Source organism: Paramormyrops kingsleyae, chromosome 1 (assembly GCF_048594095.1).
Source record: "Paramormyrops kingsleyae isolate MSU_618 chromosome 1, PKINGS_0.4, whole genome shotgun sequence".
In the NCBI taxonomy this organism is placed as follows: domain Eukaryota; kingdom Metazoa; phylum Chordata; class Actinopteri; order Osteoglossiformes; family Mormyridae; genus Paramormyrops; species Paramormyrops kingsleyae.
Genome location: NC_132797.1, coordinates 17198306 through 17342484, shown reverse-complemented (window position 1 = coordinate 17342484; position 144179 = coordinate 17198306). Strand labels below are relative to the sequence as shown.

The window sequence follows — 144179 nt, the reverse complement described above, 5'->3', positions numbered from 1 at the left end:
TTCATAACACCATTAATTTTGTCCGGAAAGGGGGAGAAAATTGAATCTGGCCTGTGAATCACATGGGGAAGATAAATCCCGCAAAGACAGAGATGGTGCACGTATCTGGGACACACTGGCCTCGCCACTGTCGAGTTACCAGCACATCCCGCGGGCCTGGGGGGCGTGGAGCTTCATTACAGCACATCATCTCCATCCCGACGAGCAAGCAAGTTCACTCTCGCCCAAAAGCGGAAATTAAAGGCTCCTTTCGTCAGCTGGAGGAGGGGGCACTGCGATTATTGAATTATGGCCATATACCCATGACAGTTGCAGGGCCCGTGTGGGAAGCGAGGGGGCCAAAGAGGACATCCTACTGAAGGTGATGAGGTCCATGGTGGTACTCTGGAATGACCTGCACCGCATGCAGATATTAAAATAAATGTAAATGAGAACATTCACTCACCTAGGGTTTCTGGGAAAAAGCAAGAAAACATAAAGACGCACATTTTGGGTGCACACATTATCTGTATTACGCCAAAACCAAAACTCCAGGTAGACATAGCTAAGCAAGATGGAACCCATAGTGGTAAATGGGGCATCATGGGAAATGAAGTTCTTTATACTGTTAATGGAACAGGAATCTATCTATTGTCCAACTCCTTATCTAGAACATTTCCATGAGGACAACAGGACTGCGCCATGTTAATGAAGTGACGTGGGCTCCATAATGATCCTAATATGCTATTGTTCAATTCTGAATTTCAGTCAGTTCACCGTGCATCTCGCTGATCTGGGAGCAATGTTTCAGCTTGGTTTAATTCTGCTGATTTGAGTGTTTCCAAGGTGATTTCTGGAGACTTTGGTTTGTCTTTTTTATCATCAGAGGGGCTCTGTTCCCCCCACCCCTCCCCTTTGTTTCCCTTGTGCTAGTTTCACTGCTGCACAAAACACCATACAGCTGCCTCTCATCTGCGGAACTGTTTTCTGTAAACACTGTCATAAAGGTACGCAGGTCACGTCCCTGTTCCCACTTGCTCAGTCCCCTCACAGGCAGGCAGACAGGCTTCTCCTGCCTCTTACTTGCTTACAGGCTGTTTAACAGATGTAGTGAGGCCATCCATCCATCCATCCCAGACTGGGTGACAGTAGCCTATCCCAGGCAGCACTGGGCACAGATCCAGGATGAGATGCCAGTCTACTGCAGAGCACACAGTCACACAAATAACCATTTAGAGATGCCGCTTCACTATATGTCTTTGGCCTGCACAACAGAGGGAGCACTGAGGCACCCTGCTGCTCCAAGGCCTCCACATGTAGTGAAAGTCAAAGTCCAGGAGGATATTAATCATCATTACTTCATTCTGTATGCAAACCTTGAAATATATACAGTCGTCCATCGTTTATCGCGGTTAATCCGTTCCAGACTTTACCGCGTTAAATGAATTTCCGCGAAGTAGGATTCTTTATTTCTTTATTATTCGGCTGCACCTGGCGTTGAAGGATTTGCGGGGGTGATCGAACACATAGGCCTACAGTCCAAACATACAGTAATTTTAATTTTAATTGTAATACAGAGGTGTATAATTGACTCAGACAACCGAGCGCGTGCTGTATCATTTTCACTGTCTATCAACTTTTTAATGAATAAATGTATTTGAAAAAACCCCGATAGAGTGAAGCCGCGAAATAGCGACGGACGACTGTACAGTACTGTGCAAAAGTCTTAGGCAGTCAAAGAAAATGATGTTTGAATGATCTTCATGTTGGTCTAAATCCATGACATTATGTCTGTCAAAGTGTGTCAGCTTAGCCATTTCAAAACCTCCCCTAAAGTCACCCCAGTATCTGAAGCAACCATCCAATATACCCGTGTATTTTTTGACCCGACCATTAACACGCCTTGTATAACTAATCAATATCTCATTGACTTTTTAAAACTAATTTAGATAATTAAGTGAGCTGCTAGTAAAATTTAATAAATACATAGAATAGGTGCCCCTGAGGAGAGGTTTGGGGAATGAAGTGGTGTTCTAGCCATCCAGGAAGATGATATTAACTTTTTGGAGAATGGTACATATTTTTACTAGTTCTTGTGTTACACCTAATTTGTATATGTTCTTATATTATATTATATAGTTAATGTGCACTTACTACCTAGAAAAATAGCTTTAAACATTTCTTTTGACTGCACTTTTGTACAAGTACTGTATCAACATAGACTTAAAGTTCTGCTGCAGAACGATAAATATAGAAATATGATTATCATGACAAACTGCTAATTCAGCACCTGATGGTTTTCATGGGCTGTTGGTTATATTATCCGTCTCCTATAGGACAATATAACCAAACAATAACTATACCAGGACAGCAATTGGATGGACGTCAATTGCGGTATCGATTGGGACATCTTTTTAGAGGGCATCCTTAAATCACAACAGAAATGTATATGCAAACACCTTACAGTCCATTACCTTTATTTATATTTGTCCTTTTTAATACACTGACACTCACTGGCATACAGTGACACCCACTGACACTTACTGTCACACACTTATACATATTGAGACACACTGACACTCAATGGCACTCAGTGACACGCAATGACAGCTACTGACACACAGTGAAACACACTGACACCCACTGACACACAATGACACACATTGAGACACACTGATGCACAGCGACACACTCACACAAGGCGCATACAATCCATTACCTTCATTTATTATTGTCTTTTTTAACACACTGACACTCACTGACATAAGTGACACTCTCTGACAAACACACTTACTGCCGCACAATGATATACATTGAGACACAATGATACTCAATGACACTCAATGACACCTACTAACACGGTGACACAAATCAACACTCACTGACACTCCGTGACAGTGACACACATTGGCACACATTGAAACACACTCTCTGACACTCACACAAGGTGCGTATGGGTTGAGGCATTAGGTGATGTTACATGCGATGCACCCATACGTCCTTGTGTGCTAAAGAATGGCTCATCACTGACTGTCACTCGAATCATTCTAAATAAACCTCTGTGTTCAGAAACCAGACAATAAGTCATATTAATCCCCGAATCTACTAAACTAAGCAAATTCAGGAGAAATATAGAATTTACCTCAGATTTATGTGTTTATGACACTTGGCCCTCTCATGTTAGTGACAGAAGTGCCTTTAATTTAAGGCAAGCTATGTCACTATTTGTTACATGATTTCAAGATATTAGTGATTTAACGTATGTAGGTTTCACATATGTCACCTGATCTGTAGTATCTGTTAGTTTTAACTCCCTGTCCTTTTGTATTCTGTTGCAGAGCCCGGCCACCTGCACACTTGGCATTATTAAATCCATCAAACCCAGCCCCCCCCCCCCCATTTCTCTTATGGGAATTACACATCTGCTCCCTTTTCTACACAGGCAGTGTTCTCACAGCACTCACACACACGCTACTGTCAGTTTAAAGAGACACGTGTCTATTTCCATTAAGAAGAACCTTCCTGTGTTTATTTGGGTTCCTTCAGTGTGTACTAATCTCGCCACACAGGAACACCAGCATACTCTGTGTTTATCGGCAGTCTCTGAGGTTCCGAACGTATGGGATTCTTTCCGCTGCGTACGGCTCGGTCTGGGCAGGGACAGCCTTCACAGAGGGTGATGGGCTGTGATGCGCCCACCCCCTCCCCCCCCCCCCCCTTGCACGTGTCAGCACCGATTTCCCTCTGGCTCTCTGCGGTCACACTCACGCATTCTGGAGGCAGGCGATGACAAGCTGGGCTGCACTGTAATTAAAGCGTTCGGGTGACATTAAACGCCGTATAAAACTTTGAAACTTGAAATGCAGGACCCTTTGCGGGTGGCCAGTGTCACTGCTATAAGGCCACAAGTATGTGTCATTCATATTTTACATTTTTATTTGTAGTCTTAGGGTCAGATGGTAAGGTTACCTATGGCCAGGGATGGACATAACTGGTACGAAAGTACACATTCACATTTAAAAGCGATACGTGCGACAGCTGATTGTGGTAACGGTGTAAATGCGTATTTATTTTATGTGCATTTGCGCTGATATGAAAACAAAATATAATACATTTTAATCTTTATATGCTAACCCGACTTCATTTGCAGTGTACAGGTTAAAATCTTTTTAAAAACACTTTTTGACCAGTGTGTGTCGATTCTGGAATTCTTGCCTTTGAGGGACCATAAGATGCCTTTATTCCCCGGCCAGCCCAAGAGGATCGCTGGCTGTGTCATTTGCTAAGGAGGTGTGGGCTGAAGGGTCCACTCCCCAGTAGCCGCTGTCCAATCCGCTCGGTCTGCCGCAGCCCTCAGCCACTTGATCCAATTGATCGCAGCCCTGACGAAGCCAATTAAATTGCACTTTTCCAGCTCTCTGGAGCTTAATGAGAGATGAAACGGAGTGGCGGCCTGAGTCTTACCCGCTAAGGTGCTGCCTGGTCAGTCGCCTTAATGGCCTGGAGGGATCCGTTTCACACCGTAGGCTCCCGACCCGTAGTGCCGGCGTTGGTGCTGTACAACCACGCAGGAGTTCTGACAGCATGTTTGAAAGGTAGGTATCTGTTTGTCTGGTTTACTTTTGTGGGCAGGGCCGGGTTTTTTGTTTTTGGGCAGACACTCGCAAAGTTACCTTGACTGTGTTTGTGAAGATTGCTGCATCCTCATCAAGTGTTTTATTTTTCACATTTATGAGCTTAGGCAAAATTTTCTGTTGCAGTCCCTGTGTTTGATTTCCTTTCTTTTCATGGCGCCACTGGGATACAATTGCTTCAGGTTGCATATAATGTTAACAGTAACTAGCAAGTAGTAAGAAGACCGTAGCTAGCTCGCTGGTAAACAAAAGCTAAAAACGGAATATGTTTATTTAATATTTAATGTAATGACTGTTTATGGCCAACAGGGGGCCCCATGTAATTACACGGCTGGACTGTTGGTAAATATGGCCGCAACTTGCGAGGATTAGGATGTAGGGCAGTTAGCCCGCCCTGAGGAAAGCACAGCTATTCTTCCTTTCCACCTGGTAAACATTTAGCTGTGAAAAGGCTGGTTTCACACCTGCTCCCACTGTTTCCTTTGGAAAGTGAAGGTCCACTGCCCCCCCCCACCCCCGCCCCCCGCCACCCCATTAACTCGGCACGGGCTCCGTGTGTGGGCCCCGCCTCAGTGCCAATGTGTTCAACGTGACTTTTAATGTGGAAAAACCAGCACGCCATTCTGTCGGTCCCCCCCCCCCCCCCCAGCACCACCATTCACACTCGAGGCCCCAGCACCGGCAGAGCACGCCTGTCTGGGTGGGAGCGACAGCCTCCCATTCTGTGCAGAGCGTGAATTCATTTAGCGCGAATTAAAAATATCCATATTGCAGTATAATGCGCACTGTTCTTCCGTGATGAGAGAGCATTAAATTACTCCCCGTCGAAAATTTCAAAACCATCTGCCATTTTCATTTTCATGTTTAACTGTCAATGGCCAGAGGCCCAAAATGTATCCATTTGGCAGCTTTTAAAATTACTTCCTGCTCGATTTTTTTAGGACGAGATGAAGGTGGGGGGCGGGATGGTGAGGGTTAGGCTGCGGCCGGCGAGTCCATTCTGACAGCATCTGCCCCCACCCCAGCGGGGTGAACACTCCTGATTTAAACCGTAAGCTGTGTATCCTGCTACCTCCTTCAAGTACTAATTTGTGTCAGGAGGATAGAAAATGCAAATAACCCGAATGCGGGCTCGTTAAGGAGTCCGCGGTGAGTCACTTATAATTAGACTGGTCTTGAGGATAGGCACTGCGGGGTTGGAACAAGAGGCAAGTCATGAAGGTTTTACTGTCTTGCTACAGTATGTTAAGGCCAGAATTATTTGTTATATTGTTTGAAAAGGTGTTTCTGATTTGCCTTGAATGGTTTGACTGTTCCATCTATCCTTCGATCCACCAACCTTCTAACCAGTTATGGGGTGTAGGTCCTGGCGTGGTTTGGATGTTTGGATATCCAAAAATGAATTTGGTTTTGCCATTAAATAATATACACTCACCTAAAGGATTATTAGGAACACCATACTAATACGGTGTTTGACCCCCTTTCGCCTTCAGAACTGCCTTAATTCTACGTGGCATTGATTCAACAAGGTGCTGAAAGCATTCTTTAGAAATGTTGGCCCATATTGATAGGATAGCATCTTGCAGTTGATGGAGATTTGTGGGATGCTCATCCAGGGCATGAAGCTCCCGTTCCACCACATCCCAAAGATGCTCTATTGGGTTGAGATTTGGTGACTGTGGGGGCCATTTTAGTACAGTGTCATTGTCATGTTCAAGAAACCAATTTGAAATGATTTGAGCTTTATGACATGGTGCATTATCCTGCTGGAAGTAGCCATCAGAGGATGGGTACATGGTGGTCATAAAGGGATGGACATGGTCAGAAACAATGCTCAGGTAGGCCGTGGCATTTAAACGATGCCCAATTGGCACTAAGGGGCCTAAAGTGTGCCAAGAAAACATCCCCCACACCATTACACCACCACCACCAGCCTGCACAGTGGTAACAAGGCATGATGGATCCATGTCCTCATTCTGTTTACGCCAAATTCTGACTCTACCATTTGAATATCTCAACGGAAATCGAGACTCATCAGACCAGGCAACATTTTTCCAGTCTTCAACTGTCCAATGTTGGTGAGCTCGTGCAAATTGTAGTCTCTTTTTCCTATTTGTAGTGGAGATGAGTGGTACCCGGTGGGGTCTTCTGCTGTTGTAGCCCATCCGCCTCAAGGTTGTGCGTGTTGTGGCTTCACAAATGCTTTGCTGCATACCTCGGTTGTAACGAGTGGTTATTTCAGTCAAAGTTGCTCTTCTATCAGCTTGAATCAGACAGCCCATTCTCCTCTGACCTCTAGCATCAACAAGGCATTTTCGCCCACAGGACTGCCGCATACTGGATGTTTTTCCCTTTGCACACCATTCTTTGAAAACCCTAGAAATGGTTGTGCATGAAAATCCCAGTAACTGAGCAGATTGTGAAATACTCAGACCAGCCCGTCTGGCACCAACAATCATGCCACGCTCAAAATTGCTTAAATCACCTTTCTTTCCCATTCTGACATTCAGTTTGGAGTTCAGGAGATTGTCTTGACCAGGACCACACCCCTAAATGCATTGAAGCAACTGCCATGTGATTGGTTGATTAGATAATTGCATTAATGAGAAATTGAACAGGTGTTCCTAATAATCCTTTAGGTGAGTGTATGTTGATATTTATTTACTTATCTGTTTGTTCTTTTGTTTGTTTATTGCAGGTTTATACATTGTACAGTTGTTTCTACCACTGTTTCTACTACGTTCAAATTAGATGCCAAACTGCATTTTGTTGTCTGAGTCCTTAATCTAATCTAATTTAATCTAATCTAATCTAATCTAATAAATAAAAGTCATGAAAACTTTGATTTTCTTGTGTAAATAACTCTTAAATACTTCCCAAACAAGTGTAGAGCTCAATTATGCACTGACTTCTATTTTAGATCTCTGTTAAACCTGTCATGACCAGTTATTACCATCTGGGACTGTCTGCAGCAGACATTTCTCTGAATCACACTGGGGTCTGAGGGGTTCAAGTGAAGCGTTACCATTCTCTTCATGTCAGGGACTATATCAAATGCCTTTAGAAGCCAAGGTGCTCTTGAAAGTTGATTCTAGCTGTGGGATTCAATTTAATGCTGTCACCGGGAGTTAGTGATGTTACATGGCTACCTACATTTCCGTGATGGAGGTTGTTTGATGAAACAGATGCTCAGGAGTTAATTAGATTGAGCTGTGACAGTATTTTTTTATGTGGCTCCCTCAGCAATATTAACAATATTGTCAGATTTTTAATCAATTCTTTGCTTGCACGGATATCATTTTTCCCCACAGTTTATCTTTTAATTCTCACGTTATGAATTGCATTGTCGAAATCCTGGGTGTGAAACAAAATTAGAGTCTTCTGTGCTCGTGTTCTCTCAGCGCCGCAGTTCAGCAAACAATGAAACACGACAAAATCCTTAAAAAAAAAACTGCAGGATTTATAATTGCCTACCATGGGCCGCACACGGCTGCTGCGAATGGCTCCGCCTGTGCAGCCGCGCAGGCATGCGGGGCTGCGTCCAGGCCGAACGGCATGCGACAGAACTCATAATACCTACAGGGGCCAGAGTCCGCACTGCTGAATAAAATGCATCTTTCACAACGTCGAACATTGATTGTCCTTCTAAGGCTTATTTCTGATCAGTCACAGTTCATCTACCAGAAGCATGTTTTGCGGAGACGGCAGGCTCCGCTCTTCCTCGTCCTTAGCTGCAGCCTCCTGTAATGTATTCATATTAGATTTTTTGGGGACTCTGGACCATTCCAGTCTATCTCAGTAATAAATTAGCTACTATGCCTTGTAATGTATTCATATTAGACTACAGCGTCTCATTATAGAAATTAAAAGAGTGTGATTAAAACAAAACAGAGCTCACTTTTGTGTCAGGCATAAAATACATGTTATAATGAGTGCTGTCTGAAAGGCACACCTTTTTAAAATTAACCCTTTTAACGAAGTGTACAGAATACTCATCATGAATGTCAGTTATTTTTATAAATGTTATTTTCTAATAGTCCTTGCAGACTGTAGCAAGCATTTGTTTTGTTAGAGGCACAGTGGATATTATGGACCTTGCATCATTGTTTACCTACAGCCGAGCTGATGTCAGAGGTTAGCATCCAAGTTTCAGCTCTGTGTTTCAGCACCGTGGACAGCAGCCTGTTTTCCTAGAGTCTTCTTGCCTGAGTGATGTCACACGCCAGAGTGATGTCACACGCCAGAGTGATGTCACACGCCAGAGTGATGTTACACAGCCTCCTAGCGCTGCTCTGTTCATTAAGAGGTGGAGATGACACAGGCTAGTCAAAGTGGCAAAGTCACTTTGGAATGTTCTGGAAGGTCTGGGATGGGCAGGGACACCCTGGTGGATTCAGCGGGCCCAGCACCTGGCAGGGGCCTTTGAAAACGTAAAATCATTTGTTAAATTGGACAAGGGGCCCAAGATGATGTTTTTTCAGGGGCCCTGGAATTTCTAGGTACACCCCTGTTTGGGATGCATGACTCGGGGAATTTGGTAGCTTCAGACACAGCTCTGAAGTACAGCTGATATGTGACATTATGAGCTTCCTGGTCACGCTTCCCTGTGCTTCTGCCTCAAGGCCTGTTAAGAGCCACTGTCCAGCTGGCCTATCAGAGCATGTGGAGAGGGGTCTGCTACTTGTTTCACTCCCCATCAAGGGCATCAAGTACCGCCTACGGTTAATGGACGGTTGGCGTATATGACAGCATGTTTCATTATTTAGGACATTATATTTAATAAATAATAATTACCATATTAAAATTATATGTGTATACTTAAATATTTAAAACATATATATTTTTGCTCAATGTGTCAGTTCTTTACTTTGTAATGAGCGAAATCATATGAAACAATTTCCTAATGGTACAGCTACAGTTTCCATTAAAGCCCCTTAAGAAATAACTGACCAGTCGCATCACAGTGAATGATAATGACGCCATGGCAACGCCCTCATTGCCACCATCTCCCACTCTGAATGACTGGAGGTTTGAGTTCAATCAGGTCAGAGATTGGCTCATTAACTAGTACAGACTTTGAGACAAGGCCTCTCTAAAACGTTACATGGCTCCTCTTGTACTCTCCCGTCTCGATCCCCACCATTACTTTTAATTTCGGTTTGTCCTCTTTTTTTTCTTTTTTTTTCAAGGCACACTGACAATGAGGCGGTTACAAATTAATTAAGGTTAGACGCTCTCATGGTGTCAGCCAGCCTGCTTTTATCCCAAAGCGCTCATTCTGAGGCGGAGAGCTGAGTGTCATGTTCCCTCACAGTGTCGGTGGGGGATACGCTCGCCTGTACATTAACTCCATGTGCAATTACGCGCTGGAGCTATTAATCACTGTGCCTGACGTGTTTATGCTAAACAGGAAGAGTCTGGCTGCGGCTCGCAGACGGTACCTCGATCCCTCATTCTGTCACGGGACAGAAAACGGCTCGCACCCCCAGCCGAGACGGGCACAAAAACCGCTGAGTGGCCTGTCGCATTACCACATAAAGAGCCTCTCTTGGCTAATGTCGCATAGCTGCAAAATGATAGAGAAAGTCTCGCAGTAACTCACTCCCTGCGAGCCGCTTACATCGAGACAGGAGGCGATGAAGATGGTATGGAATACATACCGACATGTGTGAGTCAATTAGGTGCAGGTGCGATTTTTAATCACCTGCGGTCCACAGTGTCCAGATATGGTCTGCAAAAGCCCTTGATGTCTCTCCACAACTGAAGTGAGGAGCCAGGCTCAATCTCAGACACATTAGGACACACTTCTGCGCTAATTTAGCTGCTCCCATTGAGCCAAAATGATTATTAGTGTGGAGCATGGCGAGAGGGGGATCCATCCTGCTTAGATGGAGACAGAAGTCATACGAGGCCCTTTATGAGTTTCCTGTGGGGAGATGGAGCTGCCATTACTCAGGGTTTGTCAGGGGCCGCTGTGGTCTGCTAGCGTACCGCTCAGGTGCTCAGGTCCCCGGCGAACGAGATCTAAAAATAAGACCTACATGGAGAAAGCTATTTCAATGTTTATCAGCCTCCAGCTCGAGAAATGGGAAATGAAAGCTTAGCACTCCAGTGGCTGTGGCCTGATTCCATCCAGCTGCAGCCCAAAAGCCCATTTTCAGGAGGATGAAATCCGAGTCAACAGGCATCAGAAGGGTTTTGGATCTCTGTTCCATGTGCTTGAAATAGTCTTTACCATTTCTGCTGCTTTGTGCTGAATAATGTCATTTATTCAAAATGCTGCCAAAACAGGGGTATATACTGGGGTGGGGCCATGTGGGGGCGGGGGTGAGAGAGAGAGAGAGAGAGAGAGAGAGAGATGAAAGCTGATTGGCCCTTTCCCTGTCACTCACTGACTCAAAATATACCATTAGTAAATTATAAGGTTCACCGCTGTGGATGAATTATGGTCCCTCTTATGCCTCCAAACATAAAAAACCAATCCTATAACCCCCTTTATACCCTAATCATACAAGGGATGGGAATGATGGAATTAGTCCAATCAAGAGGGTCTTCGATGTAATCTTATCTTGCCACGCTTGTCTCAGGTAATTCCAAATGAGAATCGATCCTGTAAATTAAAGCAGGTTTAGGCGCAGAATAATCACGGCCCTTTCATGGTTGGATTTGCGTTCATAGTATGTCAAAATGCCCAAGAAATTGTTACATTTTTAGAAAGTAATGCACAATATTAAATATATAACATAATAATTCCCAAAGCAGAGCTTTTTCACCCTCTTAAGTATTCAGTGCTTTTGAATGCACCTGTAATGTAAATATCCAGGGATGCTGGATGGGATGAGTAAATATGTAATTCCTCTGAATGTAACTATATTAATACGCTTTCCCCGTATCGCAGTGCCTTATTACCCAGCATGCACCAGCATCACCATCACTGGGCATGCTCTGCTCTGGGGTATACCATAAGCTGGCTCAGATAGACACCTGCCATAGATAAATTTAAATCTGCGCTTTTTCCTTGTTCAAAAGCTACACCTCAAGTGCTCACATTCCTACTCATTAACGGTGAGTCGCCCCGTAATCGGGGAGGCAATGGCTGGCAGCCCTTAGAGAAATGAGATAAAAGCAGCTACTCTTGGCTTTATCCTGTTTCCCTTGCCCAGATATTCTCCACGTCCTCTGTGGCCCATCCTTCTTATTCTGCCTATTATGATGGAAATTGCCAATGTTCTTTACTGCACATCCATTTAGGCTACAGCTGTTATTCATTGTCAAGAAATATGAATTTATTATACTGCATGTTTGACAACGCACTGTAATTTATAACATAGGAGGCGTAAAGTGTTGTACAGGGCTGTTCTGTCTTCATAAAGATGACTCTGTAGTTTTCTCACTGGGGGGGGGTTCGCGCACTGAACCCATTAGAGGGAAGTTTTGTGTGTCTGTTTCCAGGACATTGCTTCAAGTACAACTATTTAATTGTTCCAGTTTCCTGTGGACGGAAACTGCGTTCCATGTTCTTACAGGTAACTTTGTTATATGCTTTAATTGTGTTTGGTAGCTGTGTTACATGCTGTTCCTGTGGATAGTAGCTCTGGACAGTGGACAGTGGCTGTGTTATCTGTTCTTTCTGTGTTTGGTAGCTGTGTTACATGCTGTTCCTCTGGACAGTAGCTCTGGACAGTGGACAGTGGCTGTGTTATCTGTTCTTTCTGTGGATGGTAGCTGTGTTACATTGTCTTTATGCGGATGGTAGCTATGTTACATGTTCTTCCTGGTAATTTTGTTGTGTTGCATACTCTTACTGTGGACAGTAGCTGTGCTACATGCTCTTCCTGTGGACAGTAGCTGTGCTACATGCTCTTCCTGTGGATGGTGATTGTGTTACATGGTCTTCCCGTGGATGGTTCCTATGTTACATGCTCTTCTTATGGACAATAGCTGTGTTACCTGTTATTTCTGTGACAGTGGCTGTGTTACATGCTCTTTCTGTGGATGGTAACTGTGTTACATGCTCATTGTGTGGATGGTAACTGTGTTACATGCTTTTTGTGTGGATGGTAATTGTGTTACATGCTCTCTGTGTGGATGGTAACTGTGTTACATGCTCGTTGTGTGGATGGTAATTGTGTTACATGCTCTTTGTGTGGAAGGTAACTGTGTTACATGGTCTTTGCGTGGATGGTAACTGTGTTACATGCTCTTTGTGTGGATGGTAACTGTGTTACATGCTCTTTGCGTGGAAGGTAACTGTGTTACATGCTCTTTGCGTGGAAGGTAACTGTGTTACATGCTCTTTGCGTGGAAGGTAACTGTGTTACATGCTCTTTGCGTGGATGGTAACTGTGTTACATGCGCTTTGCGTGGATGGTAACTGTGTTACATGCTCTTTGCGTGGAAGGTAACTGTGTTACATGCTCTTTGCGTGGAAGGTAACTGTGTTACATGCTCTTTGCGTGGAAGGTAACTGTGTTACATGCGCTTTGCGTGGAAGGTAACTGTGTTACATGCTCTTTGCGTGGAAGGTAACTGTGTTACATGCTCTTTGCGTGGAAGGTAACTGTGTTACATGCTCTTTGCGTGGAAGGTAACTGTGTTACATGCTCTTTGTGTGGAAGGTAACTGTGTTACATGCTCTTTGCGTGGATGGTAACTGTGTTACATGCTCTTTGCGTGGATGGTAACTGTGTTACATGGTCTTCCCGTGGAAGGTTGCTGTGTTACCTACTTCCGCCATGGGCGCAAACCCTTCTTGCAGTGAATGTTACTCAGAGATCCTTACACAGCACTTACCATGAGGCCTCCGACGCTATGTTGATGTGAGCGGGCTCCTCTGCTTGCTCTTTCACGCCAGGGAGTCATGGTGAGCCTCCCACTGTAACGGCAACGCACAACAAAGCAGGGACATGTGTCTAATTGATCCCAGAGGGACCTCCCCCCATCTCCCAATATGATTTTGATTATTTTCTGGATTAGCAGTCCGAAAGGCATGCCAAAGCAGACAGGGGCTGGGGGGGGGGGAGCATAGTGTGGTTCACTGTGGGATGGACCGGCGGGGGGGATTCTATTCCTGTCTCCTGTGCAGTAAGTAGACTGCTGGCCAGATGTGGCCTGTTTTGTCCCAAGCCCCTTACTCAAGGGTACCGTCCCTGCTTTTGGCGGCAGCGACTGCCAGCACAGATGAGATGACATCATTGGGATTAACCCACAAGATCCGGGCGACTGGAAATGTGAGGGTTGGGTGTCATAGGGGGATCCGTGGTATCTCCAGTCCCGTTTGATGTTCACGGAGCGGAATGCGGATTATTGTCTCGGAATATTTCATAGAGGATGTGTCACCAGCATTAGCCCCCCCCCCCCCCACTGAAGGCTAACGTGTGATGATGGCTGGAAGCTAACTCCTAATGGGGAGGGGGGGTGGTGAAGATTCACAAGAGCCAGATTGATATGATGAATTAAGACCGGCTGAAAATCAGCTCACACGTCCTTCTTTGTCTTTGCTGTTAATGATTGTGCTCAAACTGGGACTGTCTCCTAAAACTGGGACTGTCTCCTAAAACTGGGACTAGGACTAGCTTCAGTGTTAAGCTCTCTGCCACAGAAACATCAAATTGGACCCAGCCTCACCGTGACTGTCGAGGTCTGACCTTGCTCTCAAACTAGTAAGATGGTTTTAGTTTTTTCTTGGTGACTCGCTGACATCGTCGTCATCTGCGTTGTCCCCTGAGTCAGGCGGCCAGTCGGTCATGCTCTGGCAAGTATGATGTATCTTCATTTTGTTTTCACAAGCAGGCAGTATTTGCTCAAGTGCTGCCTCCCCCTAGGGTTTGTTCCCCTGGACCTCCAAGTCACGACCACAGCTTCTTAGCCTTGCCGCTCCCCCTCTGATACCTGTGATCAAAGGTGGCTCTCTGCCAGCCTGGGGAAGCCTGCTGTCTGGCCATTCCTTTCCAAGCTGTCTGGATGACGCTCCAAAGAGCCGCTACAGCCTCGATTCCCTAGCTAAGATATGGAAATGAGAGTTAGGACCTGCCCTTCCCCAGCACCCCCCGTCCCCTCACCCCAAACCTGCTTCAGTGCTCAGCACTCCATGACACCACAGAGAGGTCCTGCTCCGATCTGCTTCAAGGCCCATCTGTGCTCTGACGGTCGTAGACATGAGTCACTCACAAGCCCCAAGTCTAAGCGCTGCTATCTGCCAGAATCGGGAATGTACCTGTCGGCCGTAACAATATACACGCACGATATACACGATATCTCTGCCACAAGCTAGTCCTGTGGCCTGGATTCGAGTGAAAAAATCAATCTCAAAATAAACGATTATATTTCAAAACTGCCTGGTGATTTTCAAAGCCTGACACTAACATGTCATGTTGCGTTCCTTCATTCTCATTCATTTTGCTCTTTCCCATGTAGCTGCCCGGTTAGACTAAATGCCACATTTGTTTTCCAGCTGTAATGTCATTTGAGTAATCCCCCTAAATGTTGTCCAAATTCCCTAATTACAACACTGTGATTGGATCATTGCAACTGGCTGCCACTAGGGGGCCATGGCAACTGTCTCATTTTAGGGAAAAAGCCTTACAGTTTGTCAGCTCAACAGGTGGAGGGTTTCCCGATGGCTGTGGCTTCACCAGCTACCACACATCTGCCTGCTCCTTGTCGCTCCTTGCCGCAAAGACGGTGCGTAGTCTGATGATTGACTACCAGCCTATCTACGACTCACGCGGCCTGCAGATTTATTCCACAAAAATGGGTCACAACTTCGAGCTAAAAACAGTGTCTGGGCCCAGAACCACCCAGATGGCTGAAAGTCAAAGCCTCAATAATGTGAAAATACTACTTCTCTCCAAATATATAACTGCTGTACAAACACAACTAAATGCCTCTGTCAACAAACAATAACAACAGTTTAGTGTTTCTGGAAATCTGACTTCATATCCCAAGATAGCATTTGCTGTACCTTGATAATATCCACTGTTTAACGCCCAGGCAATATATGAATAAATAACACAATAAGGAGTTATTGATTTTTTTTGGCAGTGCCATAATGAAGCAAGCTTTGTGTTGTAGCTCAAGGTATTTTCCAGCTTTCGGGATTCTGGATGGAGATTCTTAGGTTGGAAAGCACTGGCTGCATCCCCTGAGGGGTGTTGTAACAGACAGACATATGAGGATGTTTCAGAGGGGGCGAGTATCAGAGAGAGGGAGGGTCCTCACAGGAAATGTCCTGCTCTTCTGTTTGCCTGTAGCTCCCCAGAAACAATATTTTCACCACAATGCCAGGAAGGCGGGTGGCCAAGCCTGAGGAGGCCTGCTCCACCACGGAAATTGGTGCCGGAACTACCCCAATCTCCCTCGTGCCCCAAGGTGACAGATGCGAGGAGACGTGACGAACGACCGAGGCGCTGAAAGAAATGGGGACCGTCGTCCGGAAAATAAGGTCACCGTGACAGAATATCAGGCTCTCCTACGTGAACTGTCACAAGCGATGAAGTCCCTTCGCCGAGCACATTCCCCCGTTACCGATACCCGTGCTCAGCTACTCTGACGCACCATTACTGACACGCCGAAATACTCCCAAGTATCATCATGGTTAATACAGTCTACGGTGACAAGCGCTGATACGTACAAACGCAAACCAGAGGCGTATTTATTTTAACATGAGGCATAAATATGTTTACCTTGACTCTGAACGCACTCACATTTATTCATGCCGAGCGTCTTTTTCTTTGAAAAGCATGAACGGTGATTTTGTGGCGATAAACCTGTGTTATCGCCTGCCGCTCACACTCACTGCAGCCATTAGTCGGTGAACGGCGCTCATGCGCGGGGGGGCGGCTTGATATACGAGGTGTGTAGCTCCAGAATCTTCTTTGCACGTGTTCAGTACAAAGGAGGATCATTGGAATCAGCCCATTAAGTGCATCGCTCTTACAGGAGTGTGTTAAAGCCTAAGATCCACTTTGTGGGTTTAGCTTGTATTGACCAGCAGCTCGTCCATGAACCAACAAAAGCGATTTAGGCTTATGATTAGTTGTGGGAATTAGCATTGATGAACAGTATATCATAGCCTAGCACGTGGTACAGGTACTAAGGTCAAGTCCCATGACCCTCAAGGTTACAGGTTCAAACCCCATGAGCTGACCTGTGGCCATATACTAAGTTAGGCTACTTAATCATAGGTAGAATGGGGGGGTTGACTTAATTAGGCCACTGTCCCTGTGAACAGAAGGTTGATGGCTCAAATCCCAGCCTCAGCAAAGTGAAAGTTGAGCTGATGAGCAAGGCCCTTAACCACCAATTACTGGCTGAACCTGCTTTCTAGAAAAATGTATCTTATGTTAAATAAAACTCCCAGCAAGGCTCTCTGTGACCCCAACTCCTTCAGGAATGCTGGATGTCACTTTGGACAACTGGCTTCTGCTAAATAAGTAAATGTAAAATATATCGCTATAAGAACGAGAGGCCCATCAGCTAAGTAATTGAATTACTTTTTTAAGGTGCAGCATTCTTATGATGGAGGCAGATACGCACGAGCCTCTAGCAGTATTTGTGTTGCATTAATTATGCATTCACACAACAGGCTAGAGCGCTGGTTCAGGTGTGAGTGCTGATGAAATAAGATTTTATGGCCCTCATCGGCCCAGCCCAGGCACACTGGCAGCTGACCAGTAAGGCCCAGAGCATCATCCACATGATGCTCTGGGCTCTGGATCCTCGTGGATCTCTTTCCAGATTGTTGCCATGTTTCACTGTCATGGGGCCCAGCTGAATTAGTGACAACCTGTGCGAAATTCTGTGAAATGACGTGAGAGTCCTTAACGGCTCTCAATTATAGATTAGGGATTGAAATTAATTGAATTAGAGAGGAAGGAGGAAGGCAAAGGGGGGATAATTCACATCTGCCAAAAACCAAATCCAGAAGATTAACGGCGATGTGTTTTCTTCTTGGAATCTCAGTAAATGTGGAACAGATAATTGGAATTTCACATTTGGAGAGTTAACGGGAAGATGGCAAATTCATCGAGGCGTGAGCGATTGACATCAGCTGTAACCGAAGGACTGAGACGCGATGGCTTGGACGTCTCCATAAATACATAAAAAACTGTGATTCATGCTTGGGATGCAGCCAGACTTTCGCCATGGCAAACGTGTGTGGGTGTGTGGAGGGGATGGAGAGCGTGTGCAGATTCTAAATTATGAATGACTCAATTTACTCAGGTGGGACGGGCCAACATCCCCATGCATGAGCTTTGTGTCCTGGGGATAATGCTTGTGTGATGGTGAACATCATATTCCAGGGATAATGAGATCATAGCCTCACAAAGCCTCCCCCTCACCTGCTGAGCTGCCCTTTTATCTGCCCCCCGTCCCTCCTCCCTCACGGGATGATGTCTTTCATCATTTGCAACCTCTGATTTACACAGAGTGACACGGGCTCCCCTGTTCCTCAATCACACCGCTCTAAACCTCTGGTGAAAAATAATTAAATGTTCCTGCTTGTGTCTACACACGTTACTGCAGCAAGAAGCCAGCAGGGGGTGTGTGCAATCAGTGCGGCCTCTTAACACTCATCGACATCCACTACCTATCACACGGCTTCAGGTAACAACTCCATGGGCAATGATTCATCTGGGTGGGGGACTTTTCCTACATATCTTATAAAGCTCAGACCCCCAGTGGAGGAACCTTTCAGATCCTGTTTTGAATTTGTCTTTTACACCTTGAGGCTTTTCAACTGATGTTAAAAGACCAATTTTTTAATCTGATTATGTTTTTAATGCCCTTAATACAGGCTCAGCCAAAATGGCTGGGAAAGTCACATCTGAAACATCGATAGGTAGAACACAGTGCTTCTCGCTGTCCATGTTTGTGAGGACCTGGCTCTGGCTGTTCCCTGCTGGTCGATGGGCTCTGCACATCCAAAGCTGAGACGGCCACGATCACATTCTGCAGTAGCCTTTCCATTTTCCATGAGCTTGAGATCTATCCCAAGTATAGGGTTGCAAAGGGGCAGTAAATTTCTGGAAACTTTCCAGAAACTTTCCATTCCATGGAAAGTTAAGCAGGAGAATTTTGCGAATATTCCAAGTTGGAAACTTTCCATGGGAATTTCTGGTTATATATGGAAATTAATGAGAAATTCCTAGAATTTTGCAATCCTAATCCCAAGAAATCCAAAACACCCTAAATATGATACACCAATATCATGTCTTTGGAGAGTGGTGGGAATACTTGATGAATGCATGAGAACATGAACAGTGCCAGACGCAAACTGCCATCCCTAGAGACAGGAGTACTGCCCACATACTACAGCTTCACAGAACAGAAATACATTTAATGCAACGCTACAGGAACACTGCCAAGATTGGAATCCTTACTGGTGAAATATCAACATTACTTGGTGACCAAAAAAACAGAAAAAATATAAGGGACGAAGAAATCAACATATTGCTGCATTGTTTTGTTTTGGGGGTTTTTTGTCTGTTTTTTTTTTTTGTCAAGTGAGCTTATGTGGGTCTTCCTCGGTTCTGGGTTCTGATTATACCCAGGGAACAGCACCTCTGCCACCACTGAGAAACCCCAGAAGGAGACATCTTGAGTCATTGATTAATATGTTGTTCCACCTCGCCAGCCCCTTAATGATGCTTTAATTTAATTTTCCCCTTATGATATCAAAATGATGACTGACGTTATTGGAGGGTTTACCGTTACACTTCAAGTTTTAATTTGTAATACAGGACAGCAGTTGAGAGCATAATGGAGTATATGATGGATTCATGATACTGAGTGTGGAAGAAGTGTGCTTTAATGCCTTGAATTATTTTCATTTCCAACAACTTGGTTTTAGAAAATGTATTTTTATCTAAAAATCCAACCATTAAAATGTATTTTTAAAAATATTAGCCTGGATGATTTAAAAACACTGAAGAACTGCTAGCTCACTTTTCACCATTTTCTTGAATCAGAGACATTTCAAACGCATGTAGGAGACTTTGACGTTCCATATTACAAATGACAAGGAAAAAGAGTTTGCTGCTAACACAAAGAAATTGATTCGTGCTTGACATAAATTCAGAACAAAGTTTAAACCTTTTTGAATAATTACAGACAGACGAAATTTTAAAAACACCCTCATAAAAAGGGGCTTTGGTGAACAGCTGAAACGGTGAAGCTTTTATTTGTAAGTACAATTTCAAAATGCACTTTCCTTTCGACATTATTCAAATAGCTATTATTTAAATTAGAAGCCCGGCAAGCCTTACGGTGCCCACTGACAGGTTGTTTGAGGGGGTACTCCCAGGGAAAGGAAAACCATGGAAACAACATCACTATACCTCACATTCAGATTCTGCCGAAATGCCGCTTGACATGGCAGTAAAGCATCACGAAGTCACGGCCCCAGCTCTCGGGAGGGCAGCTTCTGTTGAAGCAAAAGCCTGAATAGCTTGATGCGGCGGATGCCAGGCTGTGTGCTATGGGCAAAAATTACGCTGCAACTTTCTTTGGATTAGCAAATTAATTAAGAAAATAGACTAATTATGCCCAAGAGCTATTTGTACCATGAGAGACAATTACGAGGTGATAGCTGGTGCGTATGCAGGCTGGTTTTAACCCCCCCCCCCCACACACACACACACACACACACACACACACACACACACAGGAGGCCCGTCCTGTACCCTTATTACTGCACGAGCGATCATGAGCCTTCATGTGATGTGTTTCCTGTCCGCTTCATTTAGCTCGGGTATTTATGGCGCTATCACTCATTGTCAACTCACAGAGAAATCCTGAAGGCTTCATCAGCTGGAAGATTCAGGGCGTGCTTGGGGAAAAGCTAATATAAATAAACAAAAAAGGACAGCATCCCATAATTTCTGATTCCAGAACATGCCTTACAGCCTATGTAACTCTATGTGACTATGAGATTTTCGCCACATGCCATTTTGTTTGGGAATGGAGACTGTTTTGGTTAGATTATAGCCTCCTCTGGATAAATCCTCCTCAGCTGAAGAAATGAATGTGCACAGATTGTGGAAAAGGGTCGATATTTGTACCAGGGTCTGTTTTTAAGCTGCTACAGAGCTATACTATGTAGCAAGCTTCTAAGTGAAAGCATTTAGCTGACTGCGGAGGGGGGGTAGGAAAGATGCCAGCATTCCTGGACAATTTTGAAGAAAAACAACAGATGGCTTATCGAGTGTGGAAATTAACGTTAATTACGAGGCTATTAGCTGCGAGCGATTCCCGCCGTTGCAGGGAGCAGGGAGGCAGGTAACGGGGAGCTGGGTAGAGAACGCTGCGAATGTCGGAAGGAGGAGAGGAAATCTGGGCAAGCATTCAGGACCAGGAACAATGGAACACCGGAGCGTGCGGGTCTGGGTGACGCGGCAGGAGATGCGGACATGGTCTGGCACGCCGAAACATGTTTTACGGTTAGCATTGAGCGAAGCTTGCAGAGAGAGCTTGGAACAGACAGGACTAATCTCCACAGTTCTGTGTGGATCCCCTGGAACGCAGAGCCACTATGTTGGCGGCAAAATATCTATTGTTGTATCGCCAGCTTGGCGTTCTGGTTCAAGGTCAGGGTGCAGCACAGCAGTTAGGGATATTGTTCTTGCTCGTGCTTATGGGTCAGGGGCTTCCTGAGGCACCCTTGAGTGAAGAATGTAATGTGATTTTTTCAATAACAAATAAAATAATTTGCCATGTCACTTTGAATAATGATATTGGCTAAGCAGCTGAACAAAAAGCATTGTAGGCCAAATGAAACCCAAAAATCAGAATCAGAAATATCTTTATTAGGCAACTATATAAACATACAATGAATTTGTCTTGGTGGTGGTGGGTGTGCTTCGGTATAATATAACATGCAAGACAATATAAAAGTTTGTCTACTTGAAATTTTATGCATATTTGTTACACTAGATTGTCCAATGACAATAAGAATCAGCAAGATGCTAAGACGAGTTATGTGATTACAGCTGACTAAAGTGGAAAGTATATGTTGTTTGCAGACCAGTTATTATTGGTGAGGGACACTAATGAAGGAAAGGTCGCTGTTCCAATGTCTGCTGGTTTGATGGCTCTGAGTATCTCCTCCATGCATAGCTTACCATGGTGGAAGGGTTTGGGTCCCAATGACGCTAGAAGTTTTTTCCATAGCAAATGGGTCCAAAGTCAGGAATCAGACAAAAGATGATTCAAATAACCCTTATGAAAAACAAAAACAAGGAACCAGGAACCTCACCCAGAATAGGAACACAGGGGCCCCACTCTGAAGCCAAGTCTGGGGGGGGCAGCTCATCGGCGAGCGCCTGGTGGTCAGACCTTCACCCCGGGGGCCTGGCCCTGCACAGCCTGAATGAGCCACGCGAGATTTTCCTCCTGCAGGCCGACCACCAGTAAGGGGAGGCATAAGCGGCAGTGCCAGTGTGTTGGAGTTCACCTCGGTGAACGAGAAGGTTGGCTTCCTTCGACTTTGAGTCGGGGGACAGGTTCTGACTGTTGTTTGTGCTTATGCACTGAACATTAGAACATAAGAACATAAGAACTATACAAACGAGAGGAGGCCATTCGGCCCATCGAGCTCGCTTGGGGAGAACTTAACTAATAGCTCAGAGTTGTTACAATCTTATCTAGCTCTGATTTAAAAGAACCCAAGGATTCAGCTTGCACTACGTTATCAGGAAGACTATTCCATACTCTGACAACCTAACCCTAACCCTAACCCTAAAGAAGTGCTTCCTTAAATCCAGTTTGAAATGTTCTCCTGCTAATTTCCACCTATGGCCACGAGTTCTTGTATTTGAACTAATGCTGAAGTAACTATTCGGTTGAACAGCATCCAAACCTGTTAGAATCTTATAGATATGGATCATGTCCCCCCTCAGTCTCCTTTGCTTGAGGCTGAACAGATTTAGCTCAACTAACCTTTCCTCGTATGACATTCCTCTAAGACCAGGAATCATTCTTGTGGCCCTACGCTGCACCTTTTCTAAGGCCGCAATGTCCTTTTTAATATATGGTGACCAAACCTGCACACAATATTCTAGGTGAGGTCTCACCAAGGAATTGTATAATCTTAGCATTACCTCCCTTGACTTAAACTACTGGGGGACTTTAATGATAGTGTGGGTGATGACAGTGAAACCTAGAAGGGTGCGATTGGGAGGAATGGCCTGCCCAATCTGAAGCTGAGTGGGGCTCTGCTATTGGATTTCTGTGCTAACCACAGTCTGTCCATAATGAACACCGTGTTCAAACATAACGGTCTTCATAAGTGCCCCTGGCACCAGAGCATCCTATGCCGCATGTTAATGATTGATTTTGTAATCGTATCATCAGATCATCAGCAACCATATGTCTTGGACATTTGGGTGAAGAGAGGAGCTGAGCTGTTAACTGGTCACCACCGGTGCTGAGTTGAATCAGATGGTGGGGGAAGATGCCAGATAGACCTGGTAGACCCAAACGCATAGTGAAGGTGTGCTGGGAGCAGCTGGTAGAGGTCGAGAGATCTTCAACTCACACCTCTGGAAGAACTTCTCTTGCATTCTGAGGGAGGCTGAAGACATTGAGCCCAAATGGGGAATGTTCCGTGCCTCCATTGCTGAGGTGGCTCTGCAGAGCTATGGCCATAAGGTTGTTGACGCCCGTTGCAGTGGAAACCCCCGAAACCAGTGGTGCACAGCTGCATTAAAGGGAGTTGACTTGCGAAGGAGGAGGCCTTCTGCGCTTGGTTAGCTTGTGGGGGTCTGGAAGCAGCTCACAGGTACTGGTAGGCGAAGCGGAATGCAGCTTCGGGAGCTGTGGAGGTAAAAACTCGGGTGTGGGAGGAGTTTGGTGAGGCCATGGAAAATGATTTACGGATGGCATCAAAGAGATTCTGGCAAACCATCAGATGACTCAAGAGGAGGGAACAGGGCTTAGCTCATGCTATTTACATAGCAGGGAGGGAGTGCTGTTGAGCTCAACTGGGAATATACTCAGGCGATGGAAGGACCACTTTGAAGACCTGCTGATTCCCACTGACACACCTTACTTTGAGGAAATAGAGTTGAAGGACTCAGAGGAGGACTGGCCCATCACTGGGGCTGAAGTCACTAAAATAGTAAAAAAAAAAAAAAAACTCTTTGGTGGTAATTAGGGTTGGGAACCTAAAGTCGGTTCCAAAATCGAATTATGATTCTGCATATTACTTCCTAAACACTACACATCTGCAAGGACGTGCGTAGCTATCTGCCAGGACCTCTTTTAGGTGAATACATCACGCATTAACGATCAACAGCCATTTACTTAGACACAAGCTATCATGCGTGACAACAGTGTGAAAGACAGACAGTGAACAGTGAACAGTGCAGTTTCACTTTAATAAAGAAAACGACAACTGACACACATTACATTTATTCTTAAATTACAGGACTGCTGACATTACTTGTCCTAAATCGATGGTGTTTTGGCCAAAGCCCAGTTACATACTAGTTGCCAAGCTAACGGGATAGCCCTGATTCATTAACGTTAGCTTTGTAAAATCACCTCAGCTCAGCCCAAATAAACACATTTATTTCACAGTGTTACTTTTTTCTTTTTTTTTTTACTTCCATCGGTTCCCTTATTTGTCAGCTAGTTATTTAACGAAAACTTGCCAACTACTGTCCTTGGTGAATAGTTTTTCTTTTCTTTTTTTAAGTTTGGGATAGAATGTATGCTGGTCTCAAACATGGATCATGGCAAATGCTCAAAAGTGTGGCTTCCCTGCACTAGAGAAGGATAAAGCAGAGTGCAATACGTGCCTGGGATGAGCTGCTCAAATTGCTGTACATCCAACCTAACCAAACATTTAAGGCAGCATGGGATGGATCTGAAAACGTGCACATCGTTTGACGCCCTGTGTTCTCACAGCCTGAATGAAACATCTTCAGCCAGTGGTAACACAAGCACCTCTCAACCAGCAGCAACCAGCAGTGACACACCATTCTTGTTGGCACTATAGAGAAAGATTGCTAAAGACAAAACTGAGGAGTGTTACACAGCGGTAACCACATTTGGTGCGGTTTGGTAGCAGGCAGGTAGGCCTATAGCATTTTACTTTGCTGCTGTGACATTCTGAATGTTCAGAATAAAGATATTCTGTTATATAAACATTTGTCCTTTTTTTACTTTTACAGAATCAAAATGGGAAATCAATAAGAATCGGAATGGATAAGCAGAACTGAAATCGGAATAGGAATCAGTAAAACTCAAACAATACCCAACCCTAGTGGTAAGGGTCCAGTGATGGATGAGATTCACCCTGAGTTCTTGAAAGCTCTTGATGTTGTTGGGTCTTGGCTGATACGCCTCTTCAACATTGCATGCTTGTTGGGGACAGTGCCTTTGGATTGGCAGACTGGGGTGGTGGTCCCAATATAATAAGTGGGCCATTGATGGACTGACCCCTGCCCCCTCTTAATTTTTAAAGATCATCTCCTAATAGAGAGAGAGGGGGTTGTGGTCAGTTAATACGCAGGGACTCAGGCCAAACTCGGATTTCTGTGGCCAGGAAACGGCATTCCGAGCAAAATCGCAGCTCTTGGATTTTCCAGTTCTTGGAAGCCGCGTCCGACCCAGAGCCTTTGAGTCATGTTTGCGATTCTGAGATGAGATGGGGTTTGGACCAGCTAACGGTAAGGCAAATTCAGAGGGATCACACTCTTCATGCTCCCTGGGAAGACCTATGCCAGGGTGCTGGAGAGGAGGGCCCGTCAGTTAGTGGAGGAGCAATGCAAATTTTGTCCTGATTGTAGAACACTGGACCAGCTCATTACTCTCACAAAGATACTGGAGGGTTCAAGGGAATTTGGCCAACCAGTCTTCAGGTGTTTTGTGGACTTGGAAAATCTTTGTCCCTTGGGGGGGACTGTGGAGGGTGATTTAGGAGTAGAGGGTGCCAGACTGGCTACTACAGGCCATTAGGTCACTGAACTGAAGCAAGAGCTTGAGCTGCATTTCCAGTAGTACGTCAGACTGATAACCAGTGGGGGCTGGTCTCTGCCAGGCCTGTCCTTTGTCACCAATTCTGTTCATAACTTTTACGGACAGAATTCATTTGTGCATGCAAGGGGTGGAGGTCGTCCAGTATGATGACCTTGGGTTAGTGTCTTTGCTTCTTTTGAGTTGTGACTTCCAGTGTGCACCAGAGTAGTCCGCAGCTGAGTGTGAAGTATCTAAGGATCAGCGGAGTACTTCATGTATCTTGTGGTCTTGTTCATGGGTGAAGGAAGAATTGAACGAGAGATTGACAGCTGTATTGGTGCAGCATCAACAGATATGTGGACATTGTACCAGTCTGTCATGGTGTAGAGACAGCTGAGCTGAAAGGCTAAGCTATCGATTTATTGGTCGATCTATGTTCATACCCACACATATGGTCATGAGCTCAAGGAAGAAGAATTAGATCATGGATAGATGCAGTGGAGATAAGCCAGCGGAGGGGGTTTGGGTGTCTGTTTAGGATGCACCCTGGAGAGGTGCTCAGGGAATGTCCAATTGGGAGGAGGCCCCAGGGCAGACCGTAGATATGGTGGAGAGATGTTATCTCTCAGCTAGCCTGGGAATCCCTGGGTATCCCCCCCAGAGGAGCTGGAAGAGATCTCTGCTCAGACTGCTGCTCCCATGACCCGAACCTGAATAAGCAGTAGACAATAGATGGATGGATGGATGGATGGGCTCTGAGTCTCCTGTCAAAGGGAAGAGAATATTTATGGTCCTCACCAAAAATATATTTATTTATTTTTTGGGGGGGGGGGGGGATATTCATTTACATATGCGTCATATAGTCAATAATTCTGAAAATCACAAAGCTAGTTGAGAGATAACTGTTTTCTATGAACATGGGGGACATGGACAACACTGGGGAGACAATGGGGAACAGTAGGGGTTCATCTAGGGGAGGTGGTGGGGGGGGGGTAGAAGATCATGGTGATCAGGGAGGCTGTGTTGTCTGCTGCTCCTTCCCCCCAGCGGAGTTATCGGAATTTGCAATGAAAATAACAAGCGTGCATCTTTAAAGACTCAAGCTGAGAGGTGGGATATTCAAATTTCCCCCTGACTTCTTTTTTCGCTCTGGAGGAGAAGGGCGTCTCCAGCAGGTGTTTGGATTGTCTCTCTTGGAGTCAGACAGGCGGAGTCTAAGTTTATTCAAGGGCACGTCTATGCAAGGACTTTGTGAAAGGCTGGCATATTCACAAAACACCCAAACCTCAATGCATTATGTCCCCGAGCAGATGGGAGAATATCCACCGCTTTCAGGTTTCAGCGGCGCTTGATATACAAGTCGGATTAAGATAAGATGAACTTTCTCGACGGATTCGTGTGCCCACAGCAACAAGGTATGTAAAGTGCAGACAAACAAACAAACAGTGCGATACGAAGTGCAAAGACACACAGTGCAGACAAGTAAACATAGTGCAAGCAAGTAAACTTGGTGCAAATTTAAAACAGAACAGAACAGAATGTCCTGAAAAAGAATATTAAGGAAATAAATAGAAATAAAAAATAAATGAACAGAAAGGTATGGGTGCAGATAGTAGGCCTACCAGACTTTTTCTAAAGCAAAGATGGGATCCCTTCTGGCGGGGGCTATAGCTGACCAGTTTTGTTTTTAGGACTTCGGATGCTGTTTTAGTAAAGCAGTGAGACGTTTACTGTCAGCTAGCCAGAGACATTGTACATTCATGAATGACATTACCGTACCAGTGCCAATAATCTGTCTCATGGAGAAATAGGTTTAAAATAATTTGTTTTTATATTGACAACTTGATAATCAAATTCACCTGCAAACAACAGAACGACAAGCCAGCAGTTTTGTGGTGGTAACTTAAGCCTGAGAAAATGATGGAGTAAGCGTTTAATGTCATTGTTTTCTAGGATATCATTTCCCCGGAATATCATTGTACAATTTATGGTCATTTTAGTTCATTTATTCCGAATACTGAATTTAAATTCCAAATTTCAATTCACACATTTAATTCTCTTCAGCTCAACCATTGCAACCTGAACCCTCTTACGATAATTTTCACCTTGTATTCAATTGGTTTGTAACTATTATTGTTAATATTATTACCATTATTATTATGCTGGCGTTCAAACGCATGCGTTTTCCCCGAATCCAATCCATTCCTATCCAGCCCCCGTGTTTTACTTCGCGCTCGCCCGGGAATGAGCGACGCGGCGTCCGCCGGCGCAGATTGGACGCTTCCGGCCCGTCAGGAGAGGAGGGTGGGGGAAAACCAGGGGAGACCGGGGAAAGAGTACGGCAGGGCCGCTGTGAAAGCGGGGCGCACGGCCGCTACAGCCGAGAAGGACGGCGCGTCGTCGACCGCGGAAGAGCTCTCCGTCCGTGTGCGAAGACGGGGACGTGACACTCGGTGCAAGGCCATCTTACTAGCCTTTTCCTCCGGCTGGGGAGAGGGATGCTTTGCCCGATCGCTCCTCTGTACGGCAGGTTGCTGGGCTCATCGTCTACAGCTACTCTGCCACTGAAAGGAGCGCCACACGAGGGAGGAATCTAAATGCAGTATCCCTTTACAGATCTCTGAAATAAACTCTGCTTTTTTCTCCCCCCTTTCTTTTTCTCCTCTTCAAATACGAGGCCCTCCGTCAATTCAGGAGGGAGGATCGCCGCTTTTCGCCTGATACCGAGTGGATGGCTGGACACTTAAACGCTTCAAAGCCAGTTTCGAGAAGCTGTCCCATGAAAAACGATTTGAAGGGCTTTTCCGGAGAAAACGGCATATATACATATTTTAAAGGAAGGAGCGTGGAGTGTTTGTCGATCATCCAAAAAAAGGCTCTCCTCCGATCCACTTAAAGCCACGGCCGGTTTGTTTTTCTTTTCTTGAAGAGTCTTTTAGAGGCGATCTTTCCCGTTAAGTAAATCCGGGAAAGCCGATTGCCGAAAACAAACCTCGGTGCGTCCTTCGCCGGCAGCTTTTCTTAAGTACGGGGAGCGTTACCTGCTGCCTGAAAGTGCAGCTTATTTATCTGCCGGTGATATTTGCGAAACTGTGCCGGACTAATACGGACAAAGGATCCCTTGTTTTGTTGTCAGTGAGATCAATGCATAAATGCGAGAAAAACCGACCTCACGCACGTCAGTCCTGTAGTAACGTTGTAACAAATTCTGATATTACTTGCCGTATTTGATACTATTTAGATAGGCTGTTGTTCTGTTATTCGGATTGCGCTGGGTGGTACTGGGCTCCTGTGAAGCAGCAATAATGGAAGATCGGTGGGAGAATATCGCATGAAGGACACCGCCAAGTTTGGCGTGATTTACCTCATGTTGGGCATTTGACGACAGGAGGTGCTTGGATCGAGCGGACCACGTTATTTTTGCGCGGCCCCAGGCGCTTCCCAGCAAGATCCGGCGGCGGGGTTAAGCTGTAACAATCTGGGGGGCAGTATGCGGGGAGGGGGGCAGCGCACCTAAACATCTCCACCTGATGCTGAGAGGTCTTCGACGAGCCGCCGGGGGCGGGGGCTGGAGCCTCGGGGGCTGATGCGCCGACGCCTTGCTGGGTGATCTGGAGGACCGGCTCTGCGTGACCCATCCCCCCAGCACACGTGGTGAACTGGGCATCTCCGCAACTCCCGTTAAGGTACGGATTACTCTTTACAAACTCCCGGCAGAGTTCAGGCATCGTTTGCAAGACAGGTAAACTCCGAATTGGTACATGCTTATTAATTACAAATGATCATGCTCTAAATTCTTCCTAACGTGGGGATAAATATGCGGAAAGTTTGTCTTGTTTAAATGAGCGACACGGGGTTCCTGTTTATTATCTTCACACATCTGTTTATAAATGTCATGTGGGTGATTATAATTAGCATTGTCTTCCCTGTTTTTTGGGAGCAAAATTTCATGAATTACTGGTGGTTTCAGCATTTAGACGTATGTAAATTAACTTATATGTTCACGCACGGATAGTATGTTTTACTTTTGTAGCGCAGACAGATAGTCGGCACGGTGAGGCATTAACACGGGGACTCTCCGCCATCACTAGATGGACCAATTACTTGTATTAATGACGGTACAATTTTGTCCAGGAGTGTGACCGATCGACTGAAAAGTCGGAAATCTGAAATCGATTTGCATGGATTTCTTTTTCGGGTCGACTGATCTCGTTGACGCAGATGAACTTCACGCTCGGTGCTGGAATGAGGTCTTGACCGATAAGCGCGCATCTAGGCTGACGTCCATTGATTTCCAGCGGCAAGTCCCTGGGAAGCGATAGTAGGTCGTGTTACTGGTCTTAATGTCTGGTGGGGGGGGGGGGGTCAGTAGTCTTGTTGTTCACCCGCATCTAATTTAAGGCCTCCCCGAGACTGCCAGTCCTCCCCGGGTGGCTTTTCATGTGACATCTTAAGATAAATTCTTATAACAGTCCGAGCATGAGTGTGTCGTTGCTGATCTCTTTGTGGCAGCTTGGTCAAATCATGCAAATGTCTGTGAAATAAATACCCCTGAGAAAAACTAAACCTGACAGATTTGTATATAATGTAGAAATATTCTGTTTAGATATTTAGATAATTTTTGGTGTTTTAGATAAATGATTACTATTATTATTATTAATTTGCTAATTTTTAAGGGACACTTAAGAACCATTTCATGTTTCAGTGGTATAAAGTGACTGTTTTCTTGAATAGTCTGTCTGTAAGGAAACGACTTTCAGGAGACTATAGTAAATACCCTCGGATAAATCAGTTTGCAGTATATTACATGTCATAAGGCAGCTGTGCATTAACATAAGCCGAGATTCCGTTTCAAGGGTCACTTGATGCTTGTAGTGGGTTTGTGGGTCAAACTTGCTTTCGCACAGTTAAACGGTGCCAATATTTGTTTGGGAAGACGAGTGCTAAGCAGCTGAGTTTGTAGACGTCTTTAAATGGAGCCCGTCCTGACGTGTTCCTCGGGGGGGGGGGGGGGGGGGGCAAAGAGAACCGCAGCCTTTTGAATAGTACAGGTATCCCATTCTTTACGAAAGCAGAGCGTATTCTTTACGAATAAGCAGCCTGTAAATATAAAGTAGAAATAATGTACATACAGAGATGTTTCACTTACCAGAATCAATACAGTCATGCGTCACTAAACGGCAGGGATACATTCTGAGAAATGCGTCATTAGGTGATTTTGTGATTGTGCAAACATCAGAGTGAACTTGCACAAAGCTAGATGATATCGTCTACTACACACCTAGGCTATATAGCATAGCCGAATTAACGATATGAACTACAATTTAGTAAATACATAATAATTATGTTGCTGGTTCATCATTATCATGTAATATGCACTGTTCATGATTGTGTGTGCTATACTTTTAAACGACTGGCAGCACAGTAGGTTTGTTTACACCAGCATCTCCACAAACATGTGAGTAATCGGTTGCGCTACGTTTTTACGTCGGCTACGACTTAACTAGGCAATAGGAATTTTCACCAGTCATATTCTGTCCTTTGATCGAAGCATCGTTATGTGGTGCGTGACTGTATATCTGTAAGTGGTCCGCTGATAAACAAAAGCGAAATGCTATTGTTGCTTTTCTCATATTTTTGTAAAAGCAAAAATCCTTTGCCGATTTCTTACGGTTATCGAAAAACAGGCGGTAATGTAAGTGTTTCATAAAAGCACAGTGGCGTAAAGCGGGGAATACCTCTATCTGATGCAGCGACATTGTGATATTTGCGTGTTTGTATATGGATTACTGCACTATTGTTTGACAGGGAGTCTGTAGCTTTAGATTTCATGGAAAGGTCACCATTATTTAGAAAATCATCCGTATTTGACCAGAAGCTAGAGGGCATGTGCTTGCCAAACAGGCAGATGTGCGGGCAGCCCTGGGGTCCTGTGTGGCTGATTTACACAGCCTGCTCCATTTGCCCCCAACTTTCTTAGGGTACGAGGCTTTATCTTGGCCCTCAGGATCACCACCTTTGGCCCTGTGGGTGGCTACTCTGTGCTGGGGGCTCTGGCCTGGTAAGCTGACATCAATTGCGTTGGCAAAGCCTGCCCCCCCCCCAACTACAGATTGTAGGGATGTGGTGGAATGTTTAATTTTTAAAGATTATTTCCTAATAAAGAGAGAGGGGGTTGTGGTCAGTTAATACGCAGGGACTCAGGCCAAACTCGGATTTCTGTGGCCAGGACACGGCATTCCGAGCAAAATCGCAGCTCTTGGATTTTCCAGTTCTTGGAAGCCGCGTCCGACCCAGAGCCTTTGAGTCATGTTTGCGATTCTGAGATGAGATGGGGTTTGGACCAGCTAACAGTAAGGCATTACCGTTCTTGGTGGAAGGGGGAGGGTTCTGAACTTCATGACACTGCATCATATTTGGTGTTCCGCACGTGGAATTCTGCATTAACGTCAAACCCCCGAATTAGCGGGCCGAATGGCGGACGGGCAGCACGCCAGCGCGGGACACGCCGGACTGGCCTCTGGATCTGCGCGACGGAGTGGAACTGAGTGGCGCTGGGTGCTGACGGGTGGATCTGCATAGTGGTGGAGCGGAACCGCTGGACGGCGGCTGCGGGATCTGCATTGCAGTCGAGCGGAACTGCGAATGTTGGACCCTGGCTGCAGGGTCCAGATCTGCACAGCTGCTGGGTGGAGCCTGGCATTGGCTTGGCTGCTCGCTGATGGGTTTATGAGAAGTCATGTGACCAGTGAACGTCATGAATATTCATGAGGGAAGTATGACCCTAGTGTGATTGGCTGACTTTTCTCCTGAGCTGGATTCCTCTTTATCACAATCCATCAAATGGTGCCTTATTTCAATTCACGGTCTGCAGAAGATGTCTGTACTTTAGTTTAATATCACTGCCCTTTGGTACTGTATCTTCTATTTACATACCAGAGCTTTTGAGTGCATGTTGTTTGGGGCTTTTTCTTCAGGGAGAGGTTAAACTGAAATTCGGGTTGTGTTTCAGGCAGCCCATCGGCTCTTTTTGCTCTTGATTTGATGTGATCCGACTCCTGTTTATAACCCAGGTGCTGTAGACTCTCTGAAACTGGTTTAGAGCAGCAGAAGGAATTTTATCACAAGTTAAAAATGATTATATTCCCATCTATCTCATTTGTGCTGCACATGTGGATCGAATGCTCTGTGTTCCGGCAGAAACGGTTCTGCGAAGATAATTCTGTAGCATCGAGTTCAGAGTGGATGATATTCACACGAGACACGCATGGCCTCCTTTGCAATTTTTAGTATGCGCATAAATTTGATAATGACTGCTAATTACCAGCACTGTTTGAGCTGCCAGTTCACTTGTTGTTGCCCCATAGAAGGCAGTTTAACAGCTCGCGGCATAAACTGTGGAGGTCAAAGGTCAGATCAAGCACAAACTCGAGTGGCGGTCCTGAACTCATGCCCCCACAGGCTCGTGTGACTGAACTGCACATGGGGGGGCTTTGAGGCAGCGACGCATTTTGTTTCAATAGTGTGAAAAATTGCTGAAATAACTAATGATGGTTTTCAGTCTAACTGCTCTTAGGGAGCAGAAATGCCAAGTTCTGATGGTAGCAAGAGCTGAATGCGTGACATCAGGAAGTTTTCAGACAGACTGCCACACCTTTCGCAGACCACATCTGCGCTCTCTCGTAAAGAAGCTTGCAGTCTGACCGCACAGTACCTCCTTGAGAATGCATTTAAACTTGCGAGTCCCCCACCACTTTCACCACGATGCATTTCTGTCTCCCTTTGAACTGTGACTACCGGGTTTAAAAGAAAGTAAAATTGAAAAAATTAAAAATCGTGCATTTTTGTCCATTTCTGTTTGCTGTTGCACTCCAGACTAAAGCGATAGACCGATCTTTGCGTCTGTTAAAGCACGTAGTCTTTGTACTTGAAGCGCTCCCTGGTGGTCTGTATTATGTAATAGTATTTTAATAAATTTTTGCTGCAGTGCAATCTGACGACAGTGACGCGTCTTCAAGGACGGAGCAGTCGCCGGCTTGCGGTCACCCCCCCAGCACATGCCGGTAATGGATGACGTTGTCGGTGGACGATGACTGTGAGAGATCGCCCACTTCGGTATCGCTGAGGAACATCTGGGCTGCCCCGGGCACCCTGCCTTCGGGCTCGGAGCGGCTCGCCGCGCCCACTGGCAGGCTGTACCCGCGGGATAAGGGGTGCCCAGCTGTACTGTGGTGTTCCCTCCGGCCAAGTGGAACTTGACCTACAAAGTGCTGGGAATTAAGTGCCACCCGTCACCCCGCTGCCCAGCCCACCGCGATTATCTTAGGCTGTGATGGTGCGTGTTGGGGGGGGGATTTATGGATTTATGGCTTGGGGTTGGTCAGTCTGTGCCGCAAGCACAGGTGGGTCGCTGTGTGTATCCTTGCGTGTGTCTCTTTAAATATGGGCTGGCGTGGATTTCACCGGCCAGAGCATTGATTGGTTGAGGATATATGGCGGGGTGTTCCTCATTCCTGGCACGTGCCTCGCGCCTCCTGTGCCTCACGCCTCCTGTGCCTCGCGCCTCCTGTGCCTCGCGCCTCCTGTGCCTCGCGCCTCCTGTGCCTCGCGCCTCCTGTGCCTCGCGCCTCCTGTGCCTCGCGCCTCCTGTGCCTCCCTCTTAATCCATTCTGTTCCCTTGGTGGCCCCAGGTGTGGTCTCACTCCTTGATTGGTGCCCCTGGTTATCGACGACGGGGCTACCCCGCCTCTCAGAGGGTGAGGGGACCGCCACACTGAAAGATGTCTGCGCCTACTCCTCCTCCTCCCCCCCCCCCCCCCCCAGCTGGAAGTGCACAACAAAGAGCGTTTTTCTCTGGCACAGACGTGCGTGCCTCACTGTCGGGAGATAGCCCGGACCTGCGGTCGAGGGAGCGTGGAGCGTGTTGGACTCTGCTTGTGACGTGTCCTCTTTTTCAGGGTGTCTGATCGCGTCCGAAACGGGAGCTGGGGGGGGGGAGGGGGCAGCCCACCCCCACCCCCACCCCCGCTGATGTTTATCTGCTGAGTGCTCTGTCACTCTTGCTGCTGTTGCTATGTCAAGAAAAACAGTGACTTTTTTTTTTTTTTTTTATAAATGAAAAGGCTGTTTGTACATCTCAGTTTTCCAATTTTTTTTTTGATTTCTCACCATGTGAAACTGCCGAGCAGATAGTCTGACGATGCAAATTAATGGAAATTTACTTCTTGCTGATTTTTTATTTTTTTTTCCCTTAACGGATGTCGTTCCCGTTTGGAGCTACAGCAGCATTTTGTGCAAGTAGGTAGTGTAACGGTTAAGGATTCATACCTGAAGTTTGGGGTTTAAATAAATGAAAACATGCAGCTGTATAAATAGGTACAATTTCAGGTCACGGAGAGTAAATGACAGATGGGGACCTAAATCATTAATGATGTAAATGAGTTTCAAAAGTACCATGATTATACTCAAGCGTTGTACAGCACTTCTAACAGTCTGTCAGGTCAGATTGGCAGAGGGGTAATTGCTAAATTCTTTAATTTTATGAGTATATTCTAATTTTTTTTAAGTCCAATGCCAGGAGAGCAATTGCTGTTGAACTCTTTAAAAAAAGAAGCCACATCACAACTTTAAATGACCATATTTTACGGGGGAAAAGGCGACAAGTTCTGGGGTCACCTAAGACCCCCTGGTGAAGCAGGTGGGGGGGGGGGGTTGTTGGTGATCCAGGTGCCCTGTTAGTCAGGATCTCGTGCGTCGTGTCACAGTGTAACGCGAACGGCATCCCCCACCCCAACTTACACTAATTGCAATTAGTTTTGAACGGCCCCTGTTTGGAGTGGGGGAGGGAGAGGCGTAGGTGCGCATGCAGAGTGGCGTCTGATCTGGAACCCTGGCGCTCTCCCCCCGCCGCCATAGCTAATGCCATCGTTAATGGCATGGAGTCCGCTGGAGGAGGGGCGTAGCCTGGCACTCATGCTTTTGCATTTTATTGCTCGGTACCGTGTCCTATCTCAGGTGGGCTTCGGACAATTGGATTACATTCCTTACTCCTGGTGCCCGGTCCACGCTGGCCCTACAGCTACAGCTAGGGGGCAGCAGCCTTCCCGGGGGGTTTCTGAGGGTGGGGCCTGTGAATGACTGGGTCAGGCTGAGTGTGTCACCGGGTGTGAAAATTCGTGTTTTTAAAAGCAGGACTCCTACCCCCCCGTCTAAGGCTCCGGGGTTAGATCTGCACTCCAGAGGGTATCTTCCCTGCCATGTTCATAAATAAACATTGGCGGTCCCTTTTAAAGTGTCATAAAATTAAAATTAGTAACATTACCTGTGCGCAGAGGCTTTTGCTCGCCGGCCAGAGAGCAGAGTAATTTTCCTTCCCTGAGATCCTCTGAGCTTCCTACAAACACAGGCGGGGCTTAGCGCCCTTTAAATGATGGATATTCGGCAAGGCAGTGACCCCCCCCCCCCCCCCCCCACCAAAACCTTTACTATTTCCAGCACCGCAAGTTCCTGATTAATAAGCTTCCCAAAAACCACCGAGTTCCCAACCTACTGTGAACCTTAAGTTGCAGTTTATCTTAAAGCTATTTTAAAAACTGGGGGCCGGCCTCTGTACATTAAGAGATCCTCCTCTGCGTGGCATTTGAAATTGCCTGTCAACACCTGGAGAGGTTTATTTTCAGATGGATATGGGCGATTTTTATTTATTTATTTAAAGGGGAAAAAAAGCAACCTTTTCCTGAGGTTTGAGGGGAACTTGTATGGTTTTATGAGGCGAGACGCCGGCATGAAGGCTGCCAGGCCTTACGCCGTCTCCTTTAGAAAGGGTAAATGGATCATTCAACAACAAAAAAAAAAGGATTCGCAGTCCACAGAGCGAGATTGCATCTCCATGGTGACAGGAAGTCATTCTCCGTCAGGCTCACGTCGCCATGGCGAGCGGAGCAGTTCAGGATGCAGCGGCCCAGCCACGTTCAGGCCGAGAGCCTTCGCTTTGGTCACCCTGGTAGCTGGAAAGGAGAGGCGAGGTCTGTGACAGTCCCCAGTCGTTAATTCTCATGATGGTCGCTTGTACGGTTTTCTAAAGCCACAGAGGGCAGTGGGTCCGCATGGAGGTGTCAGCTGGGGACAGGCGATGCCCCCCCCCCCTGGACGACCCCATGTGTCCCCCACCCCCTGCCCCCCACCGCCGATCGCTCGCTCTCCCTTCCAGAACCCGTCGGACGTGGCTTTAAGGTTTTCACACCTGAGCGGTGTGTGTTTCGGCAGACGGGGGCCGGAGCTGTGTGTGGGGGGGGGGGGCACTTCTTCACGCGGTCCACATGGGCAGCGGCTCGTGACGGCAGGCCGCCGGCACTTGGCGTCGGCCCTGATCTCCGTCACGTGTGCGTCCCCAGCTTTCTCGTCCTCGCGCCTCTGGCCACCTGCTTCTGTGTGACCCCATAACCAGGCTGATGCACATGCCCAGTGCTGAGTGGGGGCTTGTGGGAGTGGGGGCTTGTGGGAGTGGGGGCTTGTGGGAGTGGGGGCTTGTGGGAGTGGGGGCTTGTGGGAAGGCAAGTGCCGGGCTCTTGGTTCCGGTACATAGGTGGCTTTTAAGTGGCTGCCCACTGTGCCAGCAGCCCCCCCCGGGCATCAGTGATTGGCTCCCGGAATGCTGTTTTGGTGCCCCTGGCTGTCGGCGTTAATCGACCCTGTCATGGTTTAGCAGGCCGTGGTGGGAGTCATGCCCCGAGGCAACGAGGCCCATAATTCAACAGGTGCTAAATGAAAGTCGTCTTTTATTGTCGAGGTTCCCTGCGTGAATGATTTTTGTTATGAGTTATTGATTTATGTATTGATGGCCCTCGATGGCTGCATATTTACTCAGCATTCAGTCTGGATCTCTCTTGGGTAACCCAGTGTTGAGAAAATACATTTGGATCTCGCAGTATGGGGAAGGGTTAATACGTGTTAGCTGCTAATAGGCGGGGGTACAGTCCACTCTCTCAGCGTGCAGTTTTACCCAATGGGGATTGACTTTTTGGTGATTGACAGCACATGATAATCCTGCCCATTTTGCAGGGGTGCACTGATGTGAAACCAATACCAACAACTGATATATTTTTGCCTAATACTACTGATAAGCGGCTGATGTGTGCCGACAGTGAAGCTCATTCATTTTTAATAATTTTTTAATGCGCTAAGAGGCTGGGAGGGGTTAAATCTTTGCCGTTATTTCATGTTTCCGGGGCTGCTGTTCTCCTCATCTAGAAACAGTGCTGTTCTCATTCCCTACTGAACCTGAATCAATGTGTCACCCTACGATGTGAATTGGACCCGAGCCTGTAGATGACCCCCCTCCTGTCACGGAGCTCCATGCCTGGGTCCTACAGCTCCTGGTATCTCGCTCAGCGACCGTGACTGGGGGGCGTTAGTGTGTTAGAAACGCTTGGGGACAGCTATTTCTGTGGCGCCCCCAGGTCTTTCGAGCCTTGCAGTGAGAGAGTAGGTCTTCGCATAGCCTGCCGACCGTTCATTTATGACACCCAGTCTTGGGGAGCTTCCAAACATGAGGGGGGGGGGGGGGGTCAGACCTCACCTGTTAAACCCGTTTATTGCCTAAAATCATCAGCCGGCAGAAGCTTTGCATTTTGCTGCAGGCTGAACCCGCGGAGAGTTGAGGGCACAGCGGTGCCTCTCTGCCGGTGCCCCCATGGCAGCAGGCCGTGCCACGTGCAGCCTGGCCCCCGCCAACAGTAAATGCCACCGTCCCTCTGGCCTCTTCCTCTGATGGCCTCTTCCGAAGCCACGGTCGCTCTCTCCACCGTTTGTGCTGACCACCATCTACAGCCTGATTTCCCCCAATGGTAAGGAACCCCCCCCCCCCACCAAAATGGTTCCGCTATGCCAGTGCTCCATGCGGAAAGTTCCGGACTCCCCCCTGACTTCGGTGCCCGGTGAACCTCTCTGGCTGTTCCCTTTGGCAGGTAGGTGTGGGCATATGGTGTCCGGCCCAGGGAGTCTTTAGAAATTCCACTAGTGGGGTGGGGGCAGCCTTTGCTTCCGCCAAACCTGATGCCGTATCACCCCCCCCTCCCCCCTCGCTCTTCCCTTATCCAATATGCCATCATCCTCCTCCTCCCCCCCCCCCCCCCCCCCCAAAGTCTCCTCTTCCTCTCCCCCAATTCATTTTGCCAGTTTTATTTCCCTCTGCAGCAAAATGAAGCTTCCCGCCGCACTTCCGGGTCCTCCCGCCCCCCCGATTCGCCTACAGCCGTTGTGGCTTTGTGCCAGGGGGTGGGCAGAGAGGGCGACACACATTTTAGGTACCGAAGGCGTGCCGCCCTCCACATGCCAAAGCAGGCTGACTGCTACTGCGTGGCACAAACGCTACTCTGCATCTGTTCTCCGCCATCTCGGCTCATGCCGCATTATCATTCCCCCCCCCCTTAAGGAGTGTCAGTGGCATTCTTATGATATAGCCCAAATGTGGTTGGGGGGGGGGGGGCATTAGTGGAGAGTTTATTAAGTTTAAGCAGTGATACTGTGTGCCGGAGTCCTGGTGTCACTGTGACGGCGCCCTCCTCACAGGGACAGCGTCCTGGAGCCCTGTCAGCCGCTGACGTCTTCCTGGCGTGAGAGGAGCCGCTGATGGCGGCGGCCAGGGGCACTGGGAGATGCGATCCTGGGGAGGACTGTCAGCCTGTCCTCCCCCAGGCCGTGGCACTGTGTCCCTCCGTCAGGACGCCACCCCCGCATCGCCCGCCGCTTCCTGCTGGCCATTTCCCGCCTGCTGTCTCGTGCAGAGCCGGCTCTGTGTTCTGGGCGCAGCTTCCCCTCCCTTTTTTCGGACTATCAAGAAAGGGATTTGTCATTAAAGAAAAGCGCGGTAATTCTGCGGTTATTGTTGTTGGTGCCGGCTTAGATGTAATTGCTTTCTGCCTCTCGGATGAAGTTGGGCCCTCTGTTCACCTCTGGCCCCTCGATCGTGTTTGGGATTCAGAATGAGACCCAATGCAGAAGTGGGGCAGCAAATAAGAGGTGGGGGGTGGGGTGGGGTGGCGCGGCGCGGGGGCTTCTGGAGGATTTGGGTATTAAGCAGAGATGGCATGACGCTGGTAGGGAGGTGTGTCCTTGATGGCTTTCCGCTTCTGGGTCACGCCATTCGCAGCCTCATCCAATGCGTCATGTCGTGCTATTTAAAAATATATATATATTTATATAAAACGTCTTGAGTAGCTCATCCTTAAAATGGCAATTTTGGATATTCTTGAGCAGCTTTGTCTTGACCTAGAAAATAGATCCTCAGAAGTTCCGTTTTGGGAAGAGAGCAGCATCAAATGGAGGCGTCTCTGTTCAGAAGGTCCTGCGGACGAGTAAAGGCAAGGTCTTCTGAGGGGGGAGTCGGCTACCTCTCGCTCCACCGTGCCCCTTGCCTGGGGTGTAGCTCTGGTGTGATCATGCCTGTCTGGCGCCCCCCGCAGGTCTCTGTCTCTCCGAGCTCGTTTTCAAAGTGAATAAGCCTTCCAGCTGCATGCACTTCACATCTGAGAGCGACGCCTGTTAGATCAGGTCTCTCTAATTCCGCACCCCGCCGCGGATCTAGGTAATCCCTTTCCTCGGAGCCCGGTGGTCAGAGATCCCGTGTGGCTGATTATCCAGGTCTTGTTTCCTCAGGGGGATTGAGGCGACAGGATGGCTGAGAGACCTGGTCTCTGGTCGCCCGTTTGAGCCGCGACCGCGGGATGCTTTCGAGTCTGTTTTGGATCTTGAAGGGCTTGTCTTCAGAAACTCCTCAAAGGGTCCTGCAGTCCAGCTCGTACGTTTCTGCCCCGACTCCTGCCCCCAGAGCTAGCGAGAGGCCAGTCCGCCCCGGACTGCCCAACTCCACTCACCAGGGAACTCTTTGAAACGGTAATACTCTAGTCTGCGTTATCGGAATTCGATGTTTCAGTGTCAATAGCATGAGAGACATGAATAAATGCTGGGATATTAAATCCGGTGAATCTGTGTGGGGCCCAGTCTGGAAGTGTGAGGAGCATATTGATGTTTTGCTACCGCTAGTGACACTACAGGATGTGACACGGGGAGATTAAAGGGGGAGAAGCTCAACACCTTGTTCCTCATCCTGCCTGCCGGCTGAAAGACTGGAAGAGGAGCAAAGCCCCCCCCCCCGCTGCATTTCCCGCATGTCATTTTCATTTGTACTTACTTATCAGATACTTTTATCCAAAGTGACATGTTTTTGTTTTTTGAGAAAGCAGAGTCAGACGATCCCTGAAGCAACTTGGGGTCAAGACCCTTGCTTGGGCGGCCCATCAGTGAATCCATGCTGTCTACCCATGTATTCAAACTGGTGACCTTCTTGTCACTGACGAACCCTCTCTCCCTCTTTCCCCTCTCCCCCTTTTCTGGGGCAGATAGCTCGGAGATGCCCCTCGAATAAACCCCATGACCTTCTGTGCCCCGCCCCCCCAACACGGGGGCCGCCGCCCCCTTTGCTCCTCCGTGTCATGTCATTAATGGAGATCACACTATTAATCTGAAGCCACTCGCAACGGGGGCCCAAAGGTTAAGGAATTGCTGGAATTATTCATAGCCCAGCGAACGCATTATTATTCGGCGAGTCTCCAGCGTCTGATGGGCTCATTTAACCCTGGCAGGCCTCTCGCTCCTCAGTCTTTCAGGGCGATCTAAATAGGGCTCCAAATTGAATTGGTATTCAGAACAAATTAATGGGAATGCACTGACACACTGTCAGAGTTTCCTCTGCATGTTGCCCAACCCCCCCCCCCCCCCCCCCAAAAAAGGCGAGGCACTGTTTTTAGAAGCCAGTTGTCATCGTTTAGGCTTCACCGTCCTCGTCTTCCTGAGGCCGACACGCAAGTCGTGGCCGCCAGAGTCTTTGGTCAAGGCCCTTAACCCCAGCTGCTCCCGGGACTCCGGTTGGCCCTGCTGTCTGACCCCAAGCTTCCCTTGCTACCTCGCTTTGGACGTACAGCATCTGCTAATGAAGTTAAATGGGAGATGTAAGCTGCGAGGTTTTGTTCCTGATGAGAGATCAGAACCTCCATCCCTTGTGATCTCCAACCATCTGGTTCCAGTAACCGCTTAACCCAGCTAGGTCTGCGGAGTTCTGAAGCACAGAGACGTCGGTTCAGGGTCACTAGATCATGGATATCTGTGGACTGCTGGGATAAGCTGTGGGTAACGCCGTCTACGCGCTCGCGGGACCTCGGCTGATGCCTGCGAAGTGGCGCTGCTCCCTTCTGCCGTTCCTCAGCTGCCTCGGTCCGCCTCGGGCTTTGCGCGGATTTGTGCCGACTCACGCCTTTGGGGTAGCGGCCAATCAGATGTCAGCATTTTTGTTCTCCCATACGCTCGTGGTGCTTGGCTAAATATTATTTTTGCACAGCATGCAACTGTTAAATAAGAAAAAAAATGGTGGGTCTGGAGAATTTTCGGGTTCGTTATCCCTGATCGTTTATGTCACTCACCTGCCATATTCCCCAGGTCCTGTGTGAGTTCTGCAGTCTCCTATTGCTCTGGGAAAGACTGGATGGAAGCCATTTGCCTGTTTGGCCCTCAGAAATGTTAACATCATCCTAATGGAGGCTCTTTTATTTCAGGCTCTGGACCAGTGTGTGTGTGATGGAGGGGGGGGGGGGGGTCTACTGACTAATTAAGCAAATGCAGCTCTAATGAAAAGGCATTTGCTCACATCTTTGCCAGATGAAGCGCTGCTGCTTCTAGGCCTGAAATGCAGGTGTAACCCATATAAATAAGGGTGATGACCGGCCTGCACCAGCTCCACGGTAGCGGGGTCCTCAGTCACACGTTTTAGGTGTCCACCGACTTGCCTCGCCATGTGCGTTCGTTTGTGCGTCTTGCCGTGTCGCCCCCTGGAGGGGCCCTTACGCTGCGTATATTAATGTAATATGAAGATAGCCAGTTTATTTGATTTTATTGGCTCAGCTTTTTGTCGTCTTCAGGATGCCTTATTGCCGTCTTGCCCCTGAAATCACAAACTGACTGGCCAACGGTTGCAGTTTCTTTAAAACGATGGCATTTGCTTGGCATGCCGGGATTATTGCAGACATTGCTGACCAACACCCTACCCCCACTACAGAACATGCCATGCGGCTATCCGGTCACCAGCTGCCGCCTACGTAGACGCTGCCACGCCCCCTGAGACTACCACCTGTGCCCCAAAGGATGCTGGGAATGTGTCGTGGGCGCAGGAAGTTCTTCATCGCCTCTTTCGCCATCCTCTTCATCCCGGCGCTCACCTGGCTCTACCTCTCTGCTGGGAACTTCCAAGGTAGGCCCCCCCCAGCTGCTCTGCTTCACAACGTGCTCTGGACACCCCCTGTATGACACCTGATCTCACACTATACTGTGTGTGTGTGTGTGTGTGTGTGTGTGTGTGTGTGTGTGTACATAAATGTCCCCACAAAGTGATAAAAACCTGTTATTTTGACCTTGTGGGGACATTTTTTTCAGTCCCCTCAAAGGGAAACTCAATTATACAAAGATATGTTAATGCAATCAAAAAACTAAAAATGCCAAAAGTCTTGTACAGTGGTACCTCAGAACTCGAATTTAATCCGTTCAGAACTCTGGATCAAATCCTAAAAAGTTCGAGTTGTGATCGAATTTTCCCCATAAGAAATAATGGAAAACCAATTAATTGGTTCCCGGCCCCAAAAAATTACATCTAAATAAGTTTTTTTTGCATTTAAACACAAAATGAATCAGATAAAACAAGAAGAGCATATACTGTACTAAACACATCTAAGCACATTTATCAAAACAGTAATTTAAGCAAAAAAATAAATGTATCCAAACAATGTAAAGTTAAAAAAAAAAAAAAACCAATGTGTCCTGCCCCGATTGTCCGTGTGCCACGCCCCCTCATTAACAACAACAACAACAAATTTATTTTTGTATAGCGCATTATCACAACATTACATCGTCCCAAAGCACTTTACAGCATCCGCACCCAAAGCCCCCAGTGAGTAAGCCATAGGCGACAGTGGCAAGGAAAAACTCCCTAGAAGGAAGAAACCTTGGGAGGGACCAGACTCAAAGGGGGAGCCCATCCTCCAGGGGCCGGCAGGGAGAGTCAAATACAGTGAAATCTGAAACACAAGTTATCTTAGGTCGGCGTTCACGGTTTGACTTCTGAGATTCAGATCGAGTTCTGGGTAATTTTTTTTCGAACTGGTTGGTTCGACTTTTAAGAAATTCGAGTTCTAATGAGTTCGAGAACTGAGGTACCACTGTATTTTGTTTGGTTATTTATGGTTAAGGTTAGTGCTTAGTAGGGGTTAAGGTCGTCATGTTTGGATTGGTGTTATGCCCATAGACGTGAATGGAGAGTCCCCACCATGATATAGATACCTAAACTGTGCAATAGACCAACTCGGACTGGCAAAACAGCTATTTGACATTAGGATGGGCTTTTATTAGTGGGGTGGGAGTGGAGATGGGCTTAGGGCTTAAACAGAGGGGAGGAGCACAAGCATAGCTGTGTTTGGTGTCAAGAGTAAGAGGGGAGGGGGGTACATTGGCCATCAGGGTCAAGCTGTGTTTTGGGGCAGAGGGGGACCCCATGTTATGTGATTATGATGTCATACACTGCTTCACTTGCAGTCCCCTTCAACGGCACCCAGCGTATCATAGCGCAGAAATCTCACCTCCCTCCTGGCTGGTTCTCCCCCCGCTTGGACACAGGTGACGATCTGCGGCTCGGTTTGACGACAGCCTACTCCCAACACGTATCAATCAGTTCGGCTTTCTGCCAGACCCCTCACCCCCCCCTCCCGGATAAATCAATGAGCAATTATCTTGCGGGGGATTTATGATAAACACCAGCGGCGGCCACTAATGATCGATGCTACGTGTCCGAGTCGAGGTCGTCTTCATTACTCCCAGAACCATTTAGTTACCCCTAAAGAGGAGGAAAGCGAGGTAATAAAGAATTAAAATGGCATAAACGGATGTCCAGAACTTCCCCGTCTTCTCCCCATCTTCCATCTTCCCTCCATTCCTCTCTTCCCTGAGATAGTATATTAATGAGTGGCTTGTCTGAATTTGATGACCTCCTCTAGACGGCTGCTCTTAGGAATCCCGGTCGATATCCTGCAGCTACGGGCCCCTTAATTATGATGAAGGCCGCAGTTTTGGCGGGCACCTCATGGAAGGCCCCCCCCCCCCCCCATTTTTAACCCTGTCCAGTAGACATGCTTTCAGATGAAGGACTCGGAGTTGGGAGGTTGCGTTTGTGGGAAACTTTCTCACTTTGCAAAGTGGGTGTGAATGAGGTTCCGCTTTTAGTCCAGATGCGGAGGCCGGGTTTGAACCTGAGATCCCTGGCATCTGTCCTGTAGTGGCTGTGCCTGGCAGCACCGCATGGAGAGCGTGAGCAATGACGAACCGACGCCCACCCCGATAAAGCTATCTGCGCTGATGGCCAACTGTGCTGCTTCCTCACTCTCTCCATCAGACGGCACCCCGCCGCATATCGGAGAGTCGCGCAGTGCTCAGGCGATCCTCGGGGCGCTTTGCAGCCTCCCGTCAGGGTGACAGGGAGGGACTCGGATGAGCCGCTGCGAATCTGGAGGAACTAGTAAGGAATTCTCCTGATTTACCTCCCGCTTGGCCGTGTGAATAAAACATTGGCAGACCCCCAGTCAGGCTCGCTAGCCCCATGCCCGCAGTGTGTACTGTTTAAGCTCTTCGATGGAAATTACCGGAATGCGGCGAAACCACTTAATGTACTGACCCCTGGAAGAAATCCTACTTTAAGAATATTTCTGTTCACCGTCTGGGGTAACTTTACGCTCATTTGTCTTAATTGGTTTTGTTCCAGGACGTTGTCCTCGTCTTCGTAACGAGGTCGCTTCCCCTTCCAATGGGGACGTGAAGCAAACCCCGGCAAAGTGACACATTAATGGGAAATTAATCCGCAGAGATGGTTCCCGGAGGTGCCGGCATTTGGGAATAGGGTGCAACGGCGTGTGTCCTCGGGGTGTCGACGGGGGGCTGGGGGTGCTGACCCACACTGCCTCATTTCATTAGGAACGGGTCAAGGTTTCTGGACACTTGGGTTCAGTTGTGTGTCTCCGCTGGTGCTGCCCCCCGCAGGCTCGCTTCTGCCAGCTCGCTCTCTTTTTTTATTTCAGCCGCATAAACTGATTCGTCTCCCAGCTTTGTCCGTCTGTCTGTTTCTCTGTCCATCCATCTGTCCATCAGTCTGTTTGTCTGCCTGTCTGTTGTTAATGTTAAAGCAAATAAATACAACACGGAGGGTTCCCAGATAGTCTCCCAGCCATGGTCCACGAAGCTGTATTTGAGGAATGCCCCCGGATCCGGGTCGTCCCTGCCAAAATCCCAGTGCCGTGACCTCACACTGGCCTCCGCCTATTATGATGTGTTCCCCCAGCTGCGTGTGTCAGGTGACCACCAGGTCCAGGTGGAGGAGAATGCGGTAAACCTTGTTCCGTTAATGTCCACTGTAGAATATAATAGATTTATAGATTCAGACTCACACTGATTTAGGAATTCACCAGTGGGGTGCTTGCTGGAGTCTGCATTGTCTCTGCCTCCCTTTTTGTGCTGATGATGTCCCCTGCTCGTTCTCCGTCCCTGTGGCGCAGTGCCGAAATGCACCCTCAGTGAGGTTTTTAATAATTCAGATGCTCTCTTCTATTAAGGAACAAGGACTAATAAACAAGACTGGAATTATTCATGGGAGCTAAGGAGGCACAGCGATTTAGTGTTTGTTTTAATTGGCTCAGCCTCACAGTTAGCCTAGCGACTCACTGGCTTAGTAACCCCGCACTGCGCTTTAGCAGTTAGTGTCCGACTTTCCGGACAAGTGGAACAGGTGCATCGGATGGAAGATGAAATATCTGTGCTGTCAGAGTTACTGGTTTTGGTGAACCTGGCCGCACCGCACGGTGATCAGAACCTGACACTTAGAAGTTCTCAGTACAGGAGTAGACTGAAAATAAAATCCCTGCCTTTAACATGAACGTGATTTAAATTGCTACAATTTGCTGATTTAAAGGTTTTTTTGTCCTTAAATAAAGGAATAATCTTCCAGGCTTACCACGCTATTTCATCCGTCCATCTTCTGTACCGCTTATCCAGCACAGCGGACGAGGAGCAGGGACATTATGTCGGCCCATGCAAACCCACGCGCACAATTAGACGTTTTTCGACTAGGGAACCAGCACACTGAGGAATGCCATGCAAGCACAGGGAGCTGTGAAGCTGCACACAAACACACACTGAGAGTGTGGGGGTAGGAATCAAACCCACACCTCTGGCCGTTTGAGTCGTCTGCACTCCCAGCCGGGCTGCCCTGGAACTCATCTGTGGGACATCTGCCTGTGAATTACTCTGTCTGGCTGGCAAAGACCCCCTTCAGTTTCAGAACACACATATACCACACATCCTAACAATCTGCCGTCTTTTTTTTTGGTCAATTTAGATATTTACAAATATTAATAGCATAGATCATCGCAGAGATTAAACTAATATCTGTTTAGGTTCAAATTTTATAGTCTTCAAGGTGCAAACCTTAAATGAAACCCGTTACACGGTCAAAATGAAATAATTTTTGAGCCTTTAGGATATTCAGGAGAGCAGACGCTGGGTGTAGCAGTGACTCCTGTTTGTGTGGGTGTGGGTGGGGGTGGGGGTGGGGAATTAGGAGCTGCCATCAGAAAAAATGCCATCTGCTTCTCCCCAGGGAGGCTCCTGGGTGTCCGCATCTCTGATTTCGGTAAATCTGACCAAAATTCATTGTCATCAGAACCTGACATTCAAAAGTTTCCAGTACAGGGGCCCTTAACATATGAGTGATTAAGTCGTGGCTTTGTACCAACTTTAAAGCAGATTTTTCTTGAAAGGAATAATCTTTCAGGGTTTGACTCACCCACACCTTTCCACATAACTTTTCTTTGCATGGCATTCATGGATCTGCAAGCCGACATCCTCTGATTCAGACCTTGCCCCACAGCCAGAGCCAAGGTCACTACATCGCCAGAAGTTTCGACTGAATACAGCAGAAGCTGTATAAAGCAGGATCTCTCAAAAAGTTTCATATGAACCTTGAGGACTTTCCTCCTATTTATTACCATTCTCAGATACTCTGAAGGAAGCCCTGGTATTCAGTTATTTTGAGTGTAGCACCCTAGCCAAAGAGGCTGGCCCATGTTGTGCGTTTTAGAGCATGCCAGGAGTAACTTGCTTGTTGGGCATTATTAGCGAGAGAGGGTCAATGCCCTTTGCTTTGATAAGCCTGTGGCGAGGGGGAGGGCATTCAGGAAAGGGGTACAGTAAGGTCTTTGTCCCACGGCGACAACAGACCAGCGCAGAAGGATGAACCTTCCGAGGCCATTAGTGGTCTGTTATTCCTATTTCTAAAGCGAAATGGCCATCCTTTCTGTTTGTTACTTGTTAACCGTAAAAGTGTTCTAAAGTCGCTGGTCCCTGCTTGCGTCCTCTTCTCGCAAGTTGAATGGAGCAGATCTTATAGACTAGCTGTGCAGTAGTGTGGGGAAGATAAGGGATTATTAAGAAAGATAGACTGTAGAAGAAGTTGGCCAGAAGAGAGTGTGAAGGATAGAAAAATAAGGAAGGGGGTGTGTGTGTGTGGGAGGCTGAGTCACTGCCGCTCGCCTCCTCCGCTCGGCGATGCGTCTCCAGATCTTGCAGGAGACGGCAGTGAGCGCGGGCTTGCTGCAGCGGGCCGGCTCAGGCGGGTTTTAAGAAGAGAAGCTCTGTCTGAGAAGGAGCCTATAGGTTTTAACCCCGAGGCGGTGTGTGTAAAAAGTACAGGGCCCTCCTCTACATCACGACCTCGACCACTTTCTGTATGCCCAGAAAACGCAGGATTAAAAATCCAAGTTTGCTCCATGGCTTCAGTGCCCAAAAACGTAACGCTGCTCCGCGGTCCCTCCTAGGCTCATGCGAGACGCCGCAGGACGTGGGTAAGCAGCCTGTGTGTAACCTTTGTGGTTTTCTGCCTTTTTGAAAAATATCGGCTTATTTCTTGTCCCTAAACCAGTCCTTGGCGGGGTGCCTGTGTGTAGGGGTTTGGCAGACTCTGCGGTTTTAAAAGTCTGGCCCGGATCAGGGCACACGTGACGCCTTTCCGCTGTGACCTTGCCGGAAGCCAGGACAAAGCCACAGCGCGTTCCGGCCCTGGAGCAGGTTAGGTGAAGTAGTCGAGGTTTACTCTCTCTCACTTTGCGTTGATGGGATCTGCTGAAGTTCGTTTTTTTCCCCCGGACCTCTGGGGGGCCAGTGCCTCAGTCCAGGCTTCTGGGGAGCAGGTGGACGACGTCGCCCTGGAGTTTAACCTAAAGGCCAGGCCAGGTTAATGAGGCCCCATGTGTCAAGGAGACCACGGGATCCACTTGCGCAACAGTGGACCGGCAGAGCTTGACGTTCACAGTAACTGTTTGCGTTTCACCTTCCCCCTCTGATGGCGAGAGGCTGATACGGCAAGAAGTGCTAAGAATGGGAGCGTGCCTGTTGTTTCTGCTGCTGATGGGCTGGGCGGTTGGGCTGCTTAATAATTAGCCCTTGATTCTCGGCGTCCTTCCTGCGAACGGTGAAAGGCACCATTAGCTTGACAGGTGCTCTAACCTGCAGCTCGCACCTTTTATTAGCAGTCACTCTTCAGTGTGATGTTTATTGATATTTCTAGTTCAAGTATAAGTACTTTGCTCAAGGATACAGCAGTAATTCCCCCCTGGGACACGACCCCAAACCTCAACACTGCCTAGTGCCCCTGAAAATGAAACCAGTTTTTATTTGATATGGCACATTTTAGCATGAAAATTCCAGAACTAGAGACCTAAATGAGGAACACTGAAAATGATTTCAGTCTCACTGCAGGAGAGGATGAGTTCTGCAGAGCCTGCTTCCATGAAGCCTGGTTGTCACTCACTTTGTTGACCTCCGACTGGCCTTCGCCTCACTTTTATTCAAACTACGTTAACTGCCGATGAAATTTGACATGTGCCGCCTTCCCTCCAATTAGGGTAACCGCTTATAAATCAGTGCCATGCAAATCGGTCATGTAGCTACGTACTTTAGCATAAATAATACAGCTTTGGTGAAACTTCCGTCCCCAGGACTGGGGGCAGCAATGGTTCATCGTCCTCCTTGTTGTGCGGCAGAGGCTAACGCGCTCCAGAAGCCTCAGTCACAGTGGGAAGTGGCCCGTGCTGGTAGAGTAACGCCCCCCATGCTGTGGTACCGAAGCCCTCCCACGACTGCGCCCAACCGCTAGAGCTCTCGGTTGATGCAGCGTAGGGTGGTGGGGGATGCTACTACCCTAGACGCATTGCAGATTTTTGCACGCTTCCCATTAGCAGGTCAGACGAACTTGGGTGTTGGTGAAAAGAGAGACTGAGGACTCGGAGTTCTCAGTGAAATCCAGCTGGGCCAATTGGATGAGCATTGTGTTATCTTACCACGGGTGTGAGGCTTCCCTGGGTTAAACATGGACAGCAAGCCTATCCTCTATAACATGTTCAGAAAGGCCACGTCTCGGTGTTAGTGCTGTAAGAAGCAACCCGATGTAAATGTAAATGTAAACCCCTGTTTTCAGACCCGCCTTTGAAGGGGAGGGTTAGTCTCTCAAGGAAACGCTTCAGGATGGTTTCGGTTATGTGTAAATATTTTTAGTCGTCTCCTTTGGTAGACACATTAGTAGAGACGCTTTGGTTTATAGTTTTTAAATGAAATGCTTGTACCCTGGAACAGTGACGGTACCTTTCACGAAGGCGCTTCTTAATCGGCGTTATGTATCCCGGCTGCTCACACTGTATGACGTCTGCGTGGGTTGGTCTGTCCTTCTAGTTACCATAGTCGTTTTTCCTCCTTGTGAAGGCAGGAAAGTAAGTCTGTTCCGTTGGGTTATGGACCGCATCGAGTTTTCAGCTATTGATTATTCCCCATATTAAAGATCTTCTTCATGCATTGTTACTCATTGGCAAATGACCCGAAAAAGATTACTCCTCTGGTGCTGGTCATACACTAAATTACCGCTGCTGTTTACAGTCTTACTAATGGGGGCTGCCTGGTCCTGAGAGAAGGGTTGTGTTATTTAAATTAGTGTCCATTATGATTCGATTCTGCGCCTGTGTGGCAGATACCTAAATCTGTAGCTTCTCCTGTCGCAGAGAGGAGGTCCGTCAGTGAATTCTGATGCCATTCCAAATTCGTTATCCCTTTATATACATGTATAAGCGTGTACATCTAATTTTCTATTTGCTTTTTAAATTGATTTAGCATGTGCTTTTAATCCCCTTGCCACATGGAGCCGTCCTGAAAAACTGGCCGCCCCCCAATGCTGCGACTCGTCGTGTGAGCCAGGCGGTTGCCCCCAGCAGATGTGACCTGGCCACCCAGCCCCCCCCCCCCCCCCCCCCCTCTGACTGCCCTGCCTTGGCTCTCCCTGCCCTGCCTTGGCTCTCCCTGCCCTGCCTGGGCTCTCCCTGCCCTGCCTGGGCCTACACTAATCTGCTGAACAGCCCCGGCACAAGGCTGACTTCAGATCCCTCTTCAGTTTGGGGCTTTCAGTGGTGTGTTGGGTGTGGGAGGGGCTGTAGCTTCTAATGGGGTTTTTAAGCTTTAATACCCTTTATGCTACCGTATAAGATGTAAAAGCTGAAACTCTTTTATTCCTAGCTTTGGTTTACAAAGGCCTTTTTATATTTCTCAGCTGTGTGTTGCAAGGTCTTCCACATTGTTCCAGTTTTGAAGTGTTGATAGCTGAGCCTCTGAAATGTGATAACATTTAGTTGTGTTGCTTATGAGAGTAAGTTTGAGTGAGGTTTGTGTTTGGTAACTGTCCCACTTTGCAAAATATTGATAGTGTCCTTGTCACCTGGAAACGGTAGCTAGGCTGCAGCTCGTACTGGATTTGGGTTTGCAGAGGTCCTCTGAGGCGTAAAATGGCTGCAAACTTGGGGTTGATACCTGCTGATTTGCTGTTGTGTTCCCTGGTGCCGCAGACGGCCCAATCGAGGGTGAGAGCCCTCTCCTGGATGCCCAGATGTCTTCAGGATTTGAGGTTGAGGCTCCACTCTCTGATGGTTCCATAACCTTGGCATTTGAGACTACGGCCTTGTTCCCAGCTGGTTCGATGACTTTGGGATTTGAGATTGAAGACCTAGTTCCCAGGTGGTTTGATGACCTTGGGTTTTAAGGGCCCCTCCCTCGTGGTCCGAAGACCGTAGGTTTTAAGGTCGAGGTCCCACTATGGCCCTTTTAGCTTGCAGCCGTTTCTGCCTGTGCTCTGGCGCTGGCCAGTATCCCCCTCCCTAAAGCCTAATGCTTGTCACTGTCCATCAGGCTCCTCTTGGCTGACAAACAGGCCCACACATGTTTTTAAACTAATGGGAGAGTACAGGCTACAGAGCTGCCCTCCACAGAGCAAACACTCCCTGCTTTGTGTCAAGCACTGTGATTACTGCCCTCTGATATTACTGTCCATTTATCTTCTTCCGTTTGTTCTGCAGAAATACCTGAGAACCTGGGACCTAGTTCCTTGCTGTAGGAATACCTCAGAGCCAGGGGCCTAGTTACATAGTGTAGAAATATGTCAACCAGTGCCCTAGTTACCTATGTACCAAAGGACAGGTTAGTGTAGAATGACTAGTGGCCTAGTTATTTGTTACTTGGGTCTAGTTATTTGGAGCTTGAGGTCTAGTTCCTTAGAGTAAATACCCCTTAGGCTGAGGCGTAGTTACCCTCACGGTGTAGAAATACCTCAGATGTCTTTATTTGCGACAAGCCACATCCCTCTTGTCAGCCACTTCGCTGTCCTCCCTTTGAGAAACTCCTCTGTGTCTTTGTGCTGGAATGAATGAGGAGGTCATATAGGATCCCATCGATCCTGTGCGTTTCGATCGATACGCTCCTTGGGTATAAATGATGCTCCTTTCCTCCCCTGCTCTTAGAAGTTATCCTCTTGTGTCTGTCCTCGGCCCCTAACTGCTGCCCCGGGGTCATGCTTGCGTCATTTACTTATGTCGCACTGTCTTGCCCCAAGGAAGCAGGGGTCTCTTGCTCACCTCAGCTTTCTTTGTAGGGCTGTTTACTCGGCTTCTTATGGCATATTGGTGCCGCTTCTCACGGCTCATGATCTCTTGTTGGGAAATGTGGCCGAGGATCGCAGGTGGCTTAGTTTAACGTTTCAGTGTCACTCTCATTTCTCAACCCCCGCCCCCCCCCCCCCCCACCACAGTGAAGTCTCTCCCGCTGTCGCCCCTGGAGTCCCAGACTGCCACGCTGCCTGGGGGCGGGCTCCGGGAACGGCTGGCTCTGGAGATGCGAGTCCGTGAGGTGGAGGAAGAGAACCGGGCGCTGCGGCGGGAACTCGCTCAGCCCCCTCGGGCGGCCCCCCGACACGGGCGCCACGGCAACCAGTCGCGGACATACTCCACGGAGGAGGGCACAGGGGACAGCGAGGGACAGCGTGCTGCCAGCAACAACTCGGAGTGCGTGCCGCACCCCCCGGTGGACAAGTGTGAGGTGAGGGGGGCTGCTGCGTTGGGAGGGGTCACATGGAGGTAACAACTGCAACGTGGTCAGAACACAGCATTTGGTTTCCGATATGAAGGAACGCAGTTTAGGCTTTGTTACATAGTGTAACACACATGCCTGAAATATTTTATTGGCTATTGTCAGTGGTCCGGTAAATTATAATTAATAAGAGTTAAAGTAATACTTGGGGGAACCTCCATTCAGAGTAACGGGAGTACTGATGGTGTCTGGAAACAGTGACCAAGGAAGCCCCCCCATCGCTTGGGTGCTGCTCCTCAGTTCCTATGGCAACGGCAGGAAACAACCCCTGCATAAGGTAGAACGTGCTAAAATCCCGGTCAGGGGGCCAGGAAATCAGCCTGGGGGGTGATTCCTGTGCAAAGCATTGCTCATTTAAAGCCCCCCCCCCCCACACTCCAACCAGAGAAGATTCGAGTTCTTCTTAAAATAGCTGTTGGCAACAAGGAGATAAATTATCATCGTAGTTGTTGTTTTTGTTATGACCTGATATTACTGCCTTTTATTCATGTAGTTATTGTTGTTTGAATGATTATAGTTCCTGTTGTCCCACTGGCTTATCTTTATGTGTCCATGGTCTGTTTGTGTTTCACTGAAGCAGTTACTCAGAGCTACATGTGCCCCCCCCCCCCGATTTGGTCACATATTTGTTTTCAAGCTCACGTATTGCATCACAAAGACCAGCCTGCTTTTTTTCACCGATCCCCACAAGGCAATGCCATACCCCCCCCCCCACCACGATCAAAGAACAAGCCGGCTCTGATCGCACGCTGAGGACGAGCCTGAACCACACGGTGCATGGGAGCGCCCCCCCCCCCCCCCCCGCCCCAAACTCCACAGAGCTGCTGATTCGCACTCCGTTTGCGCCTGATTATCAGGAACACACACACACACACACACACACACACACACACACACGCAGCCCTATGGCATTATGAAAGGCAGGACGGTTTGGCCAAAAAGGTGTTAAAATGCCATATAGGGTCACCTCCTGTCTGGTGTGAAGAGCAGAGTGATGGTTCCTAAATAATTGTTAGGATGTCCCCATTACACGAGACGGCTGACACACGTTAACATTTAGTGTTGGAGAGCTCTTAACACTCTTATTCAGCTTAATATGTTTATCTGTTCTAAACTCATTGCCGTTCTTGCCTGCGCCCCCCCCAGCAGCTGCTTGGTAAGGCTCTGTCCCTTTGGACTTCTTGTGCATTCAGCTCCTGCCCCGATCTTCCCCTAATTACAGTTTAATTATCATTAGGTGTCTAACGCAGATGGAACACTAGTGTACTCTGGCCATTTGTGCTGGGGGTGTTCTGGGGCACCTTCCGGAAAGCCTGGGGAGGGAGTGCCGGCCCAGAGCCCCAGGGTAAGGAGGTCTGGATTAAAATGGTGTTGCCGTCTCCCCGCAGACGATCCACGTGGCCATCGTGTGCGCAGGGTACAACGCCAGCCGCGATGTGGTGACGCTGGTGAAGTCTGTCCTGTTTCACAGGTGAGTGCCTTTCGCTTCGCTCAAATGGGCCCCTTGCCTGCGCGGGACGTTCGCTCGCTCCATTTGCCCTGGGCTCCAACGTGAGCTTGACCTGCGATCACCATGGTGGTCTGGTTGCTAGGCAACGGGGTCGGGCCGGCGTGATTACGTGACCCTTCTCGCTTTGTACCTGGAGACCATCAGCTTCAGCTGAATGCACGGACTCTCCTACGGATGCATGGCTCCAATGGGAATATAAGAACTGGTGGAAAGACTGATGGATGGCTGATTGGTATTTCCGCGGAGACGGGCCGGCCAGAGCCATACCCAGGGTTGGCCAGCTACCCCCCTGCATGCCTCCGGCATTTAGTACCCATGTGTCTGCGGTGAGTGACTCACACAAAGGGTGTGACCTTCATTCTCCGACGACGGTTGCTGTGTCTGGGGGGCGTCACAGCTACTTCTTCCAGCCCTCGGTTGCCTGATGATTTTCGGTGAGCTGTTGCCGCGGCGACCGTGGGCTTGCTCATTCCCTATGGCGAGGTCCAGTAAAGATGGATATATACGCTCAATTTTGGGGTAATAAATGATTTAACTCCACACACCACCCTGTTTCCTCTCATCCTCTTTGTTATACGGTTGGTCACGGATTGTTTACTGATTTTGATTCACTGTCTCTCAGCTCAGGGAAACAAAGGATTGTGGGAAGTGTAGCCCGTCGGGGCACAGAAAGATAGACAAATGGATAAAAGCAACCTCCCCTTTAACTTCATCCCCTTTCCTTCAAATGCTTGTCATCATTAATGCAAGGATTTAAAAAATTATTTTTGATTGCCTCACTAAAACAGTAAATCAGCTACAAAACTCCGCCAGAGATTTCTTTTCTTATCGCAGTGTTTGTGTGTTTCTTTTTTAGTAGAAGCACCTTGCCGCCCGCTCCCGTTCTCTCGTAACTCCGCGGGGATCACGCCATGCCTCCTCCTCTCAGCGTTTCTCCCGAGGAGGCCCTATCACCATGCCACCCGCTGTAGCAACGTGACCACACGCATTTTTGCACAAACTACTAAAAGCTTCTCCGTCTGGGCTTTTAAATATTTAACTGGTGAAACAATTACCAAAATTATCATAATGATAATATCTAAACGGCTGTCAGAAGAGCCCCCCCCCCCCCCCCCCCCCCCACACACACACACACACACACACACACACACACCTTTGAGTTCTGTTGTGAGCACACCATCAGTCACCATGGCAACGGGGAAGAGGAGGCGAGGGTAGATTTGGCAGCGGGGATCGGTGTGGGGGGGGAGCCGTCCTTTCAAATGAATATCAAAGGTCAGATATTTGAAAGCATCTCGGCCTTTTTGGCAGGGGTGGATTTAGAGGGGCATGTTACCCCGGTAAAACGAAAGCCTGCGGTGTTCGTGCTGGTGGGTTCAGGCACGGGCCGAGTCACATGGCTGCATGTTTTTCCCACTGCCCTCAAAGTGACGACCGCCCCCTCCTTTTGGGGTGATCTGAGATCTGAGGCTTTTAATGGTGATTTCCTCCATGAATAAGTGAAGCAGGAATGTGGCTGCTGTCAACCTTCCAGTCGACATAACACTTTTAAAGCCAAAGTCTGACACTTTTATCCAAAGCGATTTACAGTGGAGGGAAGGTTTACAATTTATGTGCACTCTGTGGGATTTGATCCCACAACCTAATGCGTTTTGAGATAACGCTCTACTTGGTGAGCTTCAGGAGCCTGATGGGTTCACTGCGGGTCACATCAGCAGCTTCCCATTAGGGCAGTCATCTTTTACTGCTCTCACTTCCCATCACGATGACTTCGGTCTGCTTTTTTGGGCCCCTTCTGTCAGCGACCGCTGGACCCATAAGTTATGTGTTTTCCACACCTCCGCCAAACTGCAGTGTGACTCCAGCAGGTGCCAGAGATCCTTCTATTAGCTCGTTGTAGACCGTGAGTCACTACGTCACCATTAAATGGATCATTCTACTTTATTTATGGCGTGAAATTCAGTCTCAAATTTAAAACTTTCTCAAGCTTTCATTTTGAATGAGTCTGTCCATTTTGGTGCATATCGGCACACTGTGAATGCAGCTGCAAAGGGAATGTTGCCTCTTTTGAGTAAAAAATTTCTTTTAGTGTGCAGTAGCATTTTTCTGTAAAAATTTTCTCCTTTTTCGCAGTTGTACTATGTTTCAGTGTACAGTGCAGGATGTGAATGTGGCTTTATGAAAATGAGTGATATTGAGTTTTCATATCATCGCACGGTCATTATCACACGTATGATGCTGCCCCCCCCACAGGGGGGCATTATGCATTGGGCACAGGTGGTGAGCAGTGTGTTCCCTGGCAGCGGGAACTCATGGCCAGGTGCACAGCTGTTGGCGCAGTAGAAGTGCCTGCACCGCCCACATTGCCCCCCCCCCCCCCCCGCACACGCCCCTCTACGCATCACCACCCACATATTAATTGGCTGGGAGAAGAGTGTGATAAACTGCTTAAGGGGAGCTGTGCATCTTCCCCCCACCCCGAGAAGTCAGCACTTTTAAACATTCCCCTCCTGTTCCCCAAGATGGCAGGCAGGCATTTTGTGTTCCCCCCCCCCCCAGTGACTGTGAAGTGATGTCTGTGGTGACATGTCTCCAGTCCCAGAGATCAGCAGTGCCATCTCTGATACCACTTGTGGGGGCCCCACATTGCATTTTTTGTGTGGTACCCTTTCTGATGCCCCCCTGGGGGGGCCCCGCATTGCATTTCGTGTGCGGTGTCCTTTCTGATACAACCTGTGGGGACTCCGCCTTGCATTTCATGTGTGGTGTCTTCTCTTGTACCCCCTATAGGGGCCCCGCATTGCATTTCATATGTTGTGTCCTATCTCATACTCCCCTGTAGGGCCCCACATTGCATTCCATGCACAGTACCCTGTCTGATACCCCCCCATGAGGGGCCCCGTGCTGCCTTTCGTGTGCATTGGCCTCTCTGACACCTCCCACTCCTTTCTGAAATGTGTTCAGAGCGTCATTAATTATGCTGAAAAACATGCTTTTCCTCCTGTACACCGAGTGTGATGGTCCCTTTGTGCTGTTTTGTGGCTAATGTACCTCCCGGGGGGGGGTCCTCACCTGCCCGCCCTGGGTTCTGTCTCCCAGACGAAACCCCCTTCACTTCCACTTCATCACGGACTCCATCGCCCAGCGAATCCTCGCCTCGCTCTTCGACACCTGGATGGTCCCGGCCGTTCGCGTGGACTTTTACGACGCAGACGAGCTCAAGGTGAGCCCCGCCCCCTCACCCAGCCTCATATATCCGTCAGCGGTGCCCACCCACCATCTGCCCCTCCACCAGCTGGCTATCCTCTCCACCAACCATCTGTCCTCTGCCCGGCAGCCATATTTCTTCTCCACCAATAAAAAAGGCCTCTTCCCCCAACCATCTGTCCCCTCCGCTAATCGAGCGTCCTCTCCGCCAGCTAATTTCCCCCTCCACCAATCAAATATCCTCTTCACCAGCATCCTGTACCCTGCTCCAATGGCAAGTCCCAATCCATCAGTGATCTTTCCCTTTCACAAATCATCTGGATTCAGTCGCGGTCTGGCCACACCCACCTGAACACCATCATGGCAGCTTACTCCACTCTGAGGCTTTTGTGTGTGTTTCTTAACCTGCTCTGATTTAATAGTACCAAAGAGAACAGATTTTCATCACCATGTCTTTCATGGCGTTGGGCATGGGTTCATTTTCAATGGTGAAATTATGTTTGACTTCGATTGGGTCTGTGCCAGAGGCCCTGCCCCACCCTGCTTGAACATGTGACGCTGTGGTTGCAGTCGGAGGTGTCATGGATCCCTAACAAGCACTACTCCGGCATCTATGGCCTCATGAAGCTGGTGCTGACCAAGACGCTGCCATCCAGCCTCCAGCGTGTCATCGTGCTCGATACCGACATCACCTTCGCTACTGACATCGCCGAGCTGTGGGCCGTCTTCCACAAGTTCAAAGGTACTTTCCTCCTGTTTCTACTCTATGCCTCTGGTTCTGGCTCTAGGCTCTAGCGAGCATCTCTGACTGGTCCCCAGGCTGGTTCCTTGGTTCTTATGGTTTTACGTGGATTAGGCCACTTGCTGGACTTCCTGGGGAGATGTAGCCTGTAGCTGGAGCATGTCAGCAGGTGATCGTCCAGCGCAGTGATTCCCAATCCAGTCTTCGAAGACCATCAGACAGTTCAGGTTTTTGCTCCTACTAGCAAAAACATGGACTGTCGGGAGGTCCTCAAGGACTGGGTTGGGAATCACCGCTCTAGCAGACTGATGAGCCTGAATCGCTGCTCTGATGGATCACGACCCCCAGGGACGGCTGGTGACAGGCGTCTTGCTGGCACTTTGAATTGCGCTCATCTGCTTCCTCCTCGGCGTTTGTGACGGGCAGGAAGTGAGGCAGCCACAGGAACTGTCCCCCCGCACACCCTGTACTGCCCGGGGGAGGGGGATAGAGGTATGTGTCCTCACGTGCGTCTGAGGCTGGGGCACGTGGCCGGCCGCACGCATATGAAGGCGCTCATTGCTTTTATAAATATTTTTATAAGTTATTTATTGTTTTTACTTACTTGGTCACTCAGGAGTACCGAACTGCTGCCTACCCCCCCACGTAAGTTTCTATTTTAACCCAGTTCTTCCTCAGCAAACAGAGACCCCATGAGAGACAGAGTACACCTTCTAAACCCCCCCACCAGCACGTAGGCAGCCTCTGGGATCCCGTGACAGAAATACAGATGGGTATGTGGGCAGGTGCCCCATAAACCAGAAATAATCAGAGGTGTTATGTGACCCCCCCAGAGTGCAGTTGAGTTGGGGAGAGTCATCTTTCCCGTCATCTTGCCACCCACACTGTCCCTGGTACCCGCACCACCCCAACTGGTCTCCCCCGGTGCCCCCTGTGTTTATCAGCAGTGCCCCGTGGCAGTTTGCCCATGGCTAAATCACATGGGGCGATTAAGTCCGGGTGGTGTGTAGCGACGCTCGAGGCTGTCTGCCGGAGCAGCGAATGCTGAGTTATTGCAGCCACCTGTAGGCGGATGATGGCCCCTTCGTCATGCCCCCCCTGCTGCCAGCTGTTCTGTTGACAGGAATGACTTGGGGGGGGGGGGCACGTCTGCGTTCCTGTGGGCCGATGATGAGCTTCCTGCCCCCTCTGAAACTTGGGGGGAGGGCTGGTGGGTGGTGTTAGTGGTCATTACCCTGATCCAGGCTCCTTCCCGGCCCGCTGAGTTTCATTCCTGCCATGATCGATTCCCACGCCCATGGTGCTACGTCTCCCCCACGTCAAAAAAAGCTCCGTCTGGTTCAGCGGTTTGACAAATGCTGCAATTGGCGCGGGGGGGTGCGGGATGGCAGCCGGGACATGCTGGAGCCGTGTGGGCGGGTCACTGGCGCTATTGATATTGGTCTTTGTCAAAGACTGGGCAATTTTTTCCTGCACCTGGGAAACCTTGAGCTGGGCTTTCTGTGAGAGCCATTCCTGAAGGCAGACTGGAGTAGTAGTAATGCTGTGCGGTGGGATTAGAAGGGAAGGAAGGCTAGAAGCTTGGCTAGATACCTGGAGACAATGAAGTTGAATTGGGAACCAAAAGGCTGTGAGTTTCACTAGACATTTGAGGACCAGGAGTCCAAGTGGTTCACTGCTGGGTTATGGTGCGGTGATGAGGTGGTGACGTGACAAAACACGGTGCCCATAGGCTCCCATATGACCTGGGTGCCCAGACATGCCCCCTCCCCTTATCCATCAGCTCTCAAGCAGTTTGGACAGACTGGCTAACGGGGCTTGTTCCAGCGGGTCCTGCTGGAATCTCCATGTAAGCCGTCTATGTCTCTGTCCCAGTCCTTCCAAGCGTCCGCCTCCCACAATTCCCACCAGCTCTCCCAAGGTGCACCATGGCCACTGCAGAAGGCAGAGATGTTTATCCAGCCCCCTGGAACCCTAATGACAGCTGCAGTACCGGTGTTTATTCCCTGGGTGGGAGGCTGGTCATGCTCTCGTGGAGCTGCCCGCTCGCTGTCCGGAGTGCCACCAATTCCTTAGTTATCGCTGGAATAGAAAATAACAACGCTTGACTTCAGCAGGTCTGACTTGGCTGCTGACTGTAAAAAATGGCCCAGTTAGTATATTATTAATATCAGCCAATGTTGTTTTGGTACCTAAACAAGGTCCTTAATTAATCATGTGAGCGCTGGCGCCCGTCGGAGTCCCGCAGAGCTCTTCTTTGGGCCGACCCACCATCACGGTTCTGACATGGGGCGGGCTGCAGGGTTCCTGGTGGAGCGGCGGTACAGAATGGCCGCCAGCAGGGGTCGTGTTAAAGGTGCACCGGCGTGCCGCGGCCGACCCCCGGCTGGCTCCTCTTGTCTGCCAGGGTGCTGCTTCTGCGGATCGTGTGAGGGAGCTGGTGACTTTTCAGTCCGTGACTTTTCATTGCCCTCCCATAATCCTTTCCTGCGTGGGTGGCTCTTGACCAGACACTCCTACTCCTCGTGCATAACATGCCGCGCATGTGAGACGCACGGCGCCAGGTGCTGTTAGTGGTGCTCCCCGCAGGACACTATGACAAGGCGACTGGTTATGTTCCGGTTGCCATGACGTGCTTTTTTCCATGACCAGTAGAGGTACAGGGATGCCAGACACCCCCTACGCTGTGCCCACATGCGGGCACCTAGCTTGTTGCTACAGCATCCTGCCAGGGGTCTGTGTAAGGGCCCACTTCTGGTGCTGGCAACCCTATAACCTTTAGAGCATGAGGCAGACTTTAGCATTCTGCTCCATTCCATGAAAATGTTAAGTACTTTGGTCTCGAATGCCAAGGGTCCCTTGGGAAGCATGGATTGGGTCGGGGCTTTGAATCTTTGTTCTATATTTATCCGCTCCACATATGTAACTCCACGGCTGCTTCCCGCTTAGGTCCCTGGGTCACATGACGTTGGGGTCCCGAAACGAGGCTCATTCTTTGAGATATGTCTCTTGGCAGCGGTTGCGCGGTAACAGCGCAAACGGGGAAGATGTTTGCCATCTGTGTACCCATCTTCGGCAGCTGCTAATGGACCGAATTAGCTTGTTGCTAACTTGTGCTTGTATGTGCTCCCTGTGGGGGGGGGGAGGGAGCAAGGAATGGGTCAAAACCAGCCCCAGGCAGCTGACCAATCAACATTCTCTAGAACTGTCATCATATATCTTAGTACAAATTAGGCAGGGGGGGCAAGAGCAAACATTAGTGGGAAAACTGGAGGATTTAGGCTCTCTGATCATGGCTACTGTCATCCTGTGTGCTTTTCCTACCTCCGGACAGATGATGGCGCCAGCTAAACTCTACCCCCTTCTGCTCTCACAGTCCATTGTACTGGCACACCGACCCATGGGAAACCTGCCAGTCTCTCCGGGTCACCGTGACCGAGGACGGCTCTCGCTAGAATTATGTGGCGAACAGATGTACTTGTCAACCCCTCCTCCACCCCCACCCCCCTGTTGGAGCCGTTGGGGTCAGGGAGGGGTCACTCCCAGAGTGTGTCAGGCAGGTGAGAGGATCGGGGGGCACGTGAAGGTGCCTGTAAGGGCCGGAAGAGGGGCGGGGGAACAAGGCCCTGCTAATGTTGCTTCACGGTGTCAGCTGAAGCCTGAGCTAATTTAACAGCTTTGCTAAGGGAGCCTTTATTAACCCCTACCCAACCCTATCCCTAGCCCCTACCCAACCCTATCCCTAGCCCCTACCCAACCCTATCCCTAGCCCCTACCCAACCCTATCCCTAGCCCCTACCCAACCCTATCCCTAGCCCCTACCCAACCCTATCCTTAACCATAAGTAACCAAATAAACTTTCGGCATTTTTACTTTTTTGATTGCAGTTATGGATTTTAATAACTATTGAGTTTCTCCTTATAGGGATTGAAAAAATTGTCCCAACAATGTCAAAATAACAGATTTTTAGGGACATTTGGTCCCCACAATGAAATGTATATCACACACACACACAGGCTGTACACTCCAGACTCAGCCTTCTCTGGGGGTGTCATCTTCGCTAAGATTAAGATGAGAAACTTAGTACTCATCCCAGACTCTGGGGGCAGATTTGTGGCACCAGGGGGGGTGTAAAGTTGCCTGTAGTCTGAGCCCCGAAACGCCACCATGGAGCCGGCCTAGACGATGCCATCAGCGGAGCGAATCCATAATGCGATGATGGTCCCTCTTAGACGGGCGGGACCTTGGGTGAGAGTCATCCAGCGTTACCCAAGCCACACACGGCTTGGTATTAACCTTAGCTGCTCATGAAGCGTGATGTCTGACGGTGTGTGCTGTGCCCACGTCAGGCTGACTAATGCCCCCCCCCTACTGTTAGGGGGCTCCTCATTCACTGGCTGTGCGTTGGCATTGCTGAGTTGGCATCGTGTTCAGTTGAAGTTCCCATGCCTGTGGGGGTTCAGGGAATGGCTACCTTTTTGGTGAGAGTCCCATCTCTTTAACTGGGCTCCCTCCACGCTGTGAACACAATTAAGCAGATGTGGTGTCAGCCGGCGTTTGGCCAGTGAGTTAACACGAGGGAGGCAGATGGGCGTGAGGGGGAGGAGCCGCCGGCTCACAGTGAAATGCTGACGTGGGGCTGGGGGGGGCGGGTGGCTTTCAAAGCTGCAGTTGCTGTCTGGGCACTCTGTAACCGAGGCTCCCGGCTGGGCGGTGAAATTTACACCCACACTGGCGCCGTGAGGATGTGTGGAGGCGCAGGGTTGGGCTCCAGGCCAGGCAGAGAGACCCCGGGGCTTTGTGTTAATCTCTCCACACTGGATGGGGGCTGCCTCTTCGGGGGGGGGGGGGCACCTATCCTGTGAGCCACCTGTGATGTATGGACCATTAATGGAGGACCGGCGCAGAGATGGTGGATGGAGCCCAGAAGCTGAGAGTGCGACCTTTCATTCTCTAAACACCTCTGTCCGCTGCTCTGTGAAGACAAGTGATGGGCTGTGGTTTTGTGAAGTGTGGCCGACTGTGTTTGTGGGTCCTCCTGATTGGATGGCAGTGTCCGCTTGGTTAAATTTCAGTGAGAGAGTGTTTTATGCTTGGAACGGTAGGTGTGGACAGCTCCCATCCAGGTAATTAGCCTGGCGTAATTAAGGTGGGAGGTGTAACATAACTTGGGGCCTGCTGTGACCCCAGCCCTGCCCGGCGTGCACTCATTACCCAGCAGTGGCTCGCCGGTACGCCCTGGTCATTCTTTACGCTGCCAAGCTTCTCTCTATGTCGTGGAGCCCCTTTAGCATCATTACTGTGTGTTTTCACATAGCCCGGATAAACATCTCTGCCCTTTCAGGAAGTGCTGTCACGTGCGTGGCGGTACACACAAAGCGTGAAACCGTGCAATCAGTCTGTCATGCAGCTTTGGGAGCGTGGTGGCTGGTGTGACCTGAACGTGCTTGGAGGTGGCCTGTCACCTGAGCGGAGCTGTTACCTCTGTGTTCCAATGTTGACGCTTATGCCGTAACCACTCAGGCTGATCCAGACCCTGACCAACACAGCCACTCAAACCACATTTACATAGGGCCTCCTGTTGGCCAGAAACAGTCACTACACTAAGGGGGTCATGGAACCCCACTGTGCCCCAGAAAACAAACCTGCCTCTCCCTGTGGAATTTGTTCTGGGTCTTCCCCTTGTTGTTCCTTTTTAAAAGCGAGATAAACAATCTACAGTTTTACGTTAATTGCCATTTATTGTTATTTCAGCGCTTTGCTTATTACTACTAGCGTTGCTCGTATTTTCAGATTGCTGCTGTAAATGTTGCCGCTTCAGGATGATGTTTAGGGTTGATTGTCCAGGGAGGGTGTGCTTTGAGCTATGGAATAGACCTCAGTGCTTTTAACTAGTGAGCGACCGTAAAGAGAGTTGATTGATTGCGCCCCGTCTGCCCTCGATTCACCCGGCACGAGACGGGGTTAAATCGGACCCGTGACCCCTCCGCGGGTGAAGAATTGAAGGAGGAATCGATGCTGATCCATGTTGACTCCTCTCTGGGGGGTACCGTGTGCCTCTGCTTTTGGCCTCTGCGTTGAAATTGAATTTGCGGCCAGGTCATGTTTTTGATTTCCAACTCGGGGAGGGTATTTATGAGTGTTATAAAACGCTTAGGAGGCTTTCATTCAGGGATTAGCGTCACAACCGCATGGTTAGCAGGTCCTAGTGCTCGTCGTCCTGGGCCTGCATGCCTATATGTGGCAGTTTGGGGAGAGTTCTGGGTAAGCAGCAGTTAAAGAGCAGAGCTTTGGATAAGAGGAGGCACTGGCATGCACCGCAGGAAGTGGAGGACCCCCCCCAAAAAAAATTAGTCCTGCAAATTAAAATCTCATGCTGTCAGGATTTGTTTAATTTAATATGGGGGGGGGGGGGGGGTGCATCTGTGTGGCAGTAAATGTAACTGCAGCCGGTCTTTGGATTAAAGGATCAGGAGTCTGGTTCTGGAAAAGTCACCGTGACCTTATGGTTACCCTGAGGGACCCCTCAGCTCGACCTGTTGCTCTAAATTTAATACATATTCCTGAATTGCCCCCCACCCTCAGTTCAAGATACACGCATATCCCCCATCCCCAGCTCTCACTCACCTGCCTACTCCATAACACCCCCAGATAGAAGGTGATTGAAGCCCTTTTAATTTGGTGGGTTTGGCTGGCGGCGACTGGCTGGACCGCCTGCTGTCCCTTTCCGGGACTTTATTCAGGTGTCTATTTTTAGACCGGCCTGATAAGGCTGTGTGTGCGTTTCGCTTCTGAGCTGCGTCGAGTAGCCCAGCTTCAGGGTGCCTGATCTGGGAATTCGCTCAGGCAGGCCAGCAAAATCCAGTTTTCGGGAAGGTGCCAGAAAGCGGGAGGCACCAAAAGGGAGGGACACCATTTGCACACCGGTGAACCAGACCGGTCAGTCCAAGCAGCTGCCGGAACTCTTTGTCTTCTGTGTGACAGATGCAGTTTAACAGCCATTAGACCATCCAGTCTCCATCTGAGTGTGTTTAAGCTAAAGGAACAATGTGCAGCTGTCTCTAAGCAACAGATTAATGCACATCCACCCCCCCCCCCCCCCACAGCCAAGTATACGTACAATCAGTATGTAGAGGCCTCGACCAAGCTTGAGCTCAGACGTACGCCCTTTCCAAGCCACGCTGATGCTGGCTCTCTCTCCAGTTATGGACGGCAAATGCTCCTCCAGTAATAAGGCAGCCAGCAGGGGGCGCAAGGTCACCGGCCCAGGGAAGAGTCTGTGATTTCAGCCTACAAAATAAGCATCGTGCTACTGTTGCCGCAAGATATTATGATGGACGATCTAAACGCTCTCTTTGCTTTCTCCATGTGTGGCCCCGTCGCTCTTGCTCATTGTACAGCCCACACTCTTTTTGGAACCATCTGGTTCTCTGGATGCAAGCTGGCACGGAACATCTGAGTCATCATGACAGCAAGGCAGCGGCTGCTTGTATGGCAATCAGAAGCCATTTTTTTTTTTCTGCCCAAGGGAAAGTTGTTCAAGGGAAGGTGAATTTGTTTCTTCGTGCCTCCTGTGACTACCTGTTTAGCTTAGCTTTATGGATGTGTACCATCCATCCATCTTCCATTACACTTATCCAGTACCGGGCCACAGAGAGATCCTGGAACCTTTTGCGAACCCTGGGAGGGGTGCCGGTCCATAGCAGGGCATACACACACTATAACTAGAAACTTCCGTCCAGCCATCTGCACGCCTTGAGACTGTGGGGGCCAACCCACACACCACAGGAAGACTCGCTAGCCTTGGAGGTGTGCGGCCATAGTGCTGCCCTCTGTGCCCCCGCAGTTTTTTTTTCTTATACCATTGAACTTTCACCTGGATTACACTGCATTGAAGGACCGCCATTCAGGTTACCCATCCTGAGACTTTGCGTTACCAGCTCAGGTCTTTCAGCAGGGCGCCCCCTGCTGTGCAGTGATGGGGGTTGCGCTCAGTGGCGGCGGCGTCCCACGTAACCTTGGGCCACCTGTCATCATTGGCAACAGTAGCGACGTGGCGCCAAGGAGAGATGACGGCTGGTTACGGCCCTCCTCCTCACTAGACTTAATGAAATGAAGGCTTGATGAATATCCCCGTTTCTCTGGTTCGCAAGCCCGTTTTCAGGAGGCCAAACAAAGGAGTGTCCTCAGAGAAATCGTTTAAAAGTGCTCGTAAAAGCAAGCTACCCGCCTCTTCGACGTTTCTTTGTGTTCAGGTTATTTTCTAGGGCTTCAAAACGATGCTGTTGGCATTTTTTTCTTTCTTTCTCCTAGTGAGTGCTGAGACTTTGGTAAAATTTGCTTCTGACCGGAGAATCGATTCCCACGAAAACCAAAACAAAGACAAGTTAATTGAGCGTTAACAATTGGTAGGATGGCGGGGGGTGGGGTACGTCACGGAATGGGAATGTGCAAACGCTGCATCCAGCGTGTAGTGGCAGCAGCAGAGCCATCAGAGGCTTGTTATATGGCCTGCATGTATGCGAGCGTAAACATGGAATACACAGAGGAACCAGTTGCACATTACACATTTCCTACTGGGGAGAAGCAAGTCTGTGCCCCCTCCCCCCCCATACATCTGGTATAAACCGGCACTGCAAGCATTTGAACAGGAGGCTTAGAGACAGCCCCGGGGGCCTGGCTGGATTAGGGTCTGGAATCTCTCTCTGATTCAGGACTGAATCCATTATTAACAACCCTCTGCAGCAGACGCCGTCTCTGTAATTGCGCCGCGGATCCCCTCTTCAGCATCTTCCCCACCATCCTTCTCCTTGGCGGCTGGCAGCCAAATCTCCCCTTCGGAAACGGCGTCTGATTGGCGTTTTCCGTGGAAGGGCCGCCGCGGGAGAACATGAAAGGCCCACACCGGCCCCCGCTGGTCCCGCGGTGCTGGGCTTCACCTCCAATCTCCCGCGGCCAGTGGCTGATTAGAGCGATCACGGCAGATTAGATGTTCTCGCTTGTTTTGTGCTCCGAGTTTCCGAGATGCACGTCAGTCCTGGAGCTAATTGGTGGAACCTCCCCGTAAGCTCGCCCCTCCGTTATGGGATGCCGCATTTTCATGAGGGGCTTGGTTGGTGGTGGGGGGTGCTCTGAATTCCACATTCTGTTGTCACCTTGAGAGTGACACTGTGGAGCGGTTTTTAAATTATTTAAAGTGCTGTCTGCCCGAAGAAGCCTGTTGCAGTGGGCCCCCATTAATCTTCCTTACAGCCTTCATTAAACCTGCCTATACCCCCCCCCCCGTCTCTCTTCCCCTATTTCATCTCCGTTCCCCATCACATCACTCGCCCCTGTGGGCTCCAGTTTTCCTCTTTTCTGGCCCCAGAATACACTCTTTCTGAGCTTCCCAGGCAGCAAAGAAGAATGGGATATGTCCGGGGGGGGAGGGGGAAGGAGATTTTGGGCAGCTGGTCCAGACCGTCCTTAGGATGTTTGTTCTATGGCCTGGGTGTCTCCCGTGACACTCTAAGAAATGGTACGTACTTTGGTTCCGATGTGTGCCGATGATCATAAATGATCTTGTAGGGAATGATTAACTCTGGTTAGGGCTGAAGATTCGCTTGGTCGAAACTCATCTGCCATTTCAATGCCCCATCATTGTAGAACCAGTTAAAGGACTATCATCCAGCTCCCTGTCATTGTTTCTTCCTCAGGTCAGCAGGTACTGGGACTGGTGGAGAACCAGAGCGATTGGTACCTGGGGAACCTATGGAAGAACCACCGTCCATGGCCAGCCCTTGGGCGGGGCTTCAACACAGGTGAGTGCTTGGTCCTTGTTTCCAAGAAGTGGGCCGTTCTTTGGTTCTGCCATCAAATCCACTTGCATCTTTGTTTTTCCATGAAGTGCACCTACATTTTCTGTATGACAGAATTTCCTTCTGCTTTGACAGTAGAATTTACCAAGTCTCTGTGTTTGTTTGCAGTCATTTTGGTTTATGAAAAGAAAAATGGGGAATATATAGTAATCTGAACAGTTTTATGGTTCCAGAAAATGCCTTGAGGGATAGATGGAGTATTTGACTATGGTCCGTTACCACGGCAATTCCTCCTCTCTGGGTTGCCTGTTATTTTTATCTCTTTTCAAATGCGGCGCCACCTTTCCCCGCGGTGTGCACTCGCTTGATCTGCTGGCAAAAACAAGAGCGGTCAGCCTTTTTCACTGGCCAGCCTCACAGGAGCGCCGTGGAGTCTGCGGTGCAGCCGCCGTGAATGCAAATGCCGGACCAGAGAGCAATCTGGAGAGGTGCAAGGAGGCACAGCTGGAGTAGCAGAAAATGGACAAAGAAACAGAAGGCAGATCTCTGGCGCCATTTTTAGAGCACAATAGAATCACTGGGGATGCTTTCTGTTCACCTCGATGAAAATATGATTCTGACAATGCGATTCGTTCACTTCGTTTTACTTCATGTTTTTGGTTAATCTGTCTTTGACTTGTCAGGCGTAGTATGCTGATTTTTAAAGTCCCCATTCCTCCCACCTCCCCCTGGTTTTTGTTACCTAACATAGTACTCTCCCCCACCTACGTGAACCTCGCTTAGCCAGCAGAATTTGAGCCATTTGTAGGCCAGAAACACCTTCCTCAGTGCTGAGGACTCAGTCTGCCTCAGGAAGTAAATGTGGATTTAACAAAGAACAAAAAAAAAGAACCTGATTGTGTAACATATTTCAACACTTCGATTGCAGCTTATCATTTTGAAAACATAGGAAACCTTTTTGAATTTTAGCATAACATGTAAAATCAGCTGAATAAGGGATCTCACACATGATGTAAAACAATCATGATACCATTGTTTTTTTTCTTCAGTATTAAACTGGCATCAGAATCTGTCCTCAAATTCTTCATTCTTGTGCTCTAAGAATGCAGCTGGCACAAGCTTTGATGTGTCTGTGTGGTCTTCGGCGTCGCTTGCGGGGCCTGATTGATTGATGACTCCTGACATCGCTGACAGAGTGACATTCTCATGTGTGTTTCAGAGGAAGGGAAGCCATGATAACTTGATCACGACTGCGTTTTCTAGTCTGTAATAGACAACACACATTATATATATATATATATATATATATACATATATATATATATATATATATATACATATATATATATATATATATATATATATATATACATATATATATATATATATATATATACATATATATATACATATATATATATATACATATATATATACATATATATATATATACATATATATATATATATATATATATATATATATATATATATATATATATATATATATATATATATATATATATATATATATATAACACACACATCACACCGTGATGCGGGGTCTCCTTGGCAGTAAGAGTCTTGCTCTCGACATCCCACAGTGGACTCGATAGGTCCAGAGGTGGGGTCCCACAGTGGTTGGGCGTGGGCTGTGAGGTATTGCAAATTGCCGGTAATGTGTCGGTCGTCTCTATCCCCCTCCCCATCTTAGCAGCTTTCCCAAACAATCGATTGTCCTCTGCCGGTGGCGGCTTTGCCGTCTGCGTTTAGAGAGTGCGTGTTGTGACTTAAGGAGCGGCCCGTCGCCTTCCCCGACTCCCTGATAAAGGCGTGCTTGTCAGGAGGAAGGATTGCTTCAAGAAGTGGGAGCGACAGGATGAATCAGTCGGTGTCTTTTTTAAAAGTCCTTTATTAATAGGAGAGCATCCATCCCCATGTCTCACGCTGCGGGGATCCCACACAGTAACGCCGCCTGCAGCTCTGTGGGTCCAAATATAGTTTGCCGCGGTCCGAGCGTGACCGAGCACTTTCCTCTCTGGCTGCCGTCCTCGCCAGGGCTTTCGGGCTCTCGTGTCTTCCCTGGTCATGCAAAGTTTGCCTGCCACTACAGTACCCTGCTACATGCTGTTTATAAGCGCCAACAGGAAACAGCTTGGACTCCTGGTGGTGAACACAAATGAGGGTGTATATGAGTGGGTCACTTCTGCCAAATTTGGGGAGGGGGGGGTTGTTAAATCCTGATACTTTTGGACATTTGGGACTGAGGCTTAGATAGAATGTCATACCACCAGACTTTAGCTGCTAATCTCCTGCTGATTGTGAAGGTGATCAATCCGTGCTTCACACCTCCAGAGTCCCCCGTGTGCCTGTCTGTCACATAATGGTGACCCCGGAATGAATCTGTGTGTGTGTCACACCAAAGCGATGCCCTGCTGAAGCTGTCTGCGTGCCTGTCACCCAGGGGTGATCCTGCTGCTTCTGGACCGACTCCGGAAGCTCAAGTGGGAGCAGATGTGGCGCCTGACGGCCGAGCGGGAGCTGATGAGCATGCTGTCCACCTCGTTGGCTGACCAGGTGAGCCGCTCTGTTCGCACACGCGTCCTCCCACGCTGTCGCCACCATCTGTGGCATCCAAGTGCTCGATTGACTGATTAAAGCCAAAATTTGCATATATTACCATCACACAACAAAGGAGTTATCTTACTTGCTTCTTCCTTTTCAGGTACAAACTGTAATTTGCCAAATGGGTCACTTCCTAGTTATTAGAAGAGAAAATTTTGTATCTGTTTGAGATGCTGTATATTACTGCCTTCATAAATTACTCTAGTCAACTAAGGAATATCTTTCATTAGCCTGTTATTCCTTTGGGCTTTTATAAATGCATAGATAATTCGCTAGTGACATTGCGTATTTGACTTTAATTATGCATGACCTCACAATCTCAACAGACAAGCCTTTGTCCGAAATTTTATGTGATTGACATGGCATCATGAAGCATGCTAACATCCCACTGTTCCATGTTTGTATCACAAAATATGGCACCACAGTTATAAAGCTGACCACTGATATTTTCAAGTCCCTAGTTTCCTGCAGTCATTTATGATGTCACAGACCTTGAATCGGGATGCAGGACTGGGTCACTCAATTTCAATTATCGAATTTTTTTATGACATCACAATACTATGACGTCCAGTATTATAAGTAGTTTTTTTTTTTTTAAGGTGAAGTTGTTTTTAGTCTCCATTTGGAAACCATCCACTGGAGATACAGGCAGTAATGATGTATGTTTGGAAAATATAACTTGTCCATAATGTCCCAGGTTGCTTGTGTTCGTTCCCGTGGGAGTCTTGCCAGTCGGCTTCTGTGTTTGTGTCCATGAATAGATGCATTTGTATAAACAAGAGTAAACAAGGTACTGCTGAGTGCAGAAAGTCCAAAATGAAGTAATCATGTAAAAACTCAAAACGCAACCGTTCCTCGTTTAAAATACTTTTTCCTTTTTTTTTTTTTTTAATTTCCAAAAATTGCCTGTCTGCTTGATGAGCATGCGGGAAATGTGAATGTGTTTGTCTGGAAGATGAGTTATTCCAGGTGGCAGAAAGGGTTAACTGGCTCTCTGGCCATTGATGACGAAGGAAAGGTGAAGGGGCACCAAGAGGTTCTTAGGCTTCTCTCTTAATGAAGGCTAACAGCAGCTCCGTGTGTCAGAGGCCTCCTTCATAGTCGTAGCATTTCATCACAGATCGTTGGGTCATGAGGAGTTTCAGAACCCTTTCTTCGTAATGACCTCATGCAGGTCTGTAAGGTTTGTGCTTGATGAGTCCAGACACTTGTGGTCTGCCATGGGTCATTCTGTAGATGTGCCAGGCTGATAAAGGATTTTCCAAAAGTAACGGAGGTTCAGATCTGAATTATGAATGAAGTCATAGCTGCCGAAAATATAAATTTTACGGAGCATGGTTAAAATAGAAACGGGTCCAGCTGGTGAGAGAGGAACACGCTGGCCTCGTTAATTGCCCCCCCTCCCTATTATGGCTCCCTTGTGGGTCCATGCGGCACGTTTGCCGGGGTGTCACTGTCACTGCGGTTAAAGGCACAGTCGACTGACTCCTGCGTTTAGGAGGGGATGGATCCATAATTCATACCAGACACGGATATTGTCCTGTTACCTTGTTGCCCCTTTGCCATTGATTACCCATAGTTCTGTGCAATAGACTTTTTCAGGATTCCAATTAAGACTGCACTACACCTAAGGAAGCGCTGTTCCCTTAGTCTGTCTCTGTCTTCACTGGTGCGGTTCGGGCTGGAGAAGGAGAGCATCTGTGCAGTACTTCACTGGTGCTGGATGCAGGCACTCGTGGGCCCGCTTTTGATGTACCTCGACTTTGGCGATCTCTTGGCGGAGCCCCGTAACGGAGGGTGTTTAGAAACGAAAGGGCCTCCTGAAAGCTCTGGTGGGGCCTCCCGCTTTGCACATCGGCCCTTTCAACAAAGGCTTCCAGTATCTGCGGCCGGCGGTCTGGCCCCCGAGTCTTTTTTTTTATCTTGCATTCACGATGTGAAGCTCGTCGCCTCTGGGCCGATTTGGGATTCTGAACTGGTACCGCGCTCATTCCGAATGCAGGCTCTGTAGATTATAAACAATTCCAATATCAAGGAATATTCTCTTTGCCCAACCCCCCCCTACCCCCGGTTAGCAAAATATATACGATTCGGGTTAAGAGCAAAACATTCGGGTTGACTCGTAGCTGTACCTGGAGGATAGATCTGACTGCCTGATTTTGTATTTATTTATTTATTTTTTGCTGGAATATCAGGAAAATGCTGCCTTTTTCAAATGACCTTCAGCAGAGTGCCCATTGCTGTGTCACTGGAGAAATGGAGACTGCACTATTAGACAAAGCAGATCCGGTCTTGACTGCTGCGGTTTTACTTTGTTTCACGATCCTGTAAGTCTTGAGGAGCGGAGGTAGCCAGTACCAGTCTTTATAGGGTTTTATGTCAGCTGCATGATGAAATTGCCTGTCTTTGAAACGGCATTGCCTGAATGGGTCTTGCACAGGCATCATCATGAGTTCCAGGAGAGTCTTCTCCTAGCTGCTGGTGATCCCATCAAACATGCTGACCTGAGGCCATCTTCCTGTTTCTGCAGGACATCTTTAATGCAGTGATCAAACAGAATCCTTTCCTGGTGTACCAGCTGCCCTGCTTCTGGAACGTGCAGCTGTCGGACCACACCCGCTCCGAGAAATGTTACAAGGACGTGTCAGATCTTAAGGTGGGTCTTGTTTTCCAGGGTTGGCTTGAACATTCCTTTAGGCCACCAAGAATGGGCCATTGCAGCCCTAACCTTCAAATTATGTTACTGTTCTATTTTTTTTTCTGATTTCTAAGCTGGAAAGGCATTTCTTGCGTTGGCGGTTGTCCTACGTCCCATCTGTGAGAAAGCTTCCAGAGAACGCCTCGTGGCTTGTTGCAGTCGCTTCCTGAAAATGCTCGTGTCAGTGACTCTCCTCCTCCCCCTCCAGGTCATCCACTGGAACTCCCCCAAGAAGCTGCGGGTGAAGAACAAGCACGTGGAGTTCTTTCGTAACCTCTACCTGACCTTCCTGGAGTATGACGGCAACCTTCTGCGACGTGAGCTGTTTGGCTGTCCCAGCGAGGCCGACCACAACAGTGAGAATGTAAGCTCTCCCATTCTTTGAATCTGATTTGTTTATTGGACCAGTGTCTTTTAAAAATTCCTTCTACTTCTTTCGATTCCAGGTTTTTCCCCCCCCCCAATGTTTCTGTAACTGTACCCTGAAGGTGACATAATACACTGGGTTCGGCTTGGCTGATTGGGGATTATGTGGTATCTCCTTAAAATTCTAGACATTCTAGACATACAGTACCAGTGAACCCGTGTCAGATGTTCTACTACCAGTTTTGAAGCTGGCACTTCTTGGGGATTGGTGATTTTATTTTAAATGTCTGTGTGCTAAAATTGCAGCTTGTTGGGTGACTGTTTTTAGTCACAGTAAAATGTCTACATCTTAGATAAACAGGTTGTTCTCAAGGCGAATGCAAGTGTATGTTTGTCTCCCAGAGCTGGCGTTTACTTTTTAAGGATGTTTTGCATTTTGTATCTTGTATGTATTTGGCACTATCATCTGCAGGAAGCACACAAGTAAGAATATCATTGTGATATGTACAAAAAAGCAAAAGTCAAATCTTTCTTCAACCACCTGGCCAGAAATCCTGCTATATCAATTAAATAACATCTGTATTCAAAAGATGAGGTTAAGGAAATGAATCACATTATGGGTTGCATGGGTACCACCTGGAGGTTGACCTTCAAAAGGTGGGGAAACACACTGTATCTGATTTTCAGTACTGACTATAAAGGCATTAGGCATCACCTGTGGTTCTGTTTTCCTTTGATACCGCAGCTCACATTGATTCCATTGATCTCATTGTTGGAGCAGATTTACATTTCCAAGGCGATCGACAGACATTCTTTTTGACTTTTGTTGTCAGAAGTCTTTTATTTATTTTTTGGTTTTTGTCTTGGCTCAGGAAACGATTTGCCCTGGAAACTGCAGAGCACAGGCTGATAAATAAATGCATCTTGCCGAGGAAATGATTTGCCTAATTAAGTCACCTGGGACATGGGTTGGGATGAAGACCAGCGGACGCAGGGGGCTGCCTCGCAATGCGGCCCTGCTCAGGCAGATCTGGCTTATTGATGGGCCATGGGTCAGTGTGCAGTGGACATGTTCACCACAAACGCATCCTGGCTCCTTTTCCTTCAGATTTTTAGAATAAGCATTGGGTTTTCCTTGTGATCCTTAATTGGTGAATAAATATTTTGTTCAGGCATGATCATTTGTGTTATTAAAGCACCTTGCTTGCACATTGACAAATTTGAGATGCTTCTTCAGCTTGCTATTTGTACTAAATTTAGTTTCTTTGCTCTGTTATTGATTTTTTTCAATAAGGACTGTGTGGTTTTGTCCCAGTTCATTATCTGTAAAAATGTTTTACCTTGGTTTTAACTGAATATACTTGTGGAGTGGTGGTAGTCACATGACCTTGGGCCCCAAGTTCCTTGCTGCACGTTGACGTCATTGTCTGATTTAACCTACTTTACCTGAATTGCTCCAGTTAGAAGACACAGTTGAATAAACAGCTAGCACATTAAATGTAGGCCATGTGGGCTGCCCTGAATGTGCCAGCAAGAGCGTGTTAGCATCTGCTAAAGCAGCGGGATGGAATTACTCTGACCAGTCATCTGAGGTCCCGTTGTCACCCCTCCATGCAGCTCCAGAAGACCCTGTCTGAGCTGGACGAGGATGACCCCTGTTATGAGTTCCGTCGGGAACGCTTCACGGTGCACCGCACGCACTTGTACTTCCTGCACTACGAGTACGAGCCGGCTGATGACCACACAGACGTCACGCTGGTGGCCCAGCTCTCCATGGACAGGTATAGTCCGTGGTTGTACTCCATGATCCCCCTGGTGGCTGGAGGGAACAACAGCAGTGCAAAGACTGCAGTTCTTTGCAGTATTAAACTGCATACTTACAGCACTATAGGATGTGTTCAAAATACATTGTTGACTTGTATGTTGTATCACAAATGTTTTGCGCAGAATTTTTAAAACTAATTTTTTTGGCTGTAAAAGTAAGCATTTGTAGACAGTAGGAATTGAAGAATTCCGATTTTCCATTTGATACAATCATCGAGTTGTCTGTACGTTTAAGAAAAAAAAAACAATGAAAAGTTTATTTTTCCTGTATTTATTTAAAATGAGAGAACTGGGCTTTCATGGCCTTTAAGGTGAAATTCTAGAACAAATTAGAGATAAAGCCCCCAGAGTTATTTTGATTTATTACTCCATTTATCTCTGACTGGCGACATCAAGGCAGACGTGTGGATCCAGGAATGCTGCCTACACTTCTGGACGGTGCCTCTCTTTATTTGACGCACAGTAAAGTTGTGTCTGTGCACACACCCTTGGAATAAAGATGCAGCGTCTGTGTTTGTACAGGGAGAAACACTCATATTTTCTCTTTTAATATCTCTGATGTCCTTGGAATTCCTGCAGAGAGGAACCAACACAAAAGCCAGGTCTTTCTGTCTGCCTGATGTGTTGCCATGGGAGGCAGATACTGCGCTGTACAACCTTTATTTGTGTTACTGGATCTCGTCGATTTTGTGGGAACATCTCTCGCACGGGTGACAGACTCGGTCTGCTGAGACGGAATCAGACGCGTCACACAAAACAGTTTGTAATGAACATTGGGTTTTTTAAGAGATTCAATAACCACTTAATTGAATTGTAATTACATGCAAGCATCTCTGAGAACTCCACGATAAAAGCAAGCACTGGTCCTTGATAAAAAGATTTGGTTTAGATGTATAATGGATTTAGATTTAAGTGTAGATTGAATTCCAACCTTCCTGGAAAAATGCTAGCTGCATCTTAGTCAAAGAAAAGATAATAGCTGCCACCCAATTAATAGAAACCTTCTCAAAACATATCCAGTGACAAAACCTGTTATGTATTTTTTGATTATTCTGTGGCTTGGAAACACAGTTCCTCATTGTGATGTAGGACATGAGTTCTATGTTTATGTCTGATTATTGCCTTGCCGTGGTCTCTCATTAACTTTCACAAGGCTTTGGTAGGTCAATCGTTGCCACGGGTGATGGATGGCAGCCCTGCAGGCTTTCATGCAGTCCTCCCTTTATACCGTGGGCTTGGGGTCCAGGACCCCACACTTTCCTTCCTCCAAGCCTCCTGCTGTGCAAACTTTCAGAAGCCCTTCAAAGGCATACTTTCTTTATCCCATCTACTCCCTCCAACTCCCCAGCTCATATAATTGTAACATTCCACATGTCTAGCTTCCCAAAGTGGCTACCCCAGTATTTGCATGGACTGCTACTATATGAACTGATAAGCGTTGCTTTAATTTACTTTAATTTCACTAAGATCATAAAGATTTCTCTCCAAGGCATGCAGGGATGATGTTGAATGATGAATATGAATCTGCTTTAGAATTTCCTGTGCTCTTTATATGGTAATTGCCTGTTTTCTTTTTAATATTCAGGGATCAAACCATACATTGTCAACAAAATTTTAGCTTAACCAGAAACACCCATAAACGTACGTAAATCATTCTCAACAGTCACCAAGGTGAATCTGGGAAATTGTCATCAGCGGTTATATGCTAATCAGATAGATTACCCTGCTTCTGAAAATATCTTAGTAATTGAAGGTGATGCAAACATGCTTAATATGTACTTAATTTGAATTCAAATACAGGTTTGACATTTTCATAGTAAGAGAGTATGAAGAGGTATGAAGCTTACACTTGAGGAGCCATTGTGCTTGTTCCGTCTTATTTTCCTTGACTTCTGTCAGTGTGCTGTGCAACCTCGCTCAGCATGTTGCTGTTTATTTTCTTGGTTTCTTTGCTGGGTTATCTGGTGCAGAGAGCTGCTGAATCAAATGCTAATTGGTACATGAAACCAAATATTAATATTCTGTACAAGTTTTTGTTGGGTTATGCATGTTTGATTTTTTTAAGCCAAATAAGACTTGTGATCTTTACGGCTTTCCGTTGAAAACAAGACATTCTGCAGCTAACTAGGCTTTAAATAATACATCCAGGGATCTTGTATGCAAGGTAGGGTTTTTGTCGTTTTGTTACATCACCGGGCCTGCATTTTGAAGCCCCAACTTTGGGTGTGAACGTCTGAAAGAGGCAGCAAGGCCGATGGCTGTCTGTAGGGGGTAACCAGGAGCAGTGCTTGCTGGGAAGTCCTGTGTTGGGCTGATCATAAGTGGCTTCAGCTAATGAAAAGGTTGGCAGAAGGTTTAGCGGTAGAGTGAGGCGTGAGACGCGGTTAACTGACCGTGACTGCTGCCCTGTCACAGTGACTACGCGTACTCTTTGCACTCTCATGAGGGATGCTTCGTTAAGTGGCTCCCAATGGACACGCTTGAGCTCACTCTCAATCGCACTTCTGAGCCTTATCACCATTTGTGTAGCACTCTTCAGCTTCTGGCAGGTCAATCCTAACAATTCTTTGCCTGTTCTTCATTTCGAGCCTTAATTGTTTGGGGGGGACGCATTTACTTTTGCATATACATGCCTGATTCCCCGAGACACCAACTTATGGCATAAACCAGAGCTTAAGCTCTGAGATGATAAATACCAGAATTACAAATTTAGAATAATAGAGTCATTACATAATATATTGGAACCTGACGTTTGTTGTAAACCTTGTGTGAGAGAATTGTCTTAGGGTTTCTGTGAAGTTAGGCATTTTCGAAATGGTGGTAATTTCTAGCTAAAGCTGACACATGTATACCTGTTACCGAGGCAATGTAAGCATGACCATAGACATGGTGAATTTGGAGAAGGCAAGGCCTCCGTCCCGGAATTGAGCCGATGTTTGCCCTCTGCTCCAGGCTGCAGATGCTGGAGGCCATCTGCAAACACTGGGAAGGCCCCATCAGCCTGGCGCTGTACCTGTCGGACGCCGAGGCCCAGCAGTTCCTGCGCTACGCCCAGGGCTCCGAGGTGCTGATGAGCCGCAGCAACGTGGGCTACCACATTGTCTACAAGGAGGGCCAGTTCTACCCCGTGAACCTGCTGCGCAACGTGGCTATGAAGCAGGTCAACACTCCATACATGTTCCTGTCTGACATTGATTTCCTGCCCATGTATGGACTCTACGAGTACCTCAGGTGAGCAGCTTCCTGCCATAGTGGAGCTTAAGTGACGACCAGCAACACTTGATTATGTGGAGTTTGGTTTATAGAGCCTACACAGAAAACGATGATGTTGAGTGGAGCATGCTTATCACGATGCTGTGCTTCCTCACCGCCAAGAGATTTTTACTCTGACAATTTTTCAGCTAAATTATTGAAGCACTTTAGTGGATGCCAGAACTTGACCTCAGTATTTCATATATTTTCATTAAAGCATGCTTGCATATCCATTTGTAAGCTCCACACGTATTTCTTTGTGGTCCACTTCCTATCAACAACTTTAAATCAGTTTATTAATTTCCTTAGCCTGGCAGTATTAAGGCTTAGTGGGCAGCACAGTTGCCAAAATTGGGAGTTTGAATCATGCCCTTCTTTGTATGTGGAACCTGCATGTTCTCTTCGTGTTATGCGGGCTTCCTTTGGGTACTCTGGTACCCCCACCTAACTTGTAGTTATGTGAACTGACATCTCTACATCGGCCACATTGGCCATTTAAGTCCTATGATGGATGGGCAACCTGTCCAGTATGTTCCCCTGGCTAATGCCCTGTGCTGTGGCCTCCTGGCCAGCTTGTACTGAATGGTTGAAAGATGACTGAATGGGATGAATTGATGAATGTCCATAGAGGTTGCTTGGAAGGGGCACAGATCTAATGTGCTATGCAGTTATTGATTGACGCTTTTCAGATGTCAGTCTCAGGATTGTAAAAATCTTCGGGTCGATGAACTACTCACTGTTGAGTGGGACGTCGTGTCTCCGCTGGTCCCACGAAGTGGCAGTTCTCACTTTTTTCTATCTCCACCAGGAAATCTGTTGTGCAGCTTGACATGGTGAACACCAAAAAGGCCCTGGTTGTGCCTGCTTTTGAGACACTGCGGTATCGCCTGTCCTATCCCAAGTCTAAGGCTGAGCTTCTGTCTCAGCTGGACATGGGCACCCTGTTCACCTTCAGGTAAGCACGAGTCCTTCCTTTGATTCAGCAATGGCTTCATTGGAAAACACTGCTAATAAAAATGGGCATCAAGCATAACTCAGCCTTAGTAAAAAATAAAAAAAAAATAAAAACAAAGGTGAAATGCCTTCACTTTTTATATATATATATATATATATATATATATGTACCTGCTAGTGTTGTGTCAGGGAGGCCTTACTGGTATTTCAGTTCAAAAGCATATAAACTTCAAGCTGCTCCTGCTGCAGTCTTGCTGTAATTCATTCTCTCAACAAAGGTACCACGTGTGGACTAAGGGCCACGCCCCCACCAACTTCGCCAAGTGGAGGACGGCCACCACACCGTATCGTGTGCAGTGGGAGGCGGACTTCGAGCCCTATGTCATGGTGCGGCGTGACAGCCCCGAGTACGACCGCAGATTCGTGGGCTTTGGGTGGAACAAAGTGGCCCATATCATGGAGCTGGATGCTCAGGTACTGATCTTCTGTTGCTGCATATAGTTTCAAATATTGTGTCCTGAGGTTCATTGATGATGCACCAAGTCCAGAAAGGAGCCTATGATTTCACAAGCTTTAAATTAATATCAGATATTGACTGGATCATTAAATCCCTTTTATTCTGAGCAAGGTTGAGAAATTGGCTCTAAATACATTTCAAATTAAACATCTTTCACTTTAGTGGTGGTTTAATTTTTAAATGTGAACATTAAACGCAGGCAGAAGTTAATTACATGAATGCACGTAACTCAGTTGCATATGAAGATGAATGGTTCTCACTGTTAGTCACAAGTCTTGCTGTGTAACCTGCCCTCTCTTAGAGTGAGATTGTGGTATCACTTATGGTAACAGATCCACTCTCTTTCAGGAGTATGAGTTTGTGGTTCTGCCCAACGCCTACATGATCCACATGCCACACGCACCCAGCTTCGACATCACCAAGTTCCGCTCCAACAAGCAGTACCGCGTCTGCCTCAAGACGCTTAAGGAGGAGTTCCAGCAGAACATGTCACGGCGTTATGGCTTCGCGGCGCTGAAGTACATGACAGCTGAGAACAACAGCTAGGCCCCTCGCTTTGCGCATAGGGCGGCTGCCCTGGGGGCGGAATGCTTGGACACCCTCTACATGGCCTCTGTGGGACGCTTCAGGTGTGGTTAGGCCTTCAGACTGTCCGTGCAGCTCTAGGTTCCTTTGGACTTCAGCCGCAGGGGTCGTAAGAATGTCTGCCGTGTCTCTGGTATGTGTGTATTGTTTACGCCTTCATGTGAGAGCCAGTGGTGTAGAAAATGACCAGGACAGACATCTGTAAAACAGAAGGATGAGGATGAGGATGTGTTTGCCTTCACCAGCAGTCTGGCTTGGCCGGTGAAGCTGCCATATGCATGGGCTCCAGCTTCAACATTTAAAGAAAAATAACCAACACATGCCAAACAACCAATGCCGCGATACGCAGCTAGCAAATAAAGGACGTTCCCATTGGAAGGCCTCCCCCGAGCCCATGCCATGACTAAACGGCAAGTTGTGCTCCGTTCAGCTGCCCAGCTGTGTTTATTGGTTTCATTTCAGTGTTGCCATTTTTGTGCCAACAGCAAAGTGCTCAACAAAGCCAAGACGGATGAGTGCTGCAAGACTCCATCTTTGGGGCAATGCCCCTTCTGCTGTGTTGCTAATAAGTAGAAGGAAGACTTAGGGTTTGTCCTCTTGTGCCCACCCAGTGAGCCAGAGAGGCCGATGCACTAGGCATCTGAATGCTAAGAAACGTAACAATTATACCTGTAACAGCAGCCCTGGAAATATCCTGGAATATCTCACAGTAAAATATTAAGCTGTGACGCCCACCATTGAGAATAAATGTGCAAAAATGCTTGTTGCAATCAAGGGAAATGTTTTATATGTTCTAGAGACTGCTAATGCAAATTTTATTTCAAAATTAATTGCTTGTCTTGCTCAAAGTAAGTCCTGACTTTGCAGGGGAGGTAACTATGATGACATCTTGGGGCTACGAACTCAGTCTGAGAGGCTTTATTGCAAAGTTATTCATGCATTGACTGCACAGAAACTCTGAAAGAAAGGTTGAACTGTGAATCATGAAAGATTCTTGTATAATTTGTTTCCTGGCATCCCAAGATTAGCTTGATGGTGGTTGATAGGTGGAACCCAAGTCACTAATGATGCTTATGGAAGCACGCTCAGCGATGTGATTGGCTACTGATCTAGACAGTCCCCGTAACTTGACACATCCAAAACGCTGACATCACCGGACTGCAGGCCCCCCCAGCAGCTACTCCGGCCTCACTATTGCCCTCCGATGTCCCTGCAGCGTCCTCAGAAGCCGACACACCTTTAGACTTGCACCGTTCAACGTGTCCAGGTGGACTTCCCGTTTCCCACAGAGAGTGGAAGGACATCACCCGTTTTTGTTTTTACTTGTCAGTATTTTGTATCAGTATGTGTTTAAAAGTTTTAATGTGAAAACAGCAAACAGGCAAAGAAAACAATGCACTATCCACAGATGGGAGGAGAGGTAGGTGCTGGCTGGACCTGTCCAGAAGTATGAGACTGCAGCGGGGGGGGGGGGGTGTGATGACCTCCAGGTGAAGATTAGCGTAGCTGTTTGAGTGACGCCGGCCCTGTAGGCCTCGCCTGGGCAGGAAGGGGGCTCGCTGCAGCAAAGGTGTCCGCCGCACGTGGTGTAACTGAGCTTAAGCTCTACTGCCCTGAGGAGTGTGTGAGTGTGTGGGAGGGAAGACAAGCAAGTAGGCATGAGTGTGTGTTTGCGTGTGCGAGTGTGTGCGTCCGGCGCGAGAGCCGAAGACCATGAGACTAAGATGTCTGTTTAGGGGAGTGGTGATAGACAAACTACTACCTGAATAAAAGAACTGACTGAAATCAACTCGCTACTCATCATGTCTTTGCACGCTGAAGAGAGATGGGCTTTTTTAAAAGGCTCGCCTCGTAACATCTGCTCGTTCGGTCTTTATGCCCTCCTGCTGAACTTTTAATGGGGTTTTCTTAGCACTTCTTACAGCACTGCCCCCAAGTCAGCATTCCTTTCATCACAAAGGGTACTAAAAGTTTCCCCCGAGTTAATTATTCAGTTAAAATTTAATGTAGCGGTGTGATTGTGCCGTGTAATGAACGAGCGAAGTTCCTCGGCGGTGATGAAGCATCCAAGCAACCTTTAGCAGGCCAGCGGTGATCCAGCCGCAGGGGGACTGTATACGGCGGACTGTGTGCAGTGAGGGGACAGACACACACCTCAGCAGGGGAGCAGCTTTATTTATGGAAACAAACACTGCAGGGTCTTGGGACATCAGATTCCAAACAACTCAATTTTGTTAAGTCAAAAAAAGAATATTTGCATATTGATTAAAATGCCAGGGGAAAAATACAGGAATATAAGAGGTATGTTATAAAGATGTTTAAGGCTACGGGAAGCAGGCTGGCTCTGGATTTACGGCATCTATAAGTCTTCATCGTCAAACGTTTCAGTGCACCTCAGAAAAACGGTGTCGTAGTCCGACGGCAGGCACAGGTCCTGCGGGGGGGGGGGCAGGGGGTGTCTTAACATTCAGCAGGCCTACAGTGTGGCCGGCCTGGGGGCAGGTGTGCCATGCCGGGGGCACTATTCACTTCTATGGAGCCCAAGGGGTATGTGGATAGAGGGCTGATGAGGTGCATCTGAAGGAGCTGAATAAGCATTTACTGCTGCGTAATGAGGTCACATGATGCAGGCGAGGGGGGGATACAGTAACATCTCAACTAAGACCAAAGCGTCATCGCCGACCCACTACCTTCAAGTACCTAAAGGCGCCCTTTACGATTTCTGCTGGACAGTGGGGTGTCCTGCTAAATCCTTGTAAGGATCCGGGATTCCAGGCAAGAGCTGGGGAAGGGTAACGCCACTCCTGGCTAGATCATCAGCACCTTATTAACCTTGACCACACTTGATCCATACTCCATCATTTAACACCTGACAGAGGTTAAAAGGGTCATATTGGGCAATTTCACTGAAACTAAGTTGCCAAATACACCATTCAGTTGGCACAAGGGGGCCGCCGAGTGGGCTGACCGGCCTTGGCATCTGCAATCTGTAACGCCCATTTTTCGATCGGCAGCTAATAGATGAAGACCTGTAATTTATTGTCTGTCCCACCAGTTTAAAGAAGTAGCAGCACTCTTTGGGGTTATGGCGACAGAATTACAGCCACCAAATGTATCCAGGACTCCTTCTGTTCCCCAGCTGTCCCTCTTAGCCCTGCCCCCCCCCCCCACCCCCCACTCCGTGCACCCATCTCGGCTCCATCTTACCTGTGCGACCTCCAGCTGCTCTGCTGTCTGGGTCTTTATGAAGCACGCGAGGTTCCTGTAGATCTCCGTCAGACAGCTGAAGTTACTTCCCTCTTGGGCCTGTAGTTGAGGGCTGCCCCAGGGGGGGAGGGGGGAGGGGGGTGGCAAGAGACAAAATGGGTTTGTTTTTTTTAAGATGGGTTGTCGGCACCCCAAGGTGGGTACGGTGCTTATGTCAGGACCTCTGATGAGACACGCCACCCAGTGGCCACCGGCTTATCTGCGGCTTTACCGCTGTGTGACAGTCTCTCCATCTCCGTGATCCCCATGTCTGTGGGGCCACGCTCATGTTAGAAATCAGCATGCGGGGCCGCCAGCCGCCCTGCCACGGACCGACAGCGGGATCAAGGCATCTTTGAGCTGTGTGGGAGAGGGGGGGGCTCCACTGAGGCCTATTCCTCATCGGATCAATCCCTCATTATCACACAGCGGTGGGAAACGGCCGGGGCTGTGGGGAGGGGGAGGAGGGTGCAAAACAAACGTATTGATCACCCCTGCACATATAAATTCAGAGCGCTGGGGGCGGGTGAACTCGCAGCCTGATTGCAGCAAGGTCTCTCACTGTGTTGAGAGGGACAATTAAAACAGAATTCATTATGAATTTAATGCGGTCGAGCTGTAATTATGCGTTCTCTCACCATTCCTGGTGTCTGCACAGATTAACGAGGCTGACTTGTGCGCTCTAGGCTACTATACTAGTGTCGGTGTTCAGGTAGAAATTAGTAAATGGTGAAACTTAAGCAATGGATATACAGCCTAGATGCCCATCCATCCATCCTTCTATCTTCTGGCATATTTTAGGCAGCACAGGGCATTTGGCAGGGAATACCCAGTACAGGATTCCAGTTTATAATATTAACTGCATGGGAACTCAAGACTCTTTGGTCTAATATCTGTTTGCCTCCTACTCAGAAATCAAGTGAATAACTACATTATCACAACTTGCAAAGTTAAATGTATTTTTAAAAGCAGTGTGAAATGGAGAGTTAAGGCAATTCACCACACACCTGCAATTAAAGGAATTTAAAATGACGCGAGAGTCTACAGAATCGTTAGGCCAAGTCTGACTTGTTAAGGTAAGAGTTGCCCGTGTAAAGGCAGGTATCTAGCTATGTGAGGTCAGTTCCCAAACAGTGGCAGCCCCTACGGACCCCTCACGCCCCAAACCCAGAGCCGGGGAAGCTTTGGGCTCCTACGGTACCTGGCAAACATTGACTAATTCACTACTACACTCTGTAAAGCTGACTGCACGCATCCGGCTGTAGAGACATATCCTGCGCGCAGAAGAAATAATCACACACATAGAAGGTATGCAGGCGTCTGAACAGTGAATCTGTTATCTACATATACCTTTATTTTATATTTATTAATTTATATGAAATTTATGTAGCAGACTTTTTTGTCCAAAGTGACACACAAGCAAATCCGACCACCTCTCCAACTCATGGTTGACCTTTTTTCTGGATTCATATCTACTGTGTTTTTAATGAATTTTATTATTATTTTTTTTTTTAATGAAAGTGTTGTACTTCAGTAATTATGCACTGGGAACTTTATTTTCTAACATCCTCCAGCTACACTTAGCCAGTTTACAATGTTGATTCAAAATATGCAGATGTTATTAAAAATAAGATACTAGACCTGGTGACAATTGAATGAATAAATAAATTAATGAAAACTATTTTCTAAAATTCTCATTGAAGCACTGTTTGGAAGGAGCTGAATTGTTTGTTTAGTGAACCAAATTCAATTAGTCACACATAAGGTAACTGTCAACTAATTATTATTTTTTAAAATTTGTTAAAGGTAATGCTACTTCTGGACAGAAAAGTAACGGATTTTTATTATTATAAATCTGCATTATTCAAACATATACAAAATGTGAAAGATATGAAATGTGCAACTAGAAAAATTGAGTTTATAAGCATTGTTTGCTCTAAAAGGTCCAAAATGAAAAAGAGAAAAAACTGTAGTCATATACATTTGATCTTGTGCCCTGTACTGCCAGGGATAAATCCCCCCCCCCCCCCCCCCCCCCCCCCCCCCCACCGCAAGCACAATCCCTTAGTGAGTAAGCGGGGGTATATTTTTTTGAACTTCACATTGTCTCCATAAATAAAACAGGTGGCTGAGTGTTTCCACACCCCCTTTTCTATGTACCGAGAGACTGGAGGACTACAACATTTTGTTTAAAAAAAAATAAAAAGCAATGGCTTTTAAAGAAGCCTGGGGCCATGGTGAGGGTCAGCCCAGGATGCTTGAGCGGAGCTGATACAGGTGCCTTCCCTGCACAGGCCGGAGTTGGGCCCCTCAGCAGGACTGCTAGGAACAAAGCAGAACTCGTCTGCTGTTTGACAGTCAGCTAATCACAACCTTACAGATGGCAGCCCCTTATGTTGCTTCTGAAGGCAAAAATACAATGAATAATTCATTGAGCAAACTCGATTCCCGGAAAAGGTCCTCGTTAGTGATATTTGATTAGATCTTCTCCCTATCAACAATTCTTGCGGCTAAGCTTCTCAGTCCAGGAGCGGGAATGGCCGTGCGCTCCGGCCGCCGGGTTTCACCCAAACCCACCTGTCATCGCTGGAGCTTAATCACACTGTTAATCGCGCTGACTGTCACCGATAAACGCATTTGCATTGCAGTTAGCAGTCTTCCGTTACATAAACGGGCCGTGCGGTTCTTTGTCGGATAAATCAATATGTTCGCCTTCGCTTTTCTCTGAGACCGAAATGTCCATCATTCCAGAATATGTGATGTTGATAAGATGGATATATAATTCAGTAATCCCCTGCATGGCTAGAAGCGCGTGCCAAGGAAGCTGTTGATTTTCGATAAGGGGAAACCAGCCTACCATTGCGTACTGTATGTTCTACCCCGACGATACAAAAAGGGACCTGACCGCTTCCCCGGCTTGGCCGAAGGGTGAGAACGGCCGGGCTGCAATGGGACCCAGCCGAGCTTCGGTGGGGCTGCTGTCACGCCACATTGGCGTTCTGAGTCCATCCACGCACTGATTGTGATAGATGGTCTCGGTAAGCGTGTCCCAGACGCTCTTCGTTAGCGGGGGACGTGAGTAGACTGCACTGTCCCCGGACCCACCTGATCTTTTCAGGTTTTAGCGGAATCATAGAAGTTACCCAGTACTAAGGCCATGTGTATAAGGATCAGATGACACCAATTCCTGAACAATGATGTGCAACACTCAACAAACTGTTTAAACTGGTTTTCTACAACGGAGGCCAAAGCCGGATATGAAGAGGATTGAATTCCCTGTTTAATCAATCTATTGATTTGCCCATTGTTTTATTTATTCATTTGTAGCGTTGTTGTCTGTTAGGGCAAAATCAATAGTGTCGATAACCCTTACAAGTGTTAGTTATTCATTGAGGCACCACTGCAGAACTATCAGACTGGCCTGGTCCAGGACATGAAAGACCCAAGGTGGGCCTGATACACCATGAAACATAATATAAACAGACTGTTCAGAGGATGTGTGGAATGAAAGTGGTAGGTGCAGGAGGAATCCAGAGGCACAAGGTCAGAAAACTATTTGTATATGAAAAGTGTGTTTGTGTGGCTAGGCTCATTGGCGTCTTTAAACTGCCCATAGTGCTCGCTCGCATATGAGTGTTTGTGTCTGTGCTCTGCCTTCTGTCATGTGCTGCCTGGTATAGACTCCAGCTCCCCCCCCCAACCCTATGCAGTAAAAGTGGATAGATCTATTTGTGAATGGCAGTCATTGTTTTGTTCCCTTACCCAAGACTACATGTACTTGTTGGGTCTTCTCCAATTACTTCAATTAGTTGTTCACTTTGCATCATGGATTTTGCACTCTATGAATGACTTTTGAGTATAAAATATGCACATTAGAATGGATGAAACAAGTATTAATCACTGGGCCGTCGTTTTAAGTAAGATAATGTGTTGTTCAGTTCGCTTGCACCACAATCCCCCCAGTTGTGGGAACTGCATGTTAGGCTTCTCTAGGATTCTGCATCCACAGGACATTTCCAGGACAGGGTGGTGCCACTGGTGTTAATGCCTACATCTCCTGAAGTACGGCAGATGGTTTAATCAGAATACCTGTCCTCAGAAGTGGAATCCATCTCCCTCTGTACCACCTCATAGGCGTCTTGGAACATATCCTAAAAACCAAACAAAAACAAGTCAAGTGATCTATGGTTTAAGGTTTACACAAAACTGGGTCTCCCTTAATCCATAACTTAGCACATTCCCCATCTCACCATTTGGCTTCTTGGGTCCCATGGTTCATTGGGTGGGGTATCTGCACATGTAGCTAGTCTTTATTGGGAAACTGTCCATTATCAAGGCCCCTACAGCAGCAGCCGGCTCCCACCACGGCCTTAAACCAGCTGCCCGCAAGGCAGATCTTCCAACATGAGCCAACAAGCCACAACCAAAAACTTTTAAGATCTACTTTAGATCAGAAACAATTATTTTCTTCACGTAAATGGGAATGAAACTGAAAGGACCCCTTTCATGTGGACATACCATCAAGTCAGCACTATAGAAAATGCTGATAAAATATAACACGTTTCCAGAGGTGGGCTGATTGGCATTTTTACGATTTGCACAGTTCTAGGGTTTAACACCATTAAGTTGGGAGCCCATTATCTGAAAACTTGGGTTTGTCGTGCAGTATTTCTTATCTTCAAGTGAAGTGAGCATCTCCAACAAATGCTGGGTTTTCCTTCCTTATAGCTTCAGCGATCTGAACTAGGCAACTTCACAGCTTTGACAATCCCTATTTGCTGGTGGTTGAGCGGTACATTGTGATGCAAGTAAGGCGCTTCCTCATTTATTACATCCAATTTGGTTTGAACAGCTAACAAATGTCCATATGTACAGATGGATAATTACTGAAGTTGTTAAATTGAAATGCGCTACATCCCAGAATTATGTAGTGATTTTATGCATTCTGTACTGGTCTGTTTGTGGTTTATCCATCGCCATCCTCACCAATGGTGAAAAGAACAAGGTTGCAGATACGAACAACGGAAAAGATTCTCCACAGGGTTGCTGGCTCGGCTCTCTGTGGCGGCGTGAGGAGATCAGCGATCCCGGGGAGCCTTGGCATAGAGATGTTTCTCCCTACCCCAGTTCAAGAGGAGCCAGCTGTGGCGATTTGTGTTTTTAGGAGGATTACATTAGAGCTTTTCTGGGTACGTCCCACTGGGCTGAGACCCCAGGGTAGACCTAGGACATCTTGGAGGGATTACAGCTCTCAGCTGGTCTGGGATTGCTGGGGTGTCCCTCAGGAGGAGCTAGATCCTGGGAGGTCTAGGTTCTACTGATGGACTGGACTTGAGCCATGATAGGGATTTCTCCCCTGGGACATATAAGTCTGTTCTGTTGAAAGGTTCACTGCTACTGAAGCATCACTACTACCCTTTACATCTGGGTTTATGTTGCATGTTTAAGATCAATGAGACCAGTCCCTTTATGTGAAGTGAATCTCTCTCTCAGAGAGAGCAGCGGTTCCTGATTCTCCAGCGGTACTCTGCCGTTCGGGCAGGTAGCCAACGATGTCCTAAATAAAACATAGCACAAAACGCAGCCCTCTTCCCAAGCTCCTAGCTTCTAAGGTAGACATAACTGTATTTGCAAGCTGAATTTTCTCCCTTTCATGACATTGATTTTGGACACTGGAATGAGGCCGGGCTGCTGAAAGTCTGAAAGCGCCATTTAAACCCCATTTTTCTTCGTTCTGAGTTCTCTCTGTCATTTATTTCCAACATTTATAACAATTCCCCACAAAGGAATTTCTCCAGTGAGAGTGTGTATTTTTTTTCTTGGGGGGGGGGGGGGGTGGGGGGTGGCTGTAAAACCAGACAAAACAAGAAGTACTGCTACTATTGAACTGCCCATCAGACAGGCTCTTGGCCTGACTGGTCCGTATTCCTAACCTGATAAACTACCTCCTAAAAAATAAAATTGCCAGCACTGAGACACTTTGGGAAGTGTCATTTCAATGGGCCCATTGCCTGTTCTTTATGAGGTCACTTATGAGGTGCTTTAAAGGCACAGTAGCATTTCCTACTTCAGCAAGTTCTGTCTCAGCTATTCACAGAAGCCTTGGTGCTACTACTTCCAGTCCCTCTTTTCCTTTCCTAGCCGGTCTTTCGGCCTAAACGTAGTTACCTCCTCAAAGGTGGAGCCGGAAGACCCGGACGCCCCCTGGCTGTTGGTCTGCGACAGTCCCTGGGGTGAGCCGGGTTGGAGTTGGGCCTCCTGGCTGCAGGTCTGGAAGGCGGCCCTGCGCTCCGCAGGCAAACTCCTCCACAGGGCCGAGACGGCCTGCGACACCACGGGCAGGTGTGCCTGCGCCGCACACAGAACCCCACACTGCTGAAGCAGCTCCACTGTCTGCCTATAGAAGGACAGGTACCTGGAAGGGAGGGGGGGGGAGATCCCCAGGGGGTGTCACCTGACCTCTTCCACAGAGGCACCGGACTTCCACACAGACTAATCTGCAGCCCGGTGTCTGATTCTTTTATCGCCTTATTTCATTCCACCTCAGGCTTGCTTTTCAAGCTGGATATCATTTCAAGGGGAGAAATTGGCTAACTGTCAAAGTGCAACAAGGAAGGTTCCCCCCTCGCCACAGGAGGACGCTGTGCAATCCAGCCTTGTCCATCTCTGCACTAAACGCTCAGCCCTCGCACACATTTGTATATCCGATTCAATGGGCATTTCGGCAGCAGACATCCAAGTTCTGAATTCGTGGGACACAGGAGCTAATATTGGCAGGCAAACACTTCAGAGCACCAGGGGAAGAGGATTTAACTATGATCTTAATTATGTAATACAATTCGGAACCCGTAAGGATGACGACGCTTACTGCTGCAGGGAGTGCTTACGTGACTGTCAGTAACATGGAACTGGAGCCAAAACCAAATACTGATGTGAAGCAAGATACTCAAAGCGGCATCCCCTGAATCTGTGGGAGGAACGTGGCTTTCAGCGAAGACGCAGGCCTGGCGACTGCGGAGCAGGCATTTGCGAGACATTTACACGATGTTCACGCCCGTATGGACTGCTCTGCCTGCTCTCACCTCAGAAACCGAGGCTTCAGTGAAGCCGTGATGAAGCTTAATATCAGCGTCACCATAGATCAAAAGGGGAAAACGTCACGGGAAATAAATAACTGATGAAAACACCCCCGATCGTCTTATTGTCTTCAAATAAAAACATGGTGTAGTTTATGTGGTTTATGTCGTTTATGTGGATGTGATTCGTATTGCTTTTAGGCAAATTTTTTATGTCAACCTTAACAAGTTTTTAGGTGGAAAAGGTTGATGTCATAATAAATACATCCGTCTCCGTTTGGCACTTCGAGCACATGCAAAAAAATACAATAAACAGGTTGAAGTCACTTTATTACATTATACCATGAGGTATTAATGCCTATATTTTCTGAATTTATCTCATATGGCATATAGGTTCCAGCCTTCCGGGATGTCGTAGTGTGTTTGTGTTTCTGTGTTTTTTCATACATGAGTAAACAACACTAAACACTTCTTGTGTGAGTTACCCTTCTATTAGTGAAATTCCTCCACGATCCACCCTGGAGGGCCGCCTCACATAAACTTACCTTGTTGACTCTTTGAGAGCTCCGAGTCTTCAAGCCATTGATTCATTCCAGACTCGTAATAGATTTATATTAGTGAATGAACTCATTTCCCAACGCTGAGCTGGAACTGCGAGCTGAAAGGCTTTCGGCTGCCAGGAGCGTCCATATGTGCCGTAAACCCTCAGACAAAAGCACCGCCACTCACCCCTCGAACTCCAGGATGCTTGGGGAGAACGTGGTGCAGGACCGAGACTGAGCCAGGCCCTCGTCTTCCCTGCCCACGGGGACCTCAGCCGAGACGGGCAGAGATCCTCCCTGACATGCTGCTCTGGAGGGAGTACAGCTGAGGATGAGCAACGGGTGTGAGGCAGAGGTCAACAGAGAGGCGGAGATGCGACGGGGCGCCGGTGGGTGGAGCTGACAGTGGTCACTCAGCATGTTTACTTACTGAACACCACCCAATTCATGAAAAGGCCAGCAAGCCTTTCTTCTGTTACAGATGCACTTTGGATATCGACTAAACCTTTTCTGCTATCACATTAGCATACAAACTGCGTCGCATAATCAGGAGGAGAGGTGATGTAATCGCCTGAATGTCAGGCCTGCTGTGGAACCAGGGGGAACAGGAAAAGCCAATGTTTCTCAATTATCAACAGGACATGTCAGACACTGTCTCTGCAGCTCTGGGGAACTCACAGACCCTGAAGTGATGCAGTTCTATGATGGTAATTACATTTTACTCCCCATTTCGAAATGTGTGGAACAATATTGTAACAAATCTTGAATGCAGGTCTTTATTTCACAGAAGTGTAGATTATAAACATGTAAATATACTGCTACAGTAATTTAAGCGACACTAGTTCTGTGGTATTATCAGCAGTAAGATAAGAGGCCATTTGGTTAGATCAAAGTTTGATGAATTCCAGTTCGTTCTGCTCTGGCCAGAAACTGGAAGTGTTACACTATGGCAAATCCTCGTGAACCTTAATGGATGCACACTGCCCTCTAGTGTTGGATAAGAGGGCAGTCGCCGACTTACCTGTCACTGCAGAAAGTGTGCAGGCTTCTGTACTCCTCTCTGACATCCTCCAGGGTGAACGGCCCATCTTCGCCCCCAAGGAACGTCTCTAAACGGTCAAAGTTAAAGACGAAAAACCGTGTGGGTAAACAAAGAGACATATTTATTCAGAATTATGTGTTTCATGCTGGAAATAATGCCCGTTTTTTTGAGTATATGCGGCACTGCGCGGCACTGCACAGCACTGCGCCACGCACGCTCTCCGCGTGTCTTGCCAGAGATGCTCACCCTTCAGTGACAGCAGTGTGCTGAGCAGGGATTCCCGCTGCTGGAGGAAGTGCTTTGCCTGCTTCAGGATCTTCCACTGACAGACAGATGCAGAAACTGTACACACTGCAGTCCTAAATAGATTCCCTTAACCTCTGTCATGCACAAGACTGTGAACATAAAAAAGCACTACTGACAAGCAAGTCTAGTTCTCTGAAAGCCCTCTGCAATTTTCTGCGTCAAATTCAGGTTGGGCTTCCTGTGCTTAGAACACAGGCTAAATCTTTTCAGGTTTAAGCACCAACATGGAGATACCCTCAACAAAGGCATTTAAGCACTTAGTTAGGTCAAATATCTACCTACATAAATATGTATGAATATGCTACTCACGCCATTAAATAATAACTTCAAAGTTGTCAGTACTACTGAACACTAAAGTGATATCTATCCTCCTTCTCTTTCCTAGGCATCTGGTAAGGTCATTCAAAAAGTAACTCTTCCTTTAAAAAGCAGGAAAAGTTCATGAATAACTAAAGTTATTGGTTTTAATATTAAGAATGCAGAAATCCTTTTTCTTGGAATCTTGAATGTGTCTCTGCAGGTGAAATGCAGCCCTTGTCTATGACAAGCACTGGATAAACCGGCTTCCCAAACGTGCTTCGAGAGCTGAGCCAGAAGGAATAAAAGCAGCACGGTATGTCGGAGAGGGCCCCCCGACTTTCCAGCACTGGATAATGGCATTAAGGCCGTCTGCAATCCCATCACAGAGTCTGCTGCTGGATGCCGTTTGCCCAGAGACATACAGCACAAGAACATCAGCCCTAGAGTCCACATAGGACAGAATACAGTCGCGATGCATCACTCACTCCTGAGGGAGAAACGTCTTTTTACATATCAGTCATGCTCTCCATGAGAGACACATGCATATGCAGGTCAGACCAAGCGTGGGGGCGGCAACACAGGGTATATTATTGGGAGTCCATGTAAAGGCATAAATTATGCAAGACTGCTAGTTTTTTTTTTTTTTAATCTTGTCCCTCCCCCATGTATTGGGGAAAGGAGACTTTATTTTCTTGAGGTATTTCCCTGATGGTTTGAAAGTCTGTAACAACTCTCTCAGCACACATCTTAATAAAGTTTTGTTTCCTCAAACTCCAGGTCCTGATTTTCCGGCAGCACAAACAGCCGAAAAGCGTACAGGCTGTGGTGCGGCCAGCGGTCGCTCAGCCTGCTCCCAGAGTGACGCTCACGTCAGCCCCACTGCGGAGTCGGTGACCTCGGCAGCCATCTGTGCCCTCCCCAAGGAGACCCAATGTTGCACCCTGCCTGGGGGTCCCTGCAAGCACAATGCAGATAGGCCCCACCTCACGCACCCCCCTCCACGAAAGGGTATATCAGGCAGACTCCTCCACTGGCCTTATAACAACTACAGTACATTGCAATGATGCAATGTCATTCCCGCCAAGTCGAAGTCGAAGCATAGTATCATACTCCCCATTATACAAGTAGCTCGTGCTCTTGTCGATTAAAGCTTTGCGCAATCCAGTTAATTATGGCGGCAAAAAGAAGGTAAAACGAATAAAGGAAATTAAGGCATGTTTTAACCTGTTCGGCGCTGGTGATATGGTGATAAGGGAATGCTGTTTAAGGGAGAAAAAATGTGCATTTTCCATACTTCAGTTTTATCACAGTTAAGAAGTTGCACAACATTATGTGCGTAGAAACAAAAACACCAATTCAGATATCTCCCCATTTATAATTTTGATGCTGGTATTGTATTTATCTTGGCAAGGAAGTTAATTAGCAGCCCTATTACCTTGGCGGGGTTTTTTTCCGAAGCGGGAATTACCGCTTTCCTCAAGTTATCGAAGAGGTGGCCGACGGCGGCGCGCTGGTGCGCCTGCAGAACGCGCCTCCGCTCCCGCTGGCGCTCCGTTCCGTGACCCTTCCGCCCGGACCCGCGGCGTTTACCTCTGCCCATCGCACACCTCTGTTGCTGAAACCGGGTAGTCATTATTAGACCTGCAGATATAGCACTGGTTACCGAAAATAAGTTGAAGGGCGTCTCCCCCCCCCCTACATTAATATTAATTGGTTCATGACGCCGATAGAGGGCGCTTTATGTTCGGGATCAGGCTGCTTGGCTGCATGAATGTTACCCCAGCAGCGCTGAAGCAATTTACCATGTGAATTATAAATCGGAACACAGCGTTTTATGGGATACGCACATTTTTCCTCCACATCGCGTTGTCCGTGCCGCTGCACTATTGCAATCTCCGGCTGCCCTGGATCACTTAAGGTAAGACGTGGTGAAGCGGGGTGCGTCGGCCGTCCAATCGCGTCGCTGCGCTCAGAAGTACCCGGCTATGATTGGTTGAAATCCCACCTGTGCTGCGCGGCTGCCGGGGCACATGGCACGCTCGCTCCGCGGAGGTGGGTGGGGGGTCGTGGTGGACGGGAAATGTCACGCTTTAATGGTATCGCATTTATGAAAAGTAGCCTAGAAATTGTTTTCACGCTCCCGCTCCTCTGTTAGCCGTGCGCAGAAACAAATCCATTTTCATATAATTTCAGCACAGCCTGTGCATTAGTTAACTACGACAGCCTGGCAAACTATACGTCCAGAAAATTAAAAACGGAGATTTATACCGGTTAAATAAACAATAATTACTAGTTCTGTGGCTCCCTTTTGCAACACTATTTTTGAAGCAGGCACTGATTTTTCCTATGGGTCATTTTATTCACGTAGTTTATTATAGGTATTTATATATACATATAGGGGGCGATTCTTGGATTTGACCCTTAGGGGGCTTAGGCCCCTGAAGCAATACGACTGAAACCCCCCTAAATATATATGACCAATTTATTTGTTAACATTAACGTTCCGTCGGATAATTATACATTATATGGTGCACTTGTCCGCCGTCTCATATCCTCTTCATTGTTTCCCCAGCATTGATAAAAAAGTACATTGGAATAGGGAACGGCTGCAAACGCTGTTTAATAATACTGGATTGCCTAGTTTCAGTAAAGACCTTGGCCTGTCATACGGGTTACAAGTATATTTACATTTATTCGGGTCTATGAATGTGCTTTAGTGAATAAAAACGGAACATCTGTACTTTTCACACTGACACATCATTGCGGAGCATGGATTGAACCAGAGAAACACGGAAGAGATGCTGATTCATCGATAGTGTTATGTTCAGACGTAATGCCTTCCCAGCAGCTGCGTGCAGGTGTCTTCCAGTCCGTTCAGACTGGTGATAAGTTGTTACGCTTCTTGCTGGGAACACGGAGTAGCTTTCAGTCACTGCGTGACTGCTTATATCTGTTTTCGAGGATAAATGATGTATAAAGTCAAATTAAATCTAACTTGACTGGCGAATGTAATATTGTCAGGACACGTAAGGCTGCCACCTAGTGCCAAGAATTAATATTTAAATATTTAAACAGACATCAGTCTTTCGACTGCTGGTGCAGTACAGGGTAACTGGGAGCCTAGGGCCAAGAGCGTAGCGTTTCTTATTGGGGGGACACTGCTTCTTCACTTTTTGGGATATGACAAATGACTACGCCCGTGGTGTGTTGGCGCCCGCCCAGGGTTGGTTCCCGCCTGCGTCCGTTGTTCCCAGGATAGGATCCGGGCTCCCCGCGTCCCCAGTGGGGATTAAGCGGTCACGATAATGGATGGATAGATGGGCGCACCACACCCCCAGTTCCTATGCCGCTGCCTTGAGCTTGGGTTACAAGCCCATTTCATGTCTTATACAGCAGACAATACCGCATATCGTGTTTTTGGACTGAACGGGAGTGTGACTCAAACTCCACCCTTCCACCCTTTGAAGTGAGTGGCATGAGTGCTGTGCACTAAGCCCCCAAATCTCCCTGTACTCATTTTGTTTATTTTCCATCTACTGTCAGAAATGTAATTGATTCAATTTGTTTTCTTTTTAGCTAATGCGGTACGATGGAAATCCAATAGTGTGGAGCCATTTTGCGGCTTGAAAAAGAGATTTAAAGGAATCTGAGTGTGCTTTCATTTATTTATTTTGTTTGCTTTGTTCGGATCAATCCAATAACATTGAATAACCTTTAAAACACAGTGTAACATTAAAGGGGCTGGACTGAAATGGGGAACACTGTAACCAATTACAATAAGAGGACATCATTCATTTTGGTCTTAGACAATTTTGGCAGCTTTGTTTGGGGAAATGACATGAACATGGTGATGCTATTTAATCACAGGCAGCTTAACGGAGTCCTGAGCACTGCACACATCAACCAATGACAGGTCATCAAAGTGACTATCCCAGTTAGCTTACAATGTTTATGTTTTAACAGTTTTAAACATTTCTCAGTATAAAGCAAGTGCAGTAAAAACATGAAGAGATTCACATACACACACACATACTATTTTGACGTGGGCCTAACAAATTCACAACAGACTGGTGTACATAACACTTGTGACTCAGTCCTGCACATCTCTGTGAACTTTCATGATGCTAAACATCAGCAGGGGGTGATGTTCTGTCTTCAAATGTAAATTGTCAGGTCAGATTTTGCTACACTGTTAAATTTCTGCTTCCACCAAATTTTAATTCAGAATATATATTTATTTAATATCTGAATATTATTAATTAGTATCGCAGCAAACATGCAAACTTTTGTATGATGTTAGTCTTTATAAATATATACTATTACAAAACTAAATGTAAAAATTTCCATAAGGGTTGTGAGAAAAAATATTTACAACTTAAATATCTTCAAGATAAGAGATAAAAAAGATAATCCTCTTTCACAGTATATAAAACAGAAGTGATATTGGGCATGAATACAGTGAAATGAAGCAGAATTTGACTGCGTAGCAAAATTTCACCCAACGCCAGAGTCTCCTCTTCCTTTTCACATATACAGCTTGAATTGAATTCGTTGGCATGGCGATGCATTAGTCAATCTTTTCCAGAAAGACAAAACGAGCCCTCTCTCACAGAACAAAGACAGCAGGTAAAGGAACATAGACGTCGGTTGACTGAAAGCATGGACACGGAGATTCAGATCTGGACAGGAACTGGTAGTTATACAGTACAAAAGAATTTTCCAAAAGTACTGGAACAGCCAAGTAGAAGCTGTTGTTTTTTGGTTTGCAGTCAGGCGTTCTGTATTTATAATGATGTCACTGATGGAAAGTAGAGCATGATATGTGTTTCACACTGAGGGTGGGTTGCCCCTCACCTTGACCAGCCATGAAATAGTTTTTTGGGTAATTCCACGTAGATATTTCCACATATTAAACACATAGCCCAGTAGTTTCTCTGCGTAAGCGGACACAAAAACACTAAGTAGGTTCACGTATAAAAGTCAGTAATTGTTGCATATCATTTTGTGAGAAAAGGCATGAAGTCTGTGGGCACTGATAAGCCAGCCCTCCACGTAATCGTTTGGGCTGCATTGTCGGGCTTCGCTGAAGCCACTGTGAGTTTTTTTCCCTCCCCCTTTTCAGCATTTAAAAAGCACGCTTGCTTGGATTGGAATTTGCAAACCGACGCAGAATAATAACCATTTTCCCACAAATTAATCTGAGTGAGTTCCGTGGCCTAAAAGGAACCACGCGTTCCTGGTCGATCTCACGCTGCACCCTGCGTTCTGCTCAGGAAGTGTTTCCGTAAATGTCGTAATTGCTCTGTTGCCGGTGACGTCCGCTACGTCATGGCTGAGGCAGAGCCACCCCCCCTTGGTCATGCGCTGACCGTGGCCATCCACCCCCGGGTAAACGGCTCTCGCTGCCATCTGCCCTCTGTTTCTTTTCTCCGTGATGCTAAAGCTTCCTCTTGCTCTCACCTGTCCAGACATATAACCTAACTTTTCTGCACATGGCTGTTGGGGAAACTGCGGTAAAATCTCATTAGCTCTGCTAACCATTCCATCGTACCTTATGGGACCCCCAAATACCCCCTATTATACCTCACATATCTATTGTTTCACTTGATAATGTGTTTCAGCTGATTAACTAATCATCAGGTCTTGGACTGGTTTAACTGAGTGTGCCGGTGATGGGTAAGTGGTTCTAAGATAGCTAGAAGTCACAAAAGGGCTTCATATCCTCTGGATTAGATGTTGCTTTTTGATCTCATGATCTTTTGACTATTTAGGACATTCTAGATATTTTTTTCAGCTGACCCAGGCCTGGTCATTCAGTAATTATATTTGCAATCTTTTTTATTCTATTTTATTTAGTTCTTCTGTTTTCCTCCTTTTGTTTGGACACCTTTAATTTTTAAATGAAAGAGAATATTTCCTTTCAAAATATACTTAAATATACTTCTAATAAAGAAACGTCTTTGGTTTTCATTGTAAATTCTACAAAACAGGTGAGCTTGCAAGAGTTTTAAAAGGATGTCCATATATAATTATTTTTATAATTTGTCCATGAATTTTGTTCCTATAAAATTATATGGGTTTAAAAGTGAGTGTTCATTGTCTGTCTGACTCAAAAACAAATAACTTTCTTATAATAAAAATTATTTTTTTTAGGGCTTTCACCAAATCATTTCTTCATGAGAAACAATAATTATTACTAGCATTCATAGTAAAACTCAAAGTTTAGACTTCCCTGTCTCAATACTTTTGGAGGGAACTCTGTGAAGTTCCATTCCAATAGGCAATAAACAAATATTAATGCCTTTATATGCAAGAAATACAGTAATAAAACTCCTTGCCTTGTCTTTTGCTTTCACACTGCATTTAGAAAACAAGGACTCAGTCACATATCAGCTGTCATCTGAAACTGCTGCTGACATGACAGCAAAAATGTCTCACTGTTTTTAGCCACTGAAACTTGCTGAAATGAAGAACAAAGCCCCAGTGTTTCAGCTGAAATGACACCCGGCCAGCTCGCATTTACCCTGGTCCTCTACACAAGCTTTCCGCTTTCTACCTGTGGATGGCTTTAGAAAGATAAAAACTGAGAAAAGCAGAAATATAAAAATAAGCAAGCTGAGTAGAGTCAGTAAAAATGGACTTGCACGTGATTGGACTCATATTGCACAGAGAAATGGGCGTCCGGTCCTCCAGCCTGCAGTGATCCAGCCAGCTCTCCAGTGTGAATGTCTGCGGGACTCCGAAACATCACTGAGACACAGGAGACGCGTGCAGTCTGACGTCCACGGGGGTCCGCACACCCATGCTGTTTGGTCTTGACTCTCTCCTTTGCAGAATCCGGAAAGGGAACTGACATCTGTTGGTCGACAGCAGCGACACACTAAATGATTGGTAATAAATCATTGTTCAAGGCACAGGTTCCCCAAGACCCTCACTATGGTTTCTGGGTGGCATCCCTACAAGAAACCTAAAGGGGGGGAAGAGAGAGAGAGAGAGAGAGAGAGAGAGATTGCACAGTCAGTCATAAGTTGGCATGACATGTACTTCTGTTGAGTCTGGCCTGTTGTCAGGTTATTAATCAAAGCTGCAGCCCCTTAACCATGATACCGATGGCTGCTCTGCTGCAGCTGCTTTCCATCAATCCACCATTATGGTGATGTGTTGCTTGTGAAACGCAGTCAGCTTCCGCATTTCCTCTGCAGGCTTGCGCTTTGGGGGCCCTGTAGTGATGCGGCTAGATAACGGGCCCAGCAGAAGGTGGGGGGAGCAGGATGAATGCTGGCATTCGGCAGTCTCAGGTCTGCCGATAATTCGCTTATTATTACAGCCTGGTCAATAGTCCCCTCCAGTCCCCCCCCCCCAGCTGTGGAGTGATTAGATTATAAGGTTGGCTGGAATGGGGAGTGGTAATAGACCCATTTCCCAAAGAGATCCCCAAGTTCACCTTGCTCCTAGCATGCATGTGTGCTGAGGTTCACCATTGGGTTTCCCCTGGCTAACAGACCTGACCGAGTCTGAAATCAATTGCAGATCACCTTCATGAAGGCTGTACCCCTTTAAAACACCCAATAAGCCAGGTGCAATTGCTACAACATGAAGCCATTACAGTCATGCTCTGCCAGTTGTACTGTTGCTTAATTCTGCAAGTTCATCAAGGAATTCCATAGTGGGTGGTGCTAATGACTCATTAACCAATCATGGTGTACCTTTGCCAAGAGGGTGAGCTTAGATTGGATGGTATCAGCAAGTGAGTGACAGAACAGCAGAGCTATGAATCAATACAAAGCTCTTGGTTTTGTAGCTCAGGTCTCCCGACAACATCCATGTTCCCTCAGAGGTTTCTCCATTGCTGGATGCTTACTGAAGCTTTGTGGGGGGGGGATGCAGACTTGCCGAGGATCCACCAAGGTTATATGATGATATCAGCTCCCACCCAGGGCTAGCTGGCTGTGCTAACTGCACCAATGCCCAGGACCAAAGCCGAATCTGCCCGTGTGGCACTAATGCTCCCTCATTCTTCACTGTGGGCGGGTGGGAAGGGGAGGCAGTGTTCGCATTACTGCCAGAGTACAGAGACTGTACAGGAACACCAATGAATTCTCATTTCCTCAGCTGTCCATCACTGCCAGTGTCGCTCCAGGGCTCCGAAGTAATCCAGTATGCTAAAACGCTAACTACAAACACTCAGAAATCTTATTACATGAGACAAATGAAAAACCGGGCCTGTAAAAGTACAGTGTGCTTCTCCGACTGAAGGGTTCAGTGTTAACGAGCTCCACTGCATAAAAGCGTTTTAGAAACATTGAGGTCTCTGTGGTTGTACTTACATGCTTTGAATTCATTTTTCTCACACCCCCTTTAGCTTTGCACTCTAACTGTCACGGAGAGGCTGACTTCCTGGCCGATTCTGACTCCGTCCTGTGCAGGGTACAGAAAGCTGCCCTCCCTGCCCCTCCCCGCTGCTGCCCCCTGCTGTCCGGGTCAGGGCTGTGCAGCAGAGACCCCACTGCTATCCTTTGTAATCATCCAGCAAAAGGGCAACTTAAAGAACAGCGTCGGGCCCGGCATGCAGTGCTCTCCTTGCGCGTCACCCTGATTCTCTGCGTTGGAATATGCTGCGGGCGTCCGGAGAACTAATCCATCCATCAGACCAGGTTATCTTGAGATGGGATCCACCATCTTTGCTGTTAATAAGGATGGATACATTAACCCATGCATGGAGCCCCCCCCCCCCACAAACCCTCTGCATTAAGGTGAGGGGGTTTGTCCGCATAAGCGTAGAGAGTGGGGAGCCTGAGCACTAAGGAAATGCTATCAAGGAATGTTATTGTTTTCGTTGTTGACACTGTGGTTCTCTGTGCCTCAGTGCGTCTGCGTGCCCTGTGACGGACTGGCATCGCATCCAGGATAACCTCTGCTCTCTGCCCGGCGCCTCCTGAGCCAGGTTCCACCACATTCCGGGGAACCTGGATTATTCCATGCTTTTCCATAACTTGCATTAGACGGGTATTCATGATAAATACGTGTTTTGAAGTTTACATTCATATCCCTGCAGTGCAAAAGGACAGTATTATCTACACTGCAAGGCTAGTGCATTTCAGGCTGAATGCAGCCTTTGTGTAAAGCAGAGACTGATCTGATCAGTTGACTTGGGAAACGTCGCCCTCACGTTTGCAGAAACCGATTGGCACAGTTGAGTTTTCCTGATTGGCAGCTGCGCGCTTCCAGCCCCTGCTGCTATTACAGCATGGCAGCCCTCAGATGCATCTGTGAACAGCTGCAATCCGCATCTGCCACCACCACACATACACACACACCTGCCCCCTCCCCACCCCTAACATAATCATTTGTGCAAATGGACCCTTCAAGGCCCTCCGGTCAAATGCATCTAACCTGATGACCTTGCAGGATGGCGTCAGAATTTCACCTCAAGGAGCAGCTCTGCTTATGCAAGTCCAGCAGCAGCCCTCTTAATCCTTGTTGGATTTAAGGTACCACAGCTTAAATGGACTTCATATTCATTCACTTACATTTTGCCCAGACTACCTTAAATCCGACAAGTTACCCCGATAAGCCAGTAACCCCGCTTCGTAGTACAGGCCCCTGGTCTTTGTTACTGTTTATTTTTCTCCTTCTATTAGCCTGTCTGCCTATCTATCACCTCGCAGCCAGGGGGCGCCTGCAGAAAATGTGTAGCCATTGTAGCAAATTGGTGTAGCCATCAGGGGTCAGCCATATTTATGCCTCTCTACTATAATTCCGCTTACAAATTACATTAATCCTTTTTTATGTGGGGTGACAACATGGGTAGCATTGGTATCTCTTCACATCCATCCCTGCTCCCAGCTCCAGTAAACCTGCCCAGCCTCCATTCAGAGGACTCCATCCAGTCTCCATTGAGTCCTCCTATCCTGACCATATTCCAAACAAATATTTTCTCTCCATAATGCTCCTACGATGCTCCATCCAATACCACAGTCCGTGCCACACGCTTGTTTTGATCCACCGCGATCAACATATTGTGATGATATGTGATTGGGAAAATGTCATCATGTGGATGTTTAGCGGTTCAGGGGATTAGCAGGGCTTGATTCTGACTGCATCCGCAGGAAGTTTTAAGAGTTTTTTCAGTGAGGGAGAGACGGCAGGGGTGCTTCGTGGGGCAGGGACGTTGCTGGATGCCCAGTTGGCAGGGAAGGATGCGTGGGGCCATGTTGGATTAACTTTCGGATGGAGTGACCGGCGAGGGACATTGTGTATTTTTTGTGGCCAATCGGTACGCCGGTGCCTACAGACTGAGCTACAGACACATGGGGGGGGGGGGGTCTTGGCGGCTGCTGGACAGAGGGAAGTTCAGTGGTTGTTTTAATCTTGTTAAATAAATTGTGTGTGCGTGTGTGTGTGAGAGGGAGAAAGAGAGAGAGAGAGAGAGTGTGTGGGGAAATTATGGAGGGTTATCTGCTATGGTTTAGCATGGAAAGTGGGTGGTTTATCGGGGAATGTTTTATATGTATTGAGCATTTAAGTCTAGTAATTACCCTTTTAGAGTGACGGTTTGCTGCGTCTGGTCTTACTGAATTTGGGGTGGTGATTATATATGCATAATAATAAAGTGTGTTAAAGTCTAACCTATCCCTTCTTTAGACCTTGTGGGGGTGTGCAATACTGCGTGATGGTGGGTGGCGTTAGTTCCTGTCTTGGTATTCCGTAGGTTAGACAGCATACCCATATTTCCGCCTGCATTCACTTAAACCTGGCATTTTTATGAACATTATATTTTGTAAAGAATAAAGGAAAGTACAGTACGTGGTACCTCGAACTTAATCCGTTCAGAACTCTGGGTCGAATCCTAACAAGTTCGAGTTCTGATCGAATTTTCCCCATTAGAAATAATGAAAAACCAATTAATTGGTTCCCGGCCCCCAAAAATTACACATAAATATGTTTTTTAGCATTTAAACACAAAATGAACCGGATAAAACAGGAAGAGCATATACTGTACTTAACACATATAAGCACATTTATCAAAACAGTAATTTAAGCAAGAAAATAAATGTATCCAAACAATGTGTAAAGTTTAAAAAAAACCAATATGTCCTGCCCCGATCGTCCGCTCCTTCCGCGTGCCACGCCCCCTCATTAACCCCATGTGGAATCCCCGTGTGATCAGTTGTTTCTGCTTGTTGTCTGCTTAGTTCTCTGTATTTAGTCCGCGTTTCAGTTTGTTTCCTCAGTCCGGTCATTGTATTGTCCGTCTGCGTTTTGCCTGCCTTACCTGTAATTAAACCCCGTATTCCCCGATACCCTGACGTCTGCGCCTTTGTCTCCATTCCGTCCCTGCTCGGCACGACAATATTATTATAATTAAATGTATTAATGGTTTATTATTAATATTAAAATAATTAATAAGAAATCTTTATTTTTAAATGTATTTTATTATATAATAATAATTACTGTTACTGTTTATCATTGTCTAAATCAGGGGTATTCAACTAAAATTTAAAGAGGTCCAGTTAGAGAAAATTTCTTGAAACAAAGGTCCTCAATATCATAATGTCTAACTATTTAGTGTGATATATATTTAAGTAGCCTATTAGTTGCATCAACATTGCATTTAATCAGTACCTGACTGTCAAATCAAATTAATTCAGTACAATTCAAAAACGTTTTGACAATATTTATTGTCACGTGACACAGAACTTCGGCTAGCTTGCTGGAGTGAGATGGTAAATTCTAGATGTCTGCACACACATGTAACAGTTCTTACCTTGTAAATAGTCTGCTTTTGTATTTAACCATGTAAATACACCTTTGACGTAGCTAATTTTAGGTTTTATAATGGAATAATATAGATTTGCCGTAAGATTTCCAGCGTGAGTCTGAAAGCGTGAGTGTCATGCCAGATGCTTGAGATTTGGCAGCCATGAAAACGTACATTTTCTGTTTCACCTGAGTTTATTTATATAAGATAACATTATTTTATACATATGTTAAAAAGCAGAAACTTCAATGAACATGAAATCAACAATAAACTACGTCTATTTATCCAACATGTTATAAAATACATACTGTATTTAAAAACTTTTCAGCTGTAGGATTTCAGGACAGACCAGTCACTCTGTTAGGAACATTACGACTTTTTGGTTGCGGGTTTTAGCTTCGCTGCTGCTATTAACACTAATGGCACATTAGCGCAGACGAAGGGCTGCATGAGCCGAACTACGTCTAGCTTGGCAGTTAGAGGTGTTTGACGTTCATTGGCGTGGGAAATGGCGGTTCTACTGCTAAACCACTACCGAAAAGACCACAAAAGCTGCGCCGGATAAAATAGAAGCGTCAGGTTTTAAATAATAACTTAATGTTTTGGCTATCGGTCCGGGCCCGTATAGGACAGCTTCTGGGTCTGGACCCGCAGCGCGGTCCGCCTGTTAGTGACCTCTGGTCTAAATGTATTTTTACTGTCTAAATATATGTATTCGGCTAGAGTAAACATGCATGATGCTATCACAGTGAATGCAAAGCTTAGACTGAAGCGTTACCTTTTGTTTCTGCTGAGAAACTCATTTCCCCGCATGTACAAGTTATCTTAGGTCGGCGGTCACGGTTTGACTTCTGAGATACGGATCGAGTTCTAGGTAATTTTTTTTCGAACTGGTTGGTTCGACTTTTAAGAAATTTGAGTTCTAATGAGTTTGAGAACTGAGGTACACTGTATATTGGTTACCGTTTCTTGTGTGTGGAATCTGGGGATGACTACCGGACTGTACCGGTTTACAAAAGTTGGTGGCAGCTTAAATAGGAAAATTGCTGTTACATTACAATTACTCCACGTCGGACTGCCGCCGATCCCCTGGAAACTAAACACCCCACTCGTAATTCACATGGCACGCAGGGCAGATAAGCACATTTTAACGGGTGGGGTGTTGGGGGCATATTGCCCATCGACACGGATGCCCAGACTGGCCCTAGCCCTTCATTCGAATCGCCGGCGGTCTGTCCCGGGAGTGTGAGCGTCAATCCGCTCCGGGGCGACTCTGCGGACTACTATAGCATATTCATCTTTCACCTTTTTTTATATTAGTAGCCTATTGTGAATTTGTGTGATTATTAAATCCTAGGTGATATTTTATTAATAACATTTATTCTTAGTTGTTTTTATATCTAAAATGACTGTAACATGTTTTTACTCTTTTACTTTGTTTCAATAAAAATCTTGCTCAGTTTAAATTTGTACAGCAGATATATTCTCCCAAGACTCAGTCTAACAGCACTGTATTGTCTTCGGCTGAAACAGATGAAAAAGAAGTACTCAGCATTTCCAGTGTTACTATTATTCACTGAAATTGCTTGGGCTGTTAAAACCAGCACAGTCATGTCTGATGACACGTTATGATGACAAACCGTTTTTAAAATCATTTCCCCTTCTCTGGGGTGTGTACGGTAATACATTTACTTGGGAAGATTTGCTGTATTGCACTCAGGATCCCTGTAAGAAATGTTAATAAAATGCTGCCACCTGCTGGACGAAGACGCGTATAGAAGCGATACCTCTGATCTCGGTGAAGTTAATGTACCTGCAAGTTTTGAAAGCATGTGGTGTAAAGCAAATGTTTTTTTTAATTAAATATGACAGGCATTGGTTAAACGTTTGCATAGTAAAACATTTTAAGTAATATAACTGTAATTTATTGCGATAAAACTATTAATACCGACAAAACATTATTCCCTTATAAAACAAAAATAAATTAAACGTGGGTATTAAGCACACTCGCATTAACCTGTTTACCTGTATGAGCAAGGCTGAAATTACATCCAATAAAATTTCATTTAATGCTAATTTCGATGCAAATTAACGTCTCCAGAAATAGTACTCTCAGAACGCGCATATATATATTAATTATGGATTTCAAAAGGAATTGATATATGGCAAGGAAAAGCCCCTTGCCTTCGGGGGTGCTTCTCCCGCCGTTTTCTTCCGCTCCGCCGAGCCAAGCGCAGACGCCGCTGTCTTTGCCGCTTCACTGCGTGCGGTGGGGGACGAAGCACCCCCGACAAGGACGGGGAGCCCGGCGGAAGCGCCTCGCTGCGCTTTATAGGGGCGAAAGGATCCCCGCGTCGGCGCAGCCGTCGCCTACGTACATTTAGGGCTGTGTGTCAAAGTCATTAATTGGCGGGTTTGATTCTGCACTAAAGTTAAACTACGGGTTATATGACCGACATGCTGCACTGCGCGGAAACGGTAACGTTACTCCTATATTTACATTATATATATAATTATCTCATACAGTTTGCTTGTCGGTATATCGGAGACACGTCAAGAAAATGTAGGAATCAAAAATGACCCAATGTTCGAACAATACTGGCAACTCCAGCATGTCATAACTGCATTATGCATAACCAGGTCATCCAGTGACCCTGACCAAGATAAGCAATTAGAAGATGGATGGGTGGATGGATGGATGGATGCAGAGCCATTTGAAGCTATGTGGAGCCCTACATTGACACTGCCTAATGGGTTTACTGGTATTGGATGGATGATAGAAGGCAGGACAGGGCACAAGGCAGTGAAAAACCCTGGAAAGGAAGCCAGTCTATTGCAGGGCACATATACAGTAACAGAGCTGGCGGGGGGAGAAGGGCACCCCCCCTTCCCCAAGCAGGCAAATTTTACTGAGTGCCCCTTTTGATAACAGACAATCATGCAAAATTCGCAATAATTTACAAAGAACACCCCCCTTCCCCAAGTTGGCAATTTTTCCCCACTCCCACACTCCCAGTCACCCCCTCCCCTACTGTAAGACTCGTCTGCCCCTGCACATATATACCTTAAGGACAATTTAGAGATTCCTATTAGCCTTACTGCATTTATTTAGTGGACATGTTTATCCAAGATGATGTAAAAGTGGGGAGAACTGGGACATGGACAGTTAGCTTTGCAGTGGGGAGAGCTGGGACACAGACAGTTAGCTTTGCAGTGGGGAGAGCTGGGACACAGACAATTAGCTTGGCAGTGGGGAGAGCTGGGACACGGACAGTTAGCTTGGCAGTGGGGAGAGCTGGGACACGGACAGTTAGCTTGGCAGTGGGGAGAGCTGGGACATGGACAGTTAGCTTTGCAGTGGGGAGAGCTGGGACACGGACAGTTAGCTTTGCAGTGAGGAGAGCTGGGACACGGACAGTTAGCTTTGCAGTGAGGAGAGCTGGGACTCGGACAGATAGCTTTTCAGTGGGGAGAACTGGGACACGGACAGATAGCCTTTCAGTGGGGAGAGCTGGGACATGGACAGTTAGCTTGGCAGTAGGGAGAGCTGGGACACGGACAGTTAGCTTGGCAGTGGGGAGAGCTGGGACAGGAATAGTTAGCTTTGCAGTGAGGAGAGCTGGGACACGGACAGTTAGCTTGGCAGTGGGGAGAGCTGGGACATGGACAGTTAATTTTGTAGTGGGGAGAGCTGGGACATGGACAGTTAGCTTTGCAGTGGGGAGAGCTGGGACATAGAGAGTTAGCTTTGCAGTGGGGAGAGCTGGGACATGCATACTTAGCTTTGCAGTGGGGAGAGCTGGGACATAGAGAGTTAATTTTGCAGTGGGGAGACCTGGGACACGGACAGTTAGCTTTGCAGTGGGGAGAGCTGGGACATGGACACTTAGCTTTGCAGTGGGGAGAGCTGGGACACGGACAGATAGCTTTTCAGTGGGGAGAGCTGGGACATGGACAGTTAATTTTGTAGTGGGGAGAGCTGGGACATAGAGAGTTAGCTTTGCAGTGGGGAGAGCTGGGACATGCATACTTAGCTTTGCAGTGGGGAGAGCTGGGACACGGACAGTTAGCTTTGCAGTGGGGAGAGCTGGGACATGAATAGTTAGCTTTGCAGTGGGGAGAGCTGGGACACGGACAGATAGCTTTTCAGTGGGGAGAGCTGGGACATAGAGAGTTAATTTTGCAGTGGGGAGACCTGGGACACGGACAGTTAGCTTTGCAGTGGGGAGAGCTGGGACACAGACAGTTAGCTTTGCAGTGGGGAGAGCTGGGACACAGACAATTAGCTTGGCAGTGGGGAGAGCTGGGACACGGACAGTTAACTTGGCAGTGGGGAGAGCTGGGACACGGACAGTTAGCTTGGCAGTGGGGAGAGCTGGGACATGGACAGTTAGCTTTGCAGTGGGGAGAGCTGGGACACGGACAGTTAGCTTTGCAGTGAGGAGAGCTGGGACACGGACAGTTAGCTTTGCAGTGAGGAGAGCTGGGACTCGGACAGATAGCTTTTCAGTGGGGAGAACTGGGACACGGACAGATAGCCTTTCAGTGGGGAGAGCTGGGACATGGACAGTTAGCTTGGCAGTAGGGAGAGCTGGGACACGGACAGTTAGCTTGGCAGTGGGGAGAGCTGGGACATGAATAGTTAGCTTTGCAGTGAGGAGAGCTGGGACACGGACAGTTAGCTTGGCAGTGGGGAGAGCTGGGACATGGACAGTTAATTTTGTAGTGGGGAGAGCTGGGACATGGACAGTTAGCTTTGCAGTGGGGAGAGCTGGGACATAGAGAGTTAGCTTTGCAGTGGGGAGAGCTGGGACATGCATACTTAGCTTTGCAGTGGGGAGAGCTGGGACATAGAGAGTTAATTTTGCAGTGGGGAGACCTGGGACACGGACAGTTAGCTTTGCAGTGGGGAGAGCTGGGACATGGACACTTAGCTTTGCAGTGGGGAGAGCTGGGACACGGACAGATAGCTTTTCAGTGGGGAGAGCTGGGACATGGACAGTTAATTTTGTAGTGGGGAGAGCTGGGACATAGAGAGTTAGCTTTGCAGTGGGGAGAGCTGGGACATGCATACTTAGCTTTGCAGTGGGGAGAGCTGGGACACGGACAGTTAGCTTTGCAGTGGGGAGAGCTGGGACATGAATAGTTAGCTTTGCAGTGGGGAGAGCTGGGACACGGACAGATAGCTTTTCAGTGGGGAGAGCTGGGACATAGAGAGTTAATTTTGCAGTGGGGAGACCTGGGACACGGACAGTTAGCTTTGCAGTGGGGAGAGCTGGGACATGGAGAGTTAGTTTTGTAGTGGGGAGAGCTGGGACATGGACAGTTAGCATGACTCAAGGGCCCAGTGGCAATATGGTCACTTTCATTGCCACAGAATAGAACCCACAACCTGTGCAGACCCAGGCACAGACACACCACCCACATGTAAACACAGAGAACAGAAGCAGGTCCCAAAACCCCAACCTTGCAGAGAGAAGCAATGGTGGATACATTTACAATTTAAACACACCACAGGATGCTCTGACTATTCTGATAGCTTTACTCAACCAAAACCGTACTTATGTTACAATACACTTATTTGAAACCATCGTTATTTAATTTGTATCCATTAAAACACATTATACGGTGCTTTATCATAGCGGATGTGGGAAGCCGCTTGCAGTTACGATCTACCACCAGAGGGTGCTAGTGCTCCATTTTCAGCCCATAGTAGAAATCTGATATTAATCTCTGTAGTAATTTTGACCTGTGTCTTGTGTAATTTTACTATACATTTATATTGGTTGAGATTATGTAAATGAAAGTAATAATTTGTCCTTCCAGGACATAAAATTTCATTAAATATACATTCCACTAGGTGGTCATTTTCAAAGTAATCATAGACAACGCAAAGATTTTGGAGTAAAGAAACGGTATTAGCCACAGCGGCCATAATGTTCCTTGGAGACATCTTGTAAAAATATTCATATTTATGATCTTATGGTCTTTCTCTTGAAGGCACCCAGCTGTGGGGACACAATTGGCAGATGGAGATTCCACATTCATCTCATTGATGTTAACAAACTTCATATTTTTGCCTCCTGTCATTTCACGTCCGCCTTTGAAGAAGTGCGAGATGCGGCTTATCACTGCCGCCAAATGCGCCGGAACCCATTCCAATGGCATGATCTGTATCGCATCCTGCTAACGCGTTCGCAGTCCATATTAAGCTGAAAGCCCAACTCTCGGATGTTCTGTGCGCCCAGATATGCCACTTCAGAGCTGTTTTTTGGGGTCAGTGTACCATCCGCTTAACGCCAAAGAGGATTAATCGCTGCTAGTCTTCAGCACATGCCTTCCGGCAGGCTCTGTGACTAGGACCCGCCCCCTGTGTGTCCCACTCACAACGGCGATTCCCGTTTTCGCAATAGCACTCAATGGGACATTGGGTGATGAAGTCGGGCCTGCCCTGAGCGGCCATGTGTAGGGATTAGGGGTGCAGAAGACATGTACGGACACAACTCTGCATTCTCTTGTCAGATTGACCAAAACTAATGAGGGGGGATGGAACCCTTTGGTATCTAAATGAAAGCACCCTGCTGGTTCTGTTCTTCACTATTTTTCTGCCACTTTGGTGGCCTAAGAATGTTACTCCTTTTGAACAGCAAGTTCTAAAGGAATTGTGCTGGATTAGACCCCGCTCCCCCCACCCCCACCACCCGGGGAGTCCGAAGCCTACACACCCATGCGCTAGTGCTTACCAATTATGCACACCAAGTACCTGTGCACCGGCGCACCGCATGGCCGGCCCTTGCACGACTGGCCCGTTGCACGACTGGCCCTCACACAGCGACCCGTGTTTATTGGGACAGATTTAAGGCCCGCTTCTGCCCGGGGGTGACCAGGAGATTTTAGGGTTTACAGTCTTTGCTAAGGGTCTGAGTAGGGTATGATGGCCCCCGTCTGCCATGTGCCACTGTGGATCTGTTCGGCTTGAGTGTGGAAACAGAAAAGGCCGCGTGCCCCCCCCCCCCCTTAGCTAAAAGCCCTTGTTCACCTAATGGGCTATTTCTCTGACTTTTCTGTTTCTCGAACCCCCGGGGACCGTGTGTCCCGACCCAACCCGGGTGGACTAAAGAAGTCAGCCTCAGCACCTCCAGCAGATGGAGGAAGTATGTGACCCATGACACACAAACCAACACACAGATTAGGTATCTATATCTTTGTAGGGACACCTCATTCATTTCTATGGGGAAAACTCAAATCCCAACAGGATGACCTTAACCCCCACCCAGCCCTAACCTTTGCCATAAGTAACCAAACAAAATACAAGACTTGGCATTTTTAGTTTTTGATTGCATTAACAGATCTTTGTGGGGACCTGAAAAATGGTCCCCACGACACCAAAACAACAAAATACACACACACACACACACACACAAAACAAGACTGACCCACAAACCAGTACGTAAATTTAGGGCTATTTAAGCCTGTTTTGCAGAGGCCATGCCAATGAAGTTGGCAAAACAGGGTCCCTCCCAATCAGGGTACGAGAGAGGAACTGCAGAGGGGAGGGTGGGAGGTGAGCTGCACCCCCATCCCCCATGTGCCTGTGGCAGACAGGCAGGAGCACCACAAAGCCCAGCTGCATCATGCAGTGTGTACTGCTGAAATAGGTCCATCCATCCATCCATCCATTTTCTGTATCCACTTGTCCTGCATAGGGTCGCAGGGGGTCCGGGGCTTATCCTGGAAGGCAGGGAACAGCCCAGGAAGGGGCGCCAACCCATCGCAGTGAAGCAGGTCACAATCCTGGTATCTTTCATTGTCCTTTGAAAATTCACATTTCTGTCTGAAAAAGGTTCATTTAGTATCAGACTAGCTTGCTGCTTTGTAACCTGAGATTTCTCAGGCTGTTTTAAGAGTCACACCTGGACAGTTACTATAAAACACAGCTACTGTAAAAACACATTTTCCATACTTTTTGCTAGAAAAAAATAGTTATACTGACATTATAGCTTTTAAGTTGACTTCATATGTATGACTGCTCTCTTTTCTGGAATTTTCTGACACTGCAGCTCTGGTCCCTGTGTTTTTGAGAGGATGATGAGTGATGATGGATTGTTCACGCTGGTTGGACCCTGTCCCTGTGGGCTGTACCTGACAAACCGCCGTATCTGGTGTCCGATGCCACACGTGAGGGATGTTACAGCGTGTGTGTGAGATCGGCGCCCGGCCTCATGTGGCAGGATCAGCCTGTTCAGGAGTCAGGTGTCTCACCGTGTCGGTTCAAACGCAAGTGTATGAGGGATAATAACAAATATTGAGATTGTGACCTGTTTCGGCAATAGGCATCACAGGATGTGACATCAAGATGGCTCCCGTGTGACACCTCCCCCAGAAAAGTGGAGCAAAACCACACCAGGGGGTTGCAATGCATCTTCGCCCTGATCTGCCTTCAGCAGGGAGCTGATTCAAACATTTTCATTCTTTCACCCATCCTGGTTAGCCTGCATCCCATCCCACAGAGTACAGGACACCCCGGATGGTCTGCCAGTCCATCGGAGGGCACACACCAGTGTGCCAAGTCACCTAACTGCATGAGAAAAACACAGACGCAGCTAGAAGATGCAAAGGCCACAGACTCAGTGCTGAGGGGTAGGGCCCTTGGAGGTGGGAGGTGACAGGGGTAGGACCTTTGGAGGTGGGAGGTGACAGTGCTACTCATTGCGTCACCGTGCCATTTCAATCCTGTCCGATTTATCTGAAATTTAAAAAAACAAAGTGAAAAAAAAAAATCAGGTGACCTATGACAGCGACACCACCGCAAGGAGACTCCAGCGTTCACTGTGGGTGGGGCCAAGCCTGTTTCAGTGTGGGTGGGGCCAAGCCAGCCTCACTGTGGGTGGGGCCAAGCCAGCCTCACTGTGGGTGGGGCCAAGTCTGTCATCAGTGCCGGGCCTCCGCCCCTTTAGTCTGACCTTTGTATTATTCAATTAAATTTATTTTTATATAACGCCTTTCACAACAGTGTCATCCCAAGGCGCTTTACATGGATGCGTTGAGGTATATTAAAACATCATTAGAGAGAGGAATACAGAACAGGAAGAAGGAAGGAAAGAAATGAAATAAAGAAACCCAGGTGACTTTGTATAAGTCAACATACGAGTTGGGCTGGCCCGGCCTCAGGGAGAGAAGGCCCAGGACCTGGTGAGATCCACCTGCTGTCCTTCCCAGAGCTCTGTGTATGTTGGGAAAGTGCACGCCCGCAGACGGAGAGTGGTGAGATGTTAGCCGAAGCTATCAGGATTAAGCACATCAAGGTGACATCAAGGGCTCTCACGGGGTCAACACACGGGGTCTTTCAGGAGGGTGGAGCTTGCGGGCTTCTGGGCATGTGACCGCTTACTAGACGGCCACAAAGCTTTGTGTCCTACAAAATCATTTCTAAGTCATCATCAGGAGGAGAAAGCCCACCCCCTCCCATCAGCGTCTGAGAGGGGGGCACGGCGAGGAGCCTTACGCTCCTGGTTAGGTCTCCATTATGTAAGCGACCGTGTTCCTGTGTCAGAGCGGCCCATTATGGTCTGCGCGAAGCCCTGACTCACCGGTGGCGTGATGTTCTCCACGATGCCGCTTCTGCTCTCCACCGAGGCGGCCCAGGCACGGCGAGAGAGCGGTACCACGGTGGACTGTGACGAGCACTCCTGCTGGCTCTCACACGCGGGCAGATGGCGGCGCCACCGACGTGGCCGATGGCTGTGAAAACGCTCGGGCGTCTGAGCATTCACGTTCCAGACTCATGCTACACGGTTCCTCGGGGTTCCACACCTGCTGCTGTAGGATGTAGAATCGAGGGAAGGGCGCTACTTAAACATGAATTGAACTCAGCCGAATTGAACTGAATTGCAAAGTACGTCTCAGCAGCTGAAAATGCTGCTCATCTGAAAGACCCAAAAGCCCCCCCAAGGCAATCCCGCTTGACCGCAAATGGCAACTCCTCCCCCCAGTACAGCAGGCAGCCTAGGGATCACGGGTGAGATGCACGTGGACCTCTCACGGTGCCTCGTGTTAGAGATGCTCCCCACCGGCCCGACCGTCCCGAAGACGTGTCTCTGCGTGTCGGCTGAGTGGGGCGCCGTCGGGGCGCGAGCGACGCGCGACGTGCTGCGATTGGAGCAGCCTCCCGGTTGCCTGGCTACCACACTCACGGAAATCCCATGGCTTTCATGCAATTAACGGTTAACTGCGCACGTTTCGCTGGTCCTTGTGCAACGACATTAGGGTTTCTTCCTTACTTAGTCAACCATCACATCAGCATCCTCCTTTGGGCGACACTCATATGAAAAGCGAATGGTGTAGCTTGGAGTCTAACCCTCTTAGCAGATCAGTACAGGTTAAAAACCCAGCATTCCAATGGCACCTATACCTCTTGTTGTCTTACACCCATTTTTACTGAGTGACTGCATTTCTTCCTGACTTGAAAATCAGCCCTACTTCACTATTTCCATAGCAACCCATTTTTTTGCATTCATTGACCCCTACCCCACTAACACATTTCTTAATTAATTTTGCCGATGAGCAGATACATACAATAATGTGTCTTCCTCTGTTTTGCCCATGTTAAGTACTCAGGGAGGTTAATTTGAATTTCAATGAGTCTGCCTCCAGCTGGAAACAGGGCCATCTTGACCTGGCCAAATGTTTTTGTGGGCGAGGTTGTACTTCAATGAAGCGCACCTGTGGATGGGTGAGGGGTTGGCATGTGCGCGTGCAGGGGGGGGGGGGGGGGGGGGTTTACAAGCCTGTATGAGGGGACAGTGAGTGGCTGCTCATCTCAAGCCTGTACGTCTGACCACTGTGCGTCTGACCAATGGGCCTGTTACGTGAGGAATGGCAGTAAAATAAATGTCGGTAATACAGTAGCATGTCTTTTTTTAACCTTTCACATACGCCTTTAGGGCATCTCAAAAAGTACATGCATTTTAAGAGATGAAACGAATATGTTTTTATGTTCTGCACACCAGTGCCTTATTTAATGGCTCAGAGCTTAGTAGTATCATGTTCAAGTTTATTATCATACGTAGCTAGTAAAATCATGTGCTCACTTACATGCTCGCTTCCATACTAAAAAGCCATCCATCGTCCACTCTGCTTTCCACCTACAAGGCAGTCCACTCCTAGACGGCCCATCTTCTTTCTCCTTCCCAGATCCTAGCACACCTGAACCAAACGAGCAAGAACGCTGAAAACCTGCTACAGGTGTGTTGGAAGCTGAGAGGAAGCAAAAACATCAGGGGGTCGCCAAAGACTGGGATGAAAAAACACCGATCTGCCGGGTCATGGTAACCCGGAAGCTTCAGCAAACCTCAAACACGCAGAGCCAAGGGTGCAAACTCCCAACACTGGAGGTGTGAGGCCACTTGTTACATTGTTACCTATCTAAAAATCCAGCCCCCATCACTAATTGGGTTTGTAGGCATTGTGGGCGAGTATACAGTAATAATGTACAATGCTGGGAGCAGATCACGGTGATCAGCTGTAGCCTCGACGTCAGTCAAAGCTTCATAGTGAGGCTTTTATGGTTTCTACACTGACTCATTCTGCAGAGAAGCACAATAAAACCTTGGTCTCATGCCCAAGCTGAGTGTGAATACAGTGAGAAGATATTGGGCTTAATTGCGAGTAGGCAGGTTGCCGAACTTGAGTTCATATCCCACCGTGAACCAATGCTGCAGCTTCCCTGTGGTCAAGCCATGTTGGGCCAAAGACTTTAAGCTGCAGAGTTAAAGGGAACACTCCGCCTCAAACAAATCGCATAAATATACAAGTAAACAAACAGCAATTAGCTAGCTAGCATGTAGCACTGCAGTGTTCGCATATAACCTGGTAGTAAACCTCTTGTCCACGATAACTAACGTTAGTTCTGTACAAAGGTACCAGGAACCAATTCTCTATTATACTATCTTGTAGATGGGCAGTACCTGTTATATACATAAAATATATTTCATAAAAGCAATAAATCACTCGAGACTGTGCTGACTTCCCAAGACTCTCTTCTATGAACCTTCCGCAGAGGGCTTTCAGCACTGCGGTGAGTTACGTTGCTGTGGACACGAAAAACACTTCACATCAACATCAAAGCACTCTAATGACTCCGCATGCATTCTGAGATCAACCGCAATAAGCATTTATTAGCTCAGAGCTGACTGTACTGCCTCTCAATGGACCATTTAGCTACAAAAAATTCTTAACCTGTAAAAACACAGCATGATGCGTGAATTGTTCAGTCTACAGAATTTCATTTGCAAAGACAATATCACAATCAATAGGTATACGTCAATTAGCTGTATTAAAGCCTATTAATTTCTTCAAGGGTAATAGTTCACAGTTGCAGACATGGTACTTTGTTAATTTCTATTTGAATAACAAAAATGACAATTTAATACTGTAGCTAGTTCAACTGATTTGAGCGAACATTACGGTAGCTATACTGTAACTTCCATGTATTTCGTAACGTAACCTAACAGAGTTAAAGTCAACAAGCTACCTGAGCTACCTCACAGTCTAACTGCTAATGCCGTGCTGCGGCTTCTTTCGTTCTGCGTTTGCTCAAAGCCAAGCCATCCGCACGCCAACAGTCGTCGCCTTGAAATCTCGTACATTTTGACTCTTCTGTCTGTCTGTTGCTAAGGTTTCGTGATTCGTGACTAATTGTGAATAACGGCAAGCTGTCCGTCAACGCCTCCGGTGGAATACTGATTCACTGACAAATTCCTCCCCATACTGGGCAAACCGTGTCAGACTTCAGAGCTGCTTCATATGACTTGACTGCACCCATACAGGGGCAGCAACTTGAGTAGGACAGAAACAGGTCCGTGGACTATTTCTGAGTCATGGTTGAAGTGCTAATAAGCTCACAGGAGTGATGGCAATCACAGGAGCGACAGCTATGCAGCGATTACATCGTCCCGGTCCTTCTCCCTATTGAGTGACAGAGACATCAAACTCGGATTGGGGTGGACGACAGCAGAAGTCAAGAAATCACCCGGCGGCGGAAGATGAATCCGAGAGAGGATTAATTAGCACACTCCGCAGATTTCCACATTTTAGCTGATTAGCTTAAGCCCTAGCGACGCTCGCCGTTTTCCAGATACCCATCCCTCTCCGAGGCAAAACAACTCGGTTATGTAAGTGCGTCCAAGAGCGAGTCTCGAATTAACGAGGCACGGCCTTCAAGCCGACGCTCAGCCGTTCTCCAGAAATCCGCTAATCGCTCTGATCCGAAAGGCCGTCATTAACGTGGGGGGGGGGAAAGGGGGAGTTAATTCCCTGCAGATGTTTGCATTAGTGACACAGGGGTCACTGTAGTGGTTTAAGGTTTAAAGTAGATGCAGATGGAATGAGTCCAGCACATGACCATGTCTTTTACCAGCATCAGCCAGCTAATTTCCCTCTAGCGCAAGGCCAGTCTGAAATGCAAACAAGCCTTCCGCTAAAAGGTTGCAATGAATAAGAGGAAACTAACATGTATTAATTATGCATTTATAATGTTTCCCCAATGGAGTTGATAATATTCATTTATTCATTAAGGGTTTATGATTGCAATGCCGCCTCCCTGGGCCTCAGGGCCAAGCGAACACTCCCCATCGCCCCGGTGACAAGTCAGGAATATGAGTTTGAAGGGCATGTGGTGCCATTCTGACAGAGCAGCACCGGTCGTTATATTTAGCTGGATGGCAGCATAGGGGATCAGGGCATGGTGCATGCTGCTGGGGGGGGATCACTCCCAGGACGTGCACAGCAGGTGGAGGGCTGGAGTGGGACGTCATGCGGAACGCTCTCCACTCGCAGGCCTTGTCAGAAGAGCGATTTCGTGCCTTACCATTCGGGGGGGTGAATAAACCAGCCTCAGAGGAGCATGCAGCTCCGTGTGACAGTGGGCAGCAGGCTCCGCTGGGATCAGGACCACTCAGTTTCAGACACAGGAGCAGGAAGTGCACATGTGGCCGACAGGAAATGAGTCTTGGGGGAGCGTGACGTGGCGCTGGGGGTCTAAGGCGTCCCTCTGCTATCTTTTACATGCTTTACTACGATGAACTGTAACCTCTGCTCTGAGAGCCTAACACAGAGCAGGGGGTCCGCAGCAATGTACTGATGTTACATCATGTAATCATCAGGTTTACGCAAAATATTAAATATTCATGGGTTTCTTAGTTATTTAAGTGATCATAGATTTCATTTGTTGGGGTCCCTGGTTTCATAAAGATTCAAACCCCCCTGATTTATAAGGCAGCCAAGGAAAAAAAAGACATCACGTGGCAGTAGGACAGATAAACAAGAAACGCAGCTGGGAAACTGCGAGCAGTATGTTTAAGAGCCAGAGAGTCCGCATGATGTCCTAAAACAGCATGTTCTTTACAGCAATCTTCCAGGAGATTACCGTCGGTGACACGCGTACCCTCCACGCCTGAATCATCTGTCTGAGCAGACATTTTCAGGCTCTCTCTGCTTTACTGCATCGTTCCGGCTTCCTTCTGTGGCAGCAGAGGCCCGGCAACAGCAGGGGCCGGGGCTTCAGCGAGCTTTGCTGTTTCCATAGCGAATGATCCCCATCCCCATGGTTACGCAATCGCTGACATCCGGCTGGCCCTGACTGGGTCAGCTGGGCAAATGCCAGAGGAACGATGTCCCCACATTTAGACTTCTTGGTTTTGCTTTCTTTATCTGTCTTGTAGCAGATGCTTAACCGGTTTCAGTTTTGCTATTCATTCCTTAAGGGGCATCATCAGGAGCGGACTGGCAATAAAAAGCATCTCAGGAATTTGCTGTCAACCCCCCCAGTTTGAAATTTTGTTGCTGACTGGAAGGGTGGGGGGGCTTAGTATATTTTTGGTATACCATGGGGGTCTCCCTTAGTATATTTATATAATGCCAGCATCAGTAAAGAAAGACCGGCCCCCACAAGACTGGCCCACCAGGAAAATTCCCGAACTTCCCGATTTCTAGCATGTACCTGGGCATCGTATTGTGTGGGCCTGCCTTCACTTGGACAGATTCTGTTGTTTTATTGTCTTCATTGTGGCACATTAACATTTGTATCAACACAGATATGTATTTTTCATTTGTGATGTATGTAGGAATTATATGTAATCACATGATTATATTTTTCATTTCTTTGTGTGTGTATATACATATATAAGTTAATTATTTTTAATGTACGTAAGTCACTAATTGTGACATTTAAATTGCTTGCAGCATGAAATATTTAGCATATTTCTTTTTAACATATGTCACTGTCCATTTCACTTAATTTGTGTTTATGTGAGGCAATGGAAAGCATGTAGCGTGCTTTTATGTCCGGAACAGAGAAAGCTGCTATCTTATTCACCCTTTTCCTGTTCCCCTTTCGCTTCTACTAACACTCATTATCACCGCAGGAGAGTCATCAGTTCCTTGGGGATCACATGACGAGTCACATGACAAAAGGGCAGAGACACAGAGCATTCACATACAGCTTGGTGTCATTCAGTTCGCCGTACTGCAGCGTGCATTCATTGTGCTTGCTATCCAAACACAATGGAGGAGCATCCTGTACATTGCCCATTCAGTGGCACATTCCCAAGCTTGAATTTAGTCATGGGCAATCATAAGGCTAATAGCACAACATTAACTTTGAGGGTAACCATTACAAAAAAAAACCCTATCCCCCAAAAACTACTTTTATCCTTTGTTTGCTGAGTTCCCTTAAAATGCGAGGAGAGTCCACTCTTTAACACCATAGTCATCCATTAAAGGAAAACATTGCCGCAAGCAAAACCACAACTTTTCTACAAATACAGAAGCTAGTTATAATTTTTATGAAAAATAGCCACCGTAAATATTTCCCCTTCTTAAAAAAACACAGGAGCTGATATATTGCCATATGAAATGGTACTTTTTTCTTTTTTTCTACCCAAATATATCATGCACACAATTGTTTTATTTTTAAACAAGGACTTAAATTCATCTAAGGGTATATGTCTGCAAAGACTGCTGATTCCTGCATGTAAGCTGTGTGATGAGATGATAATATGCCGGACTTATAGCTCTTCCAGAAGAGCCAGATATAGCCTGGAAAGTGCAAAAAGCTTAATGGATATGTAAGGGGGGGGGGGGGGGCTGAGCATCATCTGTCATACACCCAATTTCTCCTTGAACTTTGTGAGCATCCCAAGGAACAACTAGACCTGCTGTCAAAATATGAAAAACGGGGTAATTTTTGTGTCTGGATTTTGTTGACCAGGCCGGTGGTCCAGACTGCAAACTCCAAAAGCATGACTCAGAATATACTGCTTAGACAACTGAGAACAAAGCTGACGGTAAAATCTCGCAATATGGATTAAACTGCCTCTCCGTCACACTCAGAAGCCCCCAATACTGCTGAATTTATACTTTTGTAAATAGTAATGAGTTAATATCACACCTTGCTCTGTTTTATGCTGTTACTTCTGTACTCAGTCAACCTACTTTATGTTGACATTAATTATTACTGTAACACTGTGAGATTAACTGTAACCACACTACACTAACATACTTAACCCTGTTAATTATTTGTGTACGATATTTTGTTGGACAGATAACCTGCCATTTGCTTGCTGATTGTAAGTCACCGTCGAGAATCGTCCAAATTAATGATGATAAAAATAATTGTAACAGCCTTCCTATAAAAAAAACAGGTGAATGTGAACATATGGCGTTTGGCTGGATGGAGGAGGAGCAGGCTCTGTAGGTACGCTGTCTGCTGTAGGTGCAGCTGTAGCTGTGGATTGAGCTTGGGGCGGTTATATAAGCAACGATTCATGGCTAACATGGCAGAGCTGTGCAGGGTCACAGTCACACTGCCCCCCTGTAAACAGGCACTGGGATCGCATCAGTTCCCCCCTCCCAAATTAACGCAGGGCTACCGTGGACTAAGAATGCTGCCCTCATTCTCACACAAACTGACAGCCACTGACATCCTTTCCCACAATGCTCACACCCCAGCGCAATTTGCACAAATCAAGCTTCCCCTGGGATTTGACTGTTTCTGGGCACAGCTCTATAGCCATTATGCTGCCTGCTGCCTCTTGATGTGTAACTCATGGTGACGAGCCCTTGTTTCTATGACATGTGCCTGAATTTTTAGAAATTCATTCTTTAGATGATATCCCCTAACTTTAGTGTTCCTACTTCCCAGTGGGCCACTGGTTCAGAACCACCATTATCCTCATGATCTGGGCTCTCAGTCATGAAAGACAGAGAGTCCAATCTTGGCAGGATTCTGGCGCAATCTTCTGAATAACCTGTCTAAAAGTCTTCTGGATGAGCATAACTTTCACTCCTGAGCCATCCTTCCTGTGTGGAGCACAGGCTGCTCGAGCACAGGACAGCACAGCCGTGGCCCACTTGGATAGACATGAGCCTTCTCATGGACCACCTCTGTGTTCTGACATTACTGCTCCCAGTCAACAGAGGTGGGGACTTGAGTCATTCGGATTCAAGTCACAAATTTTATGGCCTGTGACTTGACTCAGCAAAACTGATGGAAAGACTTGGATCCAAATATTCGGCAAATACTCGAGACTTGGACCAGACTTGGACCCTATGACTCGAGAAGACTTGAGGTTATAGTCCCCCCTCTGGATACCAAAACGTTAATTTTATCATTTCAGTGTATATTAATTCTCTGCTGTCTGGATTTTCGATTGGCTCACAGCAAAGTTTCCTGAGATAGTTTGTCGGAAACATGCATCACTCTCTCCAAATACACGGATGTAAAAACTGTGCGAGGACAACTGTAAAGTGGACGTTCTCTTTTCAACCTATTCTAACGGGTCTGGATGCTGTTCAGCCAAATGGCTATTTCAATATTAATTTAAATACTAGAACTCGTGGCCATAAGTGGAAATTAGCGGGAGAACATTTTAAAACGAATTTGAGAAAACACTTCTTTACACAGCGTGTAGTTAGAGTATGGAATAGTCTTCCCGCTAGTGTAGCGGAAGCTAAAACCCTGGGTTCCTTTAAATCAGAGCTAGATAAGATTTTAACAACTCTGAGCTATTAGTTAAGTTCTCCCCAAACGAGCTTGATGGGCCGAATGGCCTCCTCTCATTTGTAAATTTCTTATGTTCTATCTCTGCCTATAAAGATTGAATCTAACGACGTACTGTCGTGGGCTTTTGCTACAACAACTTCAGTCACAAATTTGATGACTTGTGACTTGACAGCAAAAATGATGGAAAGACTTGGACTCGACTTGGACTTGAGGACAAATGACTTGAGATGTATGTGATACGATATATATATATATATATATATATATATATATATATATATATATATATTTACACACACACACAAATGATTTGTATTATTTACATTTTCTTTTTGCTTACATAATTTAATTAGGTCAATTTGTTTTCGGAATATCGAGGAATTCCGTTTCAATATTTGTTGCACCCGAAGCCATTTCGTTTGCGCTCTCTCTTCTTACGGACACAAAGGGAGAAGGAGAAGAGGGGACTAGCCAGCTAAAGGCAGGAAAGAATATTATTTAAGTTTCTACCTTTTCGGGGACTGATATTCTCTCTAAGAGGACTCATTCCCTCCCGGTTGTGTGCAGCCAGAGAGGTATGTTTGAGTTTATTCATGTTTTAGTTGTTTGCTGTATTTTAAGTTTACAATGTATGTAACATGAATGCCTGTTCGCTGTTCTATGTGAATAGTTCGACGGTGGAAATACGAAAAGAGAATCTGTAGAAGCTGTTTAAAGACGGCGAAAGATCGTAAAAGAATAAATCCACCAGGAACTGAAGAACCACGGTGTCGTGTATTTCCTGGAGGGAATGAAAAAAAATATATATATATCACAGCTTACTGAACACAGGAGGTGCTCTAGTCCACTGGAAGCCATCTTGAGTTTTGCAACATCGCCAATTACTGACTTTAGCTAAACATCTATCTTGAGAGACTGGACAGACGAGGCGTATAAGGCAGAGTATTTGCTAAAGTTACTAATAACCTGAGGTTCCAGCATTTTGGTGACAGGTTCTTCACCACTACGCCCCCTGCTGGCCATGGATAAAATGTGGACATAGTGGAAGATCATTTCCTCTTGAAGGTAAAACCAGATCAGCCAGGTCATCACTCTACTCCTCATGGTGAATGTTGGGCTCAGTCGAGGTGTATAATCCACAATTGGGCCTTCAGGGATTACAGATATTTGTTTATAGCTGTTGTAGACAAAGGTGGGGGGGGGGTGGCTGATCCTTGAAGGATGCACCAAAGTGTCTCCACATCTGTACAGGGTCAGAAATATCTGGACAGGGGTTTCCCCTAAGAAAACCATGACTACAGCAGGGAGGGAGTGCCATCCCATAATTCCTGATAGCAACCTTCCCCCATTGCCCCTAAATGAACTGACCTTCATTTCTAAATTTCACACGGAACATTCCCACATCAGATGAAGTTATATCTGGCATCTCCAGACAGTGCTGCTCTGAATATTCATCTGAATGGCACACAAATCCCAACACGATACCCAGTGGCTCATCTGAATGTGATTCTCGCGTGTCCGTGAAGCTCCAAACCCGAAGCGTCAAACATTTAACAGTTCAGACGTCCAGTCTGTTGACTTTATTTACATAACAGATGGTCCCACTAGAAGCAGGATGTCTCTCTTTTATCTGGCTAGTGCTGTTTCATCTGACGTGACTCATTTCTGGAGAGGACTGAATGCGATGCAGTTTCAGTAGGACTCATCCAGGTAGAGAGCTTTGTTAAGAGCTCCAGCATACGTGGACCAAGCCAGGAGCTAGGTACCTGAGTTCTGGATGAAGGCTGAATGACTCAAGCATGGTATGGAGCTCTCTGGTGTGGGATGGTGTCGGTGTTGTTTACGCCTCCTTAGAAACGTACCCCCTGCCCCCACCGCCTCTTCACGAGATCTGCACCTAAAAATCATTCAGCTGCTGCTTCTTCAGGAAAACGTCCAGCCAGATAAAAGGGCGAAACTGTAAGCCACTGTACAGTGCTAACTATACAACTACAAACAAACAAACAAACAAACAGATGCATAAATGAATACAGCGAGTTTAATGATTCATATCGCGAGGATTCTGGCGGGAGCAGAATCTGACTGGAATGCTGAGCGGCTTCGCAAACTGCCATCCATTAAGAACCGTTAGGCGAAATGAGGAAATATGACTGCATGCGTTAATGTGATGATTATTATTAAAACATTACATTTTCAAAAGCCATTTTTAAAGGCTTCCAGACAAGCTCTGACATATTCTCTTTCTTAATGGAATTTTAACTGGAAAACAGAATCTTAACAAAATAAATTGTATTTTAAGTAAAACCAGGTTATAAACCCAATTACCCGATATTATCTTGCCAGAAAAGTAAAGACTCCGCACTAAACAGAACCCGCATTTACAAAGGATATTGGAAAAAGCATAAATGAACAATGCTCTTCATTACAGTGCTTTGCAGCAGCATGACGAGTCCATGTGTCCTGATGGTGACCTTGATTCTCTTTCACACTGAGTGCCATGTTGCCCCCCTTCTTGCAAAGCATTCTGGGATACTTGGCCTTTGCAAGAATTACACAACCGCATTTCACCTGACCACACTTTCATTGACCAGTGACATGCTGGATGAGCACGCTCCCGCGAGACGGTGTGCAGAGGGCAGTCGGCGTCCTCCGCGGCGAGCGGAGATGGCTCCCTCAGCCTGTGCCGTGTTGGGATACGGATTTCCCAGCTCTGTCACCTGACACTGCTCCGCCGGAAACTTAACGCCGGCATCCGAACATTAACTTCAGAGTCAACACTATGTGTTGGCAAAATGGGCCCAACAGCTCAAACCGGGGCCCTCATTAGGAGTTAGGTGACTTCCTAGAAAAACTACCATCAACTCCCTCGCCCCAAGCCACCCTGTTTGCTCTCTGGGGGGTGTTAAGGTCAGGATTAGAAAAGACCTAACTGGACCAAAATAGGAAAGAGTTTCCACACTTTGGCGCCAGCTCCCTCTACTGACCCCTGCTGGCACGTGGCGGCTCGCGGGAGCCACTAATGCCCTGAATTAAAGGCTAAGGAGAAGGAGAAGCGATGGCGGGAGAAAATACTGATGTCTGTTTAATGCAGATAAGAGAGACGCTGCCCTGGGCAAGACTAACAAAAGGAGGCTGGAAGGGAGGGGGCTATGGGGTGGGGGGCAGGTCCTGAGTGCTTTGGGAGAGGCTTAAGTAGGCCAGTGTGGAGAGTCAACTGTGGGCTCATCTTTGGAAAAAATTCCAGGCCTGAATACAGCCCACCTCTTCCCGACCCCCCCCCCCCCCCCAGGACTGTTCGCACATTAACCTGCCAAACAGTGTCAAAGTCACCCCCCGGCCCCCTAGCCAAAAGGCCACCCCGTCCCAGTCATAATTCATAATTACCATGTCAGACATCCCCAAAATGCCCCCCCCCCACTGACAATGTAATTCAGGAAGTTCAGATTTACTCAGGAACGCCACCCCCCTCCCCCCCCCCACCCCAACCACGGTGGCCCCCTGAACACATGCAACAGGTGCCATTTCACATGCTCTCTGCCATTTCCTGTCGCAGGTTGTCACCAGGAAACATGGTGAAGGAATGTGCTGGATGGAAGCTGTGGACTTAGAATTAATCTATAATGTGTATTTAATGTCAGCTTATTGTGTTGTGACAATAAGCACAGGTTTAAATAAATGTGAAACAAGAACAAGGTCCCTCACGAAAACAACCGTTTACCATGTAATTACATTACTGTAAATCACTAGGAAAAACAAATGCCTTGAACATTTCAGCCACCGAACCCCTTTGACAATACAACTAAGGGTAACAGTTCAGTAGGACAATCCTGTGGATTTAGGCATGCCTGACAGGAGAGGTTAAACCCTACGATATCTGACGCCCCCTGTGGTAGCTAGAGGAAGCGCACACACATGTCACAACCCCTGGCGAGGTGTAACTTCAGCCCTCCTTTGTGAAGCCCCAGGGTCTCTCTAATACTAGCATGTGGGCTAATTATAGGCTGTGGGATAAGTTTCCCGGAATAATGCGCGACAGGAAATGTCTCGATGTATGTCGCCGTGACAGGGAACGGCATCACGTGCGGGTGGCGAGACACCACCCCTGGAAGACCGCGGAGCTTCTGCTAAGGCAAGTAGCCTTGGAGTAACCTTTAGCATCTCCATGTTACCTAACAGCCGGATCAAGCCGGGGAACTCCAAATGTCAGGAGCAGACAGATTCCCAACTTTTCCTAATATCTGTCTGGAAAGAGCTAATCACAGCTAGCATTTTAAAACAATTTAAAGGTAGCTCAGATACCTCAAGGAGACTTTTGTCCTTATGGAATGAATTTCCCTAGTCTTTCTCTAGCTGGTTCAGTCTAAATGTGTGGATTCGACGGCCCAATAACTGATTTGGATTTTCTTCTTTTTAAGATGTCCATTAAGATTTCCTTAAAAGCACTTCTGCAGCAGTGGTCCTACTTTATCAGGACGGTCATCTTCTGACATGGGTAGGGACTGCAGGCCAGTGAAGGTTGCACATCCAGGGCCCTCCTGCAGCATCCTGGCCATCTCCAAAGAGCCAGCACTAGCTGTGCTGAGAGACGTAAGGGACTGAAACCTTTCCTGTGTGCTGTCAGTCCAGAAATGTAAACTTCATTTCCATCGCTAACCATTGGCTTATAATCAGGAAGTGGTTCGACGACGCATGGTCATCCCACCAATGGAGAGCCTGGGTCGCAGTTTCCTCTGACCTCTGGAACTCGGAAGAGTCGGAACTCTGACCCCCTAACCCCAAGTCATATTTTTTAACACATTTAAAGTAAATTGGGTCTGTCCTGCAGCTCCCACCAACACACTCATTTTGAAAGGCTGAAGCTATTGGGCTTCCATTCTATTCATGAGAAACATTCCAGAAACAGGGAGCCAGGCTGCCTCTAAGGGGTGTACATGCTATTTTGTTTGGCAGTCCAAAATAATAACAGGTTTTAGTAAATTTCCTCATGGTGCGGTTTCAACAGCTTCTCTGCCTGACACTCTTCCTTGTGGACTGCGGGGGTTCGGTTTACCAGCCGATGGCCATGGTTAAAAGAACAAAAGCGTTCCAGTGAGTGCCACACAGAGCAACAGCAGGGTCCTCAAGGGGCGATGCAATCAGCACCGCGGTTCTCCGCCTCCCTACGGTTGTCGGAGCAGAAAAATTAAAAAGCACAACCGCGCACTCCCACCTTCACAAAGATCCCAGCACGCAATCATCCCCAACAATGCACCCTCTACCATAAGGCAGTCAAGAAGCGTTTAAAAAGAGGACATCTCCGCACGGCCTTCCAGTGCGTCAGCGGCGTTGCCATGGCAGCCGGCGTTTACGAGATCAGAGATAATGCTGGGAGTGAGCGCCGGGAGCATCGCAGCCCGCCAGCGGAGCAGCACGCACCGTGCAGAGAGATCCCTCAGGTCACACGGAAACCCCGCTCAGAGGTAATGCTGCCCAGCTCCTAGGGGATCCCGTCTCCACTGATGCTCATCCGGGGGCACGGAGTATGGCCATGTGACCGTTCAGCAGGTTCAGGATTGCAGAGTCCACATCCTGCTGCTCTTCCCCTATCCTCGTCCTCCCTATACCTGGATGTCCACCTCCCAGTTGCGGGCGAGGCTCAGTCACCCTGCGGCCTGAACCCCGGCGAAGTGACGCATGTGACACAGATGCCGACGGCTGCCGGCTCGCCCAAAAGGTCAAACACCGTGCTGACATTTACGGACGCAACCAAGACAAACGTTTGCCTTTCGCTGGCCCTTTCACATGCTCCGTGCTATGCTCAGACACCCTGCTGCAGTCGGACACCCGTAAACCCTCTTTCTGACGCTCACTCACTGTTACACACTATACTTACACACTGTTCTTACACTCTGTTCTTACACACTGTTCTTACACACTCTACACACTGCTGGCTAATAATAAAATACAGCAGCACTGAGTAGCCAATGTAAGAAATCTGATGCATTTAACACTTTGGGGATTATGCTGTTGTACCTTAGGGTGAAGGACTGAAGTCTTCCAAAAATGTAAACAGTAGGAGTAACAATGAGTAAGAACTGCACAGTAGCTTGTATAGGGGCTGCGATTTAACCTAAATGAAGGTGGTCACCTCAGTAACACCTGTTTACCTCATTAAGTAATTTACTCACATACTCTATAATGCACTGTCAGTGTCAATATTTTTGCTCTTCTGAAAGATATAAATTGATTTGCTTTACTTGAGTAAATGTTATGATTTTTATATCTATAAAAGTATGTACTTGCTATAAAAGTACATATGCTGCATATATTACACACAATGTTTATATCGTATTGACAGTGCTTAAATTTATATATACTCAAACACATAAACCAGAGCAACGACACTCATACCTTTGTGGGGACCATCCATTCATTTCTATGGGCAAAACCATAATCCCAACAATGACAACCTTAACCCCTACCCAGCCCTAACCTTAACCATGAGTAACGGAAAAAGAAGGAACTGAAAAAACGCCCCCCACAACATCAAAATAATAGGGTTTTATCACATTGTGGGGACATTTGGTCCCCACGAAGTAATGTACATCTGACCTACACACAAACACACAAATTCAACCACTGTAAATAGCAAACCTCGTAATATATTACGTACCTGATTATATGAGATTATTTAAGTGTCTTTAATGGGTCTACTTTATTTCATTTAGCTGGTTAATAAGGCCGGTTTCCCGAATGTGGCCAAACCACCGTGCTGGTATTGAACGGGCTACCTGAAAAGGCGCTATACAGATTCTGCTCTCCATGCCCTCCTACACGGAGCGGAGACACGCGTTTTGTCATTAATTTCATATCAGCGGTCGTACACTTTTTTATCTGTGACAATCATTAATGTATAAAGATGAAACAAATAAAACGATTTATAAAACAAAACAGCCCGAAAACACCTATTAGTATAATATATAACACTAACCTTGCATCTGTATCGAATGGCAGAATCTAGTCGTTCCTTGGGCTGTCAGTTCACCTTCATTCTGGCCTCTTCGAAAGATGTCACCTGTCTCCTGTCCGAGCTTCACTGATATTCCAGTTTCTCTCTTCATCTTTACTTTCAAACACCGCTGTTGAATTCAGTGCATTTCTAAAGCCAGGCTTGTAGTTCGTCAGTAAATAAAATCTTAAATCTTCAACTCTTCTTAAAGTCATTCTTACGAGGTTTGAGAAGATAACGACGAAAAAGAATCGATGCCCGCTAAATCTTGTATAAAATATATCTTCGCACATTTAAAAAAACGAATAAACAACATACCAAACAGTACACCAAAAAACTGCCTTATTGAAGTACTTTTACGCTATACACGAATAAACTGTGTTTCGGCTGGTCTAAACTGTCAGTACTCTACACTAAACAATCATTTTTAAAAACAACATACGATTATATTTAAATATCGATAAAATCATTTGGCTCTTTAGGAACAACAGCAAAATAACGTGTAGAAAGAGCTGATAATATTATCGTAGTATCGATCGACTCCACGGAAGTTAGAAACATCTGCTCACCCTAATTTCTATAAAAAATTTAAGCGTCTAAAGAAGTTATTTCCGATACAACTGTGTTCAGTCATCTGTAACTGAATCTGTAAACCTATTATTCTTACAAATATAATCAGAATATATAACTTAATTATCTGAAACCTGATTAACTGTAAATGCACAAATATGCTTACATGCTTTTACAAATATTTATTTATGTCTAAATGTGATGACAAACTGTGCTATTCTATTATGCTCTTGGAATCAGCTTTACCTTAAACTCACCACTGTTGAAAAGCCTGTTGATTCTGGCTGTAAAATAGCTATATACTGTATACACAGATGTATATGGAGAAACAGTGGATCTGCTTCAGTTTGTCTGCATTAATTAACTGGTAACTTAGAAAAAATCTCTTTATAGAAAAACATAGTCTGTTTACAAAGGGTGAACACAGACTGAACTACAAGTCCGTTTCCCTGGCATCTAAGCAGAGTGAGTACAGGGATCTCCTGATGTCCACATTGCTGTTTGCTTTAATGTCGGCCTTTTCAGTGGGTATTTCGACCTCAGCGCCATTTTCCGCATCCCCCGTGGACCGCAGAGAGGACCGACTATGGCTCTTTTTCAGTTCTCCGACTGTATGGTCAATGGTCAGGTCATCTCTGAGGGAGGACTGGTCTTGATCAGTCTCTCTGTGGTAAAAGTAGTTGAAATTGGACACGATGACGGGCACCGGCAAGGCAATAGTCAAAACTCCGGCGATGGCGCACAGAGACCCTACAATTTTCCCCCCTACAGTCACGGGTCTCATGTCTCCATAGCCGACGGTTGTCATGGTTACGACAGCCCACCAGAAGGCATCGGGGATGCTGGAGAAATGGGACTCGGGCTCATCGGCCTCCGCGAAGTAGACGGCGCTGGAGAAGAGGATGACCCCGATGAAGAGGAAGAAGATGAGGAGGCCGAGCTCCCTCATGCTGGCCTTCAAGGTCTGGCCTAGGATCTGCAACCCTTTGGAGTGTCTTGAGAGCTTAAAGATGCGGAACACCCTGACCAGCCGGATGACCCTCAGGATGGCCAGTGACATTGCCTGCTGCCCATTGTTATGCTCCTGGCCCTGCTGCTCAGCCAGCTCCGTGCCCACCGTGATGAAGTAGGGCATGATGGACATGATGTCGATGATGTTCATGATGGTCTTGGAGAACTCCGACTTGCTAGGGCACGCGAAGAACCTCACAAAGAGCTCGAAAGTGAACCATATCACACAAGTGGTCTCGATTATGAAAAAGGGGTCAGACAGGGTGAGCGACGAGTGTGTCTGGGTGCTGTTTTCGGCTCGGATGTTGCCAGGTAGTTCTCTCTCGTCTCGAAACTCAGGTAACGTCTCCATGCAAAAGGTGATGATAGATATGGTGATCACGATCACAGAGACAATAGCAATTCCTCTAGCCGGACTAGAGCTCTCGGGATACTCGAATATGAGCCATACCTGTTTCTGAAACTCATTCTGGGGCAAAGGTTTCTCCTCCTCTTTAATAAAGCCTTCATCCTCTCTGAATCTCTCCATTGCCTCTTCACCCAGTTGATAAAACCTTATTTCATCTGCGAAAACATCGATGGAGACATTGACGGGTCTGCGAATTTTCCCCCCCGACTGATAAAAGTAAAGAATCCCGTCAAAACTTGGCCGGTTGCGGTCGAAAAAATACTCGTTTCTAAGTGGGTCAAAGTACTTGATTCTTTTGTCCGGATCTCCAAGCAAAGTGTTGGGGAACTGATTCAGGGTCCCCAGCTGGGTCTCAAACTTCAGACCGGCGATATTAATGAGCACCCGCTCGTTGCTCTCGTTCTCCAAATCCATATCTAGCAGGTCCCCGTCAAAGAGGTGCGGACTGTGATCGGCTCGCAACAGGGCATCGATCGCATTCTCGCTGCTGCTGAAAGTATTGTTCATGTCGTTTATTTTCCACGATCCCTGCTGCGGGGCTCCCAGGGTGTTCAGTTCTTTGCCGTAGCCCCCGTCCAGACCCGTCTGCACGAAGCTTGACTGGGGAATATTCAGCGCGTTTGAGCAGCCATCGTGCGGGCTCCCACCGCTGCCCTTAGCGGCGCCGTTCTCAAAACTTACTAAGGCTATCTCCATGCCCAGTCCATTAAATATTCATCTCCACAAAACACTCGGATACTTGGATCAGATTTTCCGCGATCCCCGCACACTTTTCCCCCCCAGCTAAAGAGATTCAGACAGATTCAGGTTAACGCCTTCCTTCTCCGGGTATAAGCACGCATATTGATATACGTGCGTTCATACACCTTCAATCCGGAGCCGACTCCCTCGTCTTGAAAAACTGGGTAAATAATGCCATAAAACGACAGCCCAGATCCGGACTAGGGAGTGACGATCAGCGCTCTTCTGATTGTCAGGAAAGCCGTGCGTCGGCGCGCGCTCCGGGACTCCAGCGCTTCAGCTGCGCGGACAGCGGCGGCGGCGGTGCGCTTTTTTGCGCCTCTCCCCAAACAGATCACACTCCCAAGTGTGCATGTGTGTTTCGTCAGGACACTAAAAGCATCGCCTGTTTCTTCGCAGCACGTAGTCCTCGCCTTTTATTCGCTCATGTATTTCCCTAGTCTTTAAATATAAAATGACAGCGGGGTTAAATACGCTCGAGCCACTCTTGCAACAGTTTTATAAAATGTCGTTTTTGCGTTTACTTAAGTCATATGTAACATATTAAATATGATGACGAAGTGATATCAGCCGTAAAATGTATCTGTACAAAAAAATTGTATGCGTGTGTCCTTTTGCGGTACACTTGACAATTTAATGTAATTGTTTATACAGATTTTTTTTAAATTATTATTAGTTATATTATCGTATTTCTAAACGCAGTAGAAGTATCAGGTACTATCCTTTCTAAAAAAAAACAGAAAATCCCTTTTTAGAAAGCCAGCGCTTTCCCATCGTCTTTCCATTCCCAACCTTACGTTCTGTGGTTGTCAGCAACAGCTTCCTGTGTTTGTTTGCATGTTGTTTGATACGGAACCACAAAACTCAACGTGCCCATTTACTTCTGAAAACATAGGAGCACGTAGGGTAACACTGTTTGAATAACAGACTGTTCTTGATAAAGCATAAAACATTCCAGAGTGTGCAAACTGCAGCACGAATAGCGTAACAGCTTCACGTGAGGGTACACTAATGTTACACCAGCGTTTAAGGTTACCGTGTCTTGTATTACCAGGCAAAGCAGAACCGTAATGAATAAGTATGGACAGAAATATAAAACAATTTCCTTTTCACTAATACTTTTGGCACATGATTCAATAGCTTTTCAGGAAGGTCAGTGAACATGACTAAAATGTCTATTTATTTCATAAACATCCAGTTCTCCTCCATTTCCTTGAAACAAAGTGGCATATTACACTCCTCAGGCTGCCTACCCCTGACACAGGCGTCTATAAAATGACGCACGTGGGGGTCTCGGTTAGCCCCGCTAGTGAACGGGAGTAGGATACAGACATGGCTGGAGTGTGAAAGTTCTCCTTGGGCCGCGGGAAATGGCATACCCCTGTGTACTTTTATTGCATGTTCACGTCTGAAGCCTTAGGACCGAATCGTGCGATGGCACCTAAAATGAGGTTACAGTAGGACAAGTGAGACAGATTGTGTTTACTGTTAGAGACCATTCTGAGGGGAACTTAAATCACATGTCTGGCTGCGGATGGGAATGGTGACTTGGGAGGGGCCGTATCCCCGACATCTGAATCTGCCTAATGGTGGTGGCGGTGGGGGGGGGGGATTAGCTCAGACAGCAGTGTCTCCTGGGGTCACCAGCCTGTCAGCACTGCTGCCGGCGACTCTGATTGTTTTCATTAGGGGACGGCCGCCACGCTGGGGATTAGGACTCAGGAGAAGGTTCTGGGTTAACCCTCTGCGAAACCTACTTTGGCACGCCTTGCTCTGGGTCCCTCCACCCCCACAAACCCCGTCCTTCTGCCTCCCCCTCGCTTCATTTGAGGAGGAATACCCTCACAGCTGGACGGTGAGGGATTCGCATCACTTTGCACCGATACAGATACAGAAAATGGGCTTTAAAAACGGTTTAATGAACGGCTGAACTGCTGCCATTCCGTGTCCTAGCAACAGACGGGCCGCCGTTAGCGTCGTTCAGGAAAAACAACGGCCGGGAGGGGAGTACGGTGATTTTTCAGGACGCGTCATGGTGCGGCTGCTGATATACCCCCGGAGCTACTGGTCAGGCGGCCTGCGACCTTTGCCGAAGCCCTCGTGTAATCGCGCCTTTATTCAGGTCGACGGCGTCGCATGCGGCATGTGGTACAGCGATGCCGACATGCCAACCAGAAGGGGGCAGTGTTCCCGTACCACGTAATGTAAGAGAGCAGCGCACTTGGTTTACCTGCGTGATCACGGCCGATTGATGCAGGAGACATTTTCAGCGCATTATATAACAAATACAACCAAACAGGAGAAAAGGAATGTGTCTACCGCCGTAAATGTGTTGCATGATATACAAAGAAGAGTATATAAATAAATCTGATCAAAGGCTCTCCAAATATGTGCTTATACATATATATACTATATATACACGCACACACAATAAAAATGGGAATTATTCAACTTTCCATGCATTTTCCAAAAACCAAATCTATTGATACTTGTATAAATACTGAGGTTTCGGTTATAAGCCTATTAAATAAGGTCAATTAGGTCAATTGTGACACATATTATTTTAAACCATGCATTTGCATGTGAACACGTATGAAATGAGAATATATTCCATTTGAATCTGATGTTCAGGCCTGACCTTGAACCTCATTTTGTTTGGATTAAAGAGTCAATCTGAAATGATGGTGAGAATTACCCTCTCGCACGTGGCCCCTGCTTGTATCTTTAATGTGGCCCCTGCTTGTATCTTTAATGTGGCCTCTGCTTGTATCTTTAATGTGGCCCCTGCTTGTATCTTTAATGTGGCCCCGGAATGTGTGTTTATTATTTATATTACTGTCCTGCCTTCTTCTCCCTGCATCCGTGCCCAAGCCATCATTCCCCAGCGACATTCTCGATTAAACCGCGGCATCAGAACGAAAGCGGGTCCGCAGAGAGATTAATATCTGCCGAAGGCCATTATGAAATGGCAGAGCGACATCATCCACGTGGTAATTCCTGCGATATTCATGACTGGACGATGCATATTAACGAGATTGGTCCACAGCCCATCCATACTCAGAAACATTCATCCATTCGCAGTTCATGTTTTGGCTCCATCCGTTTTTGTATTGCACGTGACAATGATTGGACAGGCTTAACCTGGATAGTGTAACTGTACGGTTCAGATTATAGTGCCTTGCTGTTTGGTGATGCTTTTTATCATGAGAATACTAATGTCTGGTCTCCTGACTGCCTGGCTCTAATCGCACCAGCCTTCTTGCCAAGGGGGGTGGGGGGGGGGGGGGCTGTAACCATAACAACAGGTAACTGCTAACAACCGTCGTTTACAATGACATTCAAATTAGATCTGCTAATTATAGTGGGAAGGGCTGTGTCTCAGATCAGTCCCACGGTCTGGGGGAGGCGTGCTGTGACAGGAACACACACGCACACGCACACACACACACACACACGCACATGCTCAGTCATGGGGAAACATGGGAACTGCCCTGTTAGACAGCATGACCTTGTATCACGCATGAAGAAAGGTCCCGTCATTAAACATGTGCTGTTTAAAGATATATTGACAACCTGCACCCCCCCCCCCCACCCCCCCGCTTATTCACCTGCTGTATATTAATGGGCAACAAGCAATGTGAGATGACCTCAGGACTGGGATGCGTCACCATAACCCCCCTGACAATCCGGTCCCATCCAATTCGCCATCATGAAATCTCAGGTCAGTGTGACGGTGGAGAGTCTTCCGAACTGCTGCCAAAACATGCTCCTGTCAACGAGAGAGATGCAAAGAGGCGTTGTGTATGTGTTGGCAGGTGGGGAGGCAATCCTGCTTATGAATGATTTATGCGTGTGAGGGGGATTATGGGAGAACAGTCAGGGGCTTCACTGGTTGCCTTCTCCTGTGCAGCCTTGCAGGGTCTGTGTGGTCTTTCTCTACACAAGCTCAAAGCGGCACACGGTCAGAGTCGCCCTTTCCTCTCCACCCGGAAGGGGGGCCTGGCTTGAAGATCCCAGGTGAGTCACGCCTGAACCGGATGCATCACGTCACCCAGCGCGGCAAGTGACTAACCCAGAGTCACGACCACAGTAGGGAGAGAGTCGGGAGGGGGCCTCCAGTTAACTAGCTGTCCATGGCAAACGCCTGAATGACCAGACTCAAATGCAGTCAGAACGTATGTGCCCCCCCAACCCTGTCTTAATTAAACCACCCCTCGCTCCTGAAATGCACCTGTGCCTATTGGTCAAACCGTTTCCTGGGCGTGCTGCAACCACGGGGAACCTTAGGATTGGATAGGGTGAGATGCAATATCCACCCCCCAGCTGCTAAACGTTAAATACTCTGGGCACTTTAGGCACTGTGTCCAATAATTTGTAACTACAGGAAATGTCCAACATAAAGCACTGTGCAAATGTCTTATGGTGCCAAGGAATATCATGCTTAAATGACCTTTATGTTGCTGTAAACCTAGATCATGTCTGTCAAAGTATGTTAGCATAAGCATTTCAAAACTCCAAAGCAGGGCTGGTCTGCTCTATAGGTGACATAGGCAACAGATCCGGGCGCCATTTGTTTAGGGGGCACAAAAGCGACAGTGAAAATAATCTGAAGATATTCCTCTGGCTGCATTCTGAGATTTTACAGTTATTTCCACTAGTAATATTTCAGTACTTCTCTTGTAAAACAGAAGCGAGCTAGCTAACTAGCAGGCAGATACACTGCTACTGGGGGGGGGGGGCAGTGGAGGTCTCAGCAGAGCTTAACCTAGGGCACCAGGACACTCAGCGCCAGCCCTGTACCAAAGTTACCCCAATATTTTCAGTAACCATCCAATATACCTGTGATTTGTTGATTCTGCTATTAGCATACTAGGTATGGCTAATCAATACCTATATTTAGCTAATTAAGTTAATGAATTAAGTGAGCTAATGGTAAAATACATAATACATGTAATGGCTGGGGGGCCCCTGAAGAGAGATTTGAGAACCGAAGCGATGTTCTTCCAGCCGTCAGTAACTTTTTGGAGAATAGAAGAAATTCTTTTACAGGGCATTTCCATATATTCCAATATTAAATTGCTACATTTAGTTAGCAGTTTTGTTTATCCAAAGTGACACAAAGTTCATAAAGCAGAGTCAGCCAGTCACTGTAGCAACTGAGGTTAAGGGCCCTGCTCAAGGGCCCAATGGTGACCCACTGTGCTGAGTGTGGAATTTGAACCATCGACCTTCCAATCACAGGCACAGAGTCCTTACCCCCAGAGTCTCATTCGGAGTAAACCTCCACCACCCAGATAAACAACTTTAAATATTTCCTTTGACGGCCTAATACTTTTGCTTAGTACCGTAGATTCTGCAAGACGTCCGGTTCGATCTCAGTAAAGCCGTCGGCCTCACCCCCCCCCCCGCTAACCCTCGGTCGCCGTGGTCTCTGACTCTGTTGTCATGCTGCAGTTGCTTTGAAACGTGGGGGCAAAGAGCAGCCCCGTTAATTTCATCTCGTGAGCCGACCAATGCTCTTGTTTTTGCCATTGTGCCTTTCACCTGAAGGGGGCGCTCTGGGTGACTGCTTGTCGATGTGGAGCATGGGCTTTTTTTTTTTTTTGCTGAGATGAGATGAATGTGAGGTTAAGGCTGGGGTGTGATACCCAGGGAGCTTTATTCTACATTGCATTTATATATCAGTCACTGTCTTGTCTACTAGCATGGTGAGTGTGGGTCTGTGTGCTTAGGAAGGTGAGAGATAGGGGTGAAGCCAGAGTGTGGGGGGTGCTTTGTGTGTGTGTGAGATTTAACAGCAAAATGGCCACAGCTAGCAAGAGAGCTGTAGTACAAAATGGCCTCCATGACTCCCTACCGTGCATACAGGGTGGGGGGGAATCACCATGGATGGGTGGAGACTGTGAGTGTGTATGTGTGATGGTGAGGGGGGGGACACACCTTGCTCTTCTTTACAGTGAATTTCACAGTGAAGTTGGGGGCTTCCCATTGCCCCCATGTGTGCTTAAATCCTTCATGGGTGTCAGCTGGGAGTGAATTTGGGGGCGGTGCTGGGGGGGGGGGGGGGAGGATAGACAGACTCTAATTTCCCCCTGGGTGAGCGAGACATTAAAAGCAGAAAGTATGTGAGGGCACCGCTGGGCACGAGGAAGCAGACAGCATGTGGGTGGGGAGAGCAGGTGGCATGAGGAGGAGGAGGGTGAGGAAGGGGAGGTGCAGGGATATACTGCGATGTGGGATGGGGACTCGGGGAGGGAAATCCAGCCACACACACATGCAGGAAGGAGTCCCCCCTCCACTGCCCGGCAGCCTGTGTTATCCGAGAACTGTGATTGGGTAATAACCGAGAAGTGTCATCCAATCCAGAGCTGCCATTTCTCAACCTGGGGAAAATATAAATCACCAGCAATTCTGCGTTACACATGATGTTTTGTAAAAGCATATTTGATAACACGGTCATGCAAAATGTATGAGGGAATTTGAATTACAGATTCACAAGCATCCTGATTTTGTGAGGCACAACAAGCTTCCATTACCGATCACTCTGTGGCACAGATTCCCAGAGGGCAAAGCAAACCGTCGATATAAAAATACATTTTGGAGCCAGAAAGACATAAAGGTAAGAAAGATGTGGAATTATATAAATGGGTTATAGGCAAGAAACACAGGCAATGAATATATGGAAAACAAAGATATTATCCCCCCTCCCTCTCGTTGTCTCGTAGCTGGTCTTGGCAAAGCGGTTGCGGCCTGGTGATGCCATGGGGCCCCCGCAGGGATCAGGGTGTCGACGTCATTTGCCGTCGCACTACCAAGGGAAGCGGGCACAGCAGGATCAATGCCAAGCATCATCCTCAAGCCATTTACCCTTAAGAGCGCCGCGCGCATGCGCTGCCACCGCCTCTGATTGACCGTGCAAAGTGGCGCGCTCCCTGTTTCTAGGCAACACCATTGTGACATGAAGACTTCCTGCCTCCTCTCTAGAGAGGGCGTAGACTCCATTTTTATAAACTTACAGGGTAAGGGGTTTGCGGAGAGGGCTTGCAGTGGGATGTGCGACCTTGTGGGGGAGCTCTTCGGTTTACCCCGGTCATCTTCCCTAATCCAGTCATCAATGTGGGCTACATGTGGCTTTTTACTGTGGACCTAAGAGTATGTACCTAGGCGGTTTAAAAATGCTAAGGTGTAACCACTGGTAACCAGACTTCTTGTTTTCGCTTTAATTAATAACTGCATTGAATAACAAATTCAAAATTTGATTGCAAAAAGAAAGAAGTGGAAAATGTGGTAAACAGCGCCCCTCGTGGCCAGACTCATTATACAATAAACTGATTTCTTATTACGCTGTACCATAATTTGTCCAGCCACATGGGAACATACGGGGTCAGAGGTTCACGTTGGCACCATGGATACATACTGTATACCAAATGACAAATTCTTCTAAATGAATAATCTAAATATAAGCTTAAATATAAGCAATTGTCATTTGCCTCAGGTATGGTCATGCTAGTTTATAGAGCAGGAGTCCCCTCCCCTTGCACCCTGAGCGTAAATAAGAACAGCTGAGCTGAAGCTTTCTTCTCCTTCCCAAAAGCCGGATCTGATCCTTTCTTCCTGCTGAATGGGCCACCCCACCCGGATCAGTGCCGACAAGCTGCTTCCTGCAGAGAAAAGCCCTGCCTGCCTTCTGATTGGACAGGCGGCTCAGAAGCAGCTGATCGGAGCGGATGCTTTAGACTTATGCCGCGGTGTCATGGAAAGACCACTGGGTGGCAGCGTTGAGCCTGCAGCAGTAAGCATAGGCAGGCTCAGGTTGGCCCCAGCATTCAGACAGCAGCCTGTGCTGATGGTGCCGACACAATCATTCGTAGTGTAACAGCACTGGACTGAGGTATCACCCCTAACAGGAAGGCGAACGTACTGCGACCTGCAGGGACGTCACTCCATGTTCGTTAGAACACTCCGGCAGAACACTGCGAAACCAGGCGCCTGTTCTCTCCAGTATGGCCTTGCATCTTGGGTGATCGATGTGTAGAAATGCTGCACCCCCATGCGTGTGGCTCGCAATCATTCGGGGGGAAAAAAAATCATTGCCCTGGTTGACTGCACAGTGATATATAGATGTGTATAAAGTTCTGAATCAGCAGAACAGATAAAACTGGATTTCATTCAGAGTGCCCTATTCTGCCTCTGTCACCCAGGCTGTAGTGCAGCTACAGTGCCTCCTAATGTGTGAACCCGGTACTGCATCCACCTGGTAACTATACTTGAAACTGGGGCCTAATTCATTTTCATGAGTATGATATATATATATATATATATATATATATATATATATATATATATCCAGGAGGAATAATGGCTCAGTGTGTGTAGTACTGTGGCCACAGACCTGCAAGGTCAAGAGTTTGATTTCCAGCACCGATTGTTTGCATGTTCGCCCCATATTTGTGTAGGTTTACTCTCATAGTTCAAAAACATTAGGTGAAGGTGGGGGCTCTAACCCAGCTGGTCCCAGCTTCAAGCCCTGTGGGATTGGTCCCAAGACTACTGCTAATCTGTACTGGATAAGCAGGATGGGGGGGGGGGCTAGTGTGCAGCTCAGCAGGCTGTGAGGCAGTGCCCGCGATCAGAAGGTTGCCAGATCAAATCCCAGGGTCAGCAGAATGATTTCACTTTCTCCATTCTCCATCACTTTAGGGCCCCTAAGCAGGGCCCTTAGCCCCCGATGCCCCAGGGACTGGTTGACCCGGCCTTCTCCATTCTACATCACTTTAGGGCCCCTGAGCAGGGCCCTTAGCCCCCGATGCCCCAGGGACTGGTTGACCCGGCCTTCTCCATTCTACATCACTTTTGGCCCCTAAGCAGGGCCCTTAGCCCCCGATGCCCCAGGGACTGGCTGACCCGGCCTTCTCCATTCTACATCACTTTGGGCCCCTGAGCAGGGCCCTTAGCCCCCGATGCCCCAGGGACTGGCTGACCCGGCCTTCTCCATTCTACATCACTTTGGGCCCCTAAGCAAGGCCCTTAGCCCCCGATGCCCCAGGGACTGGTTGACCCGGCCTTCTCCATTCTACATCACTTTGGGCCCCTGAGCAGGGCCCTTAGCCCCCGATGCCCCAGGGACTGGCTGACCCGGCCTTCTCCATTCTACATCACTTTGGGCCCCTGAGCAGGGCCCTTAGCCCCCGATGCCCCAGGGACTGGTTGACCCGGCCTTCTCCATTCTACATCACTTTGGGCCCCTAAGCAGGGCCCTTACCCCTGATGCCCCAGGGACTGGCTGACCCGGCCTTCTCCATTCTACATCACTTTGGGCCCCTGAGCAGGGCCCTTAGCCCCCGATGCCCCAGGGACTGGCTGACCCGGCCTTCTCCATTCTAAGACGCACCTGCTAAATAAATAAAATGTAATGTAAGCAGTTATGGAAAATGAATAATATATGTTGATATGTCAAAAGTTTCCATTTACCTGGAGAAATATGTCAGCAATATGGACAACATGTCACTTTGACTAATTAAAAGCTATCAGGTAGGAACAGAAATGCCAAAGAGCTGTTTGGATACATGCAGGTATTTTATTTTCTGTGTACTGGTTTGAGTGACTGGCATCCCATCCATGGTGTCCCCCAGCCTCATGCTCTGTGCTACATGAGATCCAGGGACTCTGCAATCCTGTATGTAATAAGAAGATGGATGGATGAATGGGTGGATGGATTGAAGTGTGAAGACTGCAGGTTAGGTGTTGGCTAGAGTTGTGCCACTTATCCAGAATATCAACACGTGCTTGATGTTTTTTAGACACAGAAACAAACAGAAGCATAATGTAGGAAGCTCTGAGGGTGACAGGTCAAAAATAGCTCTGCAGGAATAGCAGCGAGGGGCCCGCTGTGGGTTCAGACCCGCATGCACGCTGGCGTCGGCTACTCGGGCCGTCCTTGCAGACACCTGTCATTGTCAGATCAAGTGTGGCTTTGTTTTGGAAGGCGGGGAAATCTGCGCCACAGGAAGGAGGAATCAGAGCCGGGGTTTTGTCTCCGCGGGTCACAGCATGCAGTTTGGGTCTGCCGACCATGGGGGGGAGGGGGATCCTGCTGACCCCAGGTGGCTGTCCTCATGTTCTAGGAAGGATCCCAGAGGAACGCCACTGTGACCTTACAGGCCTGAACGGTACTGTGCTATTTCAGGGCACCTGACCTCCGTCTGTGCCAAGGTGCCAGCAGCCAATCTGCGTGCCCTGAGGCCCCAGGGGGCCTGGATGCTCTGGCACAAGCATACCATTTAAGTGCATACCATTTAAGTCCATTGCGTGCTTATCTGCTGTCCAATTTTTGTCCATTTTTTTTTTTTTGGGAGTTCCCGAGGACCCAATGGCACCCCATGTCCTTCTCTTCCGTAACCAGCCGTTGATTGTAAACATCCGGACTGGTGTTCCCCTCAATCCCACATGACTGCCAGCTTCCAAACTCGTCAGGAATGGGTCTCTCGGTCCACTGTGCTTTCTGTTTCTCCGAATCGGGGGGCTTTAGCTGGGATTTTGAGAAGCTCTTGCGAACTTCACAGATACCGTTCTGTTCTGGACCTTGTTTACAAGACAGGAGTTCTCTGTGCCTAAAGTAGTGAAACTTCAAGGATCCTCTGGCTTACATATGGCCATTTCAGATCACAGTGCAAGCTGAGCGGGGTCGGCAGACATGGGGTAAACACTCATAGAATGTGTTTGGACTGTTTTGTATGAATTACATGGTGGCACTGAGAGTGTTTGGCTAGGTGGTCTGGTCAGTAAAATCTGTTTCACTGCCATCAGGACACTGGCAGAATGCAATTTTACAGTTAATAACTGGTGTCCCTCGATCTGACCCCTCCCAATATGCCATACA

General features: G+C 47.4%; 3 protein-coding genes across 12 annotated transcripts; 1 reads left to right on the top strand and 2 right to left on the bottom strand.

Moving 5' to 3' along the window:
* Positions 1–27876: 27876 nt before the first annotated feature.
* Positions 27877–83036, top strand: large1 (LARGE xylosyl- and glucuronyltransferase 1). 3 transcript variants are annotated; one of them, XM_023791525.2, is made up of 16 exons: positions 27877–29319; positions 40233–40469; positions 42685–42876; positions 52834–53120; positions 54560–54642; positions 57781–57904; positions 58459–58630; positions 68326–68430; positions 70891–71003; positions 73582–73707; positions 73958–74113; positions 75733–75896; positions 78892–79170; positions 80000–80146; positions 80424–80619; positions 81011–83036. In XM_023791525.2, exons 3-16 carry the CDS (start codon positions 42771–42773, stop codon positions 81206–81208), a joined length of 2256 nt encoding a protein of 751 aa, XP_023647293.2. In that variant the 5' UTR covers positions 27877–29319; positions 40233–40469; positions 42685–42770; the 3' UTR covers positions 81209–83036. The 3 variants fall into 3 exon arrangements, with proteins under 3 accessions (XP_023647293.2, XP_023647291.2, XP_023647292.2); XM_023791523.2 differs by lacking the exon at positions 40233–40469 and having other exon boundaries at positions 27877–29263; XM_023791524.2 differs by lacking the exon at positions 40233–40469.
* Positions 83037–83402: 366 nt separating this feature from the next.
* LOC111833340 (stimulated by retinoic acid gene 8 protein homolog) lies at positions 83403–95715 on the bottom strand. 3 transcript variants are annotated; one of them, XM_023791527.2, is made up of 9 exons: positions 95607–95715; positions 95195–95374; positions 93400–93475; positions 93133–93220; positions 92299–92436; positions 90662–90908; positions 88583–88644; positions 84455–84566; positions 83403–83681 (listed from the first exon to the last, which is right to left on the bottom strand). In XM_023791527.2, exons 1-9 carry the CDS (start codon positions 95619–95621, stop codon positions 83607–83609), a joined length of 993 nt encoding a protein of 330 aa, XP_023647295.2. In that variant the 5' UTR covers positions 95622–95715; the 3' UTR covers positions 83403–83606. The 3 variants fall into 3 exon arrangements, with proteins under 3 accessions (XP_023647295.2, XP_023647294.2, XP_023647296.2); XM_023791526.2 differs by having other exon boundaries at positions 95195–95400; positions 95607–95696; XM_023791528.2 differs by having other exon boundaries at positions 92299–92421; positions 95195–95400; positions 95607–95696.
* Positions 95716–97410: 1695 nt separating this feature from the next.
* On the bottom strand, positions 97411–133629 carry LOC111833344 (potassium voltage-gated channel subfamily A member 1). Of its 6 annotated transcripts, none has more exons than XM_023791536.2 (5): positions 131386–133629; positions 130552–130699; positions 116615–116725; positions 115111–115339; positions 97411–100726 (listed from the first exon to the last, which is right to left on the bottom strand). In XM_023791536.2, exon 1 carries the CDS (start codon positions 133253–133255, stop codon positions 131573–131575), a length of 1683 nt encoding a protein of 560 aa, XP_023647304.1. In that variant the 5' UTR covers positions 133256–133629; the 3' UTR covers positions 97411–100726; positions 115111–115339; positions 116615–116725; positions 130552–130699; positions 131386–131572. The 6 variants fall into 6 exon arrangements, with proteins under 6 accessions (XP_023647304.1, XP_023647306.1, XP_023647301.1 ...); XM_023791538.2 differs by having other exon boundaries at positions 130552–132496; positions 132602–133629; XM_023791533.2 differs by having other exon boundaries at positions 130552–133629.
* Positions 133630–144179: the final 10550 nt, after the last annotated feature.

What these genes read in the sequence shown, in the direction of transcription:
- LOC111833344 (XM_023791533.2), bottom strand. Translation starts at nt 133,255, where the DNA reads ATGGAGATAGCCTTAGTAAGTTTTGAGAACGGCGCCGCTAAGGGCAGC.
- LOC111833340 (XM_023791526.2), bottom strand. Translation starts at nt 95,392, where the DNA reads ATGACTACCCGGTTTCAGCAACAGAGGTGTGCGATGGGCAGAGGTAAA. An exon ending in GATTCCACTTCTGAGGACAG is followed by an intron (nt 84,567 to 88,582) that starts GTATTCTGATTA and finishes CCCCTGGGGCAG; the next exon opens with CCCTCAACTACAGGCCCAAG. An exon ending in AGCAGCTGGAGGTCGCACAG is followed by an intron (nt 83,682 to 84,454) that starts GTAAGATGGAGC and finishes CCCCCCCCGCAG; the next exon opens with GACCTGTGCCTGCCGTCGGA.
- large1 (XM_023791523.2), top strand. Translation starts at nt 42,771, where the DNA reads ATGCTGGGAATGTGTCGTGGGCGCAGGAAGTTCTTCATCGCCTCTTTC. An exon ending in CCCCGGTGGACAAGTGTGAG is followed by an intron (nt 53,121 to 54,559) that starts GTGAGGGGGGCT and finishes GTCTCCCCGCAG; the next exon opens with ACGATCCACGTGGCCATCGT. An exon ending in ACGACGCAGACGAGCTCAAG is followed by an intron (nt 57,905 to 58,458) that starts GTGAGCCCCGCC and finishes CTGTGGTTGCAG; the next exon opens with TCGGAGGTGTCATGGATCCC.